The sequence below is a fragment of the Monodelphis domestica genome, chromosome 8 (genome assembly GCF_027887165.1).
Source record: "Monodelphis domestica isolate mMonDom1 chromosome 8, mMonDom1.pri, whole genome shotgun sequence".
NCBI lineage: Eukaryota > Metazoa > Chordata > Mammalia > Didelphimorphia > Didelphidae > Monodelphis > Monodelphis domestica.
In genome coordinates, this window is record NC_077234.1 from 26,425,510 (window position 1) to 26,569,688 (window position 144,179).

The 144,179-nt window shown below is 35.0% G+C and overlaps 2 protein-coding genes and 1 long non-coding RNA gene across 3 annotated transcripts; 2 read left to right on the forward strand and 1 right to left on the reverse strand.

Moving 5' to 3' along the window:
• Nucleotides 1–1,647: 1,647 nt before the first annotated feature.
• On the forward strand, nucleotides 1,648–4,000 carry LOC100013990 (protein SCO1 homolog, mitochondrial-like). Its single transcript, XM_001368300.4, has 2 exons — nucleotides 1,648–1,785; nucleotides 1,882–4,000. Exons 1-2 carry the CDS (start codon nucleotides 1,648–1,650, stop codon nucleotides 2,548–2,550), a joined length of 807 nt encoding a protein of 268 aa, XP_001368337.2. The 3' UTR covers nucleotides 2,551–4,000.
• An 11,761-nt stretch (nucleotides 4,001–15,761) lies between these two features.
• Nucleotides 15,762–117,569, reverse strand: SI (sucrase-isomaltase). The gene is made up of 47 exons (XM_001368258.5): nucleotides 117,455–117,569; nucleotides 113,867–113,970; nucleotides 110,792–110,909; nucleotides 110,590–110,699; nucleotides 108,934–109,085; nucleotides 106,454–106,625; nucleotides 105,367–105,466; nucleotides 103,069–103,181; nucleotides 102,323–102,448; nucleotides 101,416–101,547; nucleotides 101,210–101,329; nucleotides 99,331–99,444; nucleotides 95,954–96,038; nucleotides 93,189–93,306; nucleotides 90,565–90,736; nucleotides 89,566–89,682; nucleotides 86,355–86,509; nucleotides 83,579–83,663; nucleotides 81,874–81,930; nucleotides 78,425–78,549; nucleotides 75,346–75,434; nucleotides 70,556–70,605; nucleotides 68,778–68,948; nucleotides 67,100–67,255; nucleotides 64,340–64,546; nucleotides 60,896–61,050; nucleotides 56,316–56,484; nucleotides 54,423–54,519; nucleotides 54,199–54,311; nucleotides 53,961–54,086; nucleotides 49,509–49,640; nucleotides 47,596–47,706; nucleotides 46,341–46,403; nucleotides 44,523–44,639; nucleotides 43,809–43,896; nucleotides 41,673–41,811; nucleotides 39,347–39,480; nucleotides 34,917–34,951; nucleotides 34,707–34,823; nucleotides 31,315–31,463; nucleotides 25,164–25,248; nucleotides 25,022–25,078; nucleotides 24,136–24,260; nucleotides 19,368–19,456; nucleotides 18,475–18,524; nucleotides 17,364–17,531; nucleotides 15,762–15,951 (listed from the first exon to the last, which is right to left on the reverse strand). Exons 1-47 carry the CDS (start codon nucleotides 117,567–117,569, stop codon nucleotides 15,880–15,882), a joined length of 5,454 nt encoding a protein of 1,817 aa, XP_001368295.3. The 3' UTR covers nucleotides 15,762–15,879.
• Nucleotides 71,504–111,282, forward strand: LOC103094496 (uncharacterized). Its single transcript, XR_001624465.2, has 4 exons — nucleotides 71,504–71,590; nucleotides 102,536–102,597; nucleotides 106,429–106,498; nucleotides 111,069–111,282. It is a non-coding gene; the product is annotated as an uncharacterized LOC103094496 (long non-coding RNA).
• Nucleotides 117,570–144,179: the final 26,610 nt, after the last annotated feature.

Below are 144,179 nucleotides of genomic sequence, written 5' to 3' on the forward strand. Positions count from 1 at the left end.
TGAGTATATTCCCTTTAATAACAGACTAAAATCCATTCTTATGTGCTGATCAGCTCTAAACTTATAGCCTTATGACTTCATGTTTTAATAATGTAGCCAACAGACTTCTGGGTAATCATGGCTGCAATCTAGACGCCACACACTTCCTCTTCCCAGCACCGAACGAAATAGACTATATCAAAGGAGCATAAAAATCACCTCTGGAGGAACAGAAGGATTCCCCTGTACTCGCCAGTACCCCACAGAGATGAAGGTATGTGGGGTTTGAACATTTCCACACTATAATAAGAAGGAGGTAAAGCTTGCACAGAAATGTGAACTGAGCCGCCCTTCCCCCCCCCACCTCCCCCACCAAACCAGAGTGAGCTACAGGAGAGCTCACTGGGACAGTGAGTGAGTGGGGAACGTCTCTGTCTGGGGGGACACTCCAGGGTCCTTGGGATCTGGGGACTGCCAGGAAACAACGTCTCAAGGCTGTTTCATGGGAAAATACTGCACTGAGCACAGGGGGCCTGCGGAGCTATACTTGGGGAGGCTGTGCTGAGCATCTGGGTGGAGCTAAACACCAGGGGTGGACCACGCGCTGATTATCTGGGTGGAGCTGAACACCTGGGTGGTTGGGCTGTGATCAGGGGCCCCGCGCTCTAAGAAACCTCTGAGGCTGGGAAGAACTAGTCTGAGGCAACCTAAATTCACAGAAAACCCACCCATATCACCCAGACCCCAGACCAAAAAGGAAAGGGGAATAAAACTACCAAAGGGATGGCTCACATGGCCCAAAATCAAGCATCCAAAAGGGAAAAAGGTGACTATTGAAAACTTTTATGGTGGAAGTACCCAAGGAAAAGAAGAGAATGAGGATGAAATCCAAAACAAATCAGAAAATGCCTCCCAAATTGGAAACTATCAACAAGCTCTGGAAGATCTCAAACTGGAACTTATCCAAAAGATGGAAACCTGGAAAGAAAAATGAGAGAAAGAGATCAACAGTCTGACAGATAAGACTGCTCAATTGGAAAAAGAGCTGGAAGCATCCAATAGAAGGGCAGACAAAGCTGAAAAGCAAAACCAGGCCCTAACAACCAGAATGAAGCAACTCAAAGAAAGTGAGATCATAAAACAGCAAGAATCAATAAAGCAAACCCAAAAAATTAATGAATTAGAAGAAAACATAAAATATCTCACTGAGAAGGCCACAGATTTGGAAAACAGAGGGAGAAGAGACAACCTCCGAATTATCAGTCTCCCAGAAAAACCAGAGATAAACAATATACTTGATATTATTCTACAGGAGATTATAAAATAAAATTGCCCTCACGTTCTGGAGCAAGGGGGCAAAATAGAAATAAAAGGGTTCATAGAACACCCCCTATACTAAATCCCCAAAAGACAACCTCTGGAATGTAATTGCCAAATTCAAGAGCTTCCAAGAAAAGGAGAAAATCCTACAAGAAGCCAAGAAGTGGAGCTTCAGATATAAGGGGGCTCCCATAAGGATCACACACGACTTAGTGGCTAACACACTAAGAGACCTCAAAGCATGGAACACGATATTTAGAAAGGCAAGAGAGCTGAGTCTCCAACCAAGAATCAACTACCCAGCAAAACTGACTATATAGACTGGCCTTTCGGTCCTGCTGGGATCGTATGGCTCCTGGCAGACTCCCGGAGGGGCAACTATTTTGGGACCTGTGGCGCCGGGGTCCGGCCCTAGGGAGCAAGAGACATTTTCTGAGGCCGGTTGCTGCAGGAGGAAGGGGGCCCCAGGGCCCGCGGCGCGCGGATGTCCCATGTGGACTTTGTAGGAGCCAGCCCTTCTCCACGTCTGGGCAGCCGCGGGGAGCAACCAAGGGCCCCAGTGGCCCGCGCGCAGCGGGGTAGCCTGTTTCCTGGAAGTCCCTGGCATTCACATTTGCTATTGGTGGAGCTTTATTGTCTGGAATGAAGTATTTCAAGAAAGAAAAGGCAGAAAAGTTAGAGAAGGAGCGGAAGCGAACCATAGGAAAGCCTTTACTTGGAGGACCTTTCTCACTCATGGATCACAACGGAGAGCCCAGGACTGATAAAGACTACCTGGGACAGTGGATACTAATTTACTTTGGTTTTACGCATTGTCCTGATATCTGTCCAGAGGAAGTGGAAAAAATGATAGCTGTAGTGGATGAAATTGATAGTATTCCAACTCTTCCAAATTTAATACCACTTTTCATCACTATTGACCCAGAGAGAGACAATAGAGAAGCTGTTGAAAGATATGTGAAAGAATTTTCTCCCAAGCTAGTTGGCTTGACAGGTGCTCCAAAAGAGATTGATCAGGTTGCCAGAGCATATAGAGTTTATTACAGCCCAGGACCCAAGGATGAAGATGAAGACTACATAGTAGGAAGTGGAAGAAGAGAAGAGTACAGTTGTGGGCAGCTAGAGATATCACTTTCTTATTCTGAGTTCCATGCTCTTGCAAGGCCCTGCTGCAAAAGAAGGAGCTGGGACCCACCAGTGGAAGAAGGTGGCAGGCACTTAAAAGTAGTGATTCATCCTTATGAAAATTAGATACCCACACCTATTCCTAGGTACCTGGCCTGCTCATGTACAAAGGATAAAGATTTGGAGAGAGGTTCATTACATTCATGTTTTTTCCTTTGCCTTTTGGGAAGTGGTATGGTACAGTGGAAAAAGCATTGAATTTGCAACTTCAGACTTGGGTCCAAATGTATACTCTTAACACTTCCAGTGTGATCTTGGGCAACTCACTTGAACTCTCTTTTCATCTTTTCCTTCAACTCTGAAATGAAGTAGGAAAAATTAAATACCTTAAAAGGTACTTTCCATTTTAGAATATATGATCCTGTGTTCTTGTGTGACAGTGAATAGAGAACAATCAAGTTTGGTTATCTTATACATTATTTTGATTGTATATTTGTATAGTATGTTAGAGTATGATTTTGTGTAAGGGAAACACAAGAAGAAAATACATATTTAAGCATATTAAAATATGCTTTATTGATTAGGAAGGGAAAGGAATAAGGGTTTAGGGATTTGCTTATGCTTATTCTTATTTAAAACTAAACTATTCTAACTAAGTTACTAAACTAAAAACTTAACCAAATACCCAAATATCACAGCAGGAGTCCAAAACAGTTAGATCCAGGATCTGTTGTTAGATATTCAATAAAGTCCTGATGTCCAAGTAAGACTGATGCTGCCAGCAGCCAGATACAGGAACTCAGTTTGAACACAGGGAAATGCTCTTCATACCTTCCTCTCAACTTCCTCAGGAGACCAGAAGAAAGTCAGTTGGGCCAAAATGGAATCTTCCCAGATCCTGAAGCTCAGGGTCCCATGTGACCCTTGGTCACATGCCACTGTCAGTCATACCTAGGTTTGCATTTTTCAGTTTTTGCACAGTTTTGCAAATTGCAAACCTTTTCATCCTTTATCACATTCCCCACTATTGCACGAATCAAAAATTGTTTTGGAAACACTATTTTTGTATTTGTGCACAATCTAAAATACTTATCAGTTACCTAAACTAAGAGATCTACCCAAAATAACAAGCAACCTTCACTCAACTATCTTACTCTAACTTACACTAACCTAAGGAATTGTAACAAGGAAAAAGGAAAAGGGAAACAAAGTAAATAATGAACAATTACAAAAGTCAAACAAAAGCAAAATCAAAACAGCAAAATAACATAAAACAAAAGATGAACATAACCTCTATGCAAACATCAAACTTAAAATATTCTTATCAGCTAAAACAGAAAACTGGACTACTATTGCAGTAAATTAACATTAAACTTAGAGAAAAAATTTTGAAAATCACAATAAACACAACATTGCATAAGTTTTACAATGAAAATGAAACCAAGCATCAAACCATTTATGCAAATAAATGTAACAAAAGATATTGAGTTATGTACATAATTTACATATATACATATAGTATGTACAAAATATACATGTATGCTATACATATACACATATATAAACTTATGTACAATTCATATTTACACAGTTTGCATATCTACATACACTATGATACAATTAATTTACAATCCTATTATATATCCTATTTACATATTTATTTAAAATTTTATTTGATATGTGATGTCATGTTGTTTGTGTTTTGTAATGTATGATTTAGTGCAAGTCAGTATCTAATTTTCTTATCTTACCTTATTGAATATTACCCAACTAATCTCTACCTTCCAAATACTTTAAATTTCTATACCTAAACTAAATCTAAGTATGTAACTACATTTTGTTAGTAAATAAAGTATCTATAGGTAATCATAACATTGTTAGTACCCTAACTATATATTGTTTCACTCATTTAAGGAGTGAGTCAGTGTTACCTAACCATGTTTATGTTTTGTGTTTGTTTTATTATGTTGTTACTTTTGCTATGACATGTTGTTTTGCTATTTTAAATGTCAGTGTTACTGTTATATGTTATGTTACTGTTGTATGCAATATACTTATCCCTATTTCCTCTTGAAAAAAAAAAAAACTGACTATATACTTCCAGGGGAAAGTATGGGCATTAAACAAAATAGAAGATTTCCAAGCATTTGCTAAGAAAAGACAAGAACTTAGTGGAAAATCTGATATCCAAGCACAGAAAGCAAGAGAAACATGAAAAGGTAAATATGAAAGAAAGGGAAAAGGAGATAAATCTTATCTTTTTCTTTAAGTCAAACTATCTTCTATAAGGACTACATTTACATCAAATTATATACATTAATATGTGGGGAAAATGTTTTGTGTAACTCTCAAAAATTGTATGCATCATAAGAGTAGTTAGAAGAAACATGCATAGGGAAAGATTGGGGCATCAAGAATATTTGGGGAAAGTGGGGGCCAAGAAAGGAAAAGGGAGGGGGGAACTGTCGATAACCCTTAGACTTACTTCAAGAAATAGGGGTGGACTTAATAGAATAATCTTTCCCATATAAAGATACACATGGGAAGGGGAGGGGAAGAACTCTCATATGAGAAGGAAAGGAAGAGAGCATGAAGTGGAATTACTTAAAGCTTACTTTCAGTGAAATCAAATCTGAGAGGGAAGAACATCTAGATCCAGTGGTATCCTGAATTCTATCTTATCCATTAGGGCAAGAAAGAAAGGAAAATTAAGGAGGGGGAAGGGAGAGGGAGTATAAAAAAGGATGGAAGGAGAGGGGGGAGGGGAAGGAAGTATAAAAAAGGAGGGGCTAGAAAGGGAAGCATCTCAAGGGAGGGGACAAGGGGGACTGACCTAAAGTAAATCACTGGTTCAAAAGGAGATAGCTCAAGAAAAAAAGTCAGAACTAGGGGAAGATATCAAAATGCCAGCAAATCCACAAATGACAATCATAACTTTGAACGTGAATTTGATGAACTCACCCATAAAATGTAGACAAATAACAGATTGCATTAGAACCCAAAACCCTACCATTTGTTGTCTTCAAGAAACACATATGAAGCAGGTTGACACTCACAAGGTTAGAATTAAAAGTTGGAGTAAGACCTTTTGGGTCCCAACTGATAGAAAGAAGGCAGGAGGTGCAATCATGATATCTGAAAATGCCAAAGCAAAAATAGACCTGATCAAAATGGATAGGGAAGGTAAATATATTCTGTTAAAAGGGAGTATAGACAATGAGGAATTATCACTAATCAACATGTATACACCAAATGGTATAGCATCCAAATTTTTAATAGAGAAACTAGGAGAATTGAAGGAGGAAATAGACAGTAAAACCATATTAGTGGGAGACTTGAACCAACCACTATCAAATTTAGATAAATCAAACCAAAAAATAAACAAGAAAGAGGTAAAAAAGGTGAATGAAATCTTAGAAAAATTAGAGTTAATAGACATATGGAGAAAAATAAATAGGGAGAAAAAGGAATACACCTTCTTTTCAGCACCACATGGCACATTCACAAAAATAGATCATACACTAGGACACAGAAACATGGCACTCAAATGCAGAAAAGCAGAAATAATAAATGCAGCCTTTTCAGATCACAAGGCAATAAAAATATTGATTGGTAAGAGTACATGGAGAGCCAAATCAAAAATTAATTGGAAATTAAATAATATGATACTCCAAAATCGGATAGTTAGAGAAGAAATCATAGAAACAATTAATAATTTCCTTGAAGAAAATGAAAACAGCAAGACATCCTTTGAAACCTTATGGGATGCAGCCAAGGCAGTACTTAGAGGAAAATTCATATCCCTGAGTGCATATATTAACAAATTAGGGAGGACAGAGATTAAGGAATTGGAAATGCAAATCAAAAAACTTGAGAATGAACAAATTAAAAAACCCCAGAAGAAAACCAAACTAGAGATCCTAAAAAGTAAGGGAGAAATTAATAAAATTGAAAGCGACAGAACTATTGAGTTAATAAACAAGACTAGAAGCTGGTACATTGAAAAAACAGACAAAATAGAAAAAGTACTGGTCAATCTAATTTAAAAAAAAGGAAAGAAGAAAGGCAAATTAACAGCAAGGATGAAAAGGGGGACATCACCTCTGATGAAGAGGAAATTAACGTAATCATTAAAAACTACTTTGCCCAACTATATGGCAATAAATATACCAACCTAGGTGATATGGATGAATATTTACAAAAATATAAATTGCCTAGACTAACAGAGGAAGAAATAGATTTCTTAAATAATCCCATATCAGAAAAAGAAATCCAACAGGCCATCAAAGAACTTCCTAAGAAAAAACCCCAGGGTCTGACAGATTCACCAGTGAATTCTATCAAACATTCAAAGAACAGCTAACTCCAATACTATACAAACTATTTGACATAATAAGCAAAGAGGGAATTCTACCAAACTCCTTTTATGACACAGACATGCTACTAATTCCAAAGCCAGGCAGGCCAAAAACAGAGGAAAAAATTCTAGAGCAATCTCCCTAATGAATATAGATGCAAAAATCTTAAATAGGATACTAGCAAAAAGACTCCAGCAAGTGATGAGAAGGGTCATCCACCATGATCAAGTAAGATTTTTACCAGGGATGCAAGGCTGGTTCAATATTAGGAAAACTATCCACATAATTGACCACATCAACAAGCAAACCAACAAGAACCACATGATTATCTCAATAGATGCAGAAAAAGCCTTTGATAAAATACAACATACATTCCTACTAGAAACATTAGAAAGCATAGGAATAGAAGGGTCATTCTTAAAAATAATAAACAGCATATATCTAAAACCATCAACTAATATCATCTGCAATGGGGATAAACTAAATCCATTCCCATTAAGATCAGTAGTGAAACAAGGATGCCCATTACCACCTCTATTATTCAACATTGTACTAGAAACACTAGCAGTAGCAATTAGAGAAGAAAAAGAAATTGAAGGCATTAAAATAGGCAAGGAGGAGACCAAGTTATCACTCTTTGCAGATGACATGATGGTCTACTTAAAGAATCCTAGAGATTCAACCAAAAAGCTAATTGAAATAATCAACAACTTTAGCAAAGTTGCAGGATACAAAATAAATCCACATAAGTCATCAGCTTTTCTATATATCTCCAACACAGCTCAGCAGCAAGAACTAGAAAGAGAAATCCCATTCAAAATTACCCTAGACAAAATAAAATACCTAGGAATCTATCTCCCAAGACAAACAAAGGAACTATATGAACACAACTACAAAACACTTTTCACACAACTAAAACTAGACTTGAACAATTGGAAGAACATTAACTGTTCATAGGTAGGACGAGCCAATGTAATAAAAATGACCATCCTACCCAAACTCATCTATCTATTTAGTGCCATACCCATGGAACTTCCAAAAATTTTTTTTTACTGATTTAGAAAAAACCATAATAAAGTTCATTTGGAAGAACAAAAGATCAAGGATATCCAGGGAAATAATGAAAAAAAAAAATACAAAAGAAGGGGGTCTTGCAGTCCCAGATCTCAGACTATATTATAAAGCAGCGGTCATCAAAACAATTTGGTACTGGCTAAGAGACAGAAAGAAGGATCAGTGGAATAGACTGGGGGAAAGCAACCTCAGGAAGACAGTATATGACAAACCCAAAGATCCCAGCTTTTGGGACAAAAATCTACTATTTCATAAAAACTGCTGGAAAAATTGGAGGACATTTTGGGAAAGATTAGGTTTGGATCAACACCTCACACCCTACACCAAGATAAATTCAAAATGGGTGAATGACTTGAACATAAAGAAGGAAACTATAAGAAAATTAGGCAAACACAGAATAGCATAGTCAGACCTTTGGGAAGGGAAAGACTTCAAAACCAAGCAAGAATTAGAGTTACAAAATGCAAAATAAATAATCTGGAATACATCAAATTAAAAAGTTTTTGTACAAACAAAACCAATGTAATCAAAATCAGAAGGGTAGCAACAAATTGGGAAACAATCTTCATAAAAAACTCTGACAAAGGTTTAATTACTCAAATTTACAAAGAACTAAATCAATTGTACAAAAAAATCAAGCCATTCTCAAATTGATAAATGGGCAAGGGACATGAACAGGCAGTTCTCAGCCAAAGAAATCAAAACTATTAATAATCACATGAAAAAGTGCTCTACATCCCTTATAATCAGAGAGATGCAAATCAAAACAACTCTGAGGTATCACCTCATACCTAGCAGATTGGCTAAAATGACAGCTATGGAAAGTAATGAATGCTGGAGGGGATGCGACAAATTGGGGAGGGACACTAATTCATTCCTGGTGAAGTTGTGAATTGATCTAGCCATTCTGGAGGGCAATTTGGAACTATGCCCAAAGGGTGATAAAAGACTGTCTGCCCTTTCATCCAGCTATAGCACTGCTGGGTTTGTACCCCAAAGAGATAAAAAGGAAAAAGATTTGTACAAGAATATTCATAGCTGCCCTCTTTGTGGTGGCCAAAAATTGGAAAACAAGGGGATGCCCTTCAATTGGGGAATGGCTGAACAAATTGTGGTATATGTTGGTGATGAAATACTATTGTGCTAAAAGGAATAATAAAGTGGAGGAATTCCATGGAGACTGGAACAACCTCCAGGAAGTGATGCAGAGCGAAAGGAGCAGAACCAGGAAAACATTGTACACAGAGACTGATACATTGTGGTACCATCGAAGGTGATGGACTTCTCCATTAGTGGCAATGCAATGTCCCTGAACAATCTGCAGGGATCTAAAAAATACTACCCACAAGCAGAGGATAAACTGTGGGAGTAAAAACACCGATGAAAAGCAACTGCTTGACTGCAGGGTTGGAGGGGATATGACTGAGGAGAGACTCTAAATGAACACTCTAATGCAAATACCATCAACAGGGAAATGGGTTCAAGTCAAGAACACATGTGATAACCAGTGGAATCCTGCAGTTTTAACTACTGTTATATTCTGTTGCTTTCCCCCTATAACCATATTGAACAAATGTTATTGAGTAGGCCCATATAAAAACAGCTTTTCTATTTTTGACTTTGTAAATTGTCACACAGAGGATAGATGGACTCCATCAAAAGTTGCTACAACAACTTTTGGAAAAATTAATGAGCTACATATCTAAAGTTGATTTTAAGAGTTCTTTAGACATGATTTTTAGAATTTTACTTAACAATCTCTGGTCATTTTGCCTGCCCCTACCACGAGGTAAGGCCCATTCTAGTAGCTGAAGTGAAATACAATTATAAAGCCCACCTCCCACATTTAGAAAAAATGTGACCAGAAACTGGGAAATTAATCCCAGGGCATATAGTACCCCTGGTTGGCCCCCCAAACTCTCATTTATAACTCTTCAGCTGACTTTACTTCCACCAGAATGATATCTAGAATTCTTGATGATGTTCAAAACCCAAAATAAGTTTTACTTTGTTTTTTAATATGTTTACCAAGGTTGAAAGATGTGCTACATTTGTAAAAAATTGTGACAAATATCCATCAGTTCATAGGCTTTATAAAGTAACTCATGTGAAATATGATAGTGGGTTTGTTTTCTATTGTAATTAACTTGACTATTGAGAATTTGGGGGATACTGATTCCTACATATTTGTACTAATGTTGTAAGATTTAAAAGAGTTGGAGCCATAAACTGTAAGTGATTAAAATAGTGGAAGATATAAATTGTGATAAATATAAAAAGTGGATGAGTAAGTTGTGACTGCAGGAAATATGTTTTCACTACAGTGTTTTGTTTTTAAATCAAATATAAGGTGGTTACCAGGGAAATATTCCCAATTATGAAATATACCCAAGTCAACTATGTTTTATAGAGAATTTAATTAATAATACAATGAGTAATTAAAGAAAGAGAGAAAGCGAGAAAAAGAGGGATAATGAGAAAGGGATAAGCCGGCCCTGGCCAGTCCTGGCCAACCCAGGCCTAAGCCCTAAGAGAAAGGTCAGTCAGTCCTTATATCTTAATCACTCACCATAAGATCTGTTCAAGCGAGGATTCAGAGGGACAGAGTCTCCCCAGAGGGAGTTCCAGCCAGAGTCAGCCTCCCTTGAGAGACTTCCTTAGAGATTGTCCTTCTCTCAACAACCTCCTTAGAGACTGTCTTTTGAGAGATCCAGAGATCCTGTTTTTCAGTTTTTCCTTTCCTTATAAAGGGAAATTTTCCTTTGTCACCTCCCCTAAATTCTTACATCTACCAATCAGAGTAGACGTTTTTCAAAGGACAGACCATTCTTAGTCCACAACTAAAGGAGGTGTGGATTTTTGAGTAATTCACACCAGGAAAGCTCTGCGTAAGTTTCCCAGTTCTTTGTCCCATGTAAGTTTTCCTGACCTTTATAGGTACTTATCACACCTTTGTATTAATTCTAAAAATAGGCATGGCTTAAGTATGGGTGTAAGTATTTTTCATTGTTCAGCAAGGGGTTTTCTCCACTAAAGCAGTCTTAAGTACGGGTGGAGTAGAAATCTTCCCATTTCTGATCTAAGTAGAGTTCTCACATTTTAGATCTAAGTAACTTCACTGTTTAAAATGGGGAATAGTCCCAATAGGGAATTGTCTCAATAGAAAATTCCCCAATGGGGAATTTTTTAATATTCACAAGTCTGAGAAATTTCAAGATTCACAATGTTCTTTATAAAAAAAAATGTTACCTTGTGAAATTCATTTGCTTGTACTCACAGTGGCTCATGGCCAGATATGAAAAGGAAATGGATCTCATTTTTGGTGAGAAAGCTTTGAATTCTACGTTTTCTTAGTTGACACAGTGTGTCAATGATTATAAGCTACATTTTATTTTTAAAACTCTTTTATTATATTTTTCTTGAATGTACAATATACTATTTCAGTCTTTTATCTTTTCTCTCTCTTTTATATTTGAAGCACATGTCACCAGTATTAAGATTTTCTTTAACTTTTTATTTTGCAGTAATATAAGTTTAAGATACATTTACTATAATATCAATGCATACCCCAAAAGCTTGAGACTGTTTTAAAAAAATTATGGGACTTTGCTTAATGATTCTGTCTGATTCCAGGACAAGATATACAAAAGAGCCATTGCACAGAGCCAATGAAGCACAAAGCTAAACCTGATTAGTGCCACAAAGAGCACACAGGATATATTAGTGTGAAGACTCAATGTTGTGATGCTTAACATATGTTAAGATGTAGGCCTTCCTTGTATCTACACTCTTTGTGAAAATACAGACAAGTGTCCCTAACTTGGCCCCTATTTGGCTCCTATAATCTGGTCCCTTTTCTGTCTTTCATAGTGTGGTAAACTTTCTGTAGTCCTGGCTACTGACTGGGTAAATGCATCATTGCTTAGATCATTTTAATTGGGCCCTGATTCAAGGACCTGTTATAGATTTATTTTTCCTTTACTTGGAATTTTTACATATAAGACTTTGATAGTCTATATTTTCATCTAGAAATTTTCTTTCTCTTTGGACTTTTCTGGTGTATTTTTAATTTCTCTTGCCAAGTGATTCATATTCCTCGTAACTCAGCCTAAGAGAAAACTTATAAATCATTATCATGGAGCATGAGGAGGAACAAATGAGAGTGTGTGGATGGCTTTGTTTAAGTCCATCCCCAGTGTTAGCAAAAACTCAAAGCAGAGAACCTACCAGATAATGAGTCCATAGCATCGTTTTTTTGCATACATAAGGGAAAGCATTTTGTCACCTACTCTGGCAAAGCTCTTATCAAAACTATTTTTAAGAAATAAAAACTTCACCTTTATAATCAATACTAAGTGTTGGTTCCAAGGCAGAATAGTGGCAATCGGTAAGCAATTGGTGTTAAGTGACTTGCACAGAGTCACACAACTAGAAAGTATATTAGACCAGAATTGAACCCAGGACCTCCTCTCTCCAGAACTGTTTCTTTACCCATAAGCCACTTAGCTTCCCCTACCTAAACTATTAGTGAAAATCCACTCCTTCCCTACTGATACAGGTCTCAGGAACTGATGTGATAGTCCATCCATATGACCTAAAGACTTGTTCTTTCCAGTTTAGTGGTCTCTCCTTTAGACCAAATTCCTTCTTGGCACTTAATCCCGAATCATAAATCATTTGTTCCTTTTATATAGACTTTCTCCAAATACAATATATGCTGTTTCACTAATATTTTGGCATCTGTTACTCTAAACTAAGTCTAGAAATGTTCAATAAAGTAATGGAATAGCATTGCAGTTTTTACATATCCATTTACAGATTTTGTACTTTCTTTTAAAGGAGCTGTCAAAATTGAAGGGAAGCAGTATGTTAAGGTAGAAAAATTCCGAAGACCCTAGGTTTAAGTTTTTATATTGCTACTAGCTGAGTCAATTCACCTCAGCTTTCTCATCTATAAAACTGAGATAATAATACTAGTCCTATCTAACTCATAGCACTGTTGTGAGCATCACGTATCATTTTAAGTGTTCCTCTAGCTTGATCGCCCCAGAGTTTGGTCACTTTAGACTAACTCTTACTCCTGACAAGTCTTAATTCTATTTGATTTTGAGATACTACTTACTCCAGGTTCTCTTCCATAGAAATCAGAAAACTCCACCTCAGTATTCTTGTTTGCATTTATCCTGATCCAACTTCATAAGTGCTTCTACTTCCTAAGTCTTTATTTGGGAACCTCTTCCCTTCTTTCTCTGTATTTTCTCCCTCTTTGTTTGTGATCTTGACAAGAGCCATGGATTCAGTTACCGTCTCTCTGAAAAGAACTCATGAAATCTATTAAACTTCCCTAATCTTTCTCTTGAATCCACTTCTTCATCATCAACCCACTAATCAATGGCCCCAACTAGAGTAGTATTAAGCATTATAGATAATTTCAAAATCATCATATGTCAAGTGGAATTTATTAACTTCTGCCCTGACATTGCCTTTCCCCAGATTTTTCTACTTCTGATAACTATCCCACTATACATCTAGTTATAGTAGAAGTTCCGTGTATCTTATTATCAGGTCTTCATTATTCTTACTTTTTTTTTGTACAAACCTTGTCAGAAAACCAAGTAGTTTTATGGGATAAGTTCTACCAAAAGTCATATTTATTCTTGTTCATGTAATGTCGGTAATATTGTCCTACTTTTCAGTTATTAATTTCTAAATTATTATAGTTGCCTAAAATACTAAGATTATATTTGCTATTTACAATTTGTATTAACTGAGCTAAGTCTATAAACTTTTATAAGCTTTCTTTCTCGTGTGTAAAAGGAGTATAGAGAAGAGTGTCTCTAAAGTCTCTTCCAGCTCTTAAGTCTTATGATTCAGTGGTCTCCAAACTTGGTCTTTCTCACTTTATAATGTCACAGAACAGGTTCTGCTTTTTCAAATCACCAGAATCATATTACTCTAAGAATATTCATAGGGTTTTTCCTTGTTTTTCTAATTACTGCTATATTTTGATGACTTTAGGGCTTTCTTGGAAAATATATTGGCTTTTAAAGATTTAAATGCATTCATTTATAATTATTCATTTGCTTCAGTCAGTAAATTGCTCATAATTCTTAGGAATCTTTCTACTTTATCATGTCTCAGTTTTTCAACTTGTAGCTTAATATTCTTACTATAGGATGGTAAAAAACATAATTTTCATGGCCCTAATAAATCTCAGTTTTCTTACTCTTAATACCACTCTATATATTTCTTTATCTGTAGAATCAAACATCCACTTAATTAGAAAAAATACTTGGAAAACTATTGGGTTCAGAAGAGGGATATAATAATTGGATTAGAATCCTTGAAGAGAGTTAGCTATTCCTGACCAACGATAACTCCAGTTCAGAGCAATGATTTGGATTTGAATGGATGTTTAGTAAGAACACCACCATCAATTTGTTATATTTGTTATAGCATTCATGAGGGAAAGCAAATGGAAAATTTTTTTAAATTGTTTCTTGTGCTTAATTTAGAAAAAAAATATTTCTCTAAAGGTGCAAAAGGTACTTTACTAGCTGAAAGATGAAATTTTTATTTTGAGATTTCAATTAAGCCAATAATAATTGGATACAACTAAAAATGAAAACAAAAAATAACAATACATTACAGACCTTCAAAAATTAGTCTAGTCTTTCCTGAAGAGGAATTTAATGGTCCTAGATATTTATTGGGTTTAGAGTAGTATTAAGGTTTAAATCATTGATTGGTGTGGCTTCCCTATCATCTACATACAAAATAGGCCAGACATGAAGGAATAAAACTCTTCTCAGAGGTTTTTGACTCTAGGGTAGCAGAATGACTCACTCTTACACAAGAGACCTTTATTCAGCTGAATCAAAGTTATATCATGTTTGAATGAACATCTCTTTGCTCCTCTGAATGGTTTTTTTTTCCTCCTGCAATGGCTACATGTTCCATTATATTCTCATTTCAGGCCTAAATTAGCAGGCAATGGACCTTCTCTGTCTTCACTGCCTTGAGTTCCTTATCCATCAGGCAACTGATCAATAAACAACTTAACTTCCTTTGTGCCAAGCCCTGTGATAAGATTTGGGATACAAAAAAATAAAAAATTATATATTCCAAAGGAAACAATTTGTCTGTGTGTGTGTGTGTGTGTGTGTGTGTGTGTGTGTGTGTAGATATGGACAAAATAGTAATACCTGTTTATTTCAAAACAATTCATAGTGAAAAGAGGGACATTGTTATCGTCTGGGCCCACTGGGTTAGATGATGACTATTTCATGCTTTTGAAACTTACATACACATTGACCTATCACCAAGATTTTGGTGTTTTCCTGTTCTAAAATAGATAGGGAACTGGCTCTGAACTCTTGTTTCTCCCATTTACTTAACTAGTGGAAATCAATGCCTGATAGGTGGTATGATTGAAAATAAGCAGGACTTGGGAGTATAAAATTACTGAATTTAAATCATACCTCAGACATTTACTAACTGTGTGACTTTGGCCAAGTGACAAAATCTCTTTCATTCTCAATTTTTTTCTTCTATAAAATGGAGACAATACTAATATATACCTCTCAGAATTGTTGTGAAACATGTGTAACATATACTAAATGTATGAAGATATGAGAAGTAACTTCATGTAGTAGATAAGAGATGGACTCTAGAATAACTTAGGACAATTAAAAATCAATTACTTTGTTCATTTCAATGAAAATATTTTGTTATTAGTTGATGGTCATCCTGAGGACTCTGAAAGGGGAATTAAAAATCAGTTTACTGTGTTCCTGAAATACCTCTAACTATATAACAAAAAATGGACTTCTAGATTTTTTGTTTAAATTAGAATACTATAAATAGGCACCCTCACACAAATTAATTTACTTTAAATATGTTTACAATATTTAATTATGTTCTATAGAAAATAACACAATGATGAGATGAAAAATTGGGCACTTTAATTGAATCTAGAGTAGATTAGTCCTTTCCTTTGAAAATCAAGGTTCACATTTGGTCTTCATGTCTTCCAAGAGATTTCTATGTTGTTCTCCAAGAGAACAGCTTTGTCTCTAAGGTCAATTTCTAATATCTAGGAGAGATAAAGAAAATATACAAGTTTAGTATTCATTCAAAACTTTGGATTTCCAGCTTGTAATGATGATCAAGAATACCATTAAAATATATAAATAGCCTTTTTTTAATGAAGCATAATTTCTCAAGGCTGGAAGGACATTAATAATCATCTAGTCCAAACCTTTCAAGAAAGAAGGAAAGAATGAAAGAAAGAAAGAAGGAAAGAATGAAAGAAAGAAAGAAAGAAAGAAGGAAAGAAAAAAGAAAGAAAGAAAGAAAGAAAGAAAGAAAAAAGAAAGAAGGAAAGAAAAAAGAAAGAAAGAAACAAAGAAAGAAAGAAAGAAAGAAAGAAAGAAAGAAAGAAAGAAAGAAAGAAAGAAAGAAAGAAAGAAAGAAAGAAAGAAAGAAAGAAAGAAAGAAAGAAAGAAAGAAAGAAAGAAAGGAAGAAAGGAAGGAAGAAAGAAAGAAAGAAAGAAAGAAAGAAAGAAAGAAAGAAAGAAAGAAAGGAAGGAAGAAAGGAAGAAAGGAAGGAAGGAAGGAAGGAAGGAAGGAAGGAAGGAAGGAAGGAAGGAAGGAAGGAAGGAAGGAAGGAAGGAAGGAAGGAAGGAAGGAAGGAAGGAAGGAAGGAAGGAAGGAAGGAAGGAAGGAAGGAAGAAAAACAGGGAAAAAAAGAGATATTCCTAAAGCCACAAAGATTGTTGGTAGAATGTCCCTAAGGTGAAGATGTTGGACTAAATTATGTTAAAGATCCCCTTTGGCTCTGAAGCCATGATCTAGCCATTGATTGAGAATTTCCCAGAGGAATGAAAAGTGCAGAAAAGGGAATAATTTCAAATATATGGTAATGGATGAGACACTAGCTTTCTATTGGGGGGCACATGCAGACTATTAATGCTTTCTTCATCATTCCAGAACAAGGAGCCTTGATATATTTCCTTCCTTTTGCATCTCCTTACAGTTAGGAGAAAGCTCTATAAGGAAGTTTTCTCTTACCTGGAACCTGAATGTTCCTCTCTGTCATTTGCATATTTCCCTCCTAGTTCCATTCTTTGGGGATAACTAGAAATTGTCTATTCCCTTTACCCTATGATAATCTTCATTTACTTAAAGAAAAGCTAACTAGTCCACATTAGCCTCAGAAAATTTTGTTAAAGAGGGATGGATGAAGAATTAATGCTAGTGTTATTTCTTCCTGCTTAGAGGGTATTTTCAGCAAGAAACCATTGTTTGGAGAAAAGAATAGGAAAAGGAAGATGTATTATGAATGGAAGGTAGAGAAACAAGGAGAGAGGATGAAGAGGATGATGAAAAAGAAAAATAAATATTTTTGGTAACTAAAATGGACTTCAATTATTTAAGGAAATGAGAGTAAAAAAGACTCATTTTTTTTAAATTGATATATAATAGGAATCTTCATTGAGATCTTACCCCTTTGTTTAAATCATGGTCATGGGTGACACTTTGAGTCTGGCCATTGTATATAAGTTCAACACTTGAAATTTGAGTCTGGCTTTCTCCCCACACTTTGATATAACCAAGCCTCAGTTCTTCAGGGTTTGAATACCCATTATGTGTGACAGAACTTGTCAGAGTATTCTGAAAAGTTGAAGAAGAAGGACAATATTTCAGTTATAATAACTTTTCCATGGGCTGGGCACCCATAGTACAAAAACAGCTAGAGACATTAGAGTATAAATAACACTAGAGGATGGGTTAAATGGAAATGGGGTACATTTAGAAGAAAACTACTATTAATGCTATATCATTTGATTATTAATATTAAAACATAATATTCTCTTTTCTGAACTTCCATCTTTCAGTCTAGATTTTAGAGATACCAATTTAGATGAATGTCATCACATCCCTGACCCTTCCAAGGACTGGGCTGGGCCTTTCTATTGACCCTGTAAATGAAGCTAACCTGAGCTGGTCCCTGCTACAAAGAGTTACTCAAGTGCACGTGTTCCCTTCATTAGAGTTTAATGTAACGTAGCTTAAAAAATAGGATCTGAGCCAGTGAGATCTATGTTTTGAAGGAGATCTTTCTTGTCTACATTGCTTCAGGTGGCTAGATCTTCCTGAACAGATCTCATTCATCAAATATCTCCTCCCCATTGAAGAAATAATAGAGAAGGTTTGAAGGTCTTAGCCCATCTCCTAATTTAGTGTCTACCAATCAGGGGTTGTCTTTCTCTTGATGGGGTAGAAGTTTGGAAGGAGAGGTAGGAAGAGAAGACCTGGATTCACATTGACCCAGGATGCTTCCTTGACATCTTTGATCAGCAATAGAGATCACCACCAATCAACTTATTAATTAATTGCTGGCCTAATTAACACATTGATTTTTCATATCCAGAACTTTGACTCTCAGAATTTTATTTATTTTCTCTCTCACTCATGGAGCTTGTTATGTACTGTTATATACTATTAACTTGAAAAATTAATATATCTTCTATTACAGAATGCTGTGAAAACTGAAGATTTCTTTTGACAAAAGTAAGAAAATAATGTTTGAAGAGAGTTTTAAAGTGATACTTACCTGATTTAATTTAAAATGTACTAACAGGTATTGGCCTTTTTCATAAGTATCTATTAGAAAAAGAAACAAAATGAAAAAATGCCAAAATATTTTGTTCTCCTCTATGTTAATCATTTGAAATAGTTAAAATTTACATAAATAGACTTCTACAGCATAGCATAGAAGATGAGCTGAAGTTCTTGGAAGTTACCTAAAAACTGTGATTTTCAGCTCTGATACTCACTATATGACTATGGGAAAACATAGCTTTTCTTAACCCAGTTTGCTCATCTGTAAAATGAGTATAATAAACCTAGATTACCTATCTCATGAGGTTGTTGTGAAGTTCAAAGAATGAAAAAGAATCATCATTTTTTTCAAATCCCCAAGTGCTTTATATGTCATCTATTCCTTTTATTGGAGTGATTTACATTTTTTCTTACATATGCATAAGAAATATGATAATGGAGGTCATTACTTGAGCTATATACTGCCTGGTAGAAAGAATAAATCTTATCTGGATAACAGATCCCACCAAATAGCATGCATATATATTTATCAGGACAAGGGCTAGATTCTAAATTGTTCTCTTGGTGTGTATCCCATACTGTCCAATTTGCATGTGTGAATCTATATGCCTGGACCATGTTTTCTACATTATGACCCTGGGTGATCAGGGCTTCCTTGTGACACCCCCTTGCTCCAGCACACACAAAGTTAGTCAAAGATATGGCCTCTTTGTGCAGCAGGTAGCACAGATGCTTAAAGGCTTCCAGCTAAAGTGTAGTTATATTGAGCTTCTACCTAAGCTAAAAAAGATAAAGAATGAGAAATGAGAAGGAGGGGAGCCAATAGCACTCAGGAAATATCAGAGATACCAATGTGTTACTATATCATAGTAAAGTCAGACTCACCAATGCTATCTCCATCATCCCAGAACAATGAACCTTGTGCCATATGGTTTTCATCCATAGCAACAATGAGTCCCATGAAGTTTTTTCGACTATAAGAAAAAAAAACATTTTCTGAATGATCAATTATGATTATTTCATATATTTGCAAACAAAAATCTGACTATGAAACATATAACCTGGGAATTCTTAATTCTTCTCCCACTGAATCTCATATCCAAGGAATCATTCATTTATTTTTTGAAAGAAGAATGTCACTTAATAAAACTTGACTCCAATTTGGAGAATGGCTCTTGGGTACAAATACAAACAAATTAAAACTAAAATATTGCATAGATCAAAGGAAAACTTAAGTGTTGACTTTATTATCCCTTCATTCTTATCTTTTGCCCACTTATCCCCTCTTTGTGCTATCCTTCTCATCCAAATTTTCTCATTAATTTTAGTCCAGATATTGAATGTGCATAGGAGAGAGAACAGTATAAGTGTTTTAGTGACCATGAAATTAGAGAGAAAAAGTGTCAGAGGTCAATATCTAAATGGTAATGTTGAAAATGATTCTGGTCATTATCATAATAAATAGCACTGATATGTTTGAAAAGTTTTTAAGGTTTTACATAGGTTGTTTGGTTTTACTGGAGGAAAGTTTTTGGAAGGGGAAAAAGTACTAAAATGATATACTTATTAATTTTGGCTTTAGAACTATTGGGTATGTCTAAATTAACATTGACCTAGAAACATACTAATAATAAACTCCCTAGATAGAAACACATCTGTGAGTTAGCAGAAAAGCCCTAGAAATGTTCTTCAGAATGAAAGAGTTAAATGGATTTGATTAGAGACATTCAGCTAGTAAGAGTTAGAACCAGAATCAGAACCAAGGTCTTCTTGATTTCTGGCCCAACATTCCATCCATTACCCAATGCTATCTCTATCTTGAATAGAGTTTATTAAGGATTTTCTTTTGTTTTATTTGGGGGGAAGGATGTTATGGAATTGTCTGATCTTTTGGAAGTCTGATAAGGCTCATAGAATTCTCAAAATATTTTAATTGCAAAAAATTAATATTAAAATACATAAGGAACATAAGTAACAAGGGAAATAATTATTTCAGAATAAATTTTATATGTTTGCATACTATATATAAAATTATATTTCAATTGATTCTTCAATAACATTTATCAAGCCCCGGTTATTATGTGGTAGGCACTGTGCTAAGCACTGGAGAGAAAAAGAGACAAATGACAATTCTTTCCCTCAAGAGCTTGCAATCTAGGAGGCAAGAGAACATACAAAAAAAAAAAAAAACATGCCAGGCCAGCTATATAACAAATGAATAGAAAATAATTCACCAAAAGAATTAAGAGGGACTGATGAAGGCTTCCTGTGGAAGGCAAGATTTTAGCTGAGGTTCAAGGGAGGCCAGACATTTGAACAGAGAAGGAAAAGGATTCTAGACAAGAGGGGCAACCAAGGAAATCATCCTAAAAAGAGAGACAGAGAATCATGTTTGTGGAATTACAAGGAGTCCAGTGTCACTGGTTGAAAGAGAAAATATGGAAGAATAAGATGTAAGGAGACTAGAAAGGTAAGAGGGTACAGGTTAGGATAGGCTTGATATGTCAAACAGAATATTTTATATTTAATCCTGAAGGCAATAGGGAGTCAAGGCAGCTTTTTTGATTTTCATCAAGAGTGGCATGATTAAATCCGTGATTGAGGAAAATTACTTTAGTGGCGGAATGGAGGATAGAGTAGAGACTTGAAGTAGGCAGCTACATCAATGAGCTTTTACAATAGTGGAGGCATGAAGTAATGAGAGCATATGCTAGAGTGATAACATTGATTGGGGTCAGGATTGGGTGTATTCAAAAGGGGGAATCCATGAGAGGATTGAAAGATAATAAGTCCCAGATGACATCTAGTATGTGAGTCTAAGAGACTGGGAGAATTTTATTGCCCTCTCAATAACAGGGAACATATGAAGAGGGGTAAATTTTATAAGGAAAAAATGATTTCTGTTTGGGGCATATTGTGTTCAAGCTATTTAATTCAAAATATCTGAAAAGTAGTTGGAGGTGTGAGAATTTCAATAATTAACTAGAATAGTTATGCACTCACAAGAATATGTGCACAGATATGTGTATACATGTGTGTATTTATATACCCATGTAAGTATATATGTCTACATATAATAATGTTTGTATATTTGGATATGTATATTTTATATGTGCATGTTTATTCTAATATATATTAATGTAGGTATATATACACATATACCTATACATAAATATATACAAATACATACACATTCATATATATACATATATAATAGATAGATAGATAGATAGATAGATAGATAGATAGATAGATAGATAGATAGATAGATAGATAGATGGACAGACAGACAGAAAAACAGATTGGATAAATGGATAGATAGAAATATAGATGATAGATAGATAGATAGATAAATGGATAGATAGATTCTAGTGTATAAACCCCAGGTTATGAACTCCTGATCTAGAAGCATAAGTTGAAATTCCACTAGATATATGACCTTACTTTTATGGACAGTTCCTTCCTGTCATATATTATACTCTATCCAGAGCCACCTTTCCTACACAATTTTTATCCATGTCTTTCTATAATTTAGACATTTTTATAAAGTGATTCTTCATACATTCTACCCCTTTTTCCACTTCTCAACTATCATCCCTGCATAAGGAGAAGGAATTTGTCACAGAGGACTGAGTAGCATTTGGTATTGTTCTTTGTTTCATGAGCTGTCATGATCAAAATTATTTCAACACATATCCAGCCTACTCCTAGTGAATCTTTCTATAGTAATCATTCTGGTCCTTTTTAGGTGACTGTTACTTAGGCCTTGCCCCAAACCATCCCAGTATACTAGCATAACCTTTGAGACTCCAGGATTACTTTCATGCCATCAAGCAGCATATTTTTAAAGTTAATTATAAATAATAGATTCAGTTATCAAAGCAAGATTAAATTTGGTTCCATATATGCCTTTCTCACCACACATGCTATTATAAAAATCTAAATATATAAAAACATAGTTGTTTAATATTTCAATAAAAATCATGGACAGATATGGTACTTAAGAGATTAGAGAATGCTATATTAATGAAATATTGGGCCAAGATACAAGAGAGGAGTTGAGTAGGACATAGACCCCAAAACTACATCCTTTCCACCTTTTATTTTCTTTCTTCTCATATAGCCAGGAGCAAAGGGTCTTGGCGTAGTCCTCTTGATGAGTCATTTGGAATACTGCAACAGCCTTCCAATAGGTCTCCCCAATTCAAACCTTCCTTCACCTAGCTGCCAAATTGATTTTCCTTTGCAGGTATGATCAAATTACCTCCTCCCACTCAATAAACTCCAGTGGCTCCCTGTTGTCTCTAAGATGAAATATAACATTATCTTTTTGTTTTCTAAAGTCCATCATAGCCAAGCCTCTTCCTCCCTTTCCAGTTTTTCATACTTTTCTTCCCTCCATACATTCTCTGATCTAGCCATGATGAGCTGGCTTACATGGTGTTTCTCTAACACAACACTCTATCTCCCTGCTCCATGTCTTTAAGGTTGTCTCTCATTCCTGGAAAGTATTTGTTCCTTACTTAAGAGGGCGACCTCTTAGTTTCCTGTTGGTTATTTTTTAATAATATTTTAATAAAAAATAAAATTCAAATCCCATCTTCTGCAGAGGCTCCATCCCTACTCCATAACTTCCCATAGATATAGATGGACATTTACAGATGTCTTATAATTGTTTGTATATTTTTTCAACAATTAGAATATGACCCTATTCAGGTCTGGGGCCATATTGTCACTTTCCTTGGTATCTCCAAAGCCCAGGAAATGCCTGTCACATAATAAGTGCTTAATAAATTCCTGTTGATTTTTTTATTAGAGACAGGTAACAACTTTTGAATAGGTCATCATCTCAAAGTCCTTTTGTTAGCTGATTATTTAGAACTTGCAAACAATTTAGCAGAGAAACCATTCTTTTATTTTGATTTCACAAGTCACTTTAAACTAGGAATGCAGTTAAATTCTAGTACTTATAGTACTTAACCTAAAAAAATTATAGCATTTTACTAACACATTTAGTGCCATTTACAGGGAAAGATATTTCCATTTCACATTATAACCTCAGGAAGGGAAAGTAGGGACTCTGGCCCACTCCAATTCTTGGCCCAGAAGTTTAATTGAAACTCCTAGAAGTTCTAGGTGTTGGAGAAAAAAAAACAGATTGTAAAATGGATGCAGAATTGAATGACACAGGTGATTGTTCTGGATTTTATGAAGTAATGGAATTAGAGAAATTTTTTTTTCTTTGCTGGTAGAAGTTATGAGCTGGATCACTTAACAGTAGATGGTACCAAGGAGGTGGTGATCAATCACAAAGAAAAGACCCAGAAAAGTAGAGAGTGGTTAAGGAATATTAAAGGATAGGAAAAAATAACTTAGAGAATGACAAAGGTAATGGTAGTAGGAGGAGTGAAGAAGAGACCCTTCAGCCTTGTATGTGGAGAGTTCTCACCTGGGGTGGCCCTTTATAAATCAAGGAGGTTCATAATTAAAATGTTCACAAGAAACTCACTGTATATTCCTGTGCAATCAGAGTGCATAAAGAATTTAATATCTATTTTAAAATGAAAATGATACCTGCTTTCAGTGGTCGAGACATTCAACCACTGACCATCACAGATTTCAAATTCATCATTCCTCATTTCACTTTTATTACCTGTGAACAGTATTCTGGGCAGGCTCCTGACAGGGAAGGATATGACCACCCCGGACATGGAGGTTGATTTTCTCTAAAGGAGCATCAAAGTCATGATATATCTTCCTAATTCCAATATCAAGCCCCTAGAAAGAAGAGATTGTGGTAAAATAGTAAGAAGAAGAACTGGGACCATTAAAGATATTCCCAGTAACCTATCACACATGAAAAAAAGTATTTTATGGACATATGGAATATATGGAAATCTAAAATAAACACACCTTCAAAGAACATTTAAAGGTTTAAAATAAACATTGCAATTTTCACTAGTGAAACAAAATAATCTAGCATAGTCTAAGCTACTTGAAAACAAAGTTAAAGATACAATTAAGTAACAGGAACAGTAAAATCAATATGGTATTTTGAGCTTTGCAAAATACTGATTTCAACTTAGTATCTTCCAGGACCTAGTAGAGTGTTTTGTATATAATTAAAGGATATATGTCATGAGTTGGTGTTATAATTAGATTCACGGATTTCACATATAGAAAAAAAGAGTATTTTGAAAGCATTGACATTGTCTCTTACACCATAACATGATTGTGGAAAGTTTGCTTCCCCTTTGGGATTATTATTTATCTTCATTTAAAGAATCTAAAACAATGTGATCTAAGTATACTTTTAATGTTTCATTATGAAGAAAAAAGCCAGATTTAAAAAAAAAATAAAGAGGCCCGCCATTGCCGTACTACCTTTTTTTTTTTTAATCTACTTAAGTTAGTTCTCAGCATGCATGCCCACTTGGATGCTTTAAGCTTATTTGTCCTAAGATCTTTCTTTCATACTTCTACACTAGAAGGTTTCTAAGGTAGATTTTGAAGGAGAAATGATATTCTTCATCTCTTACCGTGTGGAAATCAAACCAGCGGGCATCAGGCACATATGCCCTTACAGAGGTGGCACCCTGAAAGGGTAAAAACAGATAAGCATCAAACACAACAATTCAGTTTTAAAGGGGCATCATATGGAAAATGATGGCTTGTGCTTACCCATTCCATAACAGGGCTAACCATAAAGGCTGAGCCCCAAAGAAATTGTTTAAAGATGTACCAGGTTTCCTTATCATCAAAGAACCTTGAAAGAGAAAACATATAGCCAGTTGGTATATTTATGATTATAATATGCTAAGAAAATGCATAAAAAGTATAGTTGAAAGAAACAGTATGCTGTTTTGACAGCCTATAGACCATTTTATGTACATATACATACCCAAATGCAAATTAAAGAAGCACACAATTCCCAATAAGTTTGTAATTTAAAATGAAAATTGCCTAAAACCATCCAAAACAATTATATTTAGTTAAATCTTCATGAGTTCATCATTTCACTGCTTCTTTCTCCAAAATGACAACTTAATTTTTTCTTTTTTCAAAACCCTTGCCTTTCTACCTTAGAATTAATGTTATGTATTGGTTCCATAGGAAAAGAGAAATAAGGGTTTAGCAATAGGAACTACATGACTTGTGCAATGTTACACAGCTAGGAAAAATCTGAGGTCTGATTTTAACTGAGGACCTTCCATCATTGGGCCTGGCTTTGCAACCACTGAGTCATCTAGCTGCCCTTGTCAATGATCTCTCAATTACCAAATCTAATTGATTTTTTCCATCTTAATCCTTAAACCTTCTGCAACTCTGATAATATGGATCATAATCCTTTCTTGCTATCTTATTGATTTTTTGTGATTCTGCACTTTCATGAATCCCCTGTCTGACCATTCCTCTATTTTTCTCCAGGCCATCACTGCTAAGATGCCCTCAGGATTCAATTATGGGTCCTATTCCCTTATTTCTCTACATTATTTACTTTGTTGTTCTCAATAGTCCCATAGAGACAAATTTTTGAATCTTTTTCTTTTAGGTTAACTTGTCTCCTGACTTCCAGTCTCATATCTTCAACTACCTAATGGATATCTCAGATTTGATATCCTATTGACATTTTAATTGCAACACATCCAAAACTGAACTTTTTATCTTTCTCTAAAACCTTATCTCCTCTTTATTTCTATTACCATATTTTTTGTTTCTAATTTTGCTATTATTATTAAGGGCACCTCTATCCTCTCAGTCACCCATGCTTACATCATTGACATCATTCTTTTCATATCCTATATCCAATTATTTGCAAATTTCCATCACTTATATTTTTGGGAAATTGTTTGTATTTTCCCCTCCTCTCTTCTGGCACTGCCACCAACCTCATAGAGATCCTTAACACATCATACCTGGATTACTATAGTAACCCTCTGTTGGATACTCTTCCTGAAATCTTTCCTGATCCTAATCCATGCTGTACTCAGATACCAAAGAGATCCTCCTAAAGTACATGTCTGACTATATCATCTCCCCAACCCCATGCCTCTCCATTGGTACCCTATTCCTTTCAGGATTAAATTCAAAATCTTCTAGGTTTATCTTAAAGCTCCTCATAACCTAGACTCATATTGCTTGAGTATAGATATAGATATGCCTTAATGCCCTCCTCAGACACTGTAATATAATTACAGAGGCCTTCTTGCTATTCCTTGCAAAAACATTGCATTTTGTGATGTCAAGAATTTCATGAACTCTCCTCTGTACTAGACTTATCTATATCTTGTCATCCACATCATTGATTTCTTAGTTTCCTTGAAGTCTTAGCCCCAAATCTCATCTTCTGCAAAAAGCCTTTCCTAATCCTTTTGAATGCTAGTGGCTTTTCCCTGATGTCACCTCTGATTTGTCTTTCCTCCATAACTGCTTACATGTTCCCCATTAGCCTGTGAGTTCCTTGAGATCAAGACCTATTTTTGCTTCACTCTATATCCCCAGCTATTAGTCCAGAGCCTGGCATATAGTAAGGAATATATACTTGTGGACTTCCTGCCTGCCCAAATGCAGAAATCTTTGTTATACATTCAAAAGCAACTGAGACAATCAATACAGTTTGAAAGAAGACTGTGAACCATATAGATTGTTTCTGTGACTCCCAAAATAAGATAATTATATAAGTATTATAATTTTTAAAGTGCTAAATAACTTTAGTTAATAATAGTATTATGGCATATGTCTTTAAAACCAATGACAATGATGATGATGATGATGATGATGATGATGAAGACATTTATATGATTTTTCATGTATGGAAATTATTTTATATATCATCTTTGATCCTCACAAAAGTTTGGGGAGTTAAGTGTTCAATACTCTTTAGAGTATATCTTGTTTTATTATTTCTGTCAAAAAAATTACAATTTTATATAGTCATAAGCTACATTTTTTACTTCAGAGCTTCTTTTCTTTAATCTTCAGTTTCATCAGTAAATATGTAATATTTAGTATTAAACAAATTGCTTTCTTCAGACTATTGTTTTGTTTACCATAATGTTCTTTACCATAATGCAATTTTGAAATGTGGATTATTGTTATTGATACTTATAATAGCCAAGAAGTAAATGATGTTGATTCCATTTTCTCAATTTCAAAAATTAGAAAACTGAAATGTGGAAAAGTTGTCTGCCCTCCCCACACATATATTTTACTGGGAAGAAACAATGTGTACACATATAAGTAAATATGAAATATATCCAAAATACAAAGAAGTTGGGGGAAGAGGCTCTAGATAGAGAACTTAATACTCCAAAAAGAAGAGGCTGTACTTCTAGGAATAAAGATTTTTTTAAGAAAAAAAGATAATTTGGATTTTTTACAGAATTGTGGATAATAATCAGGTGCAGAATTAAATAAGTAATAGCTGTTTCATCTACCAAACATGGATTGCCTTTAAAATGATATTTTGTCAGAGCTGTCAACTAGTCTATAAACTCTTTTCATTTCACCATTAAAATCAAATAAGGAAGTCAACAAACCAGAATATCATCTTCAGTTTGTCACAAGGGTTTTCTTCTCTTTCATTTTTCAAGAGAAGTAGGTAAGAACAAAAGAAATAATATCACCTTTCCCTTATCAAAGATAACCTTTCCACATTCCCAAGTTAGTCCATTCAATCTCATCTTTTTTTAGCATATTGCTCACACTATTATCCTCACCTTTACTTATCTTTGTGAAGATTAAATTTAACCCTCCCCTGATTGTGAAAATGAAAATAATTAACTCTCCCCTGATTGTGAAGATTAAATTGTAACCCCTGTCTATTTAATCACCAAAAGTGTAAATACCCTACATAAAGTTGACTGGAAAGATCTGCCCAGTTTTAGATTTAATCACCAGAAATGTAAACACCCCATTCACACTTGAGTGGGGGAAATCTGTGTTCCATGTGTGCAATAGTGGGTGATGCATCAGAATAGACTAACTGCCTCCTGGGCAGTTCTAAAGCAGGCCGTCAATTGTGATTGGTAGATGTAGAATTAGGGGAAGGCACAGGAATTGACACAAGAAAAAGTATCTTTAAAAGGGAATGACAACTTCCTGAGTGGAGTCCTACTGGGAGTTCTTTCTTTCTTTGGAATGGAGGCTGGTGGAGAATCTGCTGACTGGGCCTAAGGCATGGTGAGTAAAAGGCTGACTCCTTTCATATTGAATTTTCTGGAGATATAAGCCTCAGGAGAGACTTCCCCAGGTCCTCAGTTTTGCCATGGCCTAAGGACTAACTGTCCCTGCCTAGGTTGAGTCAGAGGCCAGGAGTAAGTTACTTAGTGTTTAGGATAAATATCTTACCGTATTCTCTCTCTGATTTTCTTACATCACTCTATATTTTGTAAATAAATCATAAATAAATCTCTTTTAGAATAAATTAAATTTCTGGTGACCCTATTTTAAATATAATCCAGCCCAACCTTTTTTTTTTATAAATAAACCCCATTTCCCCCTTACATTTTCATTTTCTCCCTTTCCACTGTCTGCTTCCAAACTGATCCCAGCATGTCAATTTCTCTTCCATCTTCAAAAAATGATCATTTGATACACACATACCCAGCTGCTATCATCCTCTAACTCTTCACCCTTTTTTGGCTAAAATTATTAAAGAGTTGACTGTAATTGGCTCCATCATTTCCTTTCCTTTTAATTTCCTCTTAATTCTGCAATCTGGCTTCCAAGTTCATCACTCAAATAACAGTGCTCTCTCTAAAGTTACAAATAATTTCTTAAATGCCAAATTGAAGGTCTTTTTTCAATCCTCATCTTTCCTGAACTCTTTACATTCTATGATCTCCTCTTATCCTCAATACTCTTTCTAGGTTTTCATGACAGAATTCTCCCTTGGTTCTTCATCTGTTCTCAGTTTTCTTTTATATTTTTTTCAGGCTATATCCACTAACTGAATATTTCATAAAGTTCTCTCCTGAGCTCTCCTTTTTCATCCCTCAATAATATTTCTCTTTATGCTTCCATTGACTCAATTACTATCTCTAAACAGATGACTCTCAGATCTATTTGTCAGGCTCTAATATCTCTTCTAACTTACAGTCTCATCAATCCAGGTGCCTATGAAATTATTTCAAATTAATGTTACTGTAGACATTGTAATCTCAGTATGTCTAAAACTGAAAACATTATCTTCTTCCTCCAATCCTTCTCTCTTCCTAAATCCCCCATTATTTCCAAGGGTGCTACCATCATCCCAGACCCTTAGGGTCATCCTTGACTCCTCATACTCTCTCATTCCCCTCACCCTCTGTCCATCTGTTGCCAAGGCCTGTCAATTTTATCTTTGTAGTATCTCTCATGTTAACTCTTTTCTATCTTTTGGCACTATCACTTTCTCATTCTAGGTCTTGATCATTTCATGCTTGGGCTATTTCAATAGCCCGATGGTAAGTTGCTCTGCCTCAATGCTCCCAATTCCAGACTGATCTCTTTTTAGTTGTCAAAATTATCTTCCCAAAGTGCAAGTCTGACCTTATCACTCTGACCCCAATTCAGCAGACATCAGTGGATTCCTATTTGGCCCAGGATCAAAAACAAAACAAAACAAAATATGTTTGAATTTTCAAGTCCTTTGTAACCTATCAACTTCCCATGTTTCCACTCTTCTTTCAATTTACTTGCTACACTTTTTTGATGAAGTGAGACTGGTTTCTTTGCTAGTCCTCAAAGAAGATACTTCTCTCCTGACTCTGTTTTTTCCCCTAGCTATCTTCATTGCCTGGAAAGTTCTCCACCCATCTCTACTCCCAGTCTTCAGTTACTTTCTTCATGTCTCAGTTAAAATTCTACCTTCTAAACAAAAGCCTTTCTTGACCCCTCCTTTGTGTCAGTGGACTCTATCTGCAATTATTTCCAATGGGCATGTCTATATTTTATTTGTACATAGTTGTTTACATGTTGTCTCTCCCATTAGACTCTGAGCTCCTGGAAAGCAGGAACTATTTTTTTCATATCTCCATATATTTAGCACTCAAGAGTAGTGTCTTCTACTTAACAAGTGCTTAGTGTTTACTGACTTTATTTGAAGTGATTCTTAATTTTAAAACTAACTAAAATTAAATCTAGCAAAACTAAGAGCCATACCCCCCTCCTTCAGTTAAAAAAACACAGGATTTTTTGTGACCACTGTGCCAGATGATATAAAAATGCTAATTTACTAAAAAAAGAGAGATGCAAAAACCCCAAAACAAAAACAAAAATCATATACACACCACACACACACACACACACACACACACACACACACACACACACATACACACACACATACATACAAACAAAACACCCAAATAAACAGTATGGTCGCTGACCTCAAAAAAATTTAATAGTTTATCAGTTCCCCTGAGTGCAAACCTCAATAACTGAAAAGTCTACCCAAAAATCTCTTCCAAATTATCAAATATGTAGTTGTATGAAAAGACGCATTTGCTCCATGAATGGAATCTCTCTTTTTAGTCTGATTATGTTGTCTAATGCAGAAGTGAAGATCCAAACAATAATGTCAGACTTTGAGTCCCAGAACTGATTTTTCTCCCTTACTTTGTTCTTCAAAGCCTATAACAATGCTTGGATACTATAACATGAAAAATAAAAGACTATTGAATGAAATTTTATTGAATAGATATTTCATATATTCCAAAAAATTTATTTTTCAAAGAATAAAAAAAAAACTTTTTCAAGGAGCAAAAATGAAGACTTTGGGACATGTAAAGGAATTAAATAATTAAAATAAAATCTACATAGCAGTATGTCATGTGTCATGTATACTTACTCATGTAGAAGAGGCCGGATGACTGTGCCACCATTGGCATGGATCTCATGCATTATTGTGTAGAAATGAGGCAGAAGAGTGTATCTGATATTAAGAACGTCCCTGGACATGTTTGCAAAAGTTTCATTCCAAGCAACAGGATCTTGTCTCTGAAAAAGATAAAATGCACATATATAACCATATTATTGTTCCACAGCTCCAAAAATATTCACATAAAATATGGATTGTGTATTTCTTGAGGGCAAGAAATTTAACTTCAAAAAACTTGTTTGTTTTTCTTTGGATTCCTAATGCCTATGATCAAGCCAGACACATAGAAGGCATTTAACCTGTTCATTGGGTTTAAATAAATAAACAATAAAGGCATAGATTGATCCACTGATAATATATGCAAATCCAAATGCAAATGTGGGTCTGCTGAATTTTCCACCATTCCTCCAGTTTCATCTACATTGTTAGATTTACAATATGGTTCAATGTCATTGGATATTAGACATAAACACAATATTTCCATAATTAATATGTTAGTTTAAATAGTGGGGGTTTATTCCCAAAGATTAGGGAAGGAAAAGAAAAAATAGAAACTACATGGATTTAAAGAAAAACCTGTGGATATATAGCCAGTATCCACATGCAGACAAGGACTTCATTTGATTCCTCAATTTTATGAGGTTTTAGACTTAAAAGTCATGTAATTCAATGTCCTCATTTTGCAGATGAAAAAATTGACGGCTGAGATTTGAACTTAGTACCTCTTACTAAATCCACTGGACATATTTCTTTCTCACGTACTTCTTTAAGGTTATCCAAGTGATAGTTTGACCTTTTGATACCTCTAAGTGTTAGGTACTGATATTACTACATCAATATCAACCCACACTTCCCCATATGTTTACTATCATCTGATTAAAACATTCCTTTTTTATGGAGATGAGTAGAAAGATCCCATATTTAGGGGTGGAAAGACCATCAAAACAATCTTGTTCATCCTTCTCATATGTAAAAGACAACTGAGTGGTGCATTGGACATGGTCCTGGAGTCACAAATACCTGATTTCAATTCTAAGAGTAGATATTTAGCAAATGTGTGGCAATAAGTTTTAAAATCTCTATTTATATCAGTTTCCTCAACTATAAAATTGGAAGAATAATAGCATTTCCCAGAGTTCTTGTCAGGATCAAATGAGGTAATGTGTGTAAAGTACTTAGCATGGTGACTGACATAAGTTGTGCCATATAAATGTTAGTTATAAACACTATTACTATGAGGAGGAAGAGGAGGAAGAGCACCTGGATGTAGAACAGGAAGAGAAGATGGAGGTTGAGGAGGAAGAAGAGGAAATGAGAATTCAAAGAGGTTCATTAACTTGTAGAACCTAACTTACATAGCTGGTGAGAGAGTTAGAACTTGTACTCATATAGTCTGACTTTAAATTCAACATTCTTTCTTTTGTACGATTCTTCTGTACTAGTCTATTCTTTCTAATCTTAGATCAATAAAGAAAGATTAACAGGAAAGCTGCGTCAAAGAATTGCTAGACTTTGTATGGATTCCTAGAAAGCTTTTTGGATCTTTAAAAGTAACATAAAACAATCAGAAATTATCTCATTTGAGACTCTCAAGAGTTCTGTGATGAAAGTACATGTATTTTTATTCTCATTTTACAGATAAAAAAATAGTGGATTTTGAATCCAAGGTTTCCTGATTCAAGATCCAGTGTTATATCCCTGATTGCATGCTGCATTCCCAAGGATAGTCAATCCTCTCCTACCACATCAAATGTAAGAGCTGAATAAGGCATTCAAAATTATTAAAGGATGTTCAGTTATGCTTTGTTCCACAAAGTTTGGCTAAACCCTTCTGATTCAACAAACGTTAAAATTTTTCAAATATTTTATTAGATTTTTTTTGTTTAAGACATTGACTTTGTGTCCTGGTTTCCAAAGATAGTTCTGTATACTTGGGAAAAAGTCTGAGTCTGACTGATGACAAATTTTTCTACTATAGCTCTATTTCCATTCGGGGAAAAAAAAAACAGATTCTCTTCAGATTTTTTTTTTTCAGTCTACACAACCAAGAATATTAGCACTAGGGCCAAAACATGAAATGTATTTTCTTGTAGAAAGAAGAAAATGGTCAATAAAAGAAAAGTATAATTATTTTGATATACTTAGCTCTTCTTTCTCATTTCAGAGATCAGAGATTTTAACCTTTAATTGTGGATTCCTAAAGACATATGGCAATGAAGCTGGGAAACTAGGATTTAAGTAAGAAGACATGACTGGGATCATAACACCTTAAAGACCTAGTTACCACACAACTCTGTAAAAATCAGGGCACCAATATGACCCTCTAAATCCTCATTTAGAAAATGGGATTAACGGAGGCAGTTGGGTAGCACAGTGGATTGAGAACCAGTCCTAGAGATGGGAGGTCCTAGGTTCAAATCTGGCTTCAGCCACTTCCCAGCTGTGTGACCCTGGGCAAGTCACTTGACCCCCATTGCCTAGCCCTTACCACTCTTCTGCCTTGGAGCCAATACACAGTATTGACTCCAAGACAGAAGGTAAGGGTTTAAAAAAAAAAGAAAATGGGATTAACACTCTTCCCATTCCATACCTCATAGGGTTCATCAGTTTAGAACTAGGAAAGACCACAGCATCTATCTAAACCAACTTCTTCATTAAAAAATGAAGCTTAGAAAGATTAAGGACACAACTCTGTATGAGCTACATGACCTATTTTCATTTTCAAAACCATAAAACAAGATGTCCTTCCCAAATTATGGTCATCACCTCTAATCTCCTAATTGCTGCTAACTTGAGCTTTTACTGACACCGCCTCACTCAACTCCCCCCCCCTCCTTCTAGAGGACTAGAGTCAAGTACCAAACTCCTCCCAATCTCTTATATTATTGATTTTTTTAAATCCTTACCTTCTGTCTTAGCTTCAATTCTAAGACAGAAGAGGGTCAAGGGGTAGGCAAGGGGGGTTAAGTAACTTACCCAGAGTCAGGCAGTTAGAAAGTGTCTTAGGCCAAATTTCAACATAGGGGTTACCAGACCTGGCACTTTACCCTCTGGGCTACCTAACTGTCCCTATATGAATGATTATTGTTATAGATGTACCATAAATAAGCTCAGTTTACAGCAATATCATGTATGGATTATGAACAAAACTTTTTATAAAGTCACAAAGTTTTCCATATTGTCATTCATTCAATCACTCATTTAAAAGATTCTCCCTGCTATTCATTTGCCACTAAATATTCTTGGCTAAAGCAATTTTTCCTAAAGAAGAATTTTTACAGACTCAATTAAGGAAGCCAGATGGAATTAAATATTCCTCCAAATATCTGAGTCAGGGAAACATGAATGCACTGAATACATACTATAGTCTTTGCGATGTTATGATTTCTAGAAAATGGATAAAATGATCCAAGTTGCATCCATCGAGTACACAGCTCATATTCTGAATTGTTGAAGAAGCCACAGATGTCAGCACCAGTCTGTAACACATTACCATTTTAAATTCAATATCAATTCAGTTTATTGAAAAAATGGTGCTAAGAAAGGAATAGGAGTAAAATAATGATGCTTACATATGAGATCCCAAAGAGGCTGAACTCCATCATACCTAAAACAGATGGACAATCATTTTAATAAGCGATGAGTTTTGGCCATTTTAATATTGCTTTACTTTTCAGGGTATTTTCAACACAACAACAATAATAGTTACAGCAGTAGAAGCAGCAGTAGTAGTGTTCGTACCTTTTGGAACACCCTGTATTACTTCATTCGAGTCTCACAAAATCCCTATGAGACAGGATAAGTACTATAGTATATAGCATATAATAGTCATGTAGTAGGCACTAAACAAATGCTTGCTAATTCATTATTATTTCTAGTTTATGAGGAAATGGTGGTTAGAAGAGATGCTGCAGTTAGTATTATAACTACATTCTGTGCCATTCTATTTATAAATATATCCACTGTTATATGATTTCAATTCTATTAAATATGTAATTCAATCAACATTGTTTCCTTTACAGAAGAGTGCACTTTGTCTATAGTATTTAAATATCCATGGAAATGATATCTACCTTGTGAGAGTTAATTATAAGAAAAATAAAGAATTAGTTTCAATGTGACCTGATAGTATATTAGAATGTATGTGAGCTTTATGCATATTGCTTTTAGAGGAAATTACAGTGTACTTTCAAAGTTGTTCTTTTTGAAAATGAAGGGGATTTTTCTGCATTTATTTTATATGTGGAACTCACATTTGTGAAAGGAGGTATTTTTGCAACTATTTGAATGATTTTAGTAAGAGCAATAATCATTTCATTACAATTGAATGGCTCAATTTTGTTCAAGAATTATTTAAATATTGCCTCATTCTTCCTCCATCCATCAATAAGAAAAATGGTAACTGAAACATTTATACTATGTGATATTAAACAGAAAAAGTTGACTAGTTCCTCAAACGTGACAGAATACTATAAGGATGAGTGTAAAACCTTATTGATTTGACACAATGTATTTGAAAAGTCTTTGAAAATTGAGGGGTAATCAGAAGTTCACCAACCCATTCTGATAAAAGAGAGAAGAAAATTAGGGGGAAGACATGGCAGGTAGAGAGGGAGAAAGAGAACACAGAGATACTAAGAACACAGAGACAGAAATAAAGAGAATGACAGAAACAAAACAAGAGACAGAACTATGAAGAAAAGTGCCAGGAGCTATCAAAGACCATGCTATTTGACATGGTCACATGTGGAAACTGGGGATTGCACAGATTTCAGAGGATAAACTGCACCCCTTTGGCTGTGACTTAGCTTTATTTTATAACCTCATGATTACACACCTACTTGGCACACAATTTCATTCTCAATATACATGTTTCCATAGAACCTAATAACAGATGTGAAACCTAAGGAGATAGTCAACAAAACATTGTTGCTAAATGTAAGATCAGAGGGTAGCATCAACATGACACAGATTTGCCAGAAGTTTTTAAGCCTGGAAAAGAGGGTCCTATCTAAGTGGGTATACAAGAATCCTTAGGCTTAATTTTGTAAGTGGGGTCTCCTGGTAATATTTTGGGGGGACAGAGTGGGACATCTATATTAATCCTGAAAGCATGTTGCTCTCATGTATTTTTCCTGGGGCTAAGTAAGAATAATAATCATATATCAATTCCAATAATAAGGAGATATTAATAAGGAAAGTCATTTAGGAGTGTTTCAGTGAATGTTTCTATCCTTCCTGGGGGCTGCTTTGCAGTCCCCGGTTTCCACGTGTGACTGTTAAACAGCGTGGTCTTTGATGGCTCCCGGCAGAAAAGGGCAGTAATATAGAAGAGTTTGTTCATATGACAAATAAGAAAACATAAATAAATAACTGTATTTAGTAGGTGCTTAGTTGAATATCTATTATATATCTTGGGGTTGTTTCTGACAATGCCAAGTAGGTTGTGTAATTTTTATACTTTTATCTCCAGATCCTGACCCATAGAACATACTTAATAAATGTTTGCTCACTGAGACAACATGAAGAGTGAGTCAGAATCCAGTTTCTTTTGCTTAATCCCATCAAGACCTTAGGGAAGTCATTTAAACTTTGTAGATCTCAGTTTCTTTATCTATAAATTCACTGATGAGGAGAGGACCAGATTCTTTTTTAGTCTCTTTCATCACTATGCCTAAAATCCTATAAGTCAATGTTAGGTAATATATTATTTGCCATTAACTTAGTTATTTAACATATCTGAAAATTAAAAGCATACCATTTCCTTTAAATATTTTAGAATTCAGCTTTTCGTTATGCAGACCAGTCTTACTAATGCTTCTCATTTAGTACAGTAATTCTATAGGACTATTTTCTTTTTTCTTTAATTCATTACATTTCATCACAGTTAATGATTTACAAGAAGAAAACTCAATCTATTCCTCTATCTAGCCTAAGGAGCTATGTAGCAGGAATTCTAATGCCAAACATAACTCTGGTCTTGACCTCTTCTTCAACTAATAAATGCAATGCTATTGTTCATCCATAACCTTATAGATGGCCAATATAGGTAATCTTAAAATGGGATTTGAAAAAGCCTGTCTGACAGATCTGTAATGGCTTATTACTGGGACATTGACAATAGGAGATCGTTTCTATGTTCTTTGAGGAAAGAAGTTTCCCTGGATATTCTTTTCAAGGATAAAGTAATATAGACTGAATGGAGCACTATTCTAACTTCTAATCACATTTCTTATTTTTCTCCAATATAAGAGTCCTATAACCCTTTCCTTCTATATAGTGCTGAAATCCTGCTACCTAGCACCACAAAGGCATATTTGTACATTATAAGGTTTTGTATGTCATAAAAGTTTAAAATAAGTACATCTGATTCTAATTTAGCAGTAATATGTATGAAAGCAATAATCTATACCTATCAGTACAATAATTATTAAAGCATTTTGTATGTGCACACAGAAATTACATATATTGAAATTTTAACTAAAGAATGAAATATTTTTGTTAGCAGAAATCCCTATGAAGAATATACCTTTCATTATAAATATCCTAGCTTATAGTTTTTATTTCTTTGTTTCTTCCTTTACTTCTACTCTCTCCTTCCTTTCTAGTTTTTATCTTTTCATTTTTCCTTCCTTCCTTCTGTTCTTCCTTCCTTCTTTCATTTTGCTCTTTTACTTCCTGTATCCTTTCTTCCTGTCTACCTTTATTTCTTTCTCTCTCTCTCTCCCTTCTTTTCTCTTTCTTTTCCCTAATTTCCTTCCTGTCTTCCTTTTTTCCATCCTTGTTCTTTCATCTCCCTCCTTCCTCCTTCTCTCTCTTCTTCCTCTCTTCCTTCTTTCATTATTTCCTTCCTTCTTCCTTCCTTCTTTCATTTCTTTCTTTCTTTCTTTTTTCTTTCTTTCATTCTTTCTTTCTTTCTAACTTACTTCTCTTCCTTTTATTCCTTCCTTTATCTATTTCTGGCTTTCTTCTTTTTTTAACTAGACCAATCTTTCATGCATTATTATGGAGGTGATTTCTGAAATGCACAAGTTATGGAGCATATGGACCCAAAAATTTGCCAGGTACTTTGAAATTAGAATTCAAGAATAGTTTCTGTGATGAACTGAAGATATGTTATTCAAATATAAGCCAAGACAAATCCTAGAAATAACCATCACCTGCCAAGCATAGTAATAGATACCTATAATATCTGCTACAGGGAAAGCTGAAGCTGACAGATTATTTAAGTTTAGTAGTTCAGAGCTTCAGGAGGGCCAAAATCCATCAGACATCTGCACTAAATCTATTACTAAGACAGTGAACATTGAGGAATAGGGATGGGGAAGACCAGACTGTATAATGAGGGGTAAACAGATGTAGCTCATAAACAGAACAGGTCAAAGCTTCTGTGCAGATCAGCAATGTGACTGACTACATATGTCACTGGCCTTTGCAATTCTAGTTCAGTGAGTTTTGGAGACCCATTCTCAAAAGAAAAAAAAAATGAAAGAGCAAATATTGCTCATATTCTCGATTACCATGAGTTAATGAATGCTTTAACCATAACACATCACAAAATACCATAAACTAAGTCATATAATGGTTGTATTCAGAGTCTATGAGAGAAATATCCCCAAAGGAAATCACAGATCTCCGAAGTACTAAAATGTGTGGTACCTTGATTGATAGAGGAATGCTCTAAATATGGAAGCTTGATTTCAGCAAAGCATTTGAAAAAGTCTCCAGTTATTTTTAAAGTCAGAAATAGAATGGTCAGTATGTTTAGAGAAAGAGGTCCTGGGTTCCAATTTGACCTGAGGCCTGGGTTCCAATTTGACCAAGTTGTGTGATTTTGTGCAAGTCACTTGACCCCATTGCCTAGCCTTTACCATCCTTTTGCCCTGGAACCAATACTTAGTTATCAATTCTAAAACAGAAGGTAAGGGTTTAAAAAAACCTGAAAAGTTGACTATGATGGAACAAATGTAAATGGATCATGATAGAGATCATTATAACATACCAATTATGGATTTGTCCAAATTGCTCCATTCTGCATAGTTGTCACCAAGCCAGTGTCCTCCCCATTGTCCACCAGTAGGGTATGTGGAACGAGAGATAACAATTCCTCGTTTGCCTGTTGCTTTTTGTAAGGCGCTAATGTAGTCATGCAAATGAAGCAGGTAAAGAAATTTAGTGTATGCTTAAAACATTGGAAACATTTAATTTGCCACCAAAATCATGAAGACATAAACTCTCTAGTGTGAAATACTTTCTTCAAACTAATTGTACATATATTATTACATTGTGGGAAATTAACCATGATTATATCCTATACTGCCAGTTTCATCACATTTCAATCATCAGACGTAAATGATTATCAATATTAACTTTGCTTACTTGTATTTTTTGAATATTTGTAGATAATAGCATTACCATAACTACCTAATTAGGATGTAGGAAGATGATTTATTCATTTATTTATCAGAGAATATTTTTTGGAATTAAGAAATTTTGTGAACCAAAAGCTTGCAGATTATTAAAGTTGGAAAGAAATATGACAGAAAAAGGATTTGTAACTTATTAGATTTCCCTTATTTTAAAATATAATACTTAAAACTGTCTTTACTGACATGAATAGCATTGATATTAGCAATAATATATTTCCTTCCTCAGAAAATTTTGTATTTAGTTATTTGTTTACAGGTTGTAGCACACCCATCAGAATGGAAGTTCTTTGACATCAGGAACTTTTTTTTTACTTTGTTCTTATGCATTTAGCTCCTAAAACAATGCTATTTGCATGGTAGGTACAAAATAAATTAATTGGCTTCAGTTTGATTAGCCAGAAGAAGAAAAAAAAAACTTTAATGTCACGACCTTGAATTTTTGAAACTGTTTTATAAATATTGCCCCAAATTATTTTCAGTTTAGCATGTCTAATTACAAATCTTATTTAATTAGATTAAAACAGCTAGAGAGAAGTCATTCTCCTAAATCATTATAAAAAGCCTATGACTATGTCTAAATAAGGTTAATCATTTAAAATTTTTAGATTTAATCATTTGGTTAATTCAAAAGATTAATGTGACTTTTGTTATAAATTGACAACTACTTGGTGTAGAAGATAGAATACCAGACCTGCAGTCAAAAAATTCTGAGTTCAAATCCATCTTCAGACACTTATGGTCTGTGTGACCCTGGGCAAGTCACTTAACCTCTGCCTCAGATTCTTCAACTGTAGAATGAAAATAATAATACCACCTACCTTCCAGGGTTGTTGTGAGATTCAAATGAGATAAATATAGATCACAGTGTCTTCTACAAAGTTATAGCTATATTAACATTAGCTATAATGATTAGAATTATTACTAATTGGTAAGCAAGGCAATTCCTATGAACCAGATATCGGTTGATTCAGTCCAGTATTTTGTCTCAGTTATTGGCTGAGAATATAGAGTACATAGTTACTCTAGCCAAAAAACTATGATAACTTTGCTCTGCATAATCATCCTAACATAGAGATGTATTCTAAATAGTCCTCATAGGTTTTAAATGACAATCATCTCCTTATTTGATTCCTTTCCGTTTAGTTTTTTTTTAAGCCCTTACCTTCCCTCTTGGAATCAATATTGTGCATTGGTTCCAAGGCAGAAGAGTGGTAAGGGCTAGGCAATGGGGGTCAAGTGGCTTGCCCAGGGTCACACAGCTGGGAAGTGTCTGAGGCCAGATTTGAACCCAGGACCTCCCATCTCTAGGCCGGACTCTCAATCCACTGAGCTACCTAGCTGTCCCTCCTTAATTTGTTTCTACAGAGTAGATATATTAATGATATTTCAACAAATAATTGTTAACATTATTATTGTTATCTAAGATTTTGATATTTCCAAAGCTTTTACAAATATTATGGCATTTTGTTCTCACAACAAGCCTTGTTGTTGCTATCATTATCCCATTTTAGCCATGGGAACATTGAAGAAGACAGAAATTATGTCACTGGCCAACAGTCAAAAAGCTAGAATGTATCTGAGGCTAGATTTCAACTCATGTATTCCTGGAACATGTAGAACTCTTTGCACAATACCTCCTACTTGCCAGAAATAGTACAGTAGAAAAAAAGGGAGTTATGGAGTCAGTTTGCCTAAGTTCAAATGATGCCTTTGCTACTTGCAACTTATGTGACTTTAGGAAAATATGATGCCTTTGGCAGTTTTAAATTCTTCATTTATTTATGTGCCCAATTCAAGGAAGTTATCTTCTTCTGGCATATATTAATGAACAATAAAAACACTTTAAGAGGTCAAAGCATTAAATAATTTTGTAGAATTAATAGTTTTAAAATGGCTTACTCATAAGTTGGTTTCACCTGGGACCATCCATACAAGTTGTGCACATCATAATGCAGTACTGAGGTTCCATCACTCAGAATCTGTTCAGTTTCCATGCACATTGTTCTGAAGTGCAATCCCTCTCCTCTTTTTGTTAGTGCTAAGGATGGGCAATTAAAAAGCAACATCACTAATTTATCAGAAAAAATAATCAGTATCAAACTTTAAAATGATTCTGCTGCATCCTTCCATTATAGTTTATTTGCATATTTTGCCAAAATTTTAAACCACTCTTGTAAGTAATATATCCCAATCTTTGTACTATGTTAATGCACATTCTATGTGCTCACTGGGGTTAACAAACAGTTAAATAAATTTAACTAGCATGATAATTCCAAAATACCTTGAAATATAACTTTTATGAATTGTAATACATGGAAGGTGAATTGCTTTACAAATAAATTAAAGGTACTGGCACAAAGTTATTCCGTTAATCACAATTATTCAATATTCATATTTAGGTAGAAAGTATTTATAAAAGAGGCTCTCAACAATCAAGTTTTTAAGATATAGATATTATAGCCTAGGTTACTGTTCTTTCGTCCAAAGCCTCTTAACAGGGTTGAAAATGACTTGTATCTCAGTTAGGCCAACTCATTGAAATTTAACACAATTCATTAGTATCTACATTTGACCTAAGGGGGCTCAAAGGATGACAGAAATTAATAAAGGGGGTATTAAAAAGCAGCTGCATAGTAGAGGAAGCCTGAGCATTGCTTTTCCCCTTGCCAATATCAATGACAGTCTTCAATGTGCCCTTAAATCCTAGTAAAAATAAACATGTATTTTTTTATCAAAAAGTATTTAACTAAAGCTGTTGTTATGAAGTATTTCCCCTTAAAATGTTTATAGACAGCAATGGAGTATACATATCAAGAGCTCTAATGTAGAGGGAAGGAAGGAAGGAAGGAAGGAAGGAAGGAAGGAAGGAAGGAAGGAAGGAAGGAAGGAAGGAAGGAAGGAAGGAAGGAAGGAAGGAAGGAAGGAAGGAAGGAAGGAAGGAAGGAAGGAAAGAAGGAAGGAAGGAAGGAAGGAAGGAAGGAAGGAAGGAAGGAAGGAAGGAAGGAAGGAAGGAAGGAAAGAAGGAGAGAAGGAACGAAGGAGAGAAGGAACGAAGGAGGGAAGGAAGGAAGGAAGGAAGGAAGGAAGGAAGGAAGGAAGGAAGGAAGGAAGGAAGGAAGGAAGGAAGGAAGGAAGGAAGGAAGGAAGGAAGGAAGGAAGGAAGGAAGGAAGGAAGGAAGGAAGGAAACTGAAAATGAAAAGAATATTCTTAGGGTAAATGTATGTAGATGGTTGTCATGTGGAAAGATTGTTTTCTACATTTTCTGCCAAGAATCAAAGTTGATATAAAGAAACTAAATTCCTAAGAATCAGGGCTATCTGAAAGTGAAAAAGGATGTAATGCCCCTTCTCTTGAGTTATTCAAAAAGAGGCTATTTATCCAGAAAAGGGGAGAAATAGATCCTAGATCACTGATGGCAAACCTATGGAACAGGTGTCGAAGATGGCATGTAGAACACTGTATGTTAACCTACAGCCATCCTTCCCACCCCCAGAGTTTGATATTAGAAATGCAGAAGGGCTTGGGCACAGCTGTTCCCCTCCCCTTCTTAACATTGCTTGATGACATTTTTTCACATCCCCACCCCTCTGCCCAGCTGCCCAATGGGCATGCACAGGGGATAAAGTAAGTGGTTCACAGGCAGCTGAGCTGGAGGGGGTCAGAGTACTTGGAACACTCCCATTTCCCTCTCTACATTTGCTGAAGACATTCTTCACATCACCCACTCCTCTGTCTAGTAGCACATAGTAAGAGGGAGTGGTGCCTATATGACACTCCATATCTATGTGTGTGGGGGACAGTGTGGCACTCAGACTTGGGGTTGTGTGGGGGTAGAGCCCAGCACTCCATCTCTAAAAAGTTTGCCATCACTGTCCTAGATGATTTTTCCGTATCTGAGATTCTGTGTTCTAATAAAGTAAATGAATGCTGTTTGACTTCAGTAGGACCCCAAGCCAATTTCTTAGTATCTTTGCTAATTATGATTCCTTTTACTCATTCATATCTCACAGTAATAATGTCAAATTTATTCTTACCTGGAAAATAAGGTGGAAAATTGAGTGAGTCATTTCGGCATACATTAGTAGTTGTTCCATTGACAAAGCTGGATGGCTCATTCATATCCTAAAACAAATACGCAACAAAAAAGTTTTTATTTCTAAAATTATTTGATTCAGATAGTGAGAGATTAAATATAACTTATTTGTGTAATCATATCCCTATAAATATCTTTTACATCACCACACATGTTTATAGGGCAATCTCTCTACTGGAAATTTCCATTATGTATTTATGAAATAAAGTACAAAATCTTTGGCCATTTAGGTGGCAATTTAAAGTCTGTAAAGTTATTTGCATGTGCTATCCCACCTAACTGCCATTGCTTCTAGATTTAGTGATTTGTTGCCATTTTAAAATGAAGAAATTGACTCTCAGAGAGATGATATGATTTATGTGTGGAACCACATTTAGTAAACGTTAGACGCAGCATTCAAAGCACATCTTTCTTACACTATCTTATACCATTCTTTTGGCTCTGTCTTGAATGACTTGAAAGGATCTCCCCTCACCCTCCAATTAAGAACAATTTTTAAATTCATTCATGTTGAGAAAGAGAAGCCAAAAAGTGAGAGAATTCTGTCAATGCCTTGGTGATGAAATAAAAACTTTTCCACAAAACAAATTAGATAGCAGAAAGGGAACATCTCTAATCCTCTTTCAACAAAATTTTAAAAGTTCTGTCCACTTACAATCCACAAGCCATCAAACTTCATCACGTTATTGTAAAAATCTACAATTTCATTTGTCCACCAATCAGTTGTATTTTTCCGGAAAAAATCTGGAAAGGCCACGTGAGCTCGGGAGGCCTGTAAAAGAATGGCACAAAATTCATTGTTTATAAAAGCAAAGTCAATTGAGGCTATTTCTGAGGAACTGTAACTACTTGAGGTATTTCCCTAGATTTTCTCAATTCAGAAATTCTTCAGAATTAACAATGAAAATGGTAAAAATTATATTGGCAAATGTGTTTACTATAACCACCATACCACCTTACCCCTATTTAATTAAGTTTATTTTATTTAAATAAGTATATATGAATAATAGGAATAATATTCATACCATTATGTTTCTATAATGTTTTGTGATTTATGAAGTATTTTCCAAGTATCACCTCATTTTTTTCTCCTAACAACCTTGAAAAATAGGTGTTATTATTTTCATTTTCATCTCCATTTTCCAGATGAGGAAGCAGAAATACATTTCATCACCATTTTCAGAGATACATTTCATCACTAAATTACAGATGAGGAATTCCTTTACCTTAACCCATCTCTTCTTTCCAGCTACCCTGCTTCTGTGCCCTCATAAGCAGCATATCCGTAGAGACAATGCCCTCATCTAGATGGTACAGTGCATAAAGCATTGAACCAATAGTCAGAAAGAACTGAATTCAAATCTTGCCTCAGATATTTGTTAGATGTACAACCCTGCAAGGCAAATCATTTAACTTCAGTCTGCCTCAATTTCCCCATCTGTAAAATGAGAATAATAGTAACACCCACCTCCTAATATGTTTTGAAGATAAAGTGAGATATTTTCAAAAAATTTGCAAAATTAAAGTGCTCTATAGATGCAAGCTTGTCATCTCATGATTATAAATTTTCAACACTACAACTCATTCTCTGAGTCCTACAACATCCAGATTGGTGAATATTTCACTTGGATCACAGTGTTTAGCTGACCCTATTGCACTCCAAATATTTTCTTGCCATCTTCTTTGCCTGTCAGTGTGCCCTCAGTGAGATGGCACCCACTCTGTCTCCTCCTCATCCCCACCCTGCTTTCTAATTCTGAAACTGTAGTAAATCCAATGCTGCCATTGTTCCTGGAAAATATGTGTTCAGGAACTAGCCTTCGGGGATGATTTGGAGACTGAGATCAAAGAGAATATTCTATTTAAATATAAACCTATAACTTAAAAATATTCCAAAGTTTTGTGTTTTCTAGAAGAAAGCTTTCATTTATAAGCATTTTCAAGCAGATCTAGGATTTCATCAACATAAGAAAATTCCAGTGAGGAAGCTCATATGCAGCATCTATCAGTAGTTGCTTTGAAACTCGTACTTTAGAGAAGGGTCTTAAAGAGAAGCATTCATAAATTGATTAGGGTTCAACAGTCTCTATATGTCAAAGGCAAGACTTCTGGTCTTCCTTATTCTGTTCATCTATGTGTGTCAATCTATTATTCCATTCTGCCTCTCAACTAATTTTCTATATCACTATAAAGTTCATGGAGTAGTTTGTGTAGTTATGTCAAGTTTGTGATGTAAGTAAGAGTACTATAGATATTACTACTATCATCATCAATTTACAAATAAATCTGTTGAGCTTCAGAAAGTAGTTGTGACACTATACAAATAATAAGAGTAAGAGAAAGGATTTGTATTAAGATTTTTCTGTCCTCATACCTAAAATTCTATTCACTAAGGCAAACAGCATCCTTATAATTGATTAAGAAATCCACCTGTAGCACCATTATATTTTGGAGCAAATCAAAGAGAACTTACATTTACAGCTTCATCTTCAGTCAAACTTTCATCTATAGTGACATTCGGCAGGTCAGGCCAAACCTATTGAAAGAAAAGAAAAGAATTTAAGAAAAGCTCAAAGAATCGCACCCCCAGTGAGCAAGGAAAACCAGAGTGTATGATGTTGGGCATATATTATTCTTCCACCATAGTAGTATTATGATGGTTCATCATGGTGCAGAGATTCTCAGTCCGCACATGCTTTTCAATATGGCATCACAGTAGAGCTAGCCTTAGGAACAGCCTAGCTAATTTTGAAAAGACTTCAAGGTGAGTAATTGCCCAACAGTTGATAATTTTAAAATCTGTCCAAAGCCACCTATGAAATTGTCTACAGAGTCAGAAAGAATATAATGTGGATTGTGAGAGTGCCCACATCAATGATAAATTCAGTGATAAATCTTCATGCCAACTGATAACTACACTAAACCTGTGTCTGCTATCTTTTCATTGATAGCAATAACAAGAAAATTTAGTAGAAGATATAAAATGATATGGTATCAGTTTTATTATGGATTTCTGCTAATTGATTTTTAAATGAGATATGAGGATTCTTCTCCCAGTAATAATTTGTCTACATTAGGTGCATGAGGGAGGATCAACAAAAAATTGCATATTACATATTCTGAAATGATAGCCACTAGGCAAATAATTCCTTCTATTTACTAATTATTTTCTTCATTTAATGTCATGTCATTAAATGATCAAAGAAAACATGTTTTATATGCAAATATTTCCAGAGAATCCTATTTTTATAAATGGAACTTCTCTTCAACCTCATATCTGAAATCTGATGCTCTCTTCATCATATCTCAAACCAATACATCAGAAATCATTTAAATTCTCTATGAAATTCTATTCTGCATATGAATTGAGTTTTAGTAAGTATTTTTAAAAGTCAGAAGAAAATATTAAAATATAATACCCAAAAGGAGAAAGGGGATTATCTCAACAGATATATCTTTAACTACAAGTTGAGATGAGATAAAATGCTTAGAAGAGCATTTTAGTACCATGTCTGGCACAGAGTAGGTATGTAAAAAATGCTTATTTCCTTCCTTGCTTCCTTCCTTCCTCCCTCCTTCTCTCTCTTCCTCTTCCTCCCTTCCTTTTATCCTTCCTTCCTTCCCTGCCTGCCTTCCTGCCTTCCTTCTTTCCTTTTTTCTTACATTCCTGCCTCTTCAGTTGCCTTTCCTTTTTCTGACTGTTTTAAAGTAATTTATTATAATCATACCTTTGCCCAACAAATTTCATCAGTATTTGGCCATTTGACAAAGACATCTTGTTCAACCCCTTTGGTAAATGCAGGATAGGGGTCTGTCTCATTTCCAGAAATTGCAGGATCCTGTTTTGAAATATTCATTCATATTAAGGTAATTTGTGACCAAAGTCTAGTTGTGATCAATTAATCACTTACTACGTGATAGGCATGGTGCTTGGCACTGGACATTTAAAGGTAAAGAATCAAATGATTTTTTTTTAATTCTCATTAAGTTTATGTTCTAATGAAGGACAGTGACAGTCTCTATCCTATTAGTCGCTCATTTTTTCAAGGAGTCAGAATGCTCCTTCTTCCTCATCACTTAGCAATAGACTGTAGCTATCTATAACTATCCACCATCCATGTTTCCCTTCTGAACCTGTATCCATTGAAGTTATCCACATAGACTTAAAAGTTTGATGATGCCTTCTTTGGAGATAATAGGATCATGTGAGTCAAGGAAGGAAACTGTATTAGACAGCAGTTAAATGAGTAAAATGAAACAAACTGCCATTATATGCAGCGAGCATGGGGATAAGTATACCAGGTATCAAAATTAAGCTAGATTGCCCTTCTAATAAAACAAATTATTAGGGGGCAGCTGGGTACTCAGTGGATTGAGAGCCAGGCCTAGAGATGGGAGGTCCTAGGTTCGAATCTAGCCTCAGGCACTTCCCAGCTGTGTGACCCTGGGCAAGTCACTTGACCCCCATTGCCTAGCCCTTACCATTCTTCTGCCTTGGAGCCAATACACAGTATTGACTCCAAGACGGAAGGTAGGGGTTTAATAAAAATCAAATAAATAAATAAATAAACAAATAAATTAATTAATAAGTGAATGAATGAATAAATAAATAAATAAGTAAATGAATGAATGAATAAATAAATAAAACAAGTTATTATATTGGTATACAAATAAGCAAATACTATCCAATATATTAAAAAATTCTCCAGGGAAGACACTCAGGTGGATATCTGGAAGTTATATTGAAACTCTCTGCTATATTTCAAATCTCAAAGCAGCTTTGCAGGCCCGGCAAAAGAGACTTCCTCTCGTTTTGAGTTCAGGACTGGCAATTGTAGAGATGCTTTATGGTCACTTTTTTATTATGTCTAGCTCAAAAGATAATATACAAGGGAAATTGCTTTGGGCTTTTCTCATAATTTCTGATTTGTTGTAATAAATATTTACTTAGCAAAAACTAGGATCATTCCTGGGAGTTAATCAGAAAGCCCAATATAGCCTTGGATAGGGGTCCTTAACCATTTTTTGTACCACAGATCTCTTGCCAGACTGATAAAGCCTCTCAAGAAAATGTTTTTTAATGCAGAGAAAAAAATACAGAGGATCTCAAAGGAAATTTGTTAAATTAAAAAACTCTAACTAAAATACTTTTTAAACATCAAAAGACCCAGTTAAGAACTCTCAATTTAGGGTTAATGTGTACAATGAACGGAAAAATGAGGAGTAGAGAGTGAGAGATGATCATGGGTTCTAACTGTGATGTGCTGGAGCTATTACTACTGTATTGAGAAAGATAATTGTTAAGTTTTCATTTTTGGTATTTATAACTCTGAAATAGACAAAAGCTACAGATTAAAGTTTGATTGATTGTTTTGATGATTGTCTAAAGAAAATACCAGAAAGCATGCTAATAATTTGAATGAAAATTTTGATTGTAATATCTGTACTTCCCTCCCCACCCCAGTTGTTAAACATTTTCCAGTATATCTCTGATTCTGGAGTTGTTTCTCCACACTCCAGTTTCTATCATTAAATTGTTAAATACCACACATATTCTTTTATTCAAGATGGAAAAAAATAAAAGAATGAGAAAGAGATAAGGATAAATATCATTCATAAAAATAAAAAGACAAACACTGACCAGAATAATAATGTATTTCATTCCATCACGTCGTATTTTGTCAACAAACTGTGGAAGATCTTGGAATCTGGGCCTATTGAGGGTAAAATCAAGTTGCCGTTCCATGTAGTCAATGTCTGTGTACTGTACATCCTGCAATACACAAGAATCATGGTGATAAAGGAAGAATCTCAAATAATGAAAATTACTACAGATGATAGCAGATATTGATAACCATTGGTAGACCAAATGTATGTAGCATGCATTAATAAGAAGAAAATAGGTAGACATGTTGAAACACACTTAGTTTTATCTGATAATACTATCATCAAAATGCAGCAAGGTGGCACCATGGATGGAGTGCCAGGCCTGGAGTCAGCAGGACCTAAGTTCAAATCCAGACTCGGACACTTGCTAGCTAGGGAAATCATTTAACCCTGTTTGCCTCAGATTCTTAATCTATAAAATGAGCTGGACAAAGAAATGACAAACTACACTAGTATCTTTCCAAAGAAAACTCCAAAAGGAATCACAAGTGTTAGACAGGAAACAAACAAATAAAAAAATGTCAGTAACATCAAGTTCATCAAGACCCAAATACAATGTCTTTTATCTTTTGAACTCTAAAAATTCATTGTTCAGTCCTATGAGGATTTGTGTTAAAAATGTATAAATTTAGATAGAATTAATTTAGCTCAACCTAATTTTGTCAACTTTCTAACCCAGGCCAGGAATTAGAAGCCATATCTCACAAAATTATCACTTCTGTTTCTTTGGAGGGGGGAAGATCAAAAGGATAGAGATCAGACCAGTTAATAAGCATTTATCAAGAGTTGACTATGTTTCAGGGACTGTGCTGAATAAAAGACCCTGAGGCATAGTGCCTGGACATCAGAACACATGACCTAGATTGTCCAATCAGAAACCTAGTACGTGTAAAGTCTTAGGCAAGATGCAAGAGCCAGGACAAACAGAAACTAGAGCTCTTTGGCTACAGTCCTTTCCTGAACTCAAGCAAACTCTTTGGCTAGGCTTAATTTGACTGGCCAGACCAAGTGGTTAGCTGGGGTCACAATTGTGAAATGGACCAGAGCCTTGTGGGGAATATAGAACCTGATGAAGCAGAAGCAACTCAGATATAGACTTTGGCTAGTTAGACTGGTAATGCTTTCTTTCCCTCTTTTTCTCTTTTCTAATAAATATTTATAAATTTAGTATGTCTGCAAGATTAATTTTTATTTATTACAATGGTGATCATCTTCGAGCAGCACACATTTTAATAGGGATAGAAAATTTAAAAAAAGATGTTGATAGTTGTGGTAGGAAGTTTGGGCATTTTAAAGTTATTTTTGTCTTGTGTCCATAAAGAATAATAGGTATATAGCTAGTATCTAAATTCTGAGTTGATAGGTTTTCCATTTACCTCACCAGTCAACAAAGAAATGTAAGCAAATGTAGCTCTCCATAACATTTTTTGAAAAGGAAAAAGCATTACCACATTCATTAATATTCTTCGATTGTCAACTCTAATCAGTTTGTTTAAGTTTGCATCCTAAATTTGTCACTATTCCTGACTGTCAGCAAGAGATAATGTGTTCATTTGAGCTAAAAATGATTGTCCTTCCCAAAGGAACTGAAAACAGGAACCCAATTAATGAATGTGTTTATTTTTCTTTCTGATTTCTTCTTCCCATGTTACTCTTAAATCCTCTAAGTGATATATGAACTATAAATAAAACTATAGCAAATTGATGATGTCCATTAAATCATGTTGGCATAGAGCTCTACACTTTAATTTAAATTTAAATTTAAAAATGTTTTTTCTCACAATAGTTTTTAGATAGTAGTATAAATGCAATGATCACCATTTTACAGATGAATAAACCTCATGAGACCCAGGGAAATTATTTTATTCATTGATTGGGAAGAAAGAGTTTTCCAAACTTTTAAGAGTGAGCTGCTGTTGTGATTGCATTATGGCAAGATGAGTAAAGAACTGAGATTTCCATTAGTAAGTCCAGGTTAAAATCTTAGCTCTTATTGTATTGTCATTAGCAAGTCTCTCGGCAATTCAAATCTATTTTCTCATCTATAAAACTGGGATTATAATGTTTTAAAGGCAATGGTGGAGTCTGGTGGATAACATCATAGTCTCAGAATCAGGGAGATTTGGATTAGTTCTCCCTTCTGACACATTTGGATACATTTTCTGACCTCCTACTTTTTTTCTGGACATTTGCACTGGATTTCTCTTATGCCTAGAATGTTTTCCTTCCTCATCCCCACCTTTTGAGTTCTCTATATTCTTCAAGTTCCAGATCTTCTATAGGAAGCCTTTTCCAGTTTTTCTGCATTCTAGTTTCTTTCTTTGATTGGCTATTTCCAATTTATCCTGTATGTAGAATGTTCATATGTAGCAATTTATACGTTGTCTTCCTATTGTATTGTGAACTGGAGGGCAAAGAGTATATTTTGCCTTGCTTTGTATCTTGGCACTTTGAACAGTCCTGAAACATAGTAGATATTTAATAAATGTTTCTGACTTACTAACTAGTGTCACAAGCAACTGTCTACAACTAGAAGTTGAGTAGCAGGTCCTGATCAACTCAGGTAGAGAGCATTTACGCACTGGGAATTCCCTACTCCAATGAAATCCGAGATGGTACCCAAATAAATCTATGTATATATATGCATATGTATGCAATGCTGCAATGTGTATGTCTATGTATGTGCATGTATCTATATGTGCATCTATACATTTGCAGTTGCCTATATTCATATCTGTATTTGTTTATTTTATAGTATCTATTCTTCACTGGGCATTAATGAAGGCCAAATAAGATAAGATATATTGTTTTGCAAATTATGTGTTCTATGAATGCCTGTTTGGTGATTCTAGGAGCTAATATTGATATAGTGCTTTAAAATGAATGAAGCATCGCAATATTATTTCATTGGTGCTTCACAACAACCCCATGATACAGGTGTTATTATTATTTCCATTTTATAGAAGAGGAAGTTGAGGCAGAGAGAAATTAAAGGTCTTGCTCAAACATTAAAAAATTAATAAGTAACCAAAAGAAAATTTGAATTCAGGTGTCCCTGACTCCAATTCAACCACTCTGTCCATTACTTCATCTGATTTGTCCAGTCACACAGTTGGTAAGTTCTTCAACTCAGGTCTTTCCACACTAAACCCCAATATGTTTTTCATAATACTATGTATCCTCTCAATATTAGATAGTCTTGTTACTCTTTCTCCTTATGTTCTTATAGATGCTATAAATTATAATGATATTAATCATTGGTTGATCTAACTGTATCCAGACTTGCTTAGTATCTCCCAGTGAGTAAAGAGAAGATCCAGAATTTCATCCAGGATCTCCAACTCTTTTCAACTGACAAGATTATCCAGTGGTACCTTGACACATGAGCACGTTAAGTCATGAGCAATTTGAGATATGAGCAGTCATGATCAGGATTTTTTGTTTTAAGTCATGAGTGGATATTTGAATCATGAGCTTCCACCTGTGGGAGGAGCCCAAGAAGGATGAGGTAATCCGTACAAGGGAGATTAAGGAAATGTTGAGGATTTGACACAGGAACAAATAACAAGCTTGGCCATGGAACTAAGTAAACTTGTTTGTCAAGGTACCATTCTGCTTCTACACTATATTGATGAAGAAAAGTATTACTAACCAAAAACTATATATATCAAGTGAGTATGTTTTAGTCCTAGGTACTGGATGCTATAGAAACTCCTGAGGTTTGAGGACACATGATCTTACATGATAATGTCCTAGATCAATTTTATGTTTTTCTCTAAAGGAAAAAAAATCCTGGCATGCTTGATGTGATAGAAGACAGAACCCCCTACTATGAAGCTATGCTACTAGTCTTTATGAAACAAAAAAGTAAATGATTTAATGATGTCACGTTGAGTAATATGGTTTCTTAAAAAGTATCATGGAGATATGACAGAACATTCAGAGATATGCTCATATGCTGAACCTCCTAACTAATCCATAGAACTGGGAAAAGGGTAACTCATCTTCTTTCAGTTGAATTGAAAAAAAAAATAAGATGTAAAGTTAAATATTCCCATTGTTACAAATCCACCAATGACATTTCAATAATTTACTCATTAACTTATTGTCAGTATCTATGGAAAATGTCTCTTCAATATTTTCTTCAATAATTAAGCTTACCAGTATTGATTTATTTATTCCATTACTTAATGTAAATGAGCAGATGGTAGAGAGCAAGTATGGCACTAATCAAAGAATACAGGCTTGGAATCAAAAACCTTGGGTGACTCACCTAACCTCCATGGACTTCATTTTCCTAACTGCAAAAATTAGTCATTTATACTAGATGGATTCAGAGACTTCTTCAATTTCTAGATCTGTGATTTTAAGATGTTTTCAGATTCATTCAAATAACAAACTTGCCTTTGCTAATTAAAATACCTACATAAGGGATCTGGGCTTTCACCATCTCATCGTAGAGGGACGAAATCTCAGATGTGTTTCGGTATCCATAACGACACAGTTGGAATCCCAAAGCCCAATAAGGTGGCATAACTGGATGGCCAATGAGCTAAACAAAAGGAGGAAAAAGTATAGTTTTTGCTCTGTGATTTAAAGGAACCATAGATTTTTTTAAAGTTTTTTTTTTCTATCATCAAAGGAAGACATGAAACCATTCCTACCTCATGATATTGCCTAGTTGCCCCTTCAGGGGTTGGACCCAAAAACATATAAAAGTCCAAAATTCCTCCTAGTGTGCGGTAAGTAAGAGCAGGAGTTGGTTGGAATGTCACATCTGGAATGAAAATACACATTTAACATCTTGCATACTGACACTTCATTTAGAAATCTCAAGAAGCAAAATCACTTTTAAAAATGCATTAAAAACACAGTTCCATATATTTACCCATTCCATTACTGTTGAGCAAAAGAACTCCATGAGCATTACCCTCATTCTCCATGACCATGTGATAGGGATGAAAGCCATAGGAATTAAGTTTATACTGAAAAACAAAATGGTACATCTAATTGTAATCGAGATAGTATTCTGGGTTTCAGTGGTTTGGTATGAGGGAGGCTGGGGATCTTACTACCTAATTAGAAGATCAGCACATCCTGTGAGTTAAATGGACCTGTTCTTAATGGCAAACCCACATAATAATAAAGAATAACATTTATATAGCACTTTAAGGTATGCAATGTATTTTGCTTTTTAACTTACAAACAATCCTTTGAGGTAGGGGCTCTCATTCTACATTCTATTCATTCTAGAGGCTGAGAGAAAAAATATCTGAGGTAGGAATTGAACTCAAAATGTTCTGATTTCAAGTCAACATTCTATCCATTAGGTCACTTATTTGTGTATTTTAATGGAAGGAAACAATTCAGTTTCCCTTGTAAAGTCATTTTTAGTATGCATTATCCATGTTTTAAAATTGCTTCTGCTTTAAAGTATTCAAGGGAGAAGGGAAGTGGATGGGTTTTGTTCTCAGCTTTTGTACTGATATTTCACTAATGTGAAATAGCTTTTTCACTAATGAGAAATATTTATAGGACAAAGAAAGCATCTTCTCTTCTAGAAAGAAAAAAAGAAAGCCTGAATCCACCATCTCATTTTAAAAAAAGAACGTCAAAATATAGGAGCTCTCTGTGATAGCGATTATTTAGTTAATGTCACACCATCATAATATCGATGTTTTCTTGAAATAGAGTTATTAATCTTTTTTTTGGTGTGTGTCATCAACACCCTTGGCAGTCAGAGGAAGCTAGTCAAACCTTCTTAAAAGCATGTTGTTAAGTATATAAAATAACATATAAAGGATTTCAAAGGAAGTCAGTTATATTACAAAGTTATTACAATGCTAAAGAAAAAAGTTCACAAACTCTAGATTAAGTACTCTTATTTTAAGTTAAGAATAAATTCAAGTAAAATAGGTATATCCAATGTAGCAGTTCAACCTAAATTTGGGTTCTTGTATATTAGCATCATTAGTACAGAGAGATCATATTCTATTTTTTCCTCTAACGCCATAAGTATAGCCACTAGGTGGGCTGCTGGCTAAACCTCAATTATGAGTATTAGTTACAAAGGAAAGCCTTTGTTCTCAGGATACTAAGTCATGGGTGAAATTGGGGCAATTGTAGGGGACTTGTTTTAGCTTTTGAATACTGATTAGAGGACAGAATTTAAAGGTGAATGTTGAAAACACAGTTTTTCCCTGGAAATCAGAAGGTTTTGGACTATCACCTTGATGCTTACATCTGAAGCTCGGAGCTACTAAATAAGTTCATAGGATCACAGTTCTTATTCTGCAAGCACAATTCAAAGTTTAAGTGACTGGACAAGGTGAGGATTAGAGATGTGCTCTGAACTTGGGTCCTCTGACTCTATGGTAGATGTGAAAATGAGTCCATTCTTTTTTACTTAGAAACAAATCTCTTTTTCTAATCTATTTTTATCCCATACAACATAGACCTAGAAGATAAAAAATTCAAGTAGTATTCAATGACTTGCCATTGATTCATAGTATATCTGGTGGCAAACATTAATGGTACAAAATGGAGCTATGAACACTCACTCATATACATACATACTCATGTATATATGTGTAGGTGAGTGTGTGTGTAGAGTTCTGTATTATGATTTCTTTCTGAGAAATACTTTAACTACATCAGAAAAAAATAACCATTCAAATGAGGAACAGAGATTGACGTCAGTGCAGTAATTCCATTGTAGAAGTTCCTATAATTCTGTTGGGTGGCCCTCTGTGAGACATGAAGGAAGAACCAAATCACTTACACCTGGTGGCTGGTCTCTGGTGAACATTCCCCAAGTATGCCAGTTCAGATCTCGCTTAAATGCAGTATGTTCAACTTCCCCAAATCCATAAAGGAATTCTGAGGGCAGGCGAGTTGATATCTGAATGAATTGGTCATGAAAAGCAAATCCAGGCAGCTGAGAATCCCAACTAATTGGCAACAACACCAAAAAACAAACAAACAAACAGCAATTATATTCTTAGTAATAAATACATTCCCCCCCAAAATCAAGAATACTAAGTCTACGTCAATGTTATGATTACTATGTTAATAATATTTTACATTGATAAATATCTTGGACATTTACATGGGTATTTCTTCTTCTACCCAGTCCTAGAAGAGGATTATATATATATATATATATATATGTATATATATATATATACATTTGTATTATTTGTATTTTGTAATATATTTTATTTGTATTTTGTTTGTATTAGGCTCTACAAATGTAGAGACAAATTGAAAAAACAACATCTCCAATATCTGCTTTTAATCTCTGTGACTTTGTTTAAACCCATAATCCAACTAGAAATTATTTTTCTTATCTAATTACCTAGATCAAGTAAAGTGAAAATTAATAACAAAATATCCAAAGTATTTTTAAATATAAAATATAACTAATGTGGTGAATCAGGATGTAAAATGAAAACAGATTATCTTAAAATAAAATTATTTATTAGCAGAAGTTTAATTCAATCTCCACTAAAGACATTCTCTGATACTTCATAAAATCACACATATAGCTCAAATTCCATCATTTTACACCTAGGGAATATAAGACCCACAGAGGTCAAGGGATTTGCCCAAGTCTACAAAGGTAGTAAGCATTAGAGTCAAGAATTGAACCCTGGTCTTCTGACTTCAGAAATGTGTACCCTTAGCATCTTTCACTAAAATGACTGCATTCTTCAAAGCTAATCCATCCAATTGGACACCCATTCATCTACCTATCCATCCATGCATCTGTCCATATTTCTATTCATTCATCTGTCTATACAGCCAGGCATCCAGGCAAGCTGGCTAAATGGAATATCTGAATTCAAATCAGTCAGTTGAATTCAGTCAGCACACTAACACAGCAAATGCTATCACAGCTTCTGCTAAGATGGAAAAATCTTTTGTTCAGCCCTTTAAATTTATATGATGATTTGCCTTGTTAACTTTGGAGATAATGGTCAGCAAGTTGACCAAGGATGATGGAGATTTTGGCCATAGTAACTTTTGACCATCTACTAAGTCATAAATGGCTCATGCTCTGCAAGAGAGAGGAATGAATCTGTGTTGATGAGCCTGGACATCTTTGAAGTCTTGGATATGTAATTTCTTCAATAATAGCAAGAATGATGTAGTGCTTTTAAGATCTACAAAGTGCTTTATAAATGACAACCCTGGGAGATATCTGCTGTAATTATTTTAGAAGTAAGGAAATTAAAGCAGACAGTAATTAAGTGATTTGTTCACTGCTTTGTTTGTCTTTGAAGTCTTTGAAGCCAGATCTTCCTGACTGAAGGTCCAGACAAACTGTCTACTTCACCCAGGGTGTTTGACTCAAATAGAAATGAGGGTCATTCTTAAGTATTCTTGAGGACTGCACACTGACTCAGTTTTAAAATGGCATATTATCTATTTTTTGTATTTTTATTTATTTTGTTAAATATTTCCCTATTATATTTTAATCTTGTTTAAGCTTCACTCAAAGGGGATGCAAGCCATGTATTTGAAAACTCTGTGCTGTCCTATCTAGCTCCAGTTACAATATCCCAAGTCTTTATGGGAGTAAAAAGATGGTCCGTCCAGTGAGTAGAATGCAAGATGTGGAGTCCAGAGGATCTGTTTTCAAATTGTGTTTCTTATTCTTACTGGCTGAGTGACTTTTGGTCAGTCATTTTACTTTCCAGTGGCCCAAGCAATTCTCTTGCTATTATTTACAGGTGAAGCTCAGCTAGGTAGCATAGTGGATATATATGGTGCCCTGCCTAGAATCTGGAAAACTTATCTAAGTTCAAGTCCAGCCTCGGACACTTTCTAGCCGTGGACCCTGACCAAATCATTTTACCAGATTTGCTACCATTTCAACATCTGTAAAAAGAGCTAGAGAAGGAAATAGCAAACCACCCCATATCTTTGCCTAGAAAATCCCAGATGGGGTCATGATGAATCAAACAGGATTGAAATGACTGAACAACAAAATAACAAAAAAGAAAGCTTTCATATGAGGAATTGTCCATATCAAAGAAATAATAGCTCTAGACCTCTATTATCTTCACTATTGATTTTTAAGACAACCATGTCCCTTGATCCAAAAGGAAAGAGAAATAAATAGGAATGGGGGTCTATTGAACATGACACTCATGAAAATGGGAGTGTAATCCACACTTTTCTGAAAGGCTGTTTTGTTTTTTTAACAATTTATGTTTCCAGAGAAAATTAAAATGTATTTATTGTAGATAGCTTTGTTCTCATACTCTATTGGCATGAGAAGTCCATGATGAATCTAGTTTTGGTGAAGATAAGGAAGCCACTAGAAAATTCTATCTATCTATCTATCTATCTATCTATCTATACAAATTCAACATTTTCTGGACTTGCAAAAATATGGAATATCTTTTTATCTATATTGATGGCTTAGAAATAAATAACATAAATTCTTTTCATTATGATTCTCAATATTAATAGCACTTTATATACAAAATTCTAAATTTTTTCACCATAAAATATGTATTCTGTAAAATTAGGAGTATGTCATATTTTCTCTTACTTTCCCTATCTCTTTCTACTTTTCCCCCCATGTTTATCATTTCCCACTCTTGAATCTTCTTCATTATTTATCTTGCTCCATTCATTGTCCCTCCTCTTCTCTTTTTCTTCCTTTGGATTCCTGTCAGCTTATGGTCCTTCTGTCAATACATTACTCACTGAGCATCCCAGTCCAACACATAAATAAGAAGAAAAAAGTGATAGCAAGAAAGAGACCAAGGATTTTTTTCAAGATGAAAAGGAAAACAGATTTTGTTCCTTACTGGAGCAGAGAAAAATGACTAACAAAATGAAGACAGCAAATTATGAATAAAATTAGAACATATTTCTTTTTTATTCAATTTGCTCATATCTTTTACTTTTGATATGTGAATATTATTTTTTAAAGTTAAATACCCCTCATATAAAAAGGAGAGTTAGACAAGAAACTCAGTAAACAATTCCACTGGTGCATTTGTGATGAATTAAATTTATTTGCTATTTTTCCCTATAATATTCAACTATCTCTTCTGGCAGACCTTTATTTTATTTTCCAACCTGTGAGTCAAATAATAATTTTTTAAAGTATTCAGATTTAATATACATAATTTCTTTTGCATTAGTAACCATGAATTTTACACTCAGTTCTGTTTCAAGCTGCTGAAATGTAGTAGAGATAGGTTTAAAATGTATAAATTGTCCTTTAAGATGTGGCTAAAGTTATTCATCATAGATATGTCTCAAATTATTGTCATTATGATTAATAATATGTTTACATATATCCATATGTGCTATATGTACAGGTAAACATGTATAAATGCATACATAGATATTAAAACAAATTGGTGAGTCACTCTTTTCCCTATCCTATGCAGCTGGCCATTTTGTTTAGTGGAAAGACTATTGACTCTGGAATCAAAGGTCCCTATTCGAACCCTGACTGTCATGTTGGAGCAATTTTTTTAAGCAAACTACCTAACCCATGTGACCATCTTTTTTCCATTTTTTAAAGAAGAGAATTGGACAAGATGACTTTTCATATTCTATTTCTATTATCCTTTGAGAATAAGAATACTTTGAATACTTCTTGTTATGACACAGGGATACAGTTTTGTTCTCCGTATTAGACTTTGGTCTCTCTTCATCACTGGCATTTAATCACTGGATATCAGCTCCAGTTTCAACAGTTCTGTCAGCATCCTTAATCCAAAAGGTTTAAAATAATCCAAATTCTAAAGGCTGATAGGCCCAGCAATAATCCCTCTGGATACCTGTCTAATCTTTTGGTTCTCAACTTGATTAGGAGGCAGAAGCTGACATTTTGCAAGGAAATCAATGTCACCAAAAATGTGAATGAAAATCTAAGCAATTGCATCAAAAGATTTCCTAAAATCTGTTCATAACACCCCTAAAAGAATGTGGTCTATCTAAAATAGAGCAAACTATTCCTCATTACAAGGCAGTATGATCGTAATAATGCCTGACATTTTATATAGTACTTACAAATTTACAGAGCGATTTATACAAAACATTGTCTTTCAGTTTCACTTATCCTCAAATGTATGGAGTATGAGTACTAACAATATCCATTTTAGAAATGAGGAAGCTGAACTCCAAAGAAGTTGTTACCTGCCCAAGCTCATCGAATTTAGTAAGTGGCAAAAGTAGATTTGAACTCAAATCTTCTTTATTCTAAGACTTGTATACCATTCACTAAAGAATGCTGCTAACTCTAAACTCAGAAGCAAGTTTCTACTTCCCTTCTTCACTTTCCTAAACTAGAATCCAAGTGCCGCCCACTCCAAATACACAGTCACTTACATGACCACTCCTGTGCTCCTTCGACGGATCTGGATCCCAAATGGCTTTTCCTTAATTTCAACGTCATACAACCGTCCTTCGTAAGTGCTGCTTGGACTGCTAGAAATATTTAGAGGTACCGGAACTTCATATCTCTTTTTGTCAGCATCATAAATCTATGTGGCAACAGAGATGGTCATGGATAAGACAGATTGATTTTTTAAATGTGTCAATGTTATTCCACTCACACACCATGAAATCATTTACATAATGAGGAAAGCAACACCAGGGGAACAGATCTTAGAAATATTCTGTCTAATAGTCATCCCTAAGCTTTCTTTGCCAAATGGAGAAAGAAGGAATTGTTACATATTGTTTATTAAGATTCTGTAGCCATATAGTAGAAAGAATTTAGAAGTATCCAAAGCTTCTTTTTTGGACTTTTTAGGGAAAATAGCCCAAATTATGGATTCTTTTAATAAATGTTTTGCTCTTTTAGTAAAATGCAGGTCCCCCAAATAAGTAGTAAAGTTTTAAACTTATTAGGCAAGATTTGGGGGTACCCTATATAAACAACTGAATTATTGAGCAGACTTACTTTAATGAATGGTTAAAGCACTATTCGTAAATTTTATGTAAATTAGCCTTGACATCTTCTTTATGATAATAACTGGCATCCTCTATGCTATAAGAATTGGTTCCACATAGCTAAATTTTGACCCAAACCCAAGCTAAATTTTGGTATCCAAATGTCCAAAGTACTACAGTATCCATTAAGGGTTAATTCCTGTCCCATAGTAATAGATTGGGAAAAAAAATAATGCAGGATTAATAAGTGACTTATCAGGTTATATTAATTCACAGACACATTTTTTAAAACCCTGACCTTCCATCTTGGAATCAATACTGAGTATTGGTTCCAAGGCAGAAGAGTGGTAAGGGCTAGGCAATGGGGGTTAAGTGACTTGCCCAGGGTCACACAGCTGGGAAGTATCTGAGACCAGATTTGAACCCAGGACCTCCCATCTCTAGGCCTGACTCTCAATCCACTGAACCACTCAGTTGCCCCCTCACAGGTACTTGTTTGTAATGGACCAGAGTGAAAAATGCTTCTATAATCACATACTTCATCCATATAACCTCAATAATACAACTAGTATGTATATAGTATTATAAGATTTGTGAAGCTCTTCAAATGAGCTCTTTTGATGCTCATAAAATCCCTGACCTGCAAGGTAGGTGTTGCTCTTATCCCCATTTTACAGATGGGAGACACAGAGGTATAGATGAGTTAAGTGGTTTGCCCAAGGTCACATAGCTACTAAGTGTCTGAGGCAGGATTTGGACTTATACTTTCCTGCTCCCATGTAACGAAACAATAACAACATGAAAAGTAATAGTAACAATAATGATAATAGCTAACATTTATATAGTACCTATTATGTAAAAGGCACTGTGTAAAAGATTTTAAAATTAAAATCTCATTTAATCCTCACAACAAATCCAAGAGGTAAGAGCTCTTATTATCCCCATTTTACAGATGAATAAATTGAGGAAAACCAATTAAGTGCCTTGCCAGGGGCCACACATCTAGTATATTCAAGGTCAAATTTGAATTCAGGTTATCGTCACTTCAGGCCCAGGACTTTATGAACAGTATTTATTGTATTGTATTGTATTTAAATAAAAATAAAAGCTAGAAAGTCTTCTTAATGAACCCAGGAATACTTTTATTATTGCTCTTCATTGGAATCATGGTACTTCACAAGTATTTCATAGAAAAATACATTTTTAGAGAAAGAAGGGGTCTTGCATTTCACCTAGTTCAAATCATCGAACTCACAAATGAGTCTATAGAGTCCCAGGAGTAGCACGTGTATATTGTTTTCTTCAGTCAGTTTAATTCAGTTAACATCAGCTTAATTAATCTTTCTTTACTTTCTAGAATGGTTAGAGCAAGTCCCAGCTCCACTAACAAAGCATTAAAGTACCTACCTTTCTGCATCTTCTCCAAGATTACCATTTTTGTCATTGTCATTTTTCTGGATGTGAATAGAAACCTCAGATTGCTTTTGATTTACAATTCCCATATTAGTACTTACCTAGAACATTCTTTCACATATATTAATAGATGTATTATTAATATTCTAATTAAATGATAATTATTTTATGATGTTACTTATTGGGCATTTAATTATTAATAATTATTGGTTAGATTATTAATTATCTAAGTTTCTTCTTTCAAGAAATTTGTGTTCATAGTATTTAACTCTTTATTTTGTGGGAAATGGTTTGAATATTTGTTAGTTATTGATGACAGGTTTTAAACTTAACATCTAACAATTGGCCGCAAATGTAATTGGAAATATTGATAGGTAAATAGATAGAGAGATAGATAGATAGATAGATAGATAGATAGATAGATAGATAGATAGATAGATAGATGGATATATAGATATATAAATATAGATATACACAAAAATAAATAATGAAATATACCATATCACATAGATTATAAATAAAAATAAAATTGTTATGAACATAGATAATGTTAATGTGCACTTTTCTGGGTCTATATGCTGCCCATAGGTTTTATTTCTATTTGTTTGTTTTTCTTCACTAGTCTAGGTCACTTAGAAGAATTTTAATCTGATATTTTTTTTTACCATTTGACCATTTTCCTTTCCATCCTAGATATGGTTTTTAGATTTTTTTTTCAAATTCATTTAATTATAATCATGGCTTCTTTTTTTTTTACTTCCTAGAATTATCCATATTTCTTGTTTGGTTAAGAATATATTTTCTACACAGAGCTGTGAAAGTTATATGACTTATTTCTGTTCTATTTTTTGGGGGATCTTTAATATTCAGATCAGGTATCAATTTTCATTTCATTATGGAATATGATATATGTTGATATAAGCAAAATTTCCATCAACTACATTCTAGATTTTTAAGTAGTTCTTATCAAATGGATAAGTGGATAACATTTTTTTCTCAAAGTAAAATGGATACCCTTAAGAGGCAGTCATTTCCTATTCTTAGAGGTCTTTGATCAAAGAGAGGATACCCATGTGCCCTAGACTAAATATTCACTAAGTTCCCTTCCAACTTTGAAATTCTGTGATTCTGTAATATGTGCTGATTACATTATTTACTTGTGCAGAATCAAGATAACTTAGTCAAACTTATAAGTCCCATTTACTGAGTATCTAACAGTATTAATCTAAATAAAAATAAATTATATTAAAAGAAAAAACTTAAAAGCCCTTAAGAGCTAATCAAAAAATTAAATCAACAAAATTTAGCATAGAAAAAAAAGAATTCTTTATGGGTTGGTGTCGGGATAGATCAGCCAGTTGTTGAAAATTCAGATCATTGAAAAGACTTGCTAACTTAAAATCCATTAAAAGGGAGTGGGGGAGTGGGGTGAATTCATGGTGTTCATATTCCCTTAGAGCATACCTTAAACTGAAGCATTTCGTTTTTATGATATTTCACCTCCAGTCGCAGATTGGGAATGGGATTAGGATATGGTAATGAACGTTGTGTTCCAGGGGTCATTTTGAGGTCAGCTGTGATTCCATTTGAAGAATATCTTATTGAACTGACTGCATAAGGATTTTCCTCTGAAGGATAATAGCACCTAGGTGCATTAGTTCCATCAGTAGCCTGAAAAATAATTATATGCCATAACAATTATATCTGATGAAATTGTTGAAACAGTAACACCAGTTATATCTATTAATTAGACATAATTCTTCAGTTTACAATTACTCAAACATTAATGATTAGTGACCACAAACATGGATATGGCTCTGTTATGTTAATTTTAAAACTATTCCACCCTAATCAGAACATTATTTAGAAGATCCGATTTAGCTATTTCCTGATCAATAACAATGGAGATACTTGGAATAACAGAATCAGGTCTTGGAAACTCCACATTCTCCACCCTACTCAGTTTAACAAGATTTTGAAAGGTCTGCATCAAACTCAAGATTTAATTATCTGAGGAGATGGCCTTCAACAGACATATGCAAAAGAAAAAAAAAAAGGACAGACCTCTGGGCTGTCCTAAGTCAAGCTAAGTACTCATTGGTACAGATGAGACACGGAAAAGTGATGTAAAAATGTCTATATAAGGCACATTGATTTCTGCCTCTTTCTCTTTTTCCCTGGAGAGACAACTGTCTGGCAGCATGCTAAGCATTCTGACATCTTGGAGTGTTGGGTGGGGAGTTTTACCCTGGAGCTGATTTCAGGTTCGGGCATCTTAACTAAGCCTATTTAGAGGTCAGGCTGATTCTTTCCTCCTTCACACTCAAAACCTTACTTTCTAGATCTCCTATCTTCCTGCCCAGTACTAGCCCCTTCCTTCCTCCTTCTTCTTAAAATCTCCTCTACTTTATCAATTAAATCACCATAAAATTTGGCAGCTAACTTGGGTATTTTATTATTTGGGATTTTCCTTGGTGACCACTTAAATTTAGATTTTTTTCAGTCTCAACCATAATTTCACCCTTTACAATTAGAATGTCTTAAAGAATATGAAACTGAGGACCAGGGATGTTAACTAGCTAATGTCACATTATACAGATTGTAAGCATGAAGAATAAAAACTTACAACTTATTCTGGTGCCTTTACCTAATGTTATTTACACTAGGTCAAGAAACATCATAAAGAACTCCTGCATTCTGGTATTGATACTGTTATTTAGGTTTGAATATGAAGTCTAAAATTTCATTGATATTTTTGGTTGCTGAATATAATGTTGATTCATATCAATCGCATGATTCATAAAAATCCTGGCTCTCTCACTTTCTACCTGTTACTACAAGAAAGTCCATGAATCTCTCCAGGTCTCAGTTTTCTCAAATGTAAAATGAGATCACCTAACAATGTAATTAGTAATATTTCTTTTGGCTCTACACCCATGATCCCTACTCTGAAAATTCTGAGGTGGTTTCCAATGTAACTATCATCTAGCCATATTTTCTCCATATTGTACTGGTGGAGTTTTATTTCATTTAATTCTGTGCTTACTTACTTATAAGATATTTATTAATTAATTTTTTCATCTATTTTTTGCTTATTCACTCATTCATCCATTCATTCCTCCATCCATTTACATTTTTGCTTGCTTATAACACAGGACTAATAAATATATTTGGAAGGCAACAAGGTACAATGGAATAAAAGCTGGATGAAGCAAGGAGAGACCTGGATTTGACTCCACATTTAATAGCAATGTGATCTTGGTCAAGTCACTGAAACTGAGTGCTTCAGTTTCCTCACTTGTAGAATGAAGGAGTATGTCAATTTACTGTTTAAACCTAAGGGTTTCAATGTCTGTATTACATTTCACTTTGCTTGATATGGCCTATATTTTGATCCTTTTTTTCTGGGTCCTAACTCTATCTTTGAGAATAATATTAGTTATTTCTCCAAGTTTTGAGCAATCAGAAAATATATTAAACAGCCACTCACTCACTTTCCTGTTCTCTCTCTCTCTCCTGTTATCTCCCCATCTAGGCATTAAATCCTGACAAGCTCCAAGTGTTGGTAGCATTCATGAAAAGTTACTAGACTGTTAACATAGGGCTTTTCATAACTGAGTGAATTAGTCGAAAGCAATTCTTCATATGTGAGTGTATGAGTAAAGCTTTGTTATTGCTCTGAAGTCATCTAGTCCCACCCTTTCATTTAACATTTAAAAACAAAACTCAGTTCAACCTAGAAAGGATTAAATGATTTAGTGAAGGCTATAGAGTTAAAATTTTCAGAATCAAGATTTGAATTCAGGTCCTATGTTTCCAAAGTCAGTGCTCTTTCAATTATACTATGTCTCTTCTACATTGAAAGTATCCTATTCATTCTAAAGTTCCTAACATAAATGGAGAAGAGTTCTTATTCATGCAATGAGACCTGGGGTTTACCAAACAACACTTTTCAAACCATAAACCCATAACTGAAATCAAGCACATTTGCCCCCAAATCAGTATCTAATTTCCAATTCTAACTTTCAAGTTTCCTTCTTAGATAAACTTTGTCATATTTTGTAGTATTTCTTTTTAATTTTATTTCAATTAAAGGAGGATTTTTAAGCACTAACTATATACCACTCTATTTGGACCTACATTTATACAAATTTAAATGTATATTTTTTTTTAAATTTCAGTGTTGAAGTAATGACATAAAATAACAAATAATGTGATTATTACCGCATTCCACAAACATCCCCGGGCTTGGCATTTTTCCATGGTTTCACCATCATCATCTGGATAACAACCAAATCTTTCTTTTAAAGGGAAAGTCGAAGTCCATTTCAGTCTGTAGGACTGGCCTAGTTGAAGCTTGAGTCCTGTAATTTGAAGAACCTTTAAAGGCAAAAACTTGATTATTATCCACCGGATCAATTAAAAATTTCTAGAACTGATCACTTAGAAATAGTGAAGGAAACAAAGTGGTACATTTAGAAACTAAGTGTATCATGTTCTTTCCTTCACTATTTGCTGATCCTTTCAGTCTTTTCTATCTTCCTGAAACACATTTTACCCTATCTGTATTAATGACATTGGCTTGTTCTCTTTATCAAGTAGAAAAGAGTCCTTTTAAAAAATTCTGATTTTAAAAGAATATCCAAGGCAAGGAAAGTAATGAATGCTGGAGGGGATGTGGCAAAGTAGGGACATTAATTCATTGCTGGTGGAGCTGTGAACTGACCCAACCATTCTGGAGGGCAATTTGGAACTATGCCCAAAGGGCGACAAAAGAATATCTACCCTTTGACCCAGCCATAGCACTGCTGGGTCTGTACCCCAAAGAGATAATGGACACAAAGACTTGTACAAGAATATTCATAGCTGCGCTCTTTGTGGTGGCCCAAAACTGGAAAACGAGGGGATGCCCATCAATTGGGGAATGGCTGAACAAACTGTGGTATATGTTGGTGATGGAGTACTATTGTGCTAAAAGGAATAATAAAGTGGAGAAGTTCCATGGAGACTGGAACAACCTCCAGGAAGTGATGCAGAGCGAGAGGAGCAGAACCAGGAGAACATTGTACACAGAGACTAATACACTGTGGTATAATCGAACGTAATGGACTTCTCCATTAGTGGTGGTGTAATGTCCCTGAACAACTTGCAGGGATCCAGGAGAAAAAAACACCATTCATAAGCAAAGGATAAACTATGGGAGTGGAAACACCGAGGAAAAGCAACTGCCTGAATACAGAGGTTGAGGGGACATGACAGAGGAGAGACTCTAAATGAACACTCTAATGCAAATACTATCAACAAAGCAATGGGTTCAAATCAAGAAAACATCTAATGCCCAGTGGACTTACGCGTCGGCTATGGGGGGTGGGGGGAGGAAAAGAAAATGATCTATGTCTTTAACAAATAATGCTTGGAAATGATCAAATAAAATATATTTAAAAAAATAATAAAAATAAAAATAATAATAATAAATAAAAGAAAATAAAAGAAAAAAAGAAAAAAAGAAAAAAAGAAAAAAAGAATATCCAAGGCATAAGAGGAATGATGAATAATGTCTAACCTATGTTTCAGAGATCTCTTTCTAAATGACCAGTAAATATCAATCTGTTCCCAACTAGTCAGGAACCAAAAGAGGAAAAGAAGAGTCACATCAGAATAAGAGGCCCAGTTTGGTGAAATAAATTCCAATGAAGCATTTAAAGCATGGTTACATCAATCAAGGAGTTTGACATCAACTAGAACCATATTCCATTAACAAAAACTCAAGAAAACAAAATTATGTCACCCATCGAGTGAAATCATTTTAAAAGCTATTCAGAGTTCATGAATAATGACAAAGAATCAGAAAGTCTGATCTTATAGTTGAGGTATAATATATGTGTTCTAAAATCTCAGTTACCTGGTTTGAAGGATCATGACTTGACTGGTGATTGGATGTTAGAACATTGTTATTCAGATCAGTCACCGTGATGTTTGTAGCACCATATTGAAATCCAAGAATTTTAATTTCCTCAAATGCTAATGAACTGGTGAAGGATGATGAATGTACAAGAATAATTTCTAATGTATCCTGAAAGAAGAAATTTCATTAGTTAAATATCACTTATATCTTAAGTTTTTAAAACTCTTTAAAGTTAAGAAATTACCAATGAATATGAATGCATTGTTTCTATAATATTCTCAAAATTGTACTAGGAAATAGGGATACAAATATAGAAAAAAATGACAATCCCTAGTCTCAAGAAGCTTATATTCTATTGAAAGAGACAAGTCCATAAGTATATACAAAATAAAAACAAAGAAAATAAATACAAATAATCCCAAATCAGTTAAAAACAGGAAAGGACAGGAAGAAGGTGGGTACATATGCTAGGAGTGAGAAAATCAAGACATATTTCATGTAGAACATGATGCCTGTGTTCATCTCAAAAAAAAAAAAAGACCTGCATACCTTCAAAATTGAGTATCTCTCATATCTAAGAGATATTCCCTCTTTACATCCACCACAGTTTGCCTTTTGTTTCTTTTTTCAGTCATCAGCATTTTATATTCCCCCCCTTTCTTTTCCATTCCCACCTCCCCTTGCCACTGGGGGAAAAAGAAAAACAAAACCCTCACATTTAATATGCCTAGTCAAACAAAATATTCCTATCTTGGTCAAAAAAGTATCTCATTCTAAATATTTAATCCATCACCTCTCTGCCAAGAAGCAGCTAACATTTTTTCATAATTGATTCCCTAGAATTGTTCTTTAAGTTCCTCAATATAATTCATTTTTGTGGTGGTATTATATAGAGAGTTTATGGTTCTGCTTATTTCAGACTGCATCTGTTTATATCAATCTATTCAGGTTTCTCTGAAACAATTATTTTCCTCATTTTTAAATATTCATATACTATCAACTATTCAACCATTATCAATTGATGGGCCTATGCTTAATTCCCAGTTCTTCACAACTTATTTTTTTTCTTTGATATCTTGGGGATAAACCCGATAGTGGCATATGACTTGTTCAAAGGATATGAGTTAATAATTTATTGGGCAGAATTCTAAATTGAGTAAATTCTCTTCTTTTAAGAAACTGCTCAAACATCACTCCTTGCTTAAAGCTTTTACTGTTGCATAACTATTAGTTCCCTCCTTCTCTACTCCTTTGACCTTAAGAATATATATATATATATATTTATTTATTTTCCACTTGTGCTTTACATACTTAAATAAATATTTTTTGTCTCTTCCATCATAATGTAAGAAAGTATTGAATAGGGATTATTCCATTCTTTAAATTTGTATTCCCCTAGCAAAATTTGCTATACAGTAAGTGCTTAATAAATGTTTGTGGATGGACTTAAAGAACAAAGAGATTATTTTACAGCTATGGAAACTGATGATCAAGGAATTTATGATTTGCCCATAGTCATCTGGCTCCAACTTGCCTAATTTCAAGTTAAGATTCTTCTCAATACATGTATCAAGCTATCTCTGCATTTCTTTGATTCTATACTTAGGGAAAATATGAATTTTCTCAGTCCCTTATTTTATTATATTCATGTAAAGTTAGAAAGATAAGCATACAATAATTTAAAATAACATGACACAAATAACTCAGAATTTAAGCAGTGTGCTTAGTAGAAAAAAGCAAATGACATTCACCATGCTTCCAAGGAAGATACTTACAGCAGTGACTGAAAAATTATAGAAAAGGTAATTTCCTTTTTCTATAGAATCTGAAATTAAAAAAAAAAGAATATATTGAGTTATTTTTGATCAAATCAAAATTCCACAAAACATCCTGCTACACACAGATTATTTGACTACTAATACCTAAGAAATATCTATGGAAGCAATTGAAAGGCTTATAAGAAAGTGTTATGGGAAGGAGTAACAAATCATTTTTCATGTTAAATTAAGTTTTTATTGATTCTAAAAAGATTTGCAGCTAGAGGGTACAAAAGATAGAGTTACGAGATTGGAGTCAAGATGACCTGAATTCAAATATGCATTCAGACTCCTAAAATGTGCAAGATAATTAACCTAGTTTGCCTCAGTTTCCTCATATGTAAAATGAACTGGAGAAGGAAATGACAAAAGATTCCAGGATATTGGCAAGGAAAACCCCAAATCAGGCCTTGAAAAATCACATACAAATGAAACAACTAACAGACAAAAATATGTAATATTAAATGTTTTATTATCCATTTAACATGGATTTGAATGTATTTATCTAGTCAGCCTTTTTCAAAGATGCTTAAACCTATTTCCAAAGTGGCAGCAACACTGATGTTATGCTCTATCTACATAACTTTTCTGACTGCTCTGCCATACATAACACTCATTTTATTTGTGAAAGACTGTTTCCCACTAGAGGTTTATCTTTTTCATTTCTTTTGTAGTTTTTTTATATTTATTGATTAATAACTAAAAAAAGTAAAATGAAGAGTACCCAAGAGATTGTGTATACACATTTCTAGTCCTTTCGGTTTTGTAAAGTACCTCACATATAATAGAAAATAGAAAATGCTGACAAGGAAAATGGCAACTTCCCATATATGACAAATGGCAAAATATTTGAACAGGAACTTCAGCTTAAGAGTGGGAGCAAAGGGCAAAAGTCAAGTGAGGCAACTAGCTTAGAATAAATCAGCGATCCGATATATCCTCCCCAAGCACATAGTAGAGGATCACCAAAGAAGACATATAAAACTATCTATGGTATGTACTTAAATACAACTGATTTTCTAATCAAAGTAAAGGTAGCATTGATAAAGTAATCAATGAAGAAGCATTCATAAGGTGCCAACTATATGCTTAACATTGTAATAGGCAATAGGGATACACAGATAATAGCAAGTTAGTGCAATAATTCATGTACTAGAGCAGCTTACTCAACTGGCAGGGGAGAAGTGTACTAAGGCTGATTTTAATTCCTTTCTAAAAGGATGAATAATTGGTTAACAAAAAATGCCAATTCTGTCTTCAAGTTATTGTCTAGTGAAAAATAGAGCTATAATTAACTATATTAATGGATTGTGTCACATTTATGATATTGATTGGTAAGATTCATTAAATAGTAGTCATTACTATTACTACATTACTACTATTCATTAAATAGTAGTGTTAAGATCCAAGGGGCAAATGCTTTATTCCTATGATTTTTATCTGTGATGTGGTCTAGGAAAAACTATGTTTGATTCTAAATTATTTCTCTTAAAAATATATGAGAGGGGGCAGCTGGGTAGCTCAGTGGATTGCGAGCCAGTCCTAGAGATGGGAGGTCCTAGGTTCAAATCTGGCCTCAGACACTTCCCAGCTCTGTGACCCTGGGCAAGTCACTTGACCCCCATTACCTAGCCCTTACCATTCTTCTGCCTTGGAGCCAATACACAGTATTGACTCCAAGACAGAAGGTAAGGGTTTTAAATATATATATATATATATATATATATATATATATATATATATATATGAGATAGTCTCCTATAAACTATTTTCTGGATTTAGGCTAAGTTTTTTTTTAATTTTATTATTTATTACTCATTTTAATAAGGGTAAAAATTATAAAGCATAGAATAATGCATATTATATACATTTATATTCCCATATAAATATATCCTCAAATAACAAAAAAACACAATTGAGGTATGATGTTTTTGAAAGCAGTCAAAAACTGATTGAGATTAAATAACATTGAACTGAAACAAAGGTTTATTTAAGTTTAATTAAAGTTTAAATGTGCTGAGACAAAAAGACTGTGACCAAAGAAAGTTTGGACTCCTAGATTCTATATTATAAAATCCATAGAAATTAAATATTAAAACAAATTTAACCTAAAAACATTATTATGCATTTGAAGGCAAAATTATAATCAGCAAGTTTTTATGAATACAAACAGAAAAAATGGAAACAAATGTTAAAATTTTTCTTTTTTTTACTTTAAGCCAATTAATATTTTATTATAGATTTTGTAGGTATGGAATGATAAAAAAGTTAAATTATTTTATTCATAATAAAAAGTATGTTTTAGTTTGAGAAATGATAGTTTTATTTTTTAAGAACAGATTAAAATATAAAAGAAATGAAATACTACATAGAACCTAATATTGAAGATATGACCAAGTCTTAAATCCCTTAGCAAAGGCTGTCTACAAGGGACAGATAATTGAATATAATTTTCACAATGCAAACAAGTGGGAGGAATGTATATTCCATTTATGTTTGAGCACTCTTTCAGCTCCCTATGATTCTATATTTGAGGATTCTTGATTTTGATGAGTTAATTCATCAACATCTATATTTTAGTCATATGCTGAAAGCTTATGGACCTTAGGTTAAGGTAGGAGCATCCTAAGACTAGATCTATTTAGGAAAACATCACAAATTTGTCAATAACCTTAATTTTCAGTGTCACAGAAATCTATCTCTCTAGCATCAATATCTTCTTCATAATGTTAGTAAAACATGAGACCTCATGCTTTGCAAAGAATCAATATTACTAGTAACCCAAAGGAATATGGCAATTTGGGAAAGAGAAGAAATACTGGATTTTAGGGCTTAGGTTTAAATTTTCCTCTACTGTTTACCATCTCTACAATTTTGAGATGGTCATTCTGGCCTCATTTTCCTTATGAATAAAATAAATGAGCTCAACTAAATGTCCATTTGGGACCCTTCCAACTCTAAATCTATGATCCTATGATTTCATGTATGTTTTTCACCAGAGGGGGAAAATAATCAAAACATTGAGGATGGGAAGAGATCCGATGGAATCATTAGAAGTACCAAAACATTTTTCCCCTAAATGTTTGTGTTTTGCATAGATATTTTACTTTCAAAACTGGTATATTAGAGAAGTAAAGTGCAATAATTGACTCCATAGGTTAGACAAATTTTTCCAAATAAGTCACAAATATGAGAAGAAAATGCTTGCCACATGCTTTATAATTTTTTGTAATATCACAACCTGGCTCATGCTGGATACCCTGAAAGAGTCCTTTCAAGATCATTCTGTTACTCAGTGATGATTCTTCCTGCCAAATATTTTTAATGTCCAGCATCAATTTTCCTGAAAATTTAACTGCTATTATTGCCTAAATAAGTTCTTTTTCCCCCTTCCTTCATTTCTCCTTTCCTTTTTCGGTGTATCCGACAGTTTAAAAGTGTGACATATCATCTTTCCAGTAACTTCTTCTTAGAATAAATTTGTTTTAATTAACATATAATAAATCCACTTTAAATTAAGTTTTGTTTTAAATAATTACTTTGAAAACTCAAGCCACATAACAATAAGAAGAAAAACCCATTATTCTTTCAATTAGTATCATTATTTAAACAAATGTCTTGGCCTTCAAAAAAGATTTTGGGGAAATAGATCTGTTTAAAATAAATTATTACAGAAATCATAAATAGTACATTGACTCTATATTTAAATATCCAGCCTCCCTTACCTTTATACATGTCCCTATCTCATAATCATGAAGTTTAATCTCATCTCTAAAGGGTATCAATGGGATATGAAAAAGTAATATTCCCAATGAACAATAGAAGTATTCCTTTTGCTTTTCCTACTTAAAAAGTTTCTGGATTTAAAAAACGAACCATACTAAATGGGGGCTTCTGGACTATATATCACTCAGTATCACAATAATTTTTCAATGTTCCAAATTCCATCCACATTGTTAACTCATTAGGAGTAAATTAAATATTTTATCTTTACAAACTTTGTAAAGTTCTCACACCTATATTAAGATATTTTGGGGCAAAATTCCCACTCGAGGAATTTTACTACAGGACTTCTCCATTCTCTGACATCTCTGAATCTTACATTTCATCTTTCAGGGACTAATTTTAGCTCCCTCTTTTTTTTTTCTTTTCGTCTATCCCTCAGTTATTTTTAATACTAAATTGAAATAATCCTATAATGACCCACTTTTCATTTTGTTGAAATTTGTTAAGAAACATTGAAAATTTCATTGAATATTCTTTGAGGCTAAAGGAAAGAGAAATGGATCAATTTTAGACAAATACTACTGCCAACATAAGGGAGTTGAAATGATTTGATTCCTGAGATTCCAAAAATAAAAATTAAAAGGTTCTTTAAACATAAATCATAGGATCACAAATGTAGAGCTAGAAGGGAGCTAAGTGATCATTTAATAAACACCCTCATTTTACAGATGATGAAATTGAAGGCACAAGAGTTTCAGTGACAAGGATTTGAAAATATATCACTTGGCTACAAATCCAATGTTCTTCCTGTTGAGTATAGTCATATCACATGCAAAGATTTCATTTCTTGGGCTTCAATTTCTTCATCTATAAAATGAGGTCCTTGGGTTAGATGGCCTCTGGATTCCATTCCACCTCTATAGCTATAATGAATTGATTTTATTTATCCTTTAATCACTCAATGAGTTTATTAATTCTTTGTATTTTGTAGATTCATATTACTATGGGATTCCATTTCTTACCTTTGCTTTCTCCATCATCCCAAAAGAAGTCACCACTGGCTTCTTTATTTTCATCCAGTGCAATGATGAGGCCAAGGGGATTGTTACGGCTGAAACAAGAAATTATATGCATATAGATAGATACATTCATATATACATATATGCTCATTGAAAGTAACAATCTCTCAGATTCTAAGTACTTATTTCTCTCCTTCCCATATGGATCTCATAGCTACTCAATTAGACTTTGAATCATTCTTTGATTTTAAAATCTTGTAGTTTTGTTTTATTGCTGCCTATGTCTTATCAAACCTCTGCCCTGGATTACTTCCACCATTCAATCCAATATCTGTTACCTGTTGACTCCACTTTTATAGCAGCTCTTCATCACCTCATGCCTGAATTATTGAAATGGCCTTCTGGTTGCTCTATAGGTCTCAAGTCTTTCCATAATATAGTCCACTATCTATTCAACTATCAAATTAATCATCCTAAAGCACATCTTACTTATCACCTCCCTATAACTCTAGGGACTCCTGATTACTTCCACCATCAAATCTAAAATCTTCTTTTGGGCTTTTAATGCCCTTCACAACCTGCTTTCTGCCTACTTTTTTGCCCTCCATATTTCTTGTACCTGAATCAGAACTATGTAGTGTCTGTGATCCAAGAAAATTGACTCCTTGCTATTCCTCACAAAGGCCATTCACTTTCCTAACTCTGGATATTTTATCTTACTTTCCCAATGCCTGAAAATTCCCCCTTCCTATTCCTGATCTCCCTGATTTTCTTTTAGTCCCAGTTAAAATATCTCCTGTTTAACAAGTTTTTCCTGGTCTCTCTTAATGCTACTGTCTATCCTCTTTTGTTCATCTCTAATTTTTTTTCCATATATACCTTGATTTTTTCTAATAGTTTTTATTTTGCTCCCTCATTAAACTATAAACTCCTTGAGAGTAGGGACTGTAGTTTACTTTTTTTGTGTCCTTAGCATAGTACCTGGCATACAGTGGATGATTAATGCCTGATTGTTAACTGACTGACTCTAAATTAAGCCCTCTATTAAGTGTTTTCACTTTGTCAGAAATTGATATTAATGAATCTCCACATTTTTTTTCTGTACAAAGAAATGGGAAAAGATAGCAAAAACATCCAAATCAATGTTAGCTACACAAGAACTTTACGAATCTTATTCAAGTAGTTTCATGAAAAATAAGAACCAAATATGAGCAACAGAGATTGTTTTCCCTTTGACATACAAATGTTTAAGTTAGTAACTGAGTGTATCAATCTCAGGAAATGTGAGGAGCTAAATCAGTGATGGTGAACCTATGGCATGGTACCTCAAAAGGGCACATAGAGCCCTGTCTGTGGGTATACCTGCAGTCACCTACCAGAATTAACTACTAGAACACCAGAAGGACTGGATCAGGGCTATTCCCCTCTTCCTCTCTGTACACTTGAATATATTTCTCACTTCCCCCAACTCTCTGCTCAGCAGTCCATTTGGAGTACTTCCTCCCTCCCCTGTCTGGGGTAAAACATCGGGGGGAAGAGAAGTTTAAATGCTGTGTGATGGTATGGTGTAGACAGCAGCCTGTTGAGTCTGTGGTGAAGGTGATTACTGTGGTAGAGTTGGAGAGGAGCTAGGTTTGAGGGGAGCAGATCTCACAGCATGGTACATAGTTGGAGGGGGATAGGGAGCTTCCGCCATTCTCCTCCCCCTCTCCACACATGCCTCTCATTGCCTGGCCCAATGCCCAGGCAGTCAAAGGGAGTTCTTCCTCCCTACCCTGTCTGGGATAAAGGGGTGGGGATGAGGTGGGGGGCACTTGGGCTGGGATGGGGGTGGGGCCTGGCACTCCATATCAAAAAGATTCACCATCATTGATCTAGAATCTTGCCATCATTTATTGTTTTGTAAAGTTTTGTTTCATAAAAGTATATCAATGAAAATATAGCATTATTGTTTAAATTAAAATTAATTCTGTTTAAATAATATTGTATATAGAGTCAGTTAATCTGGGTTTGAATTGCTGTGCTTCTATTTACTCCCTATTTGGATTTGGACAAGGCATGTCATGTCTTTTACTCCTTTTAATCATAAAATGAACTGGTTACTCTAGCTGACCTCCAGAGTCCTTGTAGACTCTGATTGTATGATGTTATATGAAGCTATGATCATATGATACCATAATCTATTTTTAAAATTCCAGAACACATCAAATATTTTGTTATTAACAGGGTTCTTGTATGGATCAAATGAGATAATCAAAAAGTGTTTATCAACGTACCTGACAAGTGGTAACTGCTGTATAAATATGAGCTGTTTTTATTAGCTATGGTTTGTAAATGAATTTTCCAATATCACTCCAATAAAGATATTTTTCATCTGGGTTCAAGGGAGTGTTCAGCTTAACAGAAGTAATGAGAAACTTATTTTTTTCTTCTGATTTCTTATTTTTGCTATTTCCATATTCATCTTTATTTGAATTATCTTGTCGCTTATTCGAATGTTTTCTGGTTTTTACTATGTATCAGAAGGAATGGTGGGGCACTTATTTAATCTGAAAATGCCAGACTGTACTTGAATCTTGCTTTATGTGTGGTATAGTTACTTTAAAAATGAAAAACTTATATGTTTTCCAAGCTTAGTGCATTCCAATCAATGGTTGATTTAAGGGGAAGGTGAGAAGAGAGGAGAAAAGCCTTTGAACAATGGGACAAAGACATCCTAATTATAACATAGGGGTACTATGGAATAAAGCAGTACTAAATTGTCAACTAACAAGCAAGCCAACTGCCTTTTGAATGCCAAAGAGATATCTGGGCTACAGCTAGCAGATTGATACAGTTAATTTCCCAGAAGAATTTTCTAAGTCATTTATTCAGGAGAAATTTTAAAAGTGAATTGGTGATGCCATTGGTCAAATGGCACACAGAATGTCTCACAATTTCTTCCACTAACAGTCTGACTTTTGCCTTTTTCTTAGCTTTTCCTTTCTTCCATTTTCCCCTTTGTTACCATTTGCATCTTCACCACCCTGATTCAGGCCCTCCCAATCATTCAGACTAGAATCAATGTAGTTTTCGACATTACCTGGCCGTTGTGGTTACATTTGGTTGTTGAATGGGGAAAATGTAGCCTCCTCTCAGATGTAATCCTATTTTGTCTATTGGGAGATACATTTCAACTCGTTCTTTCCTCCATGGTCTTTTGCCCCCCTAAGTGTAGATGAATAAAATCAAGTCAAATTGGCATTAACAATGCAGAATCTATTTCTATTTCCTTGTAAAATAGCAAAGGAATCAGGATTTGTGTGTAAAGATCAACTGGCAGTATAAGCATCTGGAAGAGCTGGTGATCTTTAGCAAAATATATCTGAAGCTTATAAGAGGGGAATTTTCCAGAGCTATCATCCAATGAGATTATATTGAAATAAATATTCTATATGTCTTTCTAATACTAGAAAAATATTCTATATGTCTTTCTTATACTAGAAAAATGTGTTGTTTTATATGTTATAAAATAGAAAGGACTCATTCTTTCTCAGGCAGTATATGGTATATAAAACTGGTCTCAGAATCTGGAAAACTTGAGTTATAATTCTACAAACACTATTTTTCCTTGCCTCCATTTCCCCAATAGTCAAACTAGTTTGATAGTACTCAAATTATGAGGTTCTTGTAAAGATTAAAAGTGGTCACATATGTAAAGTTCTTTAGATTCTCAAAAATGCTCTATAAATGTGTTATCTGGATTGTTATTGTTGTTATTGTTATTTTCCTATTTTATTCCATTGCTTTGAAGCAAAGAAAGCCAACATAGACATCTTAGTATATCTTTCCTTTAGAAAACTCCAATGAGATCAGATAAAGATTATATTAAAGCTAGTTGTATTCAAGCTATTATAAATAATATGGGTTTAGATTACCATTTCATTACCATAGAGAACTCCCAGCACGGAAAATCCTCTGAGGTCTTGCAGATCAGCAAATGAATCTGGAGGACCTCCAAGATCTCATCTAACTCTAAATTTATTATTTTAGAGTCTTCTCTTGAAAATTTTAAACTCAGAGTTGATGAGGTCCTGAAAGGTTAAGTGTCCTGTCCATGATTACATGGCTAATATGTTTTAGATACAGTCCTTAAACCTCAGGCTTCCTTAATCCACCATCAGCTCGCCATCTTGAATGTCAGTCATTCTGGCCCTTATTTTTTTAGTTATGTTAATCAATGAATCACACGTCTAATCCTGTGAAAGACATTTGACCTAGGATACCCAGTACCTCTCGAAGTGTAGCCATGGGGCTGACCTGCATTGTGGGAAGATATTTTCACACCAGTTGATTATGATACCATTAAAGTCACAACTGAGACATTCCTGGTGTAGGAGGGCACCAGGAAAGAGAGGAATGCTTTCTTTAGCTGTGTATAATGGCAGCTTTTCTCCAGCTTAGAATCTTTGGAAATTCCTTGAGATATCAAGATCAAAACCCAGGTCTTGTGTGGCACGTGGGTGTCAGCCTCAGAAATCTGAATGATGCACCCTAAACTTAGGGCTGACTTTGATAAAAGGAGGTGCTTCCTCTAATACCAGCACTTAGCATTATGTGATACTATCTCAACAATGCACTGATTACACAATCAAACACCCATGTGTTTAGATGGATTCATGTATACATGTATACACATGTGCACAAACATATCTTATACTGGACTGATTTGCAATTTCTTTCTGCAGCTCATTTTACAAATGAGGAAACCAAGGCCAACAGGGTTAAGTGACTTGTCCAAAGTCACACAGCTAGTAAATTTGTCTAATACCAAATTTGAACTCAGGTCTTTCTGACTCCAAACCCAGCACTCTATCCACTGCATCAGCTAGCTATCCTATATATGTATAAAATCTATATATCTATATCAGTATGTGTAGGCATGTATATATCCATGCATGTGTATGTATGTGTGCATATATGTACATATACATATGTATGCATGTATATCATAACTATGTGAACATGTATATATGAATGTATGCATGTGCATATATTTATACACATATGTTTATGTCGTGTGTATTATATATGTATAAATATGTTGTATGTATTATGTGTATATACTGTGTGTATATGCATATGTGTATGCATAGATGTCTATATATGTGGTCATGCATTGCACACATGTATGCAATCTATGTATATCATGACTGTGTGGACATGTATGTGTGTGAATATATTGTGTATGTACATATTTATACACACATGGTTATATTGTGTATGCTTCCAAGTCCTTTGTATACTGTACCTATTCCTGCATAAATATGTGTATTGATGGACACCATCACATATATGCATGTATATATATGTATGTATTAATGTGTACATGTATGTGTGCACATGTGTACATATATACCCAGGTGCATTTCCCATCTTCTTATGTCATGCAGATCAATTATACGTATGTATATACACAGATATGATAGTAAAAACAAGGAAGGAAAAACAATCTTTTACCAGGAGATAGAATATTTTTCAATTCAGCGTATGATCAGAGGGGATATCTGTGTGTGTATACATATGTGTGTTGGATAAATGGATAGGTACAGTCATATAAATCACAACATTAATTAATTGATTGATTGTTTTGCTGGAAGTTTAGAAATTTATTGCTGGAAATTTAGAAATGTTCTAAAGCAGTTATATGAATAAAAATGACTTCTTATATAAATTCATATTAAGAAGAATTGATTATTAATTTTACCAAAATAATATAAAAATTAATCATTAAAAATAAAATAGCATTGAGTGGCCTGTCAGAAGTCTTTCAGCTTATTGGGGGCAGCTGGGTTGCTCAGTGTATTGAGAGCCAGGCCCAGGGACATGAGGTCCTGGGTTCAAATCTGGTCTCAAACACTTCCTAGCTGGGTGACCCTGGGTAAGTCACTTAACCCCCATTGCCTGGCCCTTACCACTCTTCTTAGAACTTATTCTTAGAACTAATTCTAAGACAGAAAGTAAGGGTTTTAAAAAAAAGAATTAACTTACAGCAAAAAGGCAGAAACAAAGCTTTGCCAAGAATGTGTCCCTTATCCTTCAAGGGGGCAATGAAATCTTTGCTTTTCCATAAAGTTGTCTTTTTCAAGGAAACACATGATCAAAGGATTTAGAGAAAAAGGCTCTGAGCTTCAGCCTCGAGAACAAATGCTCTGATCAATAAATAGGACAGATGATTTTGTGAAATGGAGGCTCATTCCTTCCTTCCTGAAGATACTGATGAATCCGTTTACTCCAAATTGCCAGGAACAAGAAAACCCCTCATTATGTGGCTCCTTAAATTGTATCAAACCTCTGTAAGCAACAGGTTTGTTTCCATTAATTTTCCAGCATCCTTCTAATTGGCCAACCTGAAGGAGTTCTTTAATAGAACCCTCCCACTCCTATAAAAGACTGGGATGTCTGTAAACTAGGCGTCAATCTCATAAAGTATTTAGACATCATTTAGAGAGCCTTGCTCTGTGTCCCCGCTTATCTACTAAAGACACTTACTGTTTCGTAGTCATACCACACTGCATCAGGGATATACGCGCTCACTATGTCAGCACCCTGGGAAAAAAAAGGAATAGGGAAAAAATCATTTGGATATCAAGAGAAAAATGGATCTCTGGGGGGCATCCAACTGACCATACCAATTTGGGCTGAGATTAATCAGTTCACAGTCAAAAATGTATTTATTAAACACATAAGTCTTGGGAATTGTACGAGATGCTGAGGAAGAGAAGAAAAAATAACACAATCCCTGCCTGCCTCCAAGAAACCTGCTGATAGCCAACATTTTGAGATGCTAAGCCCCAGGGTAAAGCTGTGACACTGGAGGACTTATTTGTCCCTGAAAGAAGGCCAGGCTGAGCAGTGATAGAGAGGGAGTCCCCATTTGTTGTTGTCTGTCCTTCCAGTTGTCTATCCTGAGTGCCCTTTTCTTTTGTTATTTTTGCATTTTCTGCATGGCAAAAGAAAATTGTCCATTGGCCAGAACTTAAATTGTTATCTGGATATTTGTTCTGGAGCTCAAAATATTTTCACCCCTTGGTTCGTGAACTAGACTTCAGCTGTGAAATGTGAGCTCCGGATGTATCCAGGGAGGGCCAAACTGGGCAGTCTTTGAGTTTCCAGAGAAGGCTAAGTAGGCTTGGTTGTTGTTCAATCATCTCAGCCATCTCCAACTCTCCCTGACCCCATTTAGGATTTTCTTGGCAGAGATACTGGAAGGGTTTATCATTTCTTTTTCCAGGGCATTTTACAGATAAGGAAACTGAGACAAACAGGGTTAAGAGATTTGCCCAGGGTCATAAGCTAATAAGTATCAGAGGACAGATTTGAAATCAGGAAGTGTCTATCTGAGTTCAGGCCTGGAATATGCCACCTAGCTGCCCATAGGTATACTCTCAAAGAGCAAAATGGTTGGGGGGTTTTGAGAAGTCCCCAAGATTTCCATTGTTTTGAGACATCATATATGACATATAATCTCTCTGATGTTAACTTGGACCATTATGACTAAGGGAGCACTTCCTTCTGCAGTTACGAAAGATGTCCTATTTTTCCTTTCCAAAAAAAAAAACTAAACTAAAATATCACTTGACATTTGCAGTAAAGCAAACAACAGTAGCAAAATATCTACATGCCAACAATTAATTGGCTTTTCTGCTACTTGAATATTCTAACTTAATAGTGTTGTCAATGTATTTCTAAATGATAAGAACTAGATTCAATCTATGACATCTATAATATACTTTTGAATAAAGAAAGATGCTTATTTTTCTGAATCACCAAAATATCTAATTGCACTAGAGTTGCTAACACTGGTAATAAGAGTTTTCGTACTGAAAAGTCATGAGAAAAATTTAAAATGTGAGTAAGGCGATTCTACAACATTCTTTGCACACATGAGTGAAAATATACTCTGCAACGATGTATGAGACTCTCCTTAAGTCAGTGGTTTTAAACTCAAATGGAAATGGAGCTACCAAACCATATAGAAAGGTCCCGGAGGACCACTTATTGACTCATACAAGGGTGTGTTAACATCTTTGTGCCATTGTAGTCTTACATATTTTCTTAAGCATCTCCTCATTCCATATGAATCTGGTAGAAGCGCACTTGGGAATGTTGTGAGCTGACCTAGAGGCTGGTCAGCTTTTATGACCACTGCTTTAAACAAAAAACAATGTATTAATTCCCAAGGTGTAAAACGTACCTGTTTCAGAACAGGTGTGATAAGCAAGGAAGGACCCCACAAGAATTGAGTATCCTCAATCCAGCTGTTTTCATCTGTATAGAACCTAAAGTAAAGCAAATCACATTCTTGAAATATCCTACATGACAGACACGTCCCATATCAGCCCTCAGTATCCTAATGCTTTAAATGAAGGCGATGACACTTCGAGCACCTACTTCAAAACTTTGCTATTAAGAAAGTCTTTGGTCAGTTTTAATAGAAATGTGAATTTTGTTTGATTTTAATTCAGTGACTTGATACAGTCCCTGGATGGGGCCTCATGGCAAACTTTCCTTTCTTATTGAGAATATTAAATTCTTCAGTTCCTCCTCACATATGCTGGTGAATGATATCCTCTACAAATTTACTTTTTCTTCTGAAATAAGGTTATCAAGAAAAACCCTGGGAGAAAGACCGTGGTATTATAAGACATTCATTGAGAAACAGAATGAAATAGTAGAAAGGGACTTAATTTCAAATCAAGAGAAACACAAGTTCAGATCCTTTCTAGAACAGTATCTATCCATTAGGAAATAATTTAACCTTTCTGAATCTCAATTTTGCCTTCTGTAAAATATAAATAACCATATTCAATATATCTGTTTCACTTGATTTCTATGAGTTTTAAATAAGAAGTTTACAAAGTGATTTGGAAGCTTTAAGATGCAATGTAAATGTCAACTTATATTTCACATAAAATAAATCTGTTAGGGGCAGCTGGGTAGCTCAGTGGATTTAAAACCAAGTCTAGAGATGGGAGGTCATAGGTTCAAATCTGGCCTAAGACACTTCCTAGCTGTGTGACCCTGGACAAGTCACTTGACCCTCATTTAGCTAGCCCTTGTCACTCTTCTACCTTGGAACCAATACACAGTATTGATTCCAAGAGAGAAGGAAAGGGTTTAAAATAAACAAACAAATAAATAAATAAATTTGTTTGGTAATTTTTTTTTCAGAAAAAAAATTCAGCATGACTCTTTTAAGTTCCACCCATCTTCCCTCAACTTTCTTATTCTATAAACCCAGATTTTTACATGGTTCTGAAAATACCTATGTGGAACACCCCATAAAAAGAAAGCATTCTATATCTATTAATTAATTTAGAAAAACATCTCTTTATTTATGGCAGCCATATATTTTTGGAGAGATATTCTTTGAGAAATGAATGTCCCAAAAAAGAATCTTGGATTTGGATAAATTGGTGTAGTAGAGAGAGTACAAGAGTTGGCATCAGAAAGATCTGGGATTCAAATCTAGTCTCCGATATTTACAAACTTTTTTCTCTTTTATCTCAGGCAAATCATTACAACTCAGTGAGTCTTTGGCAAGTCCCTGGCATTTAACTACTGAGTCAAGGAAAAGTTGCAATTTTCAATGGTGGAGAGAGTTCTGGAATTTTCTTCTATGTTCTTTCTGTCCTTTCAACATATAAAGAGAGAATCTAGCTAATGAGGAGTTAGAATCTAGATTATTATGTAGGAGAAGCTTCATTAATATGTCATTGTTCAATTATCATTTTATAGTTTGAGATATAGGCATAGGATCAACAATCTAGAGCTAGAAAATAATTTATAGGACATCTAGTCCTATGTCCTCAATTTATAGCTTTTATAAAAGAAAAGAAAAAGCCCAGAAAAATTAAGTGACCAAAAAAACCCTTATCTTTCATCTTAAAATCAATACTGTGTATTGATTCCAAGACAGAAGAGTGGTAAGGGTGAATCAACAGGAATTAATTGATTTGCCCAGGGTCACACAGCTAGGCAGAGTACAAGGCAAAATTTGAACCCAGGATCTTCCATCTTTAGGCCTGGTTCTCAATCCACTGAGCTACATAACTGACCTCTAAATGACCTTTCAAATATTACACAAAAGGGGATAAAAATAGAATTTGAATATATATATATATCCTTTGAAAAGAATATAATTGCATCATGTCTCTAATTGTTTTATATCTCTTTTAATTATAGCATTTATAAGTCTCTATATATGTGTGTGTGTAATATATATATACATATATATATATATATATACATATATATATTCTATAAATAAGTATCCAAGATATTTCTTAAGACAAACATCAGAAGCAGAACTTTCTGGAATAGTAATACAATGGAGTAAAAATAAACAAATTGGTAAAGAACTTTGTACTTGAGAGTCAAAGAACCCAAATAATGTTGACCATATTCTTTATTTCTTATGTAATATTGAACAAGTTATTTAACCTCTCTAGGACTCAGTTTATTCATGTTTTAAATGAGTAGGTGGCATTTGGGAGTAGTGGTAAGGGAAGACTAGACCCATTACTATTTCACTTGAACTTCTCTGGAAACTCCATTAACTAATCTGGACATACAGTTTATCAGTTGATCAGTCAACAAATACTTATTAATCATTTACTATATGTTAGGCATTGAACATTCAAAAAGGCACATAATAGTCATTTTCCTAAAGGAGTTTAGAGTATAACTGAACATTGTGAGTTGTCAAACAGCTCTAGGTACAATGGAACTTGAACTCAAGTCTTCCTGATCCAAAGTTTATCACTCCTGACCACTTTGTTGGCTCCTTCCTCCTTGATCTTGTGAACTTTTCTTTGTAATTTCTTAAGTTTTTGATTATCACCCCTTGAGCATGATTGCCAATGATTATGTGAATTTTGATCCACAAACTGTCCCTTCTCTAGACCACAAATGTAATTTCCACTTTAATACTTTAAAAACAAATTAAAATATTGTCATAGTGCACTCACTCATGAAGGAATGGCCTGGCCACCGTGTCTCCATACACATGGGCTTTGTAAAATAAGGTGTAGAGGAAGGGCAACAAAGTGTAGCGGATATTCAAGTAATGTCGTGATGACCGGACCAAAACAGAATTTTCTCCGAAAGCAGCTGGATCTTGAGACTGAAAAAAGGAATAATACTGTTAGGAAGCTAAAGTCAGAAAACAAGGGAATATGTTGTCTCCCTGATATATCTCAATTTTCTTTTCCCTTTACCTCATCTTGAGAATTTTCTTGGAGGTGACAAAACGCTGAATGTGGTACAAATCTTATATATGGTGAGTGAAGGGTGATGTAATCTTTTTCCATTTTAGGCTATTTACTTGTATTTAAGTTTTAAGAACAGTCTATTTACAGTTGGGCAAATGAGAAGAGAAAAGGAAAGAGCGACATATGGAAAACACGAGACAGACAGCTTGACCCACATCATGAGCTCGCCAAACATTTACATTCTCATCATGTGTAACTGAAAAATGTTTTCTAAAAATTAGAGTAAATTTCTCAAAGTATGTTGGGGGAAGTCTCTAAAAGTAGAGAAGTAATCTAAAAGCACAATTCCATTCATTACGAAGAGGTCATCAGTAAGACTGATGGAATTTGTACTGATTTGAAACAGTTTATCCAAGACTCAACCAATTGTGTCCAGCCTGCAGCCACGACATACTAAGGGATTGCTGAGTGTGACATTTGGATGCTACTGGAAAATGTTCTGCCTTCAGGTAAGCAGAAATAATTATATTCAGTATAGGCAGAAGGTGGTCTTCTCTTTTAACTAAGGGTCGACTCTTGTTAAAAAGAAATTACAGGGAGGCTACGAGTCAACCTTCTTCAGCAGCATCTTCTTATGATATTGAATCCTTTGATACAGTTTTGGAACTTGGCTATTGGAGAAATCCATTTCCCTACCAGTAGAAGAAGAGGGAAACTAGTCCCAGACTCCTAGTTCCCTGCACCCATGCAGAATATTGACCATATGGAGATCATACTCAAATGTGTCTGCAATGACTTTCAGGAAACTGACCACACCCACTCAGGACATTGAGAAGAGTTTGAATATTCCTTAAATGGACATTGAATTTCATACTGGGCTAGTAAATCTAGTCCCTGGAATCTCACAAACACCTTTAAACAAAAACATAGGAATATGTCTTATTTCAAAAGGGTTTCTGAATGAATCCTTAACTAGCATCCTCCTTTCTTGCCTGATCATGGCTTAGAGATGACTGAGCAATCTTGAGTGAAAGCAGGAGAATATATTCTTTAACTAGTCCTATTAATCCATGGAGACTTCTGGCATAAGCTTGGCAATAGCTGAACAAGTATCACCTGAGAATTAACAGAGCTAAATATAGAAAGATTTGTCCTTGAAGAGTTAGCTATCAGGGGATGATTTCTTGAGGAGACAGGCCAGAGAAATTCATTAAATTATTGAAGAGAAAAGTGGTTGCAAGCACTGGAGAGAATACTCACGCCAATACTATTACAAACTCCTTAAATATTGAAATAATAGTTTGTGCATACACCAACAGGTTTGCATGTGCACATCTGCACACATACGTGTTCACATGTTTTTCTTCTATTTGGTTTGTTTACTTTATAAGCATTTTTCCCAAGGGGGAAAAAGTGTTCTGATGAAAGCAATCAGTACTCTTATCTTGAAACCAGCCATGGTGACTCCTTCACTGGTAACTATGCCCTGAGAATGTTTAGTCCATTAGTCTCACTCCCATCTTCTGGTTCATTCTCCAGGCTCTTCCACCTGCCAATTTATGACCCAGACTACACCTGCTTTTCATCTCCTCTTCATGGGCTATCTTCCCCTATTGAGATGTGAAAAAATTAAAACTAACTCTCCTCTGATTGTGAAGATTAAAATTGTAACCCCTGCCATTTTTTGGATCTAATCACCAAAAGTGTAAACCTCTCACTTAATCACTGAGTGGGAGGTCTGTGACCCACATGTGTGGTAGTGGGTGGGGAATCAGAATCGACTGACTACTTTCTGGGCAGTCCTAGAGCAGAGCATCAACTGTGATTGGTAGATGTAAAATTAGGGGAAGACACAGGAAGTGATACAAGAGAAAATGTCTTTAAAAGGGAATGACAACTTCCTGAAGGAGTTCAATTCTTCATGCTTTCGAGTTGAGGCTGGTGAAGAGGGACAGAAGGATCTGCTGGCTTGACCTGAGACCCTGTTCCTTTAGATTAACATGTAGTGAATGAAAAGCTGACTCTTAACTGCTGGATATTCAGGAGGGACTAACCTCAGGTGAGACCTATCCTCTTGAGAGATTCCCTGCATCTCCAGGTCCTCAGCTACAAGGGCCAAGGCCCCTCCATTTAAGAACTAACTCTCCCTGCCCAGGGGCCAGGAGTAAATTACCTAGTGTTTAGGCTAGATGTCTTACCTCATCCTCTCTCTGATTTCTTACTTCACTCTTTTTACATTTTGTAAATAAATTGTTAATAAAATCTCTTTGGAATTAATTAAATTCCTGGCGATCATATTCTTAAATAATCAAGTCCAACCCTTTTAAAATTAACCCCATTCCCCCCTTACAGATGGATACCACTTTGTCTTCTTGTTTTTGTATCATAGGGTTTACTATAGCACTGGCACAAACTAAGCACTTAATAAAAGCTCAATCTATCTGATTGCTTGGTCAAAGTGTCTAAAGTGCTGGGCCTGAAGTAAGGAAGACTCATCTTTCTGATTTCAAACCTGAACTCAGACATTTATTATTTGACCCTGGGCAAGTCATTTAATTTCATTCGCCTCAATTTCTTCATCTGTAAAATGAGCTAAAGAACCAAATGTCAAACCACTGAGGTATCTTTGCCAAAGAACCCCTCAAAAGAGATCAAAACAAGTCTGACACTATTGAAAATGACTGAACAGTAACAACAACAATCTATCGATCTGTCTATCTAAATCAATCAAAGGATTGATCTAGTTCAGACATCAATTTGGTGGACTTCTAGAAAGTCATTTGTTTCAGGATTTTTTTAATGCTTACCTTTAGAATCACTGCCCCTTTAATTCATTTACCTGAAGATATGAGTTCTAGAGACCACTTTAGTAGCCTCATATTTATATAAACAAACTATATATATTTGCAATGACATTAAATGGAGAAAATAATAGCCATCATCCAAAAAAGCACTAGAAGTTACTTACAATATAATTTTCTGCATTATGATTTCTAGAATATGGATAAAATGCTCCAAGCTGCATCCATCTAGTGCACAGCTCTTCTGAGGTATCACCTATAAAGCCACAGATGTCTGCTCCAGCCTAAAAAAACACACATCTTCATGTTTCCCATTATAAATTTCTCCAATTCTTTTCCCAGCCACAAGTTCCTGTGCCATTTAACATGAGTCAATATTTTGCCCCCTCTTGCTTTCCTCCTTCTTCTTGTTATTTTACTCTCAATATCCTCGTATACTGTTTTTCACTAAATTCAGTGTTGGGAAGAATTCAGAGACGTTCAGGATCCATGCCTAGGGAGGTGATAAAACTGCTAATCCACTGATCAGGTCACATCTGGAATATTGGTTTCAATCAATTGGGCTCATTTTAGGAAGGACAGTGATATGACAGAAAGTGTCATAAGGGCCCCTTATATGCCAGAGAGTCTAAAGAACAGCAAATAGAGTGGGGAAGGGCTTCAGTGCCATATGGTCTGATGATCAATTGAAGGTACTGAGTGCACTTAGTTTAGAGAAGACTCAGAGGAAACTCTTAACTTGTTTGAAGGGCTTCTATATGGACGAGGAATTAGGCTAGTTCCATTAAACCCGTTAGGACAAAACCAGAAGCTCTTAGTAGTTGCAAGGAGGGAAGTCTAGGCTTAATGCTAGGGAAGACTCTTTAGCTGGCTACCTTAAAACATGCCCTCCTTAGATGCCTTAATTCATTAGTTATTTCTGTGCCTCCTTCCTCTGAGACAAGTAAGAATATGCAACAATAGTTCAATATTGAACCCCTTTTTAGATCATAGCACACATAACGCCTCCAAGTTACTTGACAACAAGGACTGAAGATTCTGTAGAATTATTTCTGTTGTCTACCCTTGACTACTGTAAACATATAATAATTAAGAAGGGATACATTAAATAAATTTAAATAGAATCTTTTCAGGAGTAGTATTCAACAGAAAAAGAAAATTCTTACGTAAGGTATTCCAAACAGGCTAAATTCCAGCAGTCCGGTAATTGACCATTCCATGTGTTCCCATAAAGCTGTGTTGTCTCCTAACCAATGGGCAGCATGTTTTCCAGTGCCAGCAAAAGTTGAACGGGTCAAAATGAAGCTTCTTTTATTTGGAAACACTCGTTCAATGGCTCTAAAATGAAATTAAATGAATGAATAAGTTGTTTTTTAAAAACTTATATGACAATTTACAACTTTGGTAAAGGCTTTTCATGGACATGGAATGAAGCAATAAGAATGAAAATTATGATCCAAAAAACTCTATATGCCTAATAACATGAACATTATATATGTATATATGTGTATGTGTGTCTGAATGTGTAGTATATGCACTAAAACCACAAGTCTGATCTTCTTATACCTCTGTTCAGGAAGTTTATTGACTATCTATGGAATCTAGAAAAAAATAAATAATTCTTTTTCTTTTCTTCTTCTTCTTCTTCTTCTTCTTCTTCTTCTTCTTCTTCTTCTTCTTTTTCTTCTTTATCTCCTTCTTCTCCTTCTCCTTCTCCTCCTTTTCCTTCTCCTTCTCCCTTTACAATATGGCTGCAGATTTACTTTCCAAGTTTATTACTCAATACTTCTATTTACATACACTGTACATCAATCCAACTGGCCCACTTGCTATTTACCATTTGTGATATTCTTTTTCCTTACTCTATGATTTCATCCAGATTATTCCATATGCCTAATATATTCTCCATCCTCACCTTTTCCTCTTGGAACCCCAATCCTCTTTCAAAGTTCACATCAATGAGGCACCTCAGATTTGTCACCTTTCCTAATCCCATAGAACTGTTGTTGTCTCTCCAATTACCTTTCATTTTATTTTAATTTACTTATCTATGTACATTGTTATCCTCTAATGGAGTATATTATCCTTGAGGAAAGACATTGGTTTTGGTCTTTGTCTTTCTAGTGCCTTGAACAATGTCTGGTTCAGAATGAATGCTTATTGAAAAGAATGGGATAATTATTTCACAAACAATATTCTTACAACTCTGGTATGGTACTCTAATATATCTGAGTATAAGAAATTTATTCGCTACAAGCTTTCTCCATAGTTTCCATTGAAACTAATTATAATTAGTAATATTTGCATTTCCATATGAGTTCTCATCAAATGTTGTCATGAAATCTGAAATGAGAATGATGTAGACTCTTCCTCACCACTAATTAACATCACCTACAACTCCTACAGATATATGTTAATTCTCATTTCTTCCAGGCCACCATCACTCCTCCCATCAACTATAAAAAAACACTTAGAATAATAATGAAAATGTTACAACCAGAAATGGCCTAGAGCATCACCAGACCCATAAATGACAAACTTGAAATCCAGAGAGATGAATTTCCAAATATCGATTGACCACTTAATGATAGGGCAGGAATAAAGATTCAGATCTTTTGACTTTGGAACCAGAGCTCTCTTCACCGTTACACTTGACTTTCATTTATACCATTTATTTGCTTATCATTGCACTATTTCTATTTTCAAATGGGGAATTCTTTAAACACGTATCTGGATGTCACCAAGAAACTCATCATCATAGAGATTACTTGAGCTTTGCTACTTAAACCTTGTTTACTGTTTTTCTAATTGTTGGCAAGGCTGAAAGGTAGAGCAAAAATGATAGAAAGAAAAAGAAACTTCTCTATTTTTTCTCATAGAAAGCTCAAAATGCCAGTCATTTCTTTATTTGGCATCATCTCCCTTGTATGGTTTTGACTCAGCCATCACCTTGATCAGCCCTCTGGATACTCCCTGGAACTTCCCCTCCAACTGTTTTGGCTTTTTTTGCATATCATTTCTTCCCATTAGATTGGAACCTTGTTGAGGATAAACATTGTTTTTCTTTTTTCTTATTTTTATTCCCTGTATTTACTATGCTTCTTGATACATAATAGATGCTTAATAAATGGTTCAAATATGTCAAATACTGATACCAAAAGTCTCAACTCTGGTAGACCTCTATTTGAGAGTTCAACATGAAAGAAAGGTTGCCAAATGTGCTCTATTGGTTCATAAACAATTGTTAAAACACACATAAAATTGTATTTTATAGATGAAAATAAATTCCATTTCAAAACTTTGCTGTGTATTGTGGAGAAATAGTCATATTCAGTCTAGCAAGAACATTTCAAACCAGTAGCTAAGTAAATTTTTTTTGAAAATAAGAGCATTTTGATCTGGGATCATTGATTGTTAATTAAGATAAAAGAAGAAAAAAGTGACTCCAAAAGTCAAATAAATATCCTAGATATTTTTAAAAGAGAGATGTATAGCAGATAGAGTTCTGGTTGTATGATCCTAGCAAGTGACTGCCCTTCTCAGTGTTCTAGGCAACATTCTATAAATTACAGAGAAGGTACCAATTTGCATTGATTGAGGGACAATGCAATATCCTACTTTTGAAAGTTTCGTTTATCTTCCCACAATATCTTCATTTTTGGGGCCAGTAAATTACACTGTATTCTGTAGTTTAATTTAATTCTATGCATTTTGTTGTGTGGATTGATAAATTGAATTATTTTCTCATTTTTAGGTAACAAAAGCAATGAGTAATGTTTATTCCCCTTACTTTTCTGTGGCTATTGTCATGCTGTATCCATAGAGACTGTGGACATCATATTGACTCCCCCAGTGCTGCACAGCATCCATACAAATGGTCTTTGAATACATGAGTCTGTCAAGAATACCTTAGAAATATAAAATAACATTGTTCATGTTTTTTTTATTTTTCTTAAACCAACAGAAATCAATAATCATTTATTAAGAACTTACCATGTATAAAGGACTACTGTTTGTAGTTATGATTTTACAAAACAGTTCTTATCCTAGAGAACCTTATATTCCACTGATTGAAGCTCCATTCTATGCTTTCTCATCATGTATAATATCAACATAAGGTCATTTTGTGCCTTTCATTTACTATAGTCATCATTTATTGTCATCCTACATTAAGCTGAACTAAGTCAACTAATCTTATTTGTTTGTTTTAATTTATAATTATTTGTTAGATTTGTTAGATATTTGTTAGATAAGTTGGGGAGAGTAACAAATAATCTTGTTAATTCCCAGGATCTCAGACCTGGGAGAGACTGGGAAGCCCATCTAGCTTAGACTGTCCATGAATGAGAATCTCTTCTACTGCATACCTTGTAAGGAATCATCCAGCACTGACTTAAAGATTAACTGTGCTGGAGAATCTGTTGTCTCCCCTTGAAACCCATTTTGTTTTGCAATATCTCTTATTCTTGGCAAGTTTTCCATAATGTAAAGACCAAATTTGCCTCTTTGTAACTTGGTGCAGTGGATAGATTACTAAACTTAGATTCAGTAAGACTTAAGGTTCTAAGTTCTGATATTTACTAGGTGTATGACCCTGGGCAAGGCATTTCACCCTGTTTCCTCATTTTCCCTATCTGTAAAACAAGCCGAAGAAGGAAATGGCAAACCACTGCAATACTTTTGCCAAGAAAACCCCAAATAGGGTCTGAAAGAGTCAGGTGCCTTTGAAACATCTTAACAACAACAAGTCACTATTCACTGTTTCCTTTGTGGCCATTCTCTGTGGCCATAAAAGAGCATCTCTGAACTGTCTCTTCCACTGATTGCCCTTCATATCAATGAGGACAACTGTTGTATACCCATTCAATCTCTTCTATAGCCTAAATCTTCCCAGTTCTTTGGCTGTTGTTCCCTTTATGGTCTGGAATCAGAGAACTATATCATAGTGGTGGTACTCCTTAGACCTATTCTTATTATCAATGGCCTTCCTGTAATAAGGTGTCCATAAATGAACAAATATGCTAAGAGAAACAGAGAATGCTGTTAATTAATTTGTATCACTCAAGGTGTCTATTTTTCATCAATCTCTATTTCATTTAGCCATTTACTTTTTTTTAAACCTCCGTTAGCTACTAACACCATACCTGCCTTAATGGATTCATCTCATGGAAGTCAATAAATCAATGAAAAGGGGAGAAATTAAACAATAACAATGAATACTCTACTTTAAAAATAAGTCTTGATCGCTAATTAGTACAGTATATGTAATCAACTTCAAATCACAAAGGATGACAGACATTTTAAATCAATCCCCCCAAAAAGGTTTACATTGGATTAAATTTTACATATGTCACCATTTAAGGATTTATGTTGCCTCATAATTTCCATATTAGTTGAGAACATCGAAGCAAATTTCATCATTCTACTTACCTCAATAATACTAGAATGATAAAAATAATATGATCATTTAAAATCTTTAGAAGATTTCTATTATAACAGCTCCATGAGGTTCATTTTACAGATGGATAAACCAAGGCTCAGACAAGGAGAATGACTTGCTCAAAGTCGAAGAGCTGGTGTCGGGGACAGTATATAAACCTAGTTCTCCTGACTCCAAGTAGAGCAATGCACTTGCCATATTACCCTGTATCTTATGGAAGTCCATTACCAAAGATAGCTCAGGTTTCATACAGAAGTAGCTACTTGGCACAAGGTATAGAGTGTTGGACTGAGAGTCAGAACACATCAGTTACTAACTGTGTGACCCTGGGGAAGTTACTTAAACTCTCTTCCTCAATTTCCTCATCTGAAAAATGAAAATAATAAAAAAAATCCTACATCATGGGGTGATTTTGAGGATAAAATGAAACAAAATTTTGTATTTTGAAAAACTTAAAGTACTGCATAATGCTGTTATTCTCTCCCTACCCAGCCCCGACCATTGATGAGTTGTAATAAGGTTTTGTCTTTCTTCCTCTGAAATAAGGAGAACTGGCTTTTCTGGATAAATGAAATGCAATGAGCAAGCTAAGTTATTACGGTGTGGGGTCCATTGTAATTCTTTTCAGAGCACCCTGTGAGGTACACTTAGAAAACACTATATCTTATTTAATTTGTTTTTTAATTAAATGATGGTAACAAAATAATTTAGAGCAATGGGGAAGTCATAGCTAGAGTGCATTAAAAGCATTGTTTATTTTACTAGAGGCTTCTCATCTATGATTTTTTTTAAAAGCATTATATCTTTAAAGAATAACCTAATTTACTTTCTGTTTTTTCTAGTAGTGCCTGTTGTTGTTCAATCATTTTTGTCTTGTTCAATTCTTTATGACCCCATTTGGGATTTTCTTGGCATAGACACTAGAGTGATTTGTTGTGTTCTTTTCTGGTTCATTTTTCAGATGAGGTCTGAAGCAAATGGAGTTAAATGATTTGCCCAGGGTCACACACATGTTGTAGTGCCAAGAAGGCACAAAACATATTTATACATTTTTCAATAACATAAAAAGAAAAGGGAGAAAAAATGAATTATATATCATAAAAGGTAGCATTTACCTGGAGTGAAAGGTGGGTAGTTCAGTTTGTTGGGTTCACATCCCTCACTTGAACCTCGAATAAAACTGGACACTTCATTCATATCCTAAAGAGATACAATGATGAACAGTATACTTTATTAAGAGTGGTTGTCAGATTGGTACTGTACATTTCCACCTTTAGGAAAACAAATCAGGCTGCCATATTGTTTTAGGAAGTAGTGAATTCCTAAACCATATTCTACCTCTTAAAAATAATTAATAATTACCCAATGTGGAGATGATATGTAAGTGACAGAAGTAGGGTTTTAATCCAGGTCTTCCTAAATCCAGATCCAAAATTCTATACTACTTTGTTATTCTGGGCAAGTCATTTAACCTCTAACTTCCTCAATTTCTGCATCTGTAAAATACAGTCAATAATAGCACCTGCCTCACAGGATTGTTGTCAGGTTAAAATACATAATATAACTTTTCAAACTTTAAACTTTTATATAAATTCTAGCTATTTTTAACATAACTACTATCATCAATATTACAGCTATGTCATTTTTTTCTGTGAAAAGAAAGGAAAACTTTTTGACTCAAAAAGATCTAGAAAGGTTCAAATCATGCTTTTGATAAATATTAGCTATGTGGGCAAGCCTTCCACTCTTTACAAAAGACAGTTTATCAGATGTATGATGAATATAAAATAGAATTTATATGAAATCCACCAATAAACAGCAATCCCAAAAAGCAAATATGTTTGAGAGAATATAAGACAGGGCTTTGGTGATCATTCCAAATCATTAGAGCCTTGATTATTTTTGATAGAGGATTAGTCTCAGAATCTATGAATTCAAATCCTGCCTTTGACATTTAATGGATGTTACCCTAATTAAGTTACCACCTCTCCATGTCTGAGGTAGCTCTCTAAGGCTGAATCTATAGAATATGTGTCCACCTTCGATGGTAAAGGAAAGTACACACACTCCATAGACAAATGAAATATCAGCTTCATTAAAAAAAAATCACTGATAACAATAGAAGTTAAAAAAATAGAATGATTATCATTAGTTTGCTCTAACGATTAGCCAGAAGAGAAAAACTAAGTAATTGATAAGGGAAACATTCTCTTTTCCCTTCCTCAAATATTATCTTTTCTTTCCCCTATCATTGTAAACCCCTCCTATCCACTGAAAAGGAATAAAGGATTTCAATATTCAGCAGATAATAAACTGTCTCAGTCTCTGTTTCTCTATTGGTTATCATCTCTCTTTCCCCTTTCTGTCTCTTCTCTATCTCTATTTCTGTATCTATATGCACACCTGAATATATATACATATATGTGTGTATGATTACAATACATATGGAAAGAGTTCCATAACAATAGGCTTTGTATGTTTATTGTGGATACATACATGCATATATATCCATATATGCATTACATATTCAGAGATTCACATATTTAAAATATCTCAGGATTATTTACACCTATATTGGATATGTCCCTTGACTAGGAAATTTATAGGGATCTGCCTACAGGAGGTTATCACTGGACACCTGTAAAGAAAAACACTTTACTCCAAGCAAGGAAGTGGCTCTGTTGAACAAAAATGTTGTGGATGCTACCGGTAGCCTTCAAGAGGTCATTAACTTTTCTCCCCTTCTCTATAGGCAATATAGCAAATCTGTCTAATTCCCATGTCTTCCATTTGGGCTTTTCCATAATATGGTAGTTGTAATAGAAAGAACATAGTTTCTGCCATTCCTAAAGACCTTCTTTCAAACCTGCCTCTGAGGGTTGCTGCTTCTATAGCCTGGGAAATCATAAAACCTCCATGGGCTTCATTTTCCTCATTGATGGAATTATATTATTGGACTTTTTTTTGAAATCCCTTTTAACTCTAAATTTTTCATTTTATGAACCTTCCTGGATCTCAGGCTCTTCATCTGCAAAATAAGAGAACTGGACAAGATGGCCTCTAAAATTCCTTACAACTCCAGATATGTGATCTTATGATCCTAGGAACCTCTTTGGCTTTCAAGCCTCTCATCTTCAAAGTTGTAGGGTTAGCCTAGAAGATACCTAAAACCCTTTTGCTCCTCTAAACCTATAGTCACCAAATGAATCTTTCCCAAGCCTGTATCTTTTTCTTCCCTCCTGAACAATTCTTTCCCATGATTCTGATATATATTGGCTATGTGGGCAAGCCTTCCACTCTTTACAAAAGACAGTTTATCAGATGCATGATGAATATAAAGTAGAATTTATATGAAATCCACAAATAAACAGCATTTCCCAAAAGGCAAATATGTTTGAGAGAATACTAGATGAGGGCTTTGGTGGTCATTCCAGATCATTAGAGCCTTGATTTGAGAAGCAGCCCAAACATCACTAGCTTTACAAAGTCTTCTCATCACTGCAGTTTGAAGGTGCTCTCTCCCTCCTCTAATAAGCTATTGTCCCTATCTCCCCAAGACACTCATTAAAATTAGCCTATCTTGAAATTATGTTCTCGTATAGCCTCTCTTCCCCTTTCTTTGACTCTAAGCTTCTGGTAGGTAAAAATTGTTGCCTTATTCTTTTGCTATTCCTCTAAGTTCCCAGGGCATATAGCTGTGGATAACTTCTGAGTGGGGGCCCACTGTAGCAATAAGGCCCATGTGAAACAGCAAAGCATCCCTCACTCTTTGCCAAACAAGGTGTAGGTGGTACCATATTCTACAGAGGCTATTATCTCCTGGGTATTCTAAGAGAGAGAAAGAATAAGTCATTCGTCCACCATTGACTCATTTCAATTTTGTTTCTGTTATATATGATCTGTCACAGACACAATAACTTCTCATTGGTAAAAACAGAAGGGATTTCTCCTATGATTTCATAATGCATATGATACACATACATTTATTAAAAATGACTTCCTATTCATAACTATATTTTAACATTTCTTGAGAAACATGACCTGTTTTTAATATTTATTTCTGTTTAACTTTGTCCCTGGTTATCTTGGCCATCATATACACATTGCCCAAGTCATGAGTCCAATCACGACATGGTCCAAGGACCTACATTCTGTTTCACAGCCACAGGAATACAACTGTGCCCTATTTCACAAGCACAGACCATTTGTTATTTTTTTTACGGCTGTGTCTCAGGTTCTACATTTGTAGACTGCATGGGGGAATAAAAATAACCACATCAAAGAATGACTGTTACCAGTAAATTACTGAAAGAACCAAGAAAAAAAATCAATCTATATTCCTGATTTTTTTTTTCCTTTCAATTTGTACACAGGGATGATTTATAAATTTCTATGTTGGTGAGAAATATCTTAGTATTCAATGGTTGTTACTGTGACTAGACATTCTTTTTACTTCAACTTTCTGACATTTGAGGTTAAAAATTTTACTTACAATCCATAATCCATCATAGGGCACTGTGTCATGAAAAAATTTACACTCATTTGCCCACCATTCTGTGCATGCAGAACTGGTGAAGTCTGGAAACACAGTTAAGCCAGGCCAGACCTAAAAGTAAAAGGTTAAAGGATGATATCATCAACAGCTATACATGGCCACAGAGAAAGAGAAAGATGAGTAAACATCTGATAGACTAGGGAAAAGAACTGGTCATAATCAGAATTGGAAAAAAATCATAATAATTCTACAATATCGAACTCTTCTACTGAATTTTATGCATTGCCAGTTGATTCACATAAGTGATTTCACTGAATTGTCACATTTTTTCTAGGTGGAACACAAAACCAAACCATTAGATAAATTTTAGAGAAATCACTAAATCAGATCAGATGCTGGTTATCGTCTTGCATCTTAATTTTGCTTTGCTTTAACCATGAAAAATAAAATGCTTTCTTTTCATCCTCCAAATTTATGAGTCTCAAAAGATTGTCATTTATCTGACTATTTTATTTCATTTAGTCTTGTTTTAAACTGTTTTTTTTTTCCTATCTCATCCAAGCCAATTATCCTGGAAACTCTGAATGACTGTTTCTGACCTTACCCAATTCATCCCTCTTTTGACAATATGTCCCACACCCACACCCTCTGCTCCAATGGACTAATTTTTTATGCCAAACTCAATGGAGATATCCAATGTTTGTAGTTCACTACCATTTTACTCAGACATAATGGATCATTAGGTACAAGAGGTGATATTTTGATAAACATTTAATTACCTCTCCAAAATTTAAAAAAGATACCCATGACACATTTTAAAGTTATACTGGCATTGTCGTTTTCTCCATTACATTCTTTAATCTACAAAAAGCAACAAAACAATAAATCAAACCTTGGTTTCTATCATCTGCTGGTGTATGTATAATGTATAAATGTATAAATTCCTCCACCTGAAATTTTAACAATGGCATCTCAAGAGTTGGTTTGCCCTGGCTCCAGTACAGTCCTATCACTCAGGTATCCTTTCCATAGTGCAAGAGTCTACCCAATAACTTGTATTCTTTTCTAAGAAGAGATTCTTCAATTGACTTGATTATATATATATATGTATATATATATGTATATATATATGCATATATAAACATATATTTTTCTTTAAATTTTCTGGTCATTAACCTAGGAAATTTATTATTTTCCCCCATCATACATTCTAGAAGATTGCTAGTTAATTCAACTCAATAATCACATATTAAGAACTTCCTTCATTCCCAAGACTAAATAATTCTGTAAACTTACTGCATGGTCTTTCTATGTGATCTTTGCAACCACTTCAGAAAGAAGTTATTTTTGTTATTTCAATCAGTACATTCTCATTCGTCCAGGAGTATAAATACTTTTGCTTCATGCCAAATGCCATTGGCAACATAATATACTGAGAAGAGTTCATAATTCAGTCATAGCCTCTTATGGTTACTCAAATGGCATAAACAAATGGCATAAACTCAAGCCTAATAGTACTAATAAACTATCATTTGTATAGCAGCAAGGATTAAAAAAAGAATCTGTGGTTTAGTATAATGGGAAAAGTTTTGTAGTAAGAGGACCCACGTTTGAATCTTTGTGACTTAGTGTGACTAGGTAAGTCATTGTAATTCTATTCATCTAAGTTAACTTGTAAAATGAGGAAGTAAGGATATGATGGCTTCTAAACTCACTTCTAGTTCTTGACTAAAGTCACAATTGCATCTATAATTTTCCTGCCAATGAAATAATTGTTGAAAGCAAACATAGCCATTGAAATAAACTCTATGCTGCCAAATAATAGGATAAAAAAGATGTTAGAATTGGACTTGATGTCTGTAAATTCAGTAGTTACCTCTCCAATAAGTGGTGTTTGGCCATCTGCGTTCTTGACCCACACATCTTGTTGTGATCCCCTGATATATGTGTCATAAGCAGCTCCATTAAGACGTTTTCCTATAGAAATGGCAGGATCCTTATAACAGAAGAGAAAACATATTCAGATATTCTATTCATTTTTTCAAGGCAAAGTGATGAAAAATGTATACAGTTAATCATTACCAAAATGATGACATATTTCTGTCCATGGTTGTGTAAATCTTGAACAAATTCAGGAAGTCCTGCAAATTTATCCAAATCATAAGTAAAGTCTTTCTTTTCTTCCATATAGTCGATATCAGTGACTTGAACATCCTAAAAGTCAATGAAATCTATTTTAGTAATTTGTGACAAGGAATAAATTCCAAGATGCTAAAATCTTATAATTTCAGATTTAAATTTTTGTTGCAAATATCATTGAATTACATTCACTAAGAATATTTGTATTTAGACTAAATATAATCTTACAAGAAATAACGTGCAAAATTAAGCAAAAATACTCTTTCTAAATATCACTTGTCTAGTTCTAATGGTTCATATCAAGATTAGTTTAAGCCCCCGGACAAGTCACTTAACCTCCATTGGCTAGCCTTTACTACTCTTCTACCTTCAAACCAATATACAATATTGATTGTAAGATGTAAGGGAAGAGTTTTTTTAAAATATCCATTTAATTCATTCTGATTGAAAAGTGACACTTTTTAACCTAGGGTTTTTTTTTTTCTATTTGTTAACTACAATATCTATATTATTATCTTTCTTTTTTAAGACTCAATATCAATTGATTTTTTTATGGTCATCACTTAAAATCAATTTGACACAATTTAAATAGCTTGTGATATATAGTTTGATTTCCAGCAATATACTATATAGAACTATCATGTGCTGATGATTGAAGTGATTATAAATATTTTTATAAATACTTTATAACTCTGAATGAATAACAAAATATTAGAAATGAATAGAATTGCCAGGACTTACAGGGAGCAAATGTTACAAAGCATATGACAAAATTTCTTAGTGTTTTCAGTTTAAAATTGTTCATCTAGATCAGGAATCTCAATGTGTAAAAAAATTTCATTCCACTTACAAACGGAATGCCAGCTGCCCGATTTCGTTCTACCACCTTTTTCACCTCATCAAGAGTGCCGTAATTCCAGCGACTCAGTTGGAATCCAAGACCCCAGTACGCAGGCATTGCTGGCCGTCCAATAAACTTAGACATGAAATATTTTAATTAGTCATTAACAAAGAAAAGGATGCCTCATCTTAATCACTAATATTATTCTCTTTCCTTATCAAGGAAGGAGGGAAAAAGGAAGAGAGGAAGAAAAGAAGAAAGGCAGGCACAGAGTTTGGCACATAGTAGGTGTGACTTTACTTTTCTATATATACTTATATCTATTCATGCTGTTTCCCAATAAAATACATTCTCTTTGAGAGAAGAGATTTTTGTTTTCATTCTTTGTCACTGTGGCCCTAGCTCCTTGGGCAGAACAAGGCAAATGGTAGATATTAAATGCTTTTTGACTAAAATGGAAAAGTTAAAAGACTTTAGCTGAGGGCTTGCTCTAACACTACTTCTGTCCTAATGGGTCTTGATTTCCTCACCTCTAAAATGGAAGGTTGAACTAAATGACTCCTAAGATACCATTACAGGTATATCTAACATTCTATAAACTCTGAAGGGAGATATTATTTGGAACTATTAGGCTCATGTTTGTTATAGGATAGAAACAACCTGAAATACATGTTAGAGACTTTCCTTAGATATCCCTGAAGAAAAGAGAGAAGAAAAGTAGTTTAAGATTCTATAAGGCCAAGTCTTAGCCATACCTCAACATACTGTTGGACGACTTGCTCTGGATTATCTCCCACAAAAATGTAAAAGTCCAGAATCCCACCTGTTACTCTGTAAGTTATTATAGGAGTTGGCTGGATAAACATTTCTGCAAAAAGATAATTAAAAAAAACAAATGCCAACAAAAAAATAATATGTAGAAATAAAATACCTGGCATAATCAGTTTAGATTATTTTCAATAGATGACTAGTAATTCACAAAATTCCACTCATTCATTTCTTATTGTTTTCTAATTTTTTTGGAGAAAAATGTACAACAGCCACAAATTTGTAACTCTACCCACACATTTCAACTAGTGTAGAGTAGAACTATAATTACTAATACCCTCCCATAATTTCATTCTAATTTTTGAAATTTTGAAATCTAATTTATTCTTCTTTTTTAATGTACAAAAAGTAAAATAATAAGAAAGTTCTCTTTTCCCAAAACATGCTCTTGATGAAAAAAAAGAAACCAAATATTCTAAGATAAAAATTTTTAAAGGGGCAGGTTTACAGATTCACTATATTTGTATGTAATGGATATTCATACTGAAGACCAAATCCTGTATCTAAGCTACATGCATTTCTTCTGAGGTTTATATTTTACTTAATTATAGTAAAGATTGGTGATAAAGATGAAGATTATCATCCTCTGACTTTGTTTTTATAGATTATATATATAATATGTATATTATATGTTTATAACATATATAGATATTATAGATATCCAAATTTCTGTGTTAGATATTACTAATATTCAAAAAGATCTTATTGGTAATTTAGAGCAAAAGATAACTTCTTGAAAACACAATTGAATATATCCAGATCTATTTAGCTCTTTATGTCTGCATTCATATATGTGATATATTTATATATATATATATGTGTGTGTGTGTGTGTGTGCGTGTGTGTGTGTGTGTGTGTGTGTACATAACTTGTCTTTAAGAAATTACTGGTTCTTTTTTTATTTTTTGTTCTATTTAAATACCCACTTAACTCCTTCCATTCCCCCATTTGAGAAGGCATCTTTTGACAAAAAAATAAAATGTAAGCGGTTGAACAAATTGTGGTAACTGGTGGTGATGGAATACCTATTGTGCTATAAGAAGTGATGAACTGGAAGATTTCTATAGGAACTGGAATGATCTCCAAGAATTGATGCAGAATGAAACAAGCAGAACCAAGAGAATATTGTACACAGAAAGTGAAACATGAAAGTATCCAATGTAATGGATTTTACTTCTCATAGAAATACAATAATTTGGGGGGGGGGCAACTGGGTGGCTCAGTGGATTGAGAGTCAGGCCTAGAGATGGGAGGTCCTGGGTTCAAATCTGGCCTTAGACGCTTCCCAGCTGTGTGACCCTGGGCAAGTCACTTGACCCCTATTGCCTACCCCTTACCAATCTTCTGACTTCGAGCCAATGCACAGTATTGACTCCAAGATGGAAGGTAAGGGTTTATTAAAAAATTATAAATAAAAAAAGAAATACAATAATTTAGGACATTCCTGAAGGACTTATGAGAAAGAATACTATCTACATTGAGAGAAAGAACTGTGGGTGTAGAAATGCAAAAGAAAAACTCATGACTTATGACTTATTTATATGGATATATGATTTGGGGTTTCATTTCTTTGGTAAAAATAAATAATATGGAAATAGGTATCAAGTGATAACATTTGTACAACCCAGTGGAATTTCTTTTTTACTTTGGGAGGGGGAAGGGAAGAGGAGAGGGAAAGAAAATGAGTCATGTAAAGATGGAAAAATATTTTTTAAAAAGATATATGTATATATAAAACTATGTTTTATTTATTTCTCTTGGTCCTTTAATATCTCCTTTAATCTCCCCAAGTTTCTCTTTTAAACAATAGCCTATCATTTCAGTACCGATATTTTTCCAGATATTGTATGGTTGGAAATCAAGATACCCTTGTGTTCAAAGGATTTGTTAAGGAACACTAAAGAGGAGGTGCTTGGGGATGAAGAATGAGTCACAGAAATTACAAATAAGAGTTATCAAAAGAGGAATGATGTAAAGTGGGGTCACATCTCAAGAATGAGGCAAACATGATGAGGCTGTCAAGTTCTATTAATATCTTCAACAAGGCTAAGAAGACTCAAGGAAAGTCTGACTGCATGCTGACTAGATCCTCTCTATTCCTAAAAATGTGCAGTCAGCCTGAGCAGGCCTAATAAAAAAGTTTCACTTTTCATTGCTAAAAGGAGCATTCACTTTGCTAAAATTGGAGATCTTGTAGGTTCTGTATTTAGACAGAGGATCCTTACCCATTGCATTGCTGTTCATTAGGAAAACTCCAAAAGATAGTCCTGTATTATCTTCAATGCATGTGAAGAATGTATGATGGCCATATAAGTTATGGTTGTTCTATAAAAAAGTAAAAGATTTATTCATGAAATATTAGAATCCTCTGATGATTTTTTAAAGTGCATATGCTAAAGAAATATTTTAAAACTTTAACTTTCAGTTTTCATTGCAAGAACCCACAAGGCTTACAGTATTCTATGAATTATCCCCAAATGCATTAGGATTCAGGCTCAGTTCTAATAGAGCTGTCAACAGCCAATCATGAGGATGAGAACAAGTTGGAAAGAAAGCACCATTCAAACTGGCAGATTTCCTATGGTAGACTACTGAGCCTATTAAGGGAGAGAATAGTAAGGACTCTGATGATTGGTTGAAAATAGGAATGTGAGTGTCCAATGTACAAAGCTTCCTTACTCAAGGGTTTCAAGCGTAGATGTGCTTTTTAATTCTTTTCACCCATCCCTCTGTGGCTGGAGCATGTGGTCCTTTGCTCCCTAGAGTTCAGATCCAGATTATCCTGGATAGTTTTATTTGTGTGCTGTGATATTTAAGGATATGATGATTAAACTGTGTCAGACACAGATTTTGAACTCTGGTCTTCTTGAATTCAGCAAATTTTCTAACCACTAAACAACACATCTTTTAGTATAGCTTTATGTTGACAAAATGCCCATTTCATCACCAGTGTGTATGCTAACACTCTCTTGCTCTGTAGGACCTGCTCATGCTCCATGGCTCTGTGATATATCATCTAGTTTTACAGCACAATCAGTTCAAGTCTGGCTACTATGCCTCTGAAGCATCCAACTTCAACGAAGCTCATAATCCTGGCAAGCATGCCATCTCTTGAGGCTAAGGGTCGTCATCTGGTGATTTCATAGCAAACGTGCTCATTGTGTCTAAACGATGGTGCCAGAGAGTTTTGGCTATTAAGGAATTTCCTTGGGAATTTACAACAGCAGATAACACTGGGAAACTCACAGATCTCTCATCTTCTCTCACATTCTCTTGGCTAACTAAAGGAAGAAGAGGAAAAGGATTTCTTACGTCACCAGGCAGTTCATCCCGGGTAAAGATGGGCCAGTTTTTCCAGTACGTATCATGTCGGAACCTTTTGTGTATATGCTCCCCGATACCATAGAAATAGTTACTCGGCAGTTTGGTGGAGATTTGTAAGTACTGGTCTGAGTATACCAGAGGTCCAACGCTTGTATCAAACCTGAAAAATAACAGAATGTATACATCAGTTAAAGGTTTGAAAAGCACTTTATAATCATCATATTATTTAATCCTCACAACAACTCTTGGAGATAGATGTTATTGTTGTACCCATTTTATAGATGAGGGAACTAATGAGTGAGATATTAATTAAGGGATTTGAACAGGGTCTGGATTTGAATTCAGGTCTTCCTGACTCTAAACCACCCTGCCATTTGGCTTCAAGGCTACATTTGAGTGGGTAAGTAGTCATGAAGAAGTGACAGACAGAAACTGTTTAACAAAGCATTTAAAGAGCTGGTGTCAATATCTGGAAAATGTAGGTTCAAGTCTTGCATCTGATAAACTGACTTCATGAGCCTAGACCAGCCACTTTGCTTTTTACAAAATGACTCAGCACAGAAGAGCTCAATAATTGATTGTTACTCGTTCCTTCTGAGTCTATAAAAATGGAACAAAGAATGATCTTCACTGAGAAGAAATTTCCTCATTTGAGAGTTCCTGATATCACTGAAATCATGGGTTCAAACTCTCCCTAGTTAAAAATATTTACTGGAATTAACCAATTGTTCAAGTTGTTAACTGATAAAATATTTCTAATTACAGATGAAAATCTTTAGCTATTAATCACCCATTGGAATACATACATTTAAATCCAGTCATTTATTCATTCCATATACACTGACCAAACACCTCCTCTATGCATAACACTGTGAGATTTGGGGGTGAAGATAGTTTCTATAGTCTAGTACAGACTCAACATGCAGTTACAGATTGCTACTTGTGCATAGAGAATGACCTCTCTCTTCAATGAATCCTGTTCTGAACCACTCAGGTATCATTGTGGATAACTTGGCACTTTTTACTTTATCAGCCTTTCAATTAATGTTTCTAACAAAGGAATTTAGAATATTGAAAATTTACAGAAAGAAAGAGTAGGCTTTACTTTTAATTGAATTTAAATTAGTTAATATTTATACTGATTTTAAGCAACTACATGTGCATGATGGCTACAAGCTGAACTTGAAGTGAGAGACCTAAACAGAATTTTTTCTAATCCTGCTCTAGTTATTCACTGATTGTGTGATCATGAACCAGTTCCTGTTTTATATTGCAAATGCTGTTTACTCATCTGTAACATGGAGATAATAACAGCACCTAACCCGGTGTAATTGTAAGGATGATAAGATATCTATTTGTATATTTCTCCATCTATCTCTCCATCTACCTATCAACTGATCAATCTATCTATTGATCTATCTATCCATCTATCTATTGATCTATTGATCTATCCATCTATCTCTCTATCTTTCTATCTGTCTGTCTGTCTCTCTATTTATCTATCTATCTGTCTATCCAACTATTTATCAATCCATCCATCTATCAATCTATCATTTTTATCTCTTATAAAATCTCTTGATATTCACATATTATATATTGCTTATATGTATGTATGTGGGCATTATCCATATACAGAAGAATACATATGGTTATTTGTAAATTGATGTACAATGTTAGCTATTATTTTCAAGAACTACTTATTTTTGCTAACTTCTTGACAATAAAAAAGCAAATTAACAATAACTGACATTTACATCGTACTTTAACTTTTACAAAGTGATTTCCATAAATTATCTTATTTAAACTTTATAATACCTCTATGACTTAGGTGGCACAGGAAGTATTTCCCCATTGTACAAATAAGAAAACTATGACTAAACAGGGTTATAAGTTCTTACTATTCATGGTCATGCAGTTAATGTCAGAGATCAGACTTGACCTCATATTTCCCTGTCTCCCAAAGCCAGTATTTGATCTGCTATGATTCATCCATCAATAGAATGTAGAAAATTTTATAACTATAGGATCTGATATTATATATCGCCATTACATTCCATGACTTAATAACACAACATAAATATAATTAAGGACATAAACCTACATAAAAGTCCGCCATTTTTTAAAAAGAGAAAAAAGAGTAATAGGAGGATAATTAAATCAAGTTCTTCCTATTCCTAGTATCTGTATTAAGAGTTAGTGGAAGGGGTAACTAGAGGGCTCAATGGTTAGAGCATCAAGCCTGGAGATAGGAAGTTTGGGGTTCAAATGTGGCCTCAGACAATTCCTAGTTATGTGACCCTGGACCAGACACTGCGCCTACTGCCCAGCCCTTACCACTCTTCTGTCTTAGTATGATTCTAAGACAGATGATAAGAACTTAATAAAAACTTTAAAAATAAAAAAAGTAAAGAGTTAAGGAGGCCAGAATCTTGTAGGGAAGCAAACAAACATTAAAAGAAGTCACTTACAAAACTCGGTTGTTGCTTTTCCGAATCACTTTGATGGAAAAAGGACTATTAGAAACTTCTATGTTATATTTTGCATTGGATGCTTCTGATCCAGTAAATGCTTGTACATGCTGGTGAGGAACTTCATATCGCTTCTTGCTTGGGTCAGTAATCTGAAAAGGTTAAGGATTTTAAGAATAAACTGAGATTGTTTGATATGAAACCAATTGGGACTCTGCTAAAATGTTCTCTCTCTTTCTTGAGCTATGAGCTACAGCCTACTAGTATCCAATCAATAATGGCACATACATGGTATGTATCTAAGAGAATAAGATAGACACCACCTCCACGTTTAACTTCCTGAAGTGATTTGTGCATATATATTTAGGCAGATTCATTTATCTGAACCGAAGATTCCTCATCTCTAAATGATGCAGGTAGCAATAATATAATAGGACATAATAGGGTAGTTTTCAAGGTCGTGTGTGTAAACACAAAGCTCTGTAGTAAATTGTAGTCATGATTAGGAGGAGGAGCAGCAGCAGCTGTGGCAGCGACAGCAGGTCACACAACCAATATATTGTCATAGCCTGGACTTGAACGTCAGTGTTTTGAACTCTGAGTTCAATTCTCTTTCAACAGCTACTGTGCCTCTTGGCTTCTTTTATTATTTTAAACTTACTGGTTTCCCATTTAATTTTAACTATTATACTACCAATTCATTTATTACATGACAGCAAATTATATTAGATTTGAAATACTATTCTCTCATTAAGAAACACAATGTTATGACTGTATTGTTATAAACATTTTCCAAATGAGACACACATAGCTAAGAGGGCTGGGTCTTACTCATGCGCACACAGCTAGTAATTGTTAATAAATGACAGAGGTAGGGCAGTTAGGTAACTCAATGGACAGAGAGCTAGGCCTGAAGATGACAAGTCCTGAGTTCAAATCTAATCTCAGATACTTCCTAACTGTGTGAGCCTGGGCAAGGCACTTAACCACAATTGGTCAGTTTTTATGATTCTTCTGCCTTGGAACTGATGCTTAATATAAATTCTAACATGGAAGGTAAGGGTTTTAAAAACAAATAATAAGAGGCAAGACTCAAACCCATGTCTTGCCAGCTCTAAGTTCAGCAAACTCTTCCTTACTCCAAAGAAAAGTTGCATTTCACAAGTGAAAGAATGCTCAAATGTTAATTGTAATATATCATTTTGACAGAATTTTTTACCATTTAAATGTTTAAAAAGATTTCCCCATTAAAATGATATACAAATAATGTTATATAGATTTCATTTCCTTTTAAGAATTACAATTAAAAACTCTGACTTTTCAACTACTCTGTTTTGGTGATAGTCAATAACCTCTTATTAAACTTGCAACTGACTTTTTTAGCATTCATGGATTACTCAAAGATGACAAAATGATCTTGCTATCTAACAAGCAACAAATTTTATTAATTAAGCAAGTGTCATGATCCTGGTACAATCCTGGAAACTTGGGAAGTAAAAGCAGCATAAAAAATATCTCCCCTTTCAAAGATATTTTATTCTACTAGAAATTACTTGAATTTCCGCACTTTCAAAAGGAAAAGCAATTCTTTGTTGAGTATCATTTATCTTATTATTTTCCTTATAAAATCTAATTTCAAGACTTTGAAAACCAAACCTTGAACCGAAGTCGACTGGCTGTCTGACTTTCCGTGGTGAGCAAGACATTGTCAATGTCATTTCCAAATATAGTAGGTGAAGATATCCTGCTTAATCTAACTTGCATTCCTTAAGAAAGGCAGAGGAAAGCAAAGTGAGTTTCTATGTTAAATTACCCATTTCATGAATACATTGAAGCTTGGAGAATAAATTAATCTTACCAGCACTAGTTTTTTCTGTACTGTCAACTTTGTAGCCATGATTGTCCCCATAGATGCACCAAGGGTAGGTAGTGGTATTCAATGGACTCCAGCAGCAGCCACGCTGAGCACATATTTTCTGTTCAAGGTCAAACAAACACCATTTGTGAGGGTTGGTTATTTCCATTTCTAATTTTAATGTCCAACTCCTTCCCAAAGAGTATTCATTCCCATGTCCTCTTCTCCCCCTAAATAACCTTGTACATTAATTCATCTCATCAATTGTTTTCTGATGCAGGTAAATACTGGGATTCCTGAGTCAGTTTCTTATTATACAACAATATCCATTGAGAGATTCTCATGCAAGGAATTACAAGGATTTGGAAATGATGCTTCCTTCCCTCTGGATGCTTTGAATTTCATCCACTTTCAATTTTCATATGATTATATGTTGCCAAAGTTACGATATGTGACACTCCTGATGAATAAATTAAAATATTAAATGATACAGATTATGTGTCTGGTGAGATTGAATATGTTTTTAATGTTGAATTTAGAATAGAATTCTATAAATCTATAATGTCTTTTATTTACCCATTCGGTGTGGGAGTGGGAGAGTGGAACAGTTGTAAATAGCAATATTATAGAATAACAGCACTGATGTGGGGAAAGTCTCTTACAAGGTAATTACCTTTTTCTCACTTAGGGTATATTGTTATATGACTTCCTTTCTGAATATGATTAGCTTTCAAGTAGAGTTGCATGACTTTAATTACTTAGCTGAGAAGACGAGTTACAAAATTGCCTTCTTCCTTTCTCCCTCCTTTAATTTTTAAATGTAAAGATCAAAATTGTATTTAACTGTATAAGCCTTTCTAAACCTCCACAAATTATTTTGCAGGTCATGGATCAGTTTCAAGGGGGAAAGCTCATGCCTCCACAATTTATCTTTTGATATATTTTGAACTATTAGCTCAAAAGCTATTAGAGGGCTCTTTACCTGTGTCACAAGCACCTGACCTTCAATTTAAATTCTACTATCTTATCAGTGAAAATCCCTTATTTATACGGGGGGATTGCTTTTATCTAGCAAGAGTGGTGAGCTATGGAATGATGCAATTACAAAGAAATGAAGCTGATGCTCTTTAATGATATGGAGAAATACATAGCAGGTATATCAAAGGGAAATTACAAGAAAGAAAATCAATAAATTTGAAGGTTCCCTAACATCATTTGCAATGATGGGGAAAAGATTAAAGTGATCACCTATTGAGATTTCTAAGTCGCTTAGTGGTGACAATAAGAAACAGAATGGATGTATGGAAATCTTGCTTGGTTTAAGAGAAATTCCCACTGCCTATAACCAACCCCTACTTTTCACATATGCTTTTTTTTAATATTAGAGGTCAATGATATTTCTTGAATGAACAAAACACGTCCATCTTTTGAAGGGGAGCTCTTTCAAGAGTCTGGTATGAAAAATATTTAAAAAATTATTTCAAAAGGGACATTAAGGGTATTTCCATGTATACCAGGTTGAATGACAAAAGCAATGATGTCCATCCTGATTAGAAAAATGCAAATAAAAACAACTGAGACACCACCTTACACCTAGCAGACTGGCCAGTATGAAGGTAAAGGAAAATAATAAATGTTGGAGGGGTTGTGGAAAAATTGGGACACTAATACGCTACTGGTGGAGTTGTGAATTGATCCAAACATTTTGAAGGGCAATTTGTAATTATTTCCCAAGGGCTTTAAAACTGCCTCCCCTTTGATCCAGCCATAGCACTGCTGGGTTTGTACCCCAAAGAGATAATAAGGAAAAAGACTTGTACAAGAATATTTATAGCCGTACTCTTTGTATTGGCAAAAAAAATGGAAAATGGGGGGTGTCCCTTGATTGGGGAATGCCTGAACAAACTGTGGTATCTTATGATGATGAAATACTATTGTGCTGAAAGCTATGATGAACTGGAGAAATTCCATGTGAACTGGAACAACCTCCAGGAACTAACGCAGAGTGAAAGGAGCAGAACCAGGAGAGCATTATACACAGGGAATGATACACTGTGGCATAATCGAATGTAACTGACTTTACTGCTAGTACAAATGCAATGACCCAGGACAATCCTGAGGAACTTTGAAAGAATGTATCCATATCCAGAAAAAGAACTGTGGGAGCAGAAACTCAGAAGAAAAACATATGCTCAATCATGTGGCTCGATGGGAATATGATTGGGGGATTTTGACTTTAAATGATCAATCTACTGCAAATATGAATAACATGGAAATAGGTTTTGAACAACATCTATAACCCAGTGGAACTGCTTGTCAGCTCCCGGAGTGGGAAGGGTAAAGGTGGGGGTAGTCATGAATCATGTAACCATGGAAAAATATTCTAAATAGATTATAAGAAAGACATTTTTTAAAAAGGAAGAAACAATGATGGCTAAGTGTTATCTTTATCAAAGATTCAGTACTGGAAAAATGCCCTGGAATGAAGGTAGTTCAATCCCTTCATTTTATAAATGGGAAAAATGAGGCTCAACAAGTGAAGTGACTTGCCCAAAGTTACAGAGTGAGCAGAAGAGTCAATATTTGAACTCAAGTCTTCTGATGTTTAATTCAATAGTCTTTCCACTATCCTCCAAGGGAAAAAAAATGTCATAATGAAAACTCATTTTACTTCATGCATGGACTTTATTCTTCCATCTAAGGGAAAAAGTCTATCTGAAATTAAAAAGATAACAGGCCATCATGGCTAGTCAAAACATGAGCTTCTTACTACCAGTCTCATATTATTGATAGAATGATAATTTTTTAAAGTCTCAGCAATGTGTCAAATACAGTCTAATTTATATTCGATAACATGAAAGGTGGAATTGGGCACATTTTTATATCCATCTATCAATTTTCATTCATTAATTCAATTGATGAGTATAAAGTACTTATACTAGGCAAAGCACTATGCTAGGACTTAGGGTGTATAGAGATAATATATTGCAATAAGAAGTATATAGCCTCAGAAGAATATAATTATAACATGCTAGAACAAAGAAATGAGATTGAAAAGGTGAAAATATTTTTTCAAACCTCTGTTGCAAATTGATCTGGGATGCAGTTTATTCTTCTATCTGGATTGATATTCACATCACTTGGACACTTTCCTGGAGTGGGTTCATCTCCTGAAACAAGTTCTACAATAAAGCAGATGACATGTTATTCTCATATTTCATATATCATGCTGATGTCTGTTTTCAAGTTATCTAATATTAGGTTTATGAATACAAATAATGATTTAGATGATAAAATACAAATTAAGACTTTCACTACAGCTGAGACTGGTTTTATTAAGAGGAAGTAACACAAAATAGTGGATCTCTCTATCACACTTTGAGGTTCACTATGTATGATCTCCTTTGGGTCTAATGACAGTTATTTGAGGATAGGCAGCTACATAGACAGGGTGTCCCCAAAGGCTTGATGCAGTTTTAAGCTTTTAAAGCTTTTGAAGCTTAATACTGTACTCAACCTTTGGGGACATTCTGTATTATAACCTCATTTTCCATATGACAATAGTGGAGCTCAGACAGTTAGTGATTTTCCTGAAGTCGCTCAGCTAGAAAGTACCAGATATTAGAATTGAGTCTCATTATTTTATTCCCCAAGTCCAGGTCTTTGCCCAATAAGACTCTCATGACACATGATTGCCCTCAACAGCTTAGTCAGGATGTCTTCTCCTCTAGTCCCTCACATGGTCTTGAGGTGAAAAACAATATGGAGATAGAAATGTTCTTGCTCATAGTCCTCATCAATCCTGACCATATCTTATCACGGCTTTCAGTGTGGGAAAAGGGAGAAGGAAAAACATAAGGAAAGGAAAAAATGATAGGAGAAAAAAGTGACAATTCTGTTGCACTTAGTAAATGGCATTGTATGAGGTACTTTTGTAATATTGCATTATTTGATCTTCACAACTCTTACAGGTAGGTGCTATTACTCTCATCATTTACAAGTAAGGAAAAAGAGACAGTTCAAGTGACTGGCAAAGGATCACACAGCAGGTAAGTTTAAAGTAACATATATTAGTCTAGGAATAACTTATAAATATGCGAGAGAGCACTATTACTATACAGTCTCCATATAATATCCAGCTCTACAGTTCTACACGTAGATGAATATGGAAACTGGTTCAATGGGCAGATCCAAAGAGGATTAATTATTATCATGACTTAGAATAGAAGGAAATATCTCTCCTAGAATATCTCAATGATCTCTGCTTGGTCCTCTGCTGCTACTAAAAAAAATTTGATTAATGATTTACGTAACAGGGTAAATGAAGGGACTATTGAACTAGGAGATGATGTAAAACATGGATAATAATAACATCTGCCTTCCAAGGTGATTATGAGGATTAGATGAGGTAAAATGAAAGCACTTTGTAAACCTTAAAGAACCAGATGAATGCTGATTGTTATAAATGTACTAAGCTACTTGGAAGATAGGCTAGGCTTGTTCTGTTTGTTCTGAGAGGATGTAACTAGGACCAGGGGGTAGAAGTTGTATTAAGTTTCATGGAGGGAAGAATTAACCAATAATTGTCAAACAGAATGGACTGCTTGCCTCCTGAAGTAGTGGGCTCCCCCTTATTGGAGGCCTTTGAGCCAAGGCACAATGAAAAATTACTTCTTTATGAGGGTACTGAAGAGGGCCTTCTTATTCAAATAGGGCTTTGACTTGATGGACTCTGATGTTGAGAGCCCCTTTTCATGACTAAAGGTCATGGAAACATTTCTTCACAGGAGACCCAGGATGATTCTAAAAGTCCCTATGCCATTAAAGAAGTTCATACATTTTGTGATGTTCTCTTTATAACCTTTCTGCCATAGTATTATATTTTTCTTTGATGAGTGGAAGGAGAAGAAGTCAAAGGAAATGGAAACAAGGGAACATTTGTATTTCCTTTTTAGCCCAAGAGAGATCCTTCTAACATTGTTAGCAAAGCAAAGTATTAGTAGGCTCACTTCCAAAGGGATGAGTTCCAAACGACAATGACAGATGGAAGTATTCTCCCCTCTGTCTACATCCCTTTTGGAGATGGTATTCCGGTTATTCACAAAGGTGAAAATAAACTGCCTTCTTCCTCAGGGCCAAGCTATGTTTCTATGAGTTGGGCAAGACAACTTTTATGAACTAAAGAACTTTAGCCCACATCCAATGGCTTCTCACAACCTTTTTGGTAAAATTTCTACTGATTCCATTCTACTTAACCCCAGTGGACTGGGGTGGAGAGTAGGAGGAGAAGTCTCTAGTGTCTTCCCCTCCCATTGATATTGCTCAAAATCTCAAGCCGCCCACCTCCTGTGGGATAACCCTGTTGCTCAGACAATAGCAAAAATAGGTCCCAGAAGAGACTCAATGGTCAATTTATCTGCCTAATTTACAGCTGAAGAAAATGATGGAAGTTTAATGACTTGTTCAAGGTCAGAGGAGGAATCAAATCAGGTCCTCAGGCTCTAAAGCCAGCAGACTTTCTAGAGATGATAATATAGGGATTGTCGTCTTTGAATGGCATCTGAAAACCTCCTCCCTTTGACTCTCTGAGTTAGAGGTGCCCTTCTATGTATATCCTCACATTGAATACTATAGAAAAAGAATAGGTTTTGTCAGGAAGCTCATATCTTTATCCCTTCATGCTTTGTCACCTATAAATACCTCTGTCTACTCGTGTGTATATCAAATAAATTTACATTGAACTAAGGAGATAGTCTGTGTGTATTTGTGTACACTCTTAGTCTGACCTAAAAGTCTTTGTGTGTCTTGGTAATTTCAAAGGTATCCCTATTCAAAGTATGAACTGGAAAGCAGCTGGGTGACTCAGGGTATGGAGAGCTAGACCTAGAGACAGGAGGTTATGGGTTCAAATTTGACTTCAGACAGCTCCCAGCTGTGTGACATGCAAGTCACTCCCATTGCCTAGCCCTTACTACTCTTCTGCCTTGGAGCCAATATACAGTATTGATTCTAAGACAGAAGGTGAGGGATTAAAAAACAAAAACCAAGTCTGAACTGTAAGTTTCAGCATCTTAGTACCCCCATTCTGGGTCCTTCTGATGTTAGTGTGAATGTCTTTGTGCACTAAAATCTCAGTTCAAGTGCAAGTGTGTGGGTGAGGGTGTACATGCTGGACTACACTTACCTAGACTTGAGATGTCCTCATGTGGATGTCTCTGGGGGCTTTTTACACTTTTCCCTTGGACTCCAGGGACAGGTCAAGAGTCTTGGCCATTGTACATCATGGGAGCACAAGGCCAGATGAGTAACACTTGCTTGAAATTATTATACCTGGGGGTGTGTATTGAAATTGGTCTACAAGGGTGAACACTAGCCTTTCTCTAGAATTTCCACATCGCTACCTTAGATTTCAGGTATTACTCTGTGTGTGTGTGTGTGTGTGTGTGTGTGCTTTTCACACAGATTACAAGTGTTCATGCGTATCTATCTGTATAATCCCGCCTCCCACTTAAGTGTTAGTGTATGCATCTGTTTGTATGTTCATGACCAAGGACTGTAGATGTTCCAAATGGTACCTTTGGGGACAGTATGTGTGTGTGTGTGTGTGTGTGTGTGTACACACATCCAAGTCAGAGAGCTCCTCTGTTTCAGGGTCTTTGTCCTTACCTCTGACCGCTGGTGTTTTCGTTGCTAATACCACAACGAGAGCCACCGCTATTATAGATACGATTGTGAAAAGAACGATCAGGGAGATTTCTAATCCGCTGAATTTCCTGGCCATCTGAAAGAAAAGGAAAGAGGAGTTTTGTATGTTGTTTCTCACAACAAAAATGAAGTTGTCTAGACAGTCTCTTTTCTACACTTGTCTCCCTACACCAACCCTGCCATGTGACGTGCATGCATACCCGTGTGTATATATCAAATAGACATTGATTGGAACGCAATTGATTATCATTCTCATTATATACTGACTTAAGGAGGAGATTTTTGATTGGTGCTGCTTTAAGTACACTACATTGTGAATCACAAAGAGATCCCTTTTATACAAACAATACAGTAATAATGATGATGATTCTAGCTAAGATGCAGGAGCAATTTTAATGATTCCTATAGGATCTCATTTTGTCAATTCAGTCTACTATTTGCTATGTATACTGGTGGATGAGGAGAATAAAAAGAAAAATTAGATATAATTCCTAGTCTCAGGAGTGTCTGACCTCATTGAGAGAAATAGCTTTTTTTGCATGTGGCTGTGAGTGTAGACACACACACACACACACACACACACACACACACACACACACACACCATGAAACAATATGAGAACACATTAAGAAGAAATAGAAATCACTTCTGGCTGGCAAAATCACGTAAGTCTTCATGTAAGAGACAATATTTGAGTTGGACCTCTAAGGAGGAATAGAATATCGAGTCTTTTCTGACCAGTGAAGGACACGTGGAGAAAAGGGAAAACCAGAATATGAATAGATAGCAATTTAATAAAAGCAAATCTATACAAGAAGATGTCCATGGATGTATAGTCCTAGGCTTTGAATATATGAAGTTCAGATGAGTATTAAATACACACATTTCTGTAGTACTTTAAAATTAACAAAACACTTTATTGGTATAACATCCCTTTGATGGAGTTAATATGAGTAATATTATTTCCTTTTTTTACAGATAAAGAAATGGAGGATCTAAACTTATGGTGGCTTCTCCATGGACATATAAACATACCCAGGTTGCCTGAATTGAGATCTCTCATTCTTTCCTCTTCTATCCACATCTGGGACAGAAAACACATTGGTATCTTATCCTTATCTTAGAAATAGTGCCACCAACAAACTTATTTTTAAGAAAGGAATAATTAATGCACTCTGGGCCTGACTGTCCTGATTGGTAGTAGAAGGAATGTATGCAAAATCATCTAATCTCTAATGTATAGGGAGCAGCTACGTGGCTCAGTAGATTGAGAGCCAGACCCCAGAGATGGGAGATCATGGATTTGAATCTGGCCTCAGACACTTCCTAGCTATGTGATCCTGGGCAAGTCCCTTAACCCCCATTGTCTATTTCCTACTGCTCTTCTGCCTTAAAACCAGTACAGAGTATTGACTCTAAGACAGAATGTAAGGGTTTAAAAATAATAATAATATCTAGTGTATAGCAAGAAACAGATTTTGCCTCATGTGCAAACTAGAAGACAACCAAGAAACTAGTTCTTGTTCTACCCAGGTATCTTGCCATCTGCCCTTTCACTTCATTCCATCATTCATTCATCTCCAACTCTACTCCTTGGAGTTTTTCTTGGCAAAGATACTGGAGTGGCTTGTTATTTCCTCCTCCAATAGGTCCTCATTTTACAGATGAAGATCTCATGCAAATATGAGTTAAGAGACTTACCCAAGATCATACAACAAGTATCTCAGGTAAAATCCCGATCTTCCTGACTCCTGACCTAGTGCTCTATCCACTGCATGACCCAGCTGCCCAATAAAATTACCCTTTACACCTATCAATTTTCCACACATAGAATTTGAATCAGTACAACTAGTCCCATATCACCAGCTATGTTTTGAACTAGAATCCCTTATAGGCATATCAAATCCCACAGGCCCTCTACAAAGCTTCTCTTTCTCCACAAAAATCTAGCCATCTCTCAAACTTCCCTATTGCTACTGAAACCACTGCTACCCTTCCTGTTATTCATAGACTCAGTTCTCAACTCATTACTCTCAACTCAATTGCATTACTCATTCTCAACCCCCATATCTGCTTCACCATGAAATCTGCTTTGTTTATTTTTTCCTTTCCTTTTCTTTTCTTTACAGCATCTCTGAGATATGTCCCTTTTCCTCCAGTCACAGACCATTTTCAGTCTCATCAGCTTTTACCTGGACTGCAGCATTGGTTTCTAACTAGTCTCCTTCTGTCAAGTTTCTCCATCTTCAATATAGCTGTCAAAGGAATTCTCCTAAATTGTAGGTATTACTATGGTACTCCCCTACTCAATAAAACCCATCAGTTCCATATCATCCCTAGCACCAAACAAAAACTTCTTTGTTTAGCAGTTAAGACCTTCATATACTGTCTCCTTTCAATATTTCCAGTCTTCATAAAGAGATCTAGTCATATTTGCCAACCTGAAGATCTTGTATGGTTTTCTGTCTCATATTTCCTTGCCTTTCCAATACCTAGTCATTGTGTCTGGAATTCTCTCCCTCCTTTCCTCAGCCTTTTTCCTCTTAAAATATTCAGCTTCCTTCAAGACTAAACTCAAATGACAATTTCTACTCTAAGTTTTTGCCAGTTTCCACAGAACTAGTGCCATTTTCTCTAAGATCATCATACAAATACATACACATATACATACATATATACATATAAACACACACAAACTTTCCTATTGGAAGATAAGTTCCTTGAGGACAGGGTTGTTTCTTTTTTGTTGTTTGTTTGTTTTTGCTTTTCCTCCCTACCCTCAATGATCAAAGGGAATAAGGGGGGAAAGGATAAATATTTACATAAAGTAAATTTTAAGTGCTTTACAATTATTAACTTATTTGATTCTAACAACCCCATGAGGTAGGTGGTGCTATTGTCCCTATTTAGGAAATGAAGGCAAAGAGAGGCTAAATGAATTTCTTAGAATCCCATAGCCAGGAAGTGTTGAAAGTTGGATTTGAACTCATCTTCCTGACTCCAGACCCAGCACTCTATCTACTCTACTACTCAGCTGTTACTATAGTTAGGTGACTGTCCAGAAATTGAATTAATCTGGTATAATTGATGTATACCAAACTTATAATGACCCTTAATCATCACTGATCTCCTTTCTAAATATTTATAAATGATTCATTTATAAACATTATCAGAATTTTTTCCAGAAGTCAACATTATATGCACTAGTCTAAAAATTCATCTTGTTCCCATTTGGGAAAATTGGAAAACAATACACATCTTTGGTCTAACCTCTGTCTTGCCCTTGTTGATTTTCAGAGTGCTCTGAGAGGAATTCAGGAATCACATCTGTACATCCTTTCATTCCAAAGAATGTTTAGAGCAAAAATCAGAATGGATGTCAAATCAGAAAGAATAAAATATGAGAAATAGCAGGGAATCCAACATTACTTTTTAAATAAGATTGAAATTTAAAAAAAGGAAACAATAAAAGAACAGACTCAAGTACAGAGTATCATGATTTCATAAGGAAGTTTAGCCAGTGTAAGTCACTTTAACTACTGTAAATGAAGAGACTAAAATAAATTCATACTAATGCTGTCAGTAACCATTTGATATTCTGGACAAGAAGAGAGATATGGCAACCAAGGGCAACACCAGGATAGAATATAAAATAATTTGTAAACTCACATGGAGGAAGGAAAGAGAATATTCTGAGCAATATCAACTCATAAAACAATGAAAGCAGAGGAAGAAAGGATATGTGTGTTTTATAGAAAACCTAGCAACAGAGCTAAAAAAGTTATCTGGAAGATTTTCTGGATTAAATTGGAAGGAGGCCAACAAAAAGATGAATATATACATGTATTTGTAATATGTATATGTATATTGGTAATATGATATATACACACATATAAATACATTAATTCCCTAATCAAAGTTGTTTCTCTACCAGTGGCTGCCATATTTGTATTGTAATAGCATGAGTAACTAGAAATGACACTGAAGAAAAGTTATTTTACATTGAGTATTTTGTGAAAATAATTCTGAAAATGTTTGAAGAGGGGAAGGAATGCCAAAAACTTGGGTCAGGGAAGGAAATCATAGACTTATATTACCATTAAAAGATGACAAGAAAATACCAAATGCTAACAACTCATATGACTACATTCTCATTTCTCTATAAGCAACATGAAATTAACCTGCACAAGTATCAAAACAATATTTGACAAAAGTGTCTTTCACTTTCACTTTCACAAACAGTCTATTACACACAACCCCTTTGCAGTCACAAAATTGGTTGAAAGGTATAGAGAATATGAGATATCACTATATTTATTTTTCACTATAAAAAAGCATTTGACTTAATAATATCAAAATTTTATATTAATGACTTTTCTTTAGCTAGGTGCTTTTATTCTAATCATATGAAATTCCTTGAAAAGATGTAGTCATTGAAATAATAAATTTGATCTATGACTGTATTTAATAGTACAAGTCAATGATAAATCTGCAAGACCCATGCACAAGAGTTGTGTTTGCCAGTATCATGAAAAATGCCAAATGGAAGAAGACAAAGTGAGATTTTACAACATAAGCCTTTGTAAAGAGGTTGGAGCCTCCATGGAAGGTCTTCCTGAAGACATAAAAGAGTTAGTCATCTAGAAGACATAGACAAATTCTGATATTCACTGTGAGCCCAAACATTCACTGCTCTGAAACCATAAAGTAATTACAGGAACTTTAAAATTATATCCTGATGCATGTAAAATAAAGTCAACACAATTTATAATAAACAATCATAATAATGATAGCATTTATATAGAGCATCCAGGTTTGCTAAGCAATGTATTATCCAATTTCACATCAAGTAAAGTGACTGAATTCTAATTCTGACATGATATAGATTTACTACTAAATAAATTAAATTCAGAATCTTCAACCAATTACACAAAATATTTATTTTATTTTATTCAAAATAGCTTCAACAAATTTGCTGAAGTTATTTTAATATTTACCACCATTATTAACCCAGCAAATCAACAATCATTAAAAGCTTAAGGAAAAAGGAAGGAGTACATTAGTTCTAAAATGGCAGTTATTTCTACTACTGTAACTTCCAGTACAATATTCATAAAGCACTAAACCTGGAGTCTAGAAGACTTGGACTTCAAATCCCTCCTTATATGTTTACTAACTGTGATACTATAGTCAAGTCACTTATAAGCTCTCTCAGGTTGTGTTCTTCTCTTAAAGAATAATGTTATTCTCTATAATTTCTACTGTCCTTTTCAGCTCTAAATCTATGATCCTATCAGCCTAAGAGAGATAACAAGCCATCTGTAACTTCTGAATAATCCACATCCTTGCCATTTCCCATTTCAAGTACATTCTCTATTTTACATATCCAGCTGCTAAATAAGCTATATATTAAAAATATATACAAAAACTCTAAAGACACCAATTAATTAGTATATGATATATTGCCCCAAACAATCACCCTCCATGCTCAACACACTAGAAGCTGACTATGAAGTGACTCCCTTCTGTCTTACCTTTCCTTTTGTATCTTCCTTCCTCTCCCCAACCCACCACTCACTATATCAATTCTCTTTATTTTCCTGCCAGTTAGCCCAAAGAAGACCAGTCAGATTTACCTGTTCCATAACCCTCTAAAATTCTAGTTCAGGAAAATGAGCCATCCTTATTGTATTTCCACCTTTGTACTTTGTTTGCCCTCCATTTCTATCACTGCACTTATGTTTCCGGGTGAATAAGGAATCTCCTGACCATCACTATCTTCAACTCCCTATTAAACCCCTAATTCTAACTAGGCTTTCCAACTCTTCTAAGCCTCCGTTTTGTCATTAAAGGTAAACTGATTAATCTTCCTAATTTAGCACCTGAATATACATGATCAATAAAATTGAATATAAAGAATGGATTTATTTCTCTAGTTATGAATAATTTTTTCCAGTTACCTAGTTATTTTCAGTTACTCTCTACAGAGAGAGGTAAGTCTATTCTTCTTTAGTTTTCAGGATCAAATACAAAATCCTCTCTATATAGAGATAAATCCATTCTTCCTACTAAACGATACATAAAGGTATATATCTCATACACATAATACACATATATTAGACATACACACATGATTTCCCCTGCTTTGGTTTCTGGAATTGCTTCATCTTCTACTGTTTTTCATAGATAAAAATGTTTCTGCTTTGAAATAGATTGGGGAGCCATGTGGGGAAAGGCAATTGTCTTTTAAGAGGTGGGCTAACAATTTAAGTTACTATCAATAGTCTTATTTCATATGTAGAATTAAGAATCCTTGCAGAGCAAAAAGAGCAGATCCAGGAGAACCTTATGCTCAGAGATGGAAACACTGTGGCAAAATCGAATGTAATGGACTTATCTACTAACAGCAATGCAATGATCCAGGACAATTCTGAGGAACTTATGAGAAAGATGCTATCCGCATCCAGAGAAAGAACTGTGGGAGCAGAAACGCAGAAGAAAAGCAACTGTATGTGTTGATGAAGATATGATTGGGGATGTAGAATCTAAATGATAACTCTAGTGCAAATATCAATAGTATGAAAATGGATCTTGATCAATGACACATGTAAAACCCAGTAGAATTGTACGCTGGCTACAGGAGGGGATAGGAGGAGGGGAGGGAAAGAAGATGAATCATGTAACCATGGGAAAATTCTCTTAATCAAATAAACAAAATTTTAAAAGAAGAAAGAAATTAAGAATCCAGAGTGAAACAACTGACAAGCATGAGAACAAAAATCTGTCTTTGAATTGAGTACTGCCTGTATTTTTTTGTCCTTGTGACCTGAGTTGATGACAATATAAATTAGGAACTACTCCAACTTCTCTTCCTGAATAGTCTGGGACTGTAGATCCTGAAATTCTTGTCAAAGACATGATCATTAAGTCAATTATGTATTTCTTAACACAAAGAGGGCTTATTCTATTTAGGGAGCTCTCCTATCATCTCATCATCATCATCATCATCACCAGCATAGCTACTATTTCTATGGTGCTTGGAGGTTTACAGAACATTTTTCATATATATATATATTTTTTTTTTTCTCATTTGGTCTTCACAGCACATATGAGGGCACAGAAAGACATAATCAGCAATTTCATGGGTGGAGTCCATTTAAACAGTTCTAAAGAAGTTGACTTTAAAGACAGATATCTAGATAACCAAAATCCATTAAATCCCTGGACTTTAGCATTTCAGTGTTCTAGTGTCAACATATTCTTAATGGTACAAAGTTTAGGAATTACAAAACCACACATATATCCAATGAAGTAACACATGGGATATATAAAATTATCTCCTATTCACACATATAGTTTAGAAGCTTTTAACAAACTGACCAAACAATCTTTGTCATATGTTACTGCCTATGTAGGAGACAATCAAACTGGCATATGATAGAGAAATATATTTTATTGGCATTTTTAAATGACAGTTTCTGACTGCTAGGAATAAAAATTTAAATTATAATTTTCTGATAATCTTGTTACCATTCTTTATACATAGGATGACATTTTCAGTCATTATCAACAATGTTTTGGTTTGATTTTAAAACCTATACCTTCTATCTGAAAATTAATACTATCGGTTAGTTAGAGAACAAATCATAGAAAAAATTAATAATTTCATTGAAGAAAATGACAATGGCGAGACATCCCTTCCGACCTTATGGGATGCAGCCAAAGCAGTACTCAGAGGAAAATTCATATCCCTGAGTGCATATATTAACAAATTAGGGAGGGCAGAGAACAATGAATTGGACTTGAAAACTTAAAATCAAAAAACTTGAAAGCAAACAAATTTAAAATCTCCAGAAGGAAACCAAATTAGAAATCCTAAAAATTAAGGGAGAAATTAATAAAATTGAAAGTGATGGAACTATTGAACTAATAAATAAGACAAGAAGCTGGTACTTTGAAAAAACAAACAAAATAGACAAAGTACTGGTCAATCCAATTTTAAAAAGGAGAGAAGAACAGAAAATTAGCCATACCATAGATGAAAAGGGAGACCTTACCTCCAATGAAGAGAAAATTAAGTCAATCATTAAAAATTTCTTTGCCCAACCATATGGCAATAAATATGCCAATCTAGGCAATATGGACAAATACTTACAAAAATATAAATTGCCTAGACTAAAAGAAGAAGAAATAAAATTCTTAAATAATCCCATATCAGAAAAAGAAATCCAACAGGCCATCAAAGAACTCCCTAAGAAAAAATCCCCCAGGGCCTGATGGATTCACAAGTGAATTCTATCAAACATTCAAAGAACAGCTACTCCCAATACTATACACACTATTTGACATAATAAGTAAAGAGGGAGTTCTACCAAATTACTTTTATGGCACAAACATGGTACTGATTCCACAGCCAGGCAGATCAAAAACAGAGAAAGAAAACTACAAACCAATCTCCCTAATGAACATAGATGCAAAAATCTTAAATAGGATACTAGCAAAAAGACTTCAGCAAGTGATCAGGAGGGTCATTCACTATGATAAAGTAGGATTTATACCAGAAATGCAGGGCTGGTTCAATATTAGGAAAACCATCCACATAATTGACCATATCAACAAGCAAACCAACAAAAACCACATGATTATATCAATAGATGCAGAAAAAGCCTTTGATAAAATACAACACCCATTCCTATTAAAAACCCTAGAAAGCATGGGAATAGAAGGGTCTTTCATAAAAATAATAAACAGTATATTTCTAAAACCATCAGCAAGCATCATGTGTAATGGGGATAAACTAAATGCATTCCCAATAAGATCAGGAGTGAAACAAGGATGCCCATTATCACCTCTATTATTTAACATTGTACTAGAAACACTAGCAGTAGCAATTAGAGAAGAAAAAGAAATTGAAGACATTAAAATAGGCAATGAGGAGACCAAGTTATCACTCTTGGCAGATGATATGATGGTCTACTTAAAGAATCCTAGAGAATCAACCAAAAAGCTAGTCGAAATCATCAACAACTTTAGCAAAGATGCAAACTACAAAATAAACCCACATAAGTCATCAGCATTTCTATATATTTCCAACACAGCTCAGCAGCAAAAACTAGAAAGAGAAATCCCATTCAAAATCACCTTACACAAAATAATATACTTAGTAATCTATCTCTCCAGACAAACACAGGAACTATATGAACACAACTACAAAACACTCTCCACACAACTAAAACTAGACTTGAGCAATTGGAAAAACATTAACTGCTCATGGGTAGGATGAGCTAACATAACAAAAATGACCATCCTGCCCAAACTATTCTATCTATTTAGTGCCATACTCATGGAACTTCCAAAAATTTTTTTTACTGATTTAGAAAAAACCATAACAAAGTTCATTTGGAAGAACAAAGGATCAAGGATATCCAGGGAAATAATGAAAAAAAAATACAAAGGAAGGTGGCCTTGCAATCCCAGTTCTCAAACTATATTATAAAGCAGTGGTTATCAAAACAATTTGGTACTGGCTAAGAGACAGAAAGGAGGATCAGTGGAATAGACTGGGGGAAAGAGACCTCAGCAAGACAATCTATAACAAACCCAAAGACCCCAGCTTTTGGGGCAAAAATCCACTATTTGACAAAAAGCTGCTGGGAAAACTAGAAGACAGTGTGAGAAAGATTAGGTTTGGATTAACACCTCTCACCCTACCCCAAGATAAACTCAGAATGGGTGAATGACTTGAACATAAAGAAGGAAACTATAAGTAAATTAGATGAACACAGAATAGCATACATGTCAGACCTTTGGGAAGGGAAAGACTTTAAAACCAAGCAAGACATAGAAAAAGTCACAAAATGTAAAATAAACAATTTGATTACATCAAATTAAAAAGGTTTTGTACAAACAAAACCAATGTAACCAAAATTAGAAGGGAAGCAACAAATTGGGAAACAATCTTCATAACAAAAACCTCTGACCAAGGTCTAATTACTCAAATTTATAAAGAGCTAAATCAATTGTACAAAAAATCAAGCCATTTTCCAATTGATAAATGGGCAAGGGACATGAATAGGTAGTTTTCAGCCAAAGAAATCAAAACTATTAATAAACACATGAAAAAGTGTTCTAAATCTCTGATAATCAGAGAGATGCAAATCAAAACAACTCTGAGGTATCACCTCACACCTAGTAGATTGGCTAACATGATAGAAAAGAAAAGTAATGAATGATGGAGGGGATGTGGCAAAGTAGGGACATTAATGCATTGCTGGCGTAGCTATGAATTGATCCAACCATTCTGGAAGGCAATTTGGAACTATGCCCAAAGGGCGATAAAAGACTGTCTGCCCTTTGATCCAGCCATAGCACTGCTGGGTTTGTACCCCAAAGAGATAATAAGGAAAAAGACGTGTACAAGAATATTCATAGCTGCTCTCTTTGTTGTGGCCAAAAATTGGAAAATGAGGGGATGCCCTTCCATTGGGGAATGGCTGAACAAATTGTTTTATATGTTGGTGATAGAATACTATTGTGCTAAAAGGAATAATAAAGTGGAGGAATTCCATGGACTGGAGCAACCTCCAGGAAGTGATGCAGAGTGAGAGGAGCAGAACCAGGAAAACATTATACACAGAGACTGAAACATGGTGGTATAATCGAACATAATGGACTTCTCCATTAGTGGCAATGAAATGTCCCTGAACAATCTGCAGGGATCAAGGAGAAAAAAACACTACCCTCAAGCAGATGACAAATGGTGGGAGTAAAAACATGGAGGAAAGGGAACAGCTTGCCTATAGGGGTGTAGGGGATATGGTAGAGGAGAGACTCTAAATGAATCCCTTAATGCAAATACCAACAACATGGAAAAGAGTTCAGACCGAGGACACATGTGATACCCAGAGGAATCACACATCTCCATTGGGAGGGGTAGTGAGAGGGGGAGGAAAAGAAAATGATCTTTGTTTCTAATGAATAATATTTGAAAATGACCAAATAAAATAATGTTTAAAAGGAAAAAAAAAAAGAAAGTTAGTTTTAGATCGTTTATAGGCATTAGATTTTAAGATAACTGGTATATTTTTTTTTCCTAAACCCCTGTTCCTTCCTCCCCTTCCCAACTAATAAATCTGAATTATTTATTTTAAAAAATTAATACTAACTATTGGTTCCAAGGCAGGAGAGCAATAAAAAGCTAAGCAATTGGAGTTATTTAACTTGTCTAAGATCACATAGCTAGGAAGTATATGAAGTAAGATTTGAACCCAGGAATTCCCAGCTCCAGGCCTAACTCTTGTAGCAATGGGAAGTAAAGGTCCACTGAGCCATGTCGGTACCCTACAACATGTAAGATTAATTTTAATATCCAATAACTCCAAGTATTGTATTTTATAAGATTTATTAATAATCACTTGAAATAGGAGAAATACAAGAACAAAAGTACAAGTCGGAGTAAAACCTGCTATCCCAACCACATTTGCAGGAAAAGAAGAGTGTAAGGGCAGAGCTACACAAAACTTATATCTTCCCTATGTTAGTATGCAACATGAGAAGGAACATGGGAAGCTGGGATTTAGAATCCTGGGGAGCAAATCCTAAGTACACAAACAATAGTTTTGTGAGAAAAATTGGTTTCAATAGATATATATTTATATTGTTATTATATATATTATATATGTTTATAATATAATACACATATTAATATATTTATAAAATCACACCATTACTAATGTGTGGTCATGTGCATAGCTGTGGTTTAACACTGACACGTTTATTTAGATTTGAAAACTTCATGCCTTCCTTCCACCTTTGTAGCACCAACAATAACACTAATAATAACAACAATAATGCCATTTCCTATAGTGCCTTCTATGTGCTAGATGCCCTTTTCTCTAATACCGCCCCCCATCTAATGAGACCCTCATCACCACCTCATGTCTAGATTTGTTGCAATGGCCAGCTTTGGGGTTCACCTGCCTCATATTTGTCCCCACTCTAATCCATTCTTCATTGAGTCAACAAAATGTTTTCCTAAAGCAGAGGTCCAGTGAAATGACCCTCCTACCCAATAAACTCCCATATCTACTGCCTCCCATCTCAAGTACAAAATCCTCTGGAGGATGTTTGAAGCCTTTCATAACCAAAACTTTCTTAATATTCCAATTGCCTTCTTCCTTATCCCATTAGGACTCTCAACTCTAGTAACTACATCCTAATTGTCATTCCATGAACAAGACATTCTACCCCCAACTCCAAGCATTTTCCATGACTTTCTCCCAGGTTTGGGCTGTTTTTCTTCCTTATCTCCTCCTTCCCACTTTCCTGCTTTCCTTTAATTCTCAACTAAAATTCTATCTCCTACCACTACCATTACCACTACTGCTACCAACACTACCACTACTACCATCACTATCACTAGCATGACTGCCACTACCACTACTACTACTACCATTACTACTATAACCACCACCACCACTACTCTTACTGCTCCTTCTATTACTGTTATTGTTATTATTATTATCATCATCACCATCCTCTTCTAGTGAACTTCATATAGATCTTCCCCCTCCTTTGCCTTGGTTAACAGTACCTCACTGTGTCAGAAGCAAAGCCTTTTCATGTTGGTAGAACTTATGTTCTGTTGACATAACATTCTGGAATTCAGAGTCACCTCTTTCCTGGCAAGGAGTCCTTAAAGAAGATAAGTTATAAATCTAGAAGCTAATTCATTATTTTAGGAGATTCATTCTATTACCATCACCCTTTAGCAAATCTCAAAGATTATCTCCTGGGTTTCTGGAAGTATTTGGACTGGATCTTATTAGTCTGCACTTTAAAAATGATACTTAAAAGAAAATCCACCAATGGACTTCTGTACTTGATTTCATCAAATTCTTCTTGCCAACCTTCAGAGTTTTTGAAGTAAATATTGACTCCTATTAAAACCAAACTATAGGATGGAGCACTGAGTTTTAATTTTTTTAAAGACCTAGGTTTTTTAACTTCACTGAAAACGATTATTAATCTGACGTTAGTGAGCTTAAAAATACTTTGATAAAAATATTGTAAAATAAATTATTTTTCTTTTAAGACCGTGCATTTATTTTGCAGAAGAGGTCTTTATACTTTTCCTTTTTGCCAAGGGGATTCATTTTTTTAAGTTAAGCATCCCTGCTCTATATGTAATTCCTTTCCCCTCTATACATGTACTTCATCTATAAAATGAAGGAATTGGATCATTTCTCAGGATATTTCCAGTTCCAATTCAGTGCTTTCATGATTTTGTTCTCCTCCGTTAAATTTATCGAGACCACCAATGCTCATTCTTCTCCAATGTCTGACAAGATCCAGGTAAGCATTGTCTTCTCATGCCCACTATATTTAAAATAACCTTAGCCCCTAATTGACAAGTGTTTATCCTTTTTGTTTGTTTCATTTTCATTGAGCACCTCAGTGATGAATCTTCGTATGTCCTCTATGCCTCTGCTTTATTTAGCGACTCTCACTGACTTCATATAAATTGTATGAATGTTCTCATTGCATTTTACACTTGAAGGAAATTCCACAAAGTACAATAGCTTTCAAGAATATTTAATGTATTTTCGTTGACTTCAACCTTGAAGATAGTCCTTCCCCTTTAATTAAATCTTGGAGTTTCTAGTCTATTACTCTGTCTTCTTATAGGAAACAAATAGTCCTTGGAGGTCCTTGCCCAGGGAAGACCACAAGACTACTCAGATTTGAGGGTTTCAGAGGTCCATTAAAGCAAACATATTTTAAAGTTATCAATGTTTACACCAATCTTTCAAACTAAGGATTATGACATTCTCTTCTTCTCTGCCTGAAATAATACTATCCCTAGGAATTCTCTCCTTGCTTACCCCAAATCAACTCATCCTTCAAGGCCTAGGTCAATTGCTATTACTTACTTTAAACCCTCCAACATCTCTGCTATAGATCAGTCTCTTCATTTTCAATCACCTAGTACATGTACCAACCTCTATTTTACAAATGGTGTTTTATTGTAAATTAGTCCTAATTCTGGTTCATATTGTAAATTACAAATTTAGGGATTATAGGAACTTCAGAGGTCATGTAGTTCAACCCTCTAAATGAGGAAATGGAAACCCAGGTCAGTTAAATGTCTAAGGTCACATAAGTAATAGACCTGGGATCTGAACAAGAGTCTCTGATTCCAAATCCAGTTTTTTTACACTGTTCTGGCACATTTTCATGAATAGATTTTAAGCTCATTGTGAGCAAGAACCATGCTAATATTTGCTTATCTAATCATACTATGGTAAGAAAACAATTTGTCTATCTTGTAATTACTTATTAGGAATTTGTTGATCAATAAACATTAGTTAAGAATTTTTATGTGCTAGGCACTTTTCCAAATGGTGGTGATACAAAGACAAAAGTCAAATAGCACTAGACCTCAAAAAGCTGACATCCAGTGGACATAGTGGTCCAGTGGAGGAAATGTTCCAGAAACTGAGGGCCTCAAAATAGAATTCCTCCAGAAAAGGAAACTTGAACCGAGTCTTAAAGAAAGCCAAGGATTTCAAGTAAAAGGATCGAATAGTCTACAGAGTATCTCACGCAGAACTAGGAATCTAGAAGGAACTCAATAAATATTTGCTATTTAACTAATTCTCTCCCATGCTTTATCCACAATATCCAACCTGACACTAAGTGCTAAGGGTTTCAAGTATCATAACCTCTTCTGCTTTTGTCCCCTTCTTCTTTTCATCAATTTTATCTATATATTAAAAAAAGACTGATCTTCCTAGATCATAAAACTCACTATATCAGAAAATTGAAAGCTAAATATTGTTTGTGCCATAACTCTGTGATAGGCTCTCAATTGAGATCATTTTAAGATTGTGAGCCTCATTTTATTGATGAGGAAACAAAGGCTAAGTGGTCAAATGATTTGTACAAGGCCAGTTGATAAGTATTAGAACCTAGCTTCAGATAAGACTATCTCTTGAACACATAGCCAGTGTTCATCCAAATTGCCCACTCTTCCTCTGAGTTTGACATGCCATTTTATGGCTAAAATGTCTCTAAAATCTCTGTACTGTTTTAATGATGGTTCAGTCTTCTTAATCAGGCATTCAGGGACATAAACAATTTAGATCCACCTTACCAACTCAATCATCTACTGTTACTGTGAATCTTAAAATTTCTCAGATTTGTGAATATTAAAAATTCTCAGACTCTACCTTCGAACATTTGGTTAAGACCATTCCCCATTTTAAACAATGAAGGTACTTAATCAGGAATGTGAGAACTCTAACCTTACTCCACCCATACATAAGCATACTTTAGGGGAAGATAAAGTTGTAAACTCCTTACTGAACAATGAAAAAGTACTTAACTCATACTTATAGTGAGGCAAAAGCCCTTAAGCTAAGTCTATTTTTAGATCTAATACAAAAAGGTGTGAAGTACCTATAAAAGATAAAATTAATCACTAAAAGGTCAGGCAACTTGCAAACTTGCAAGGGACAAGCTTAACAAAAGAGGTATGAAGTTTTAGTCTACCCAGAGAAGTTGAGAACTAAAGAAGGTGTGAATTAAGAATGGTCACTCCTGTGAAAATGTCTACTGTGATTGATAGATGTGAAAATTTAGGGGAGGTGACATAGGAGAAAATTCTCTTTTAAAGGAAGCCAGAAGGCCTCTGAAGAGTAAATGCAGCCTTAGAAGCTGAAGTAGAGCTTCCTGAGCTAAACTGGAGGGTCTCTCTGAACACTAGGGTTTTGCTTGGAAGGATCTTTGGTGAGCAATTAAAGACTGACTGGTCTCTCTTAAGGCTTAAAGCCTAGGTTGGCTTAGGCTGGCCTAGGCTTTTTCCTACTATTTCTTCTTACTCTGTCTCTCTCTTCCTTTCTTTAATTCCTTTATTCATATTAATTAAAATCTCCATAAAACCCAGCTGACTTGGGTATTTAATATTTGGGAATTTTCCCATGGCAACCACTTTATTTTTGATTTAACTCAAGACACTGTCTTGAAACCATATTTTCGTGGTCACAGGTTATGCCAACCACTCTTTTGCCTGAAACATTACCTAACATGAACACTTTTAGTCTTCCCAATACTTACTCTCTCAAGCAATCCAAACTGATTCTTGAGTCTAGTTTTAGCCATCTAGATACACATAGACACCTACACACTGTAAAAAATAGACTCGAATACAGGACTACAATCCCCATGAGCCTTTGCTCCACTTCCCCAGAATGCCTTGTAATCTCACCTGGGCCGATATCGAGAAGATATTTAAGCAAAGGCTTTTGAAGGGCTCGGCCCTTTTGGACTTCCGTTTTTGGAGCAGAGGTGTCTCTTCCATGATGTGAGGTTATTTTGTCTAGGCCTCTGGCCTAGGCACATGTTTCTTACTTGTATATTCTTAATCTTTAACCTCTAATAAACCTCTAAAAAATATATATTCCTTGCAGAGAAAAACTAATTTCTACCTGCCTCAGTCTCCCCCTCTCCCCTAAATTTTAATCTTTACAGTTGGCGACCACTAGATTGGATGAGAACTTCTCAAAAAATTTTTAGCCTAGAGAATTTTTTTTTTAAGCCAAGGTTCTCCGAGATGCTTTTTAGAAAACCATCTTGATCAGCTCCTGCCTGTGGCCCTCTCCAGCTCCTGCTTCTGCTCCTGGCCTCTCACCTGGTGCCTGAGCTGTGCTCCAGCTCCCAGCCCGACCCACCCCGGCAGTCTGTCTCTCACCCATCTGGCTTCCGACCCAGCCGGCTCATCACCCAGATCCTTGGAGCAGATCGCTGAGGACTCATTGCGACCAGCTGGTAACAGTATTGGCCACGTGGGCGGAGGGGAGAGACGAGAGGGAAGGAGACCGGTTATTTTCCCTTAGGCTAAGCCTCCACGTGGCTGGGGTATTGGCCGCAGGGGTATCAGAGAGGGGAAAGAGAGAAAAGACTAAAGAGAAGAAACAGATCTTTTCAAACAGAAACTTAATAGCAATGGGCTGTTTAAAAGGATTTTTGACTCTTCTGGCAGTTTCATTGATTTTACCTGCCTGTCTGGGAGCAGACTCAGCCCAAAGATTCAACTTTAACTTTGGGGAGGAAAATGGGTGGCCCAGCGAACTGGAAGCCAGGCCCAGAGACGGGAGGTCTCTAGTTAAAATCTGGCCTCCGATGCTTCTCAGCTATGGGGCCCTGGACGGATCCCTTGAACCCCATAGCCTAGCCTTTACTACTCTACCTTCGGACAATAGACATTTAAATGGATAATTAAAAACAAACAAACAAAAAAAAAAAACCCCAAGGAACTTTGAAGAGACTAAAGGCTATATTCTAAGGCATTTCAAACTCCAATGGTTTATAAAAATCTCTGTATTCTATTGCATTGTTTTGTTTAAGGTTTAACTTTGTGATTTTAAGTTCATATATTACTGGATTGAATATTATTCTGTGAACTGAAGGTTGATTGAATTTATTTTGAATGTACTGAGTTTTGAAATTCTGTTGTTTTTCCCCTATAACTGTTGAAAAAATATTATTGTGAATAAGCCCATATATGAAAAAACAGCTTTTTTCTATTTTGCTGAGGATAGATGGACTTCAGAACTGGTTATAATTGTATTAACAACCTTTGGAATTTTAATGTGCTAAATACCTCAAATGATTTGATTTTAAGGGTTTTTTAAATATGATTTTTGGAATTTTTTTTAACAATCTGGTTATTTTTGCCTGCCCCTACCACGAGGTAAGGCCCATTCTAGTAGCTGAAGTGAAATGTATTTTATAACCCCCAACCTTCCCACATGTGAATGGAAGTTGGGCAGTTAATTTCAGGGCATTTGTACCCTTAAAAAGCCTCCAAAAGGAGCACCCTTTATTTATACTCTTCAGCTCACTATTTTACTTCTACCAGAATGATATATAGATTTCTTGATTATGTTCTAAACCCAAGATGAGTTTTACTTTGTTTAAAAAAAAATATGTTTATTACCAAGGTTGAAAGATTGCTACGTTTGTAAAAATTGTGACAAATGTCCATCAATTCATAGGTTTTAAAAATGTCACACAGCAACTTATGTGAAATATGAAAGTGTGTTTGTTTGCTATTGTAATTAATTGGGCTATTGAGAATTTTGGGGATTTTGATATCTACATATTTGTACTACTGTATTTTTAAAGATGAAAAAATTGTTAACCTTGTTCAATTCATTTGCCTTCTACTCACAGTGATCATGGCCAGATACAAAGAGGAAATGGATCTCATTTTTTGGTGAGAAAGCCTTGCATTTTATATTTTCTTAATTTTTGAATTTTTAAAGCTCTTTTATTGTTATATTTTTCTTGCATGTGCAATATACTTTTTCAGTTTTTTAATTAATTTTTCTCTCCTTTTTATATTTGAAGCACATGTCACCAGTATTAAGATTTTCTTTAACCTTTTGATTTTTAAGTTTAAGATACATTTTCTAATGCATGCCCTAAAAAGCTTGTGACTATGAAACTGATGCCACTAATTATTTAAATAAATTATGGGACTTTGCTTAATGATTCTGTCTGATTCCAGGACAAGAGATACACACAAGAGCCATTTCACAGGGCCAAAGAAAGGCCAATCTAGGATGGATTGATGCACTTCTAGGCCAATAGAAAGGTCTTGAACCTAGTGTGAAGACTCGAGGTTACTATGTTTAACATGTGTTAAGGCATAGGCTTTCCTTGTATCTACACTCACTCTGAAAATACTCACAAATGAGTATCCCCGAAACCTTGGCTCCTACTTGGCTTCTATAATCTGGTTCCTTTCTTTTCTGCCTCTCATAGTGTGGTACCTTTCTGTAGTCCTGGCGCTGATTGGGTAAATGCATCATTACTTAGGTCATTTTGATTGGGCCCTGATTGAAGGACCTGTTATAGATTTATTTTTCTTCTACTTGGAATTTTTACACATAAGACTTTGATAGTCTATATTTTCATCCAGAAATTTTTCTTTTCTTTTGGATTTTCTGGTGTCTTTTTAATATCTCTTGCCAATTGATTCATATACCTCATACCTCAGCCATGCATCCCTAACTGATTCTGAATCTTTCAATCACCCACAACACGGGGGAATGTAAAAAATATCATTATTTAAATTGCAAAGTTTAAATTCCTTTTGAGAAGAATTTTAGGTGAAGAAGATGCTACCTCTCTGAATCCAGAACTGAACTGTTGGAGAAGCCACCATGAAGAAGCCTCCAGACCACAAGTTGCACAAAATTGAACTTTGGGTGTGGTTGATTGAACATTTATTTGTATGTATACTTTTATGCCAAAGGGGACTGCCCCCTAACGGCTTTTTGTCAGTGTGTTCAGAAATTATTGGTTTTATTCTTTTTTCTCTTATCCTCACACTATTGTAATCTTTTAAGTTTATTATGTTTTTATGATCCTTTTGGGGAAAAATTAATTTTTCCACAAATGATCACACGGCGGGATGTAAAAAATAGACTCGAATACAGGACTACAATCCCCATGAGCCTTTGCTCCACTTCCCCAGAATGCCTTGTAATCTCACCTGGGCCGATATCGAGAAGATATTTAAGCAAAGGCTTTTGAAGGGCTCGGCCCTTTTGGACTTCCGTTTTTGGAGCAGAGGCGTCTCTTCCATGATGTGAGGTTATTTTGTCTAGGCCTCTGGCCTAGGCACATGTTTCTTACTTGTATATTCTTAATCTTTAACCTTTAATAAACCTCTAAAAAATATATATTCCTTGCAGAGAAAAACTAATTTCTACCTGCCTCAGTCTCCCCCCTCCCCTAAATTTTAATGTTTACAACACATATATTTTCTGTATTGATCTAAAAATTCTAACCTCTTAAAGTCAGAACTTTGTGAAGATTGGATTTAGCTATCTCCTGATTGTAACAATGAAGATACTTGGCTCTTTCTTTATTGTGAAGATAAAATTGTAATCTCCTTATTGTAACAATGAAGGTATTTAACTCTTCCTTTATAGTGAAGCTAGAATTGTGAGCTACAATCTTATTTTAGATTTTAACTATAAAAGGTGTTAAGTAACTACAAAAGGTGAACTTGAAAAAAGAGGTATTATGTAACCCAAAAAGATATAATCTAACCAGAGAAGATAAGAACTAAAGAGTGGGCAGTCCTGGAGAAAATCTAACCAAAGAAGGTGAGAACTAAAGAATGGGCAGTCCTAGAGAAAAGTGTCTGCTGTGATTGGTAGATGTGAAAATTTAGAGGAGGTGACACAAGAGAAAAAGGTCTTTAAATAGAGAAAAAAAAAAGACTGAAGAGATAGTCAGAGACCCCAGGCTTGGAATGAAGGATCAGTCACTCAGAGCTGAAGGGAAGTTGGACATTTGGATTTTCAGTCACCGGGCTCGGAGTGAAGGATGGAGGAGCTCCTGGAAGACCAGCACCCAGACTTCTTTAAGATTGTCACCATTGGTGAGTGAAAAGCTTACTTAGTGGCCCCGCCTTTCTGGAGGCAAGAAGCCTCCAGGAGAGGCCCAACTTCTTGAAACTCTCTTCCCCTGGCTGGAACTTAGAATTTCTAAATGATATCAGAAGAAGTCAGAGGTTTTTTTCTCTCTCATTCCCTAATATCTTCCTTCTATTGTAAATATTATAAATAAACTACCAAAAATTCCATTTGTAATTCATTTTGGGATTTAGAAATTAAATCCCTGGTGACCACCTAATTAATATATCAGAGTTCCAACCACAATTAATTTTAACAACTTATTTCCCAGTCCTTACAGAAAGATTTTTCTGACTATACTATTCAATGAAATCCCATTTCCATGAATTTCTATAGCATATATAGTATATTGAGCATTTATTTTTTTACTTAATTTTTTTCAACTGTAAAATGGAGAGGATGATACTTATACTACTTTCTTCACAAGGCTATTTTTAGGAATTCATCTTGCTCTTTGTCTCCATAAAATTCTTTAGATTTAGGTGATTTTTTGATTGTTTGCTCATTTTTCCTCTCTAATTATAGATAGGCTCTGTTTTCTGGGAAACTGGGGTACCCTCTTACACTCCAGTCCTTCCTTGATGCTATATTCAGTTTACTTTCTGAGTTGTTATTAGTTTACCAGATGGTCTGAGGCCTAAGAGCTCTGAGAGTCCCCTCCCCCTGTTGATACAATTGACCCTTGAGATGCTGATAGCTTAAAGACTTTCCTCAGGCTTCTGTGTAAGTTTTTGATCTCTGTCTGACCTTGATCAGGTTAGATGCAGTACAGATTCTAGCCCCAGACTTAGGCTCAAGTTTTTTGTTATTGTTGTTTTTGGTCTCAAGGTGTTCTTGATTCAATCGGGCACACTTTTCATTGCCCTTTCCTGGAGCTCTGCCCTTAGCTTTGGGCAAGGAGATCCTGGGGAGGCTCAACCTAAGAAGTGTGTCTCACCCCAAACTATGGATTATGTCCTCACCCCAAGCCCAAACTGGAATACCTGGCTTTGATCTTGGCCCACATGGATTGGCCCCCTTCAGTCCAGATTGCCCTGGGCTGAGACTCTGGACTTTTCCACAGATCTGAAATTTCAAGGGGGTGTTTATTGGCTTGGACCATTAATTGCCCTGGCAATATCTCAGGATCTGCCTGTTAAGTAGGGCTTAAGTTTGTATCCTGTGAGAGCAGATGTGTGGGGCTTGGAGGTGAGGGTGGTTTGCTCTTGGCTTGTTCTTCACTCACTGCTATTCCTCCAGCTAGCTCTGCTCCCCTCTCACCCCAGTTCCCCAGAAGGTCTCTGCCTACCTTTTGGGTTTTTCTTTTTTTGAAGGTTGTTTCCCTCTGTCTCTTTCACTCCTGAATTCATTTTGCAGTGATATTTTGCTCTTGGTTGGAGAAGAATTTAGTGGTGAAACAGCTAGCTGCTGCTGCCATAGTTATTCCTCCATCTTGGCTCCACTCCCCACCCAAAGTCTCCATGAACACTTTACATAAAGGTGACAAAGTGGATAGAGTTCCTGAGGCCAGAAAGACTCAGCCTCCTGAGTTAAATTCTGGTCTCTGAGCATGTGATTTCATTCTGTTTGCCTCAGTATTCTCATCTACAAAATGAGCTGCAGAAGGATGTGACAAACCCCTCCAGTATCTTTGCCAAGAAAACCCCAAAAAGGATCATGGAGACTCGGACATGTGATGAAGAAACGTCCACTAGGCACTAAAGAACTGTCTGAAGGTACAAAATACGTGGCCACTCTAATAATGGATGTGGTTTTGGAGGATCAGGCAGTTTCTGACATCCCATTGGTTGTGAGAAATGCATAGACTGTTTTTGAAACTCAGTAATGTCAAGAAAGCAAACAATTCCTTACTGTTGGGATCTGTGCCATCAAAGACCTGATGGTTGGAATATAAATCTATAGAGTAACCTGTTCTTATCTCACTCAACAAACCACATGAAGCCACTCAATATTTTACTTTCCAGTTCAATTAATCCTTAGGTTCAGATGAATAAAATGACAGTCATTGCCTTTTTCATTATGTTAATAATGCCTTAGTCTGACAAATCAACAATTACTGTGAAACAATCCCTCTGTTAAGTAGGAAAATCACAGTAAAATCAACAGACTTCAAACAATGAATCACTCATGTGAGTACTTGCAGGGATACACCATTATAATTATTTTTATGCTATAGATAATACATTGATCATTATTCTCAGTAATAAATAGGGGAAGTTATTTTAGAATTTATAGACAAATGCCCTTTCTGCCTTGGATATTTCTATCTATTTTTATTATGGAAAAACAAACAAATACTTGATTGGTTGGTATTTTAACTGATCTAAGAATCATTTATGAGTGCAAAAAAAGTTCTTTTAAAAGTCAGAAGTCATTAAGTCCAATTTGGCTTTCACAAGGTTGAAATTTATGCTTTAATTACAGGATGGTTATGAAATAAGTGATTAATTTGCATAAGGAACCTCTAATGAGTCAACTCCCTCTACTAATATATAAAAGCACCAGCCTACAACTTGGGGTCATGGAACTATAAGAGGATCTATTACTTGTCCAGGATCGCCAAACCAGGAGGCTTGGATTAATTCTGTCTCTCCCTCTACTCATGGTAGCATGCTATCTCTTGTGTTTTCTTTGTATCGCTTGGATAATTCTACTTTCTCCAAAATCTTATTTTCAAACTGTTTTTCCTATTTACTCACAATTATGAAGATAATCATACTAATTCTCCTCCATACCCAACTAATGCTAAAAAGCCACAGTTTTGACCAAAAGAAGTCAGGAAAAAAGCAAAGGAAATAAAAACAAAAACCCTTACACTCCAGATGCACAACCTCAGACTACTTACTCTCTGATCCTTACTTTTCTTTTCTGTAATCTATAAAAGCCATAATGATAGGCACTTTCATGAAGCACTTTTTCTGAAGTTAGGGAGTCCTGAGTTCAAGACCTGACATAGATATTTCTTATCTAGTTCTTGCCAAGTTATTTAATGTTTCTCATCTTCCCCTTCCTCAAAGGTAAAATGGTGATAATAACAGCACCCACTTCACAGGTTTGCTGTGAATGGTGAATGAGGTGACATATGTAAAGAACTCTGCAAACCTTCAAATGCCTTATTAATATTAGTTGTTATTCTGATGATACCTACTCTGCTTACCTCAAAGAGAGACTATCAAAATTGAATGGGATAAAGAGATCACATGTGTAAAGGATTTTATGAATCTGGAAGTCCTGTGTAAATGTTAACCACTGCTAATATTATTATTGCAAACTCTATTAGGAATTTTATTCTACATCCAGATGCTTTTTCCATATCCAGATCTCTTTTTATAACAATACAGAGCCATCTCACTGGCTAATTGTAGTCTACATAATGATTAAGTCTTAAAAATAGGATGCAGACTTAGTTTTAAAATGGTAAGAGGCTTTGGAGCTCACTTAATTTAACTCTACATTTTACAGTTGAGGAAACTGAGACCCATAAAGGCTAAGTAAGTTTCCTAACATCGTACAGGTTCTCTCTCTCTTAGACATTGTCAAAGAAAGCAAGTCTAGCCTGGACCAGAGACTACATAGGAATTGGCCACAAGGAAATTCAGAATGGCCACCAAGGCTGAACCAAACGCTTACCTCATCGCCTGCGTTGTCTCTTCACCGTTGTCCTCTGCAAGCTGGCTCCTACTCCCTCAGCAACAAGCCAGCAATGTGGCCTGCCTTTATTTATTGAGTTATTGCTGTGGGTTTATGATACCCAGAACCAGCCTATTGGTAGATGGCACAAATGCATCTAGCACACGTTATAAAACGTCTTAGCACCCAAAAGCTTTGCCATGGATGTATCCAGCTGGGATCAGCTAGTTAATAAATAATCCCTTTCTTTGGCACGACCACTGCTTCTTGCCAACAATCACCTGTCAGCTGGTGTTTGTCAGGTATCAGATAAGCTTTGTCTAATGGTGAGCTCGTTCTCCTCCGTAACTTATCTCCTACAATGCCGTAGAATTTAGACTCCCTGAAGGCAGGGATGGATGTCAAGTCCAGTGACATATCTCTAATGTAATTTGTAATTTACCCATTGTGCCCTTCCCTAGCATGGAAGCTCCTTGAAGCCAGGGGCCAAGCTTGCCTTTTTTCTTTCTACTCAACATTTAGGATAGTGCTTGACCCACAGCTAGTCCTTCATAAAGGCTTTGTTTACTCATGGCTTCTTCATACCGATTTGTCAATGGAGCGAATATGGTTTCCCCCATTTGGCTGGAAAGCACACCTCTAAGAGTTGTCCATGATTTTTGTATAGTTATTTCAGTAATTTCATTAAATTCAGTTATTTCAGTAATTCAGTAAAAAAAATCAGTTATTTCAAACTCTTTGTGATCCCATTTGGGGTTTTTCTGGCAAAAATGCTGAAATAGTTTATTTCCTTCTCCAGACCATTTTACAGATGAGAAACTGAGGCAAACAAGGTAAAGTGACTTGTCCAGGGTCATTCAGCTATAAAATGAAGATTTTAACCCATGAAGATGCATCTTCTGGACATCAAGTCAGGAAATCTATCCTCTGTCACTCAGCAGCCCCAAAGTAAGCATGCATGGCCAGTGGTTATGCAATTAATAATTTATGGCTCAGGAGATAGCTTGGTATTATTGTAGAAAGAGATCCTTATATGTGGAGAAAGCTCCTAGATTCTGTCATTTTCTGTCCTATTGTAGAAATGCAGGTTGTTGCAATGGACTCAGAGGTGAAAGGGCAGCCCAGATAGTGGTGGGCTTAAATCTGATCTCAGACATATAGGCTGTGTGGCCCTGGGCAAGTCACTGACCAGACTTTTCTCAGGTGTTACCTGGACTGTACAAAGGAATCTGGAGCTCTCCCCTTTAGGGGTTGTAAGGATCAAATAGGATCATTTCTGTCATAATTCTGAAATCTTAAAGGGCAATGTCAACATCAGAGATTGTAAATGTTGCCTGTGAAGCATTGCGTAAGATATTTAATCTTCATAGACTTTCATTTCCTTATCCTTCTGAAGCCAGGAGAGACCAATAAGCCCAGTCCTCCAGAGCATGTACAGAGTGCCGGATGGATAGAATCCCTGCGTGGATCAAGAATAAACACTGACATTTGTGACTAATTCCATTCAGAGGACCCTTTGATCAACTGAGTAGCTAGAACTTAGGCTTTTTTCAAAAGGAACATGTCTAATCGACTTTGGGATGTTTCCTTCCTGCCTAATTACATTCCAGTGAGAGAAAAGATAATACCACAAGGCAAGAGACCTCAGTAGCTCATGAATGCAGGCTGGGTTTGCCTCTCTTCACCTGAAGACTAGGGTGGTGTTGGGGGCATCCCTTTTCTACTTTTGTCCTTGCTACCCTTCAAAACCATTGGTAAAATCTAATAAATTGGTTGACAGGAAGGAAGTCATTGCTTTTGCGTAGTCTTTCTTATCATGACCAATTTTTTGTGACCCCATTTAAGCTTTTCTTTGCAAAGATGCTGGAATGGCTTGCCATTTCTTTCTGTGAAAGGGAATTTTTTATTCCCTTTGTCTATTTTAAATTACTCATTCAGGAACTTGAAGTACCCCTACTTAACACTAAGTAAATATGAACTCTCTTTGTTAGTGACTTCCTAAGTATTAAGTAGGGGTACTTCAAGTTCCTGATTAACTTAAAATAGACAAAGGGAATAAAAAATTCCCTTTCACACTTCTCCAGCTCACTTTACATATGAGGAAACTGAGGCAAACTGGATTACATGAATTGTCCAGAGTCTTACAACTAGAAAGCAGGGAGAATTCACAGGAATGGGGTCTTAAGCCAATAGCAGTAAAAAGCTCCCCACTGAGATTTATCCCCAGAATCAAGAGAAAATACAGCCATCCTATCAGTGGAGGAGTAACCCCAGAGGTACTCACTATCTACAAAATCAGCAGGTTAGAAGAGATCATTCCTAAGGTCCCTTATGAATCTCTAGCTTCTTGTTCTCAATCACACCCCATGACACCCATTACCAACATAAGGTATTTTATGGAAAGGCAGCTTGTTTGTTCTTTGAAAAATTTTACTACTGTCAACATGGATTCTAGAAGCCCCAAACTTGTAGCCTAGTAAGATCTGATGAACCTCAAGTTTTAGGACTAGATTGTAAATTAGAGGCCCCAAAGCTCCTACTTGTTCCCTGTTCCAGTGAGACTC

Coding starts and splice junctions, on each gene's coding strand:
- LOC100013990 (XM_001368300.4), top strand. CDS start 1,648: ATGGCTCCTGGCAGACTCCCGGAGGGGCAACTATTTTGGGACCTGTGG. Junction 1,786..1,881: donor AGGGCCCGCGGCGCGCGGAT/GTCCCATGTGGA, acceptor GCAGCGGGGTAG/CCTGTTTCCTGGAAGTCCCT.
- SI (XM_001368258.5), bottom strand. CDS start 117,569: ATGGCCAGGAAATTCAGCGGATTAGAAATCTCCCTGATCGTTCTTTTC. Junction 103,182..105,366: donor AATGAACAGCAATGCAATGG/GTAAGGATCCTC, acceptor ATCTTTTTGCAG/AAATGTTTATCCAGCCAACT. Junction 34,952..39,346: donor TTTGGACAAATCCATAATTG/GTATGTTATAAT, acceptor CATCTGTTTTAG/GTATGATGGAGTTCAGCCTC.